Below are 144,179 nucleotides of genomic sequence, written 5' to 3'. Positions count from 1 at the left end.
TAGCCACTGAGAAAACAGTGTGGGCGCCATGTTCCTGGAGATCTTCACAATGCCAGAGACTACTCATAGAATGTACTGGTGAGAGAGGAAGGGGCCCACACAGAGATTCACATAGGACCCCTGATTCATGGAGACATAAAACATGACCCTATAGCTCTAGTAACAGCAGAAACGGTGTGTTACTCATGGCGGTGGTGTTGTCACTGCACAGCATCATAAAATAATGTGGTATTTCTTTGTTCGATAAAGTGTGAGGTACTAAAAAGGGGCTTATAGGAAATGTGTAATTACTAAACTGAGGGTGCTGTAACGATCGGAGCAGTGGTGATCCCAGAGTAACGTACACGACGTGCCAAATGAAGTCGTGGCTTATTCCACAAGAAAAAGCGTCAGTTGTGCTGGTTCGGTACAACCACTGGAACATCTCTACTACATCCGCCATTTAGTAATTTTCCAGGAAAAATTATAATTTACCCCAAAACTATAGAAAAAGAAGCTGAGACGGATTCTGTAGAGTGACTTCTCCAAGAGTTACTTGCAGGAGAGAAACATGAGACTACTTCTGAGACACTAAACCTGATTTAGAAAGCGCCCAAGATAATTTTGGTAAGACACAATTGAGGGATCCTACTCTGGCAGATTCGGGAGACTGTAAGTGGACCTGGGTGGCTAGGAGCCAGGTATCATTAAGCTTCCACATTTCCCATGAATTATGATTTGTTGCAGCATGTTACCCGGGAAGCAGTTGATTTACCGACGGACACAATACCGACGGTCATAATCCCAGCAGCCATTGACCGACAGTCAAAATACTGACACGGTTAAAATACCGGCATTCATCATGCCGACATGTTTAAAATACCAACATAGTCACAATACCGACATTTGAAATGCCGACATGCATTTTTAAATAATTTTTGCCCCAAAACATACTTTACTATCCCACTGGACCTGGAAGGGGAGCGCAACGAGCCATGCGAGGGGACGCGGTACACTTAGATGGTGTCCATGTTGACCTATGTCAACATTGACACAACCCCCCCTGAAAAACTCATGTCGGCTTTTCAAATGTCAGTATTCTGTCTATGTCTGAATTTTGAACATGTCGGCATTTTGACCATCTCTGTATTTTGACTGTAGGTCAATGGCTGTCGGGATTATGACCGTCAGTATTGTGTCCGTCGGTAAATCATACTGAACCCTGTTACTCATCTGCAGAATAAAACTGCTGGTGCTTCATTCTAATAAAGGTAGAGCTCATAATGTCAGGCAAAAAACTACATGACCATTTAACACTGTCCCAATGGAATATGTACCTATATTGCTGCCATCCATGCGATACAGGAGCGCCCATCACAGCCCACACTGCTGCATGCTCAAGTCTTTCTACTACCCTCTCCTCCATTACTTATACTAGAAAAAATAGGATTTTGGTTACCTACCGGTAAATCCTTTTCTTGTAGTCCATAGAGGATGCTGGGGTCCACATTAGTACCATGGGGTATAGACGGGTCCACCAGGAGCCATTGGCACTTTAAGAGTTTGAGAATGTGGGTTGGCTCCTCCCTCTATGCCACTCCTACCAGACTCAGTCTAGAAACTGTGCCCGCGGAGACGGACATCTTCGAGAGAAGGATTATACAGATAGTGGCGAGATTCATACCAGTTCACACATACAAGGCACATCAAGCTAACTAGCTTGAAACCTCAGCAACAGCTGAAAGAGTACTTACCAAGTAACAATGCAGTACACAACTAAAACAAAGTTTTACTGAACCAGATAACTATTGCAGGAAAACGAAGCGCTGGGCGGGCGCCCAGCATCCTCTACGGACTACGAGAAAAGGATTTACCAGTTTGTAACCAAAATCCTATTTTCTCTTACATCCTAGAGGATGCTGGGGTCCACATTAGTACCATGGGGATGTACCAAAGCTCCCAGAACGGGCGGGAGACCGCGGAGGCTCCTGCAGAACTGATTGACTGAACTTCAGATCATCAGAGGCCAAAGTATCGAATTTGTAGAACTTTGCAAACATGTTCGACCCAGTCCAAGTAGCAGCTCGGCAAAGTTGTAACGCCGAGATACCTTGGGCAGCCGGGATCCGGTCTGAAGGTCGACAATGTTTAGATCGACCACTATAGGTCGACAGTCACTTGATCGACAGGGTCAGAAGGTCGACATGTTCTAGGTTGACAGGTCAAAAGGTCGACATGAGTCTTTCACACGGTGCACTAATTGGGGTTCACGGTCACTCTACTAAGAAAATGACACCAATTTTTTTTACAAAATTAACGTTGACCTTTTGACCTGTCGACCTAGAACATGTCGACCTTCTGACACTGTCGACCTATAGTGGTCGACCTAAATATTGTCTACCTAGACACTGTTGATCTAATGATCCACACCCGGGAAGCCGTCCAGAAAGACCCCACCTTACGAGTAGAGTGGGCCTTAACAGACGTAAGACACAACAATCTTGCTGTAGAATACGCGTGCTGGATAGTGAACCTGATCCAGCGAGAGATCGTCTGCTTAGAAGCAGGACACCCAACTTTTTCTTGGGATCATACAGGACAAACAGAGAGTCCAATTATCTGTGACGAGCAGTCCTCTTCACATAGATTTTCAAAGCCTTAATAACACCCAAGGACAACAATAGGTTGGTGGATATGAAATGACGACACAACCCCTAGCAGAAAAACTGTTGACGTGTCCGGAGCTCAGCACTATCTTCATGGAAGATTAAGTAAGGGCTCTTAAAGGACGAAACCTCCAACTCCGACACACGTCTAGCAGAATCTAAGGCCAACAACGTGACAGCCTTCCTTGTAAGAAATATGACCTCAACCTTCTGCAGAGGTTTAAACAGTCCGATTGGAAGAACTGCAACACCATGTTAAGGTTCCAAGGCGCCGCAGACGGTCCAAAGGGAGGTTGGATGTGCAGAACTCCCTTCAAAAAGGTCTGAACCTCAGGGAGGGCAGCCAATCGTTTTGAAGGAAATGGATAGGGCCGAAATCTGGACCTGTACAGATCAACAAACTCAGGCACCTGCTTGCAGGAAGAGGAGAAACCGTCCCAGTTGATTTCCAAATACGATGGTAATGTTTAGACGTTACTCCTTTCCTAGCCTGTATAAGGGTAGGAATAACCGTGTTCGGAAGGCCTTCCGAGTTAGTATACGGCGTTCGACCTCCACGCCGTCAAACGTAGCCGCGGTAAGTCTTGATAGGCGAATGGCCCCTGCTGCAGCAGGTCCTCCTGAAGAGGCCTTATCTCTTCTTGCAATAGAGTCAGAAGGTCCGAGTACCAAGCCCATCTTGGTCAGTTTGGAGCAATGAGGAACATTTGAACTTTCGTTCTCCTTATGAGCTTTTAGAACCCTTGGAAGGAGTGGAAGTGTAGGATACACCGACTGGAACAACCACGGAGACACCAGGGCGTCCTTGTGGGTCCCTCGACCTGGAACAATAGCTTTGAAACTTCTTGTTGAGACGAGAGGCCATCATGTCCGTTTTGGGAAAACCCAAAGGTCTGTTATTTCCCTGAACATCTCCAGATGGAAACCCCACTCCCCTGGATGGAGAACTTGTCTGCTGAGGAAGTCTGCTACCTATTGGAGCCACCAGAGCAGCGAAATCCTGGCCCTTGGCGACAGACGTGTTCTCTGTTGCACGTGTAGATGACATCAGGACCACGTGTCCAGGAAATCCAGGTGGAAGGCCCGAGTATGAAGCCTACCATACTGGAGTGCCTCATAAGAGGCCACCATCTTTCCCAGGAGGTGAAAGCATTGATGAACCGACACCCCGGCTGGCTACAGGACATCCCGGACCATTGTCTGTATCACCAACGTAAAAGGTATACCTCTGCACGTCCGTGTCGAGGGTCAGTCCCTGAAAGAACAACCTCCTGGTTGGTTCCAATGTGATTTTTGAAAGAATCAGAATCTCACCGCGGACTCCGAGTAGGCGGATCGCGAGAACAAAGGTCTGCAACATTTCCACCTTGGACGATACCCTTGACAGTAGATCGTCCAGATGCGGAATCATGTTCACCCCCTGCTTTCTTTGGAGAACCAGCACCTATGCCATCACCTTGGTGAACACCCTTGATGTTGTGGAGAGGACAAATGGCATAGCCTGGAATAGGCAATGACTGTCCCATAGTGCGAATCGGAGATAAGCCTGATGTGGCGGCCACATTGGAATGAGGAGGTACGCATCCTTGATATCCAGGAATACCAGGAATTCTTTCTCATCCAGAGCTCATATCACCATCTGTAGAGACACCCGTTTGAACAGGAACTCCCTCGGGAAGGGGTTCAGTGATTCCAGGTTCAAATGGGTCAGACCGAACCATCCGGTTGCGGTACCACGAAAAGGTTCGTATAGTAACCTTCGTTATACAAAGAAGGTGGAAAAGGCACAAGTACCTGTGACTCCACCAACTTCTGGACTGTCTCTTGCACGACAGTCCTGCCTGCCAGCAGGGCTGGCCAGCCTGATTTTGAAAAATCGGTGAGGAGGGAGATGAAATTCCAGCCTATACCCCTGGGAAATTGCACTCAGGGATCCAGGCTGGATGACACCCAGACATGACTGAAACGTCTGAGCTGCGCTCCCACCGAAGGACCTCGGTGCACCTGAAACAGGCGCCTGGTCCTGGGAACCTGCAGTAGCCGGTTTCTTGGACTTGGGCCTAGCTCCCCGAAAGGAGGCGTTGGATGGCCAGGCTTCTCTGGCTTGGCAGCCTCACAGGGCTGTGATGCAGTTGAAGAAAAAGGATTTCTTCGGAGCAGGCGTAGCTGAGGGAAGAAAGGGTGACTTACCCGCTGCAGACGTGGAGAATCACATATCTAGTGCTTCCCCAAACAGAGCCTGACCTGTGTAGGGTAGGGTCTCCACACTTCTCCTGGATTCCGCGTCGGCAGACCACTGACGTAGCCACAGTCCACGATGAGCTGAGACCGACATGGAAAAGATTCCTGCAGCCATGGAACCCAGGTCTTTCATGGATTCAGTCAGAAACCCAGCCGAACCCTGAATGTGACGCAAAAACAATTCAACATAATTTTTGTCTATTTTATCCAAATCCTCAAGTAACGTGCCTGACCACTTTACTATAGACTTGGCAATACATGCACTGGCAATAGTGGGACTTTACATTGCCCCTGAAGCCGTGCACACTGATCTGAGCGTATTATCAAGTTTACGGTCAGCCGGCTTCAACACCGGACGGGTTTCCCACTCTGTCCTATCCTCCACCGGGAAAGGAAAAGCCACCTGGATCCTCCTAGGGATCTGGAATATTTTGCAGGATTAACTCATGCTTTTTCAAATAAAGCATGTAATTCCTTTGACGCAGGGAAGGTTAGCGAGGCTCCCTTATCAGTGAAGTAAGCCTCCTCAACTTGCTAGGTGTTGTAGCAGAAATATTCAACACATCTCTAATAGCCTCTACCATTAACAGCACTTGTGCAAGAGATGCCGCCCACCCAAACATATCCCCATCACCGTCTGCAGTGTCAGAATCGGTATCAGTGTCGTCTTGCATAACCGGCACAAGAACACGTGTTTGGGAACATATAGTGGGGGGCCCTGAGGCGACAGAACTGGGCCAGACTGCCATAGAGTCCTGTAAAGCCTGAGGTGCAAATCCAGCCTGTGCAGCTCTTATAATTCTGAGAAATCACAGATTTGATAGAGGAAAACTACTCAGGTTCCCTTGCTGTTAACTGTGCTAAACCAGTGCTATCCGGATTAAATGGAATGGGATCATCCTGAGAGGATAAATCCTCAGCAGCATATGACAGTGTCCCTGGACATAGCTAAAGGTGACCACAAACACTCCACACACACACAGGGGATTACAGACAGAGTTTCACCCCCAAGAATGGCAAGAGAAACACAGAGATTGGAGCCAACCCACACACAGCGCTTTTATCTAAAGGGAGACCCCTCATCAGCGCTGACTGTGCACCTTTATAGGACACAGTCGTTTTGCAGCCTCTCCCCCTTCTACAACCCCCTGGTACCGTGAGAGATAGCTGGAGTTGCTGTAGAGGGACCTTCTTCTCCTGATCAGCGCTGTGCAGGCAGGAAAATGGCGCCGAATGCTGCTGGGTGCGCTCTGAGAAGCTCCGCCCCCGAAATGGCGCTGTCTTCCCGCTCACCATGGATTATACTGGCCTGAGGATTTACTGCTGGCTGAGATCCGTGGACCCCGACAGGCTTTTGGACCAGTGTAGGGGGTAAGCGCTGGCACCCCTCACAGTGCCGCACCATGTACCGCTGAGCCTTCCCATCCCTGCTGCCGCCATCTTCACACTGGCCCCCCGCTTGCTAGGGGGGTCGTGACTTACTCGCCACAATCTTCAGCTCTGTAAGAAGGTGGCGACATGCTGCCGGGACGAGCGATCCCCTGTGGCGGGGAGCGATCTATCCCCTCAGGAGCTCAGTGTCCTGTCAGCGGAGACAGTGGCTCAAACCCGCAGGGCGGACACTACTCCCCCCCTTAGTCCCACACTGAGTCTGGTAGGAGGGGAATAGAGGGAGGAGCCAGCCCACATTCTCAAACTCTTAAAGTGCCAATGGCTCCTGGTGGACCCGTCTATACCCCATGGTACTAATGTTGACCCCAGCATCCTCTAGGACGTAAAAGAAATGGCTGATTGTTAGAGACCAAGGGGGAATGTAATATAATAGCCTGCCACTTGCAGTCATCAACAAGACTTTTTTTGGCATGCATTCGGCATCCTGGCGGTCAGGTGCTGACGCCTGAATCCCGACACCACTCAGGAGACAGGCGCCGGTACTTCGACAGCTGACATCCTGAAGGTATCGGGGTACGGGTTAGGGGGTTAGCCATAGCCACCATGTCCGGAGGGTTAGAATACTTACCCTGTCCAGTGTGGGGATGGCGCTCTTAGTCATGTGACTGCAGGGATACCATACCGAACCGATTTTGTAGAGTCTGTTCGAGGTTTCAAAGTGGCATTCATATAAAACGCAAAACAGACTGGAGGGTATAACATTTTCCCCATGCACAGAATAAGAGTAGCGAAAGCAGAGGTGTATCTACCCATTACCCAGGATGGCACTCGCCAGGGGCGCCAGCCGAGAAGAGGCGCCACCCGACAGTGCCACCCACGACCAGGAGGTAGATACACTTTGTAGAGGCACCTTCTTTGTCCCCCTTTCCCTGGCAGTTCCTCACCCTCCCGGGAACGACGGCAGCCAGCAGCGGCAGCCATGGTAACTGGCGCTGGGGTCCATCACCGCACCTCATTACAATAAAGAAAACTGCATAAACTACAGCTCCCAGCAGCCCTTGCTGGCGGAGCTCACAGAAGCAATGGCTGCTGGGAGCTGTAGTTTATGCTGAGTTGTCTTTAATGTAATTGTAAGGCGGTGCCAACTACAGTGGCTTCCGCTGCTGCCTGCCATGGTTGTTCCTGGTGAGGGGGGTTTGAGGAACCTGCCGGGGGGGGGGGGTTATGTGTGTTTACACCAGGGGCAAACGCAGGATTTAGCGAGGGGGGGTTTCCGTGGCTGGGTATGTATGTATATGTGTATGTATGTGTAATGTATTATATAGCTTGTTAGGCTGTATATAGCTTGTTAGGCTGGTCGCTATGACAACTGTTCCGCCTATTAGGCAGGGCCAGTGCGACTTGCACGAGCTGGACGTTATGCGTCTGAAGCTCCTGTTGTCGTTATGACAACTGTCCCGCCTACTATCTACGTTGCAGTAGGGGACGGCGCCGATGTCATAGGCGCCGGGAACCGGAAGCGGGAGGTACGAGGCGTGTCTCACACGTTTGGTGTTATAAAAGGTATGTTTGTCTTGTAACTTTGTATCCTGACGAAAGGTGTAAATAAAGGCACCTGAAACGTTGATCTAAACTGGCATGGTGAGCTGTATGATTTTGTTGAAATCCATTGGAGTGCCGCCCATTACATCGTTTTGTTTGCTGGGCCTTGTAGTGCCACGGGAGGGCACCCAGGTATTTATTCTTTGCTGTAGGAGTGCCGGTCATAGATGTTTCTATATATATATTGTAACACTGTAGGGGTGCAAGGCGCCTTTTCCTGGGGAATATGGCCGCACGCAGCAGCTGAGGAACAACACAAGTCCAGTTTCTGGTACAACTGACCCCGGCCAGTTTTATTGAAACAGAAAATAAAACAAACCCCAAAATAAAAATACCTTGCCTGTCCGGCACTAACTAAACATAAGATATTCCTAACTGTCACTAAACAAAACACAGAGTTCGTCAGTACATACTGTATAGCTTACTTGCATCAGAAAGCGTGTCTCTCACACACAGATCCTGCAGCCTTCCCAGGCAGTCTGCCCATACTAATCAGGTTAGAAGCACTATAACACTCTTACACAGCTGAAACCCTGATTAGCCCTCTGTGAGGCCAAAGACCCGAACTGGGCCCAATGTCTAGAACTCGCCTTATCTCTCTCTCAGAGCCTTTACCCAGCTTTTACAGCAAACTGAAAAGGTTCAGACAAAACAAAAAGCATTTTTCCTAGAAGTTAACATTTTCTAAAACATGTAAGACAAGAACCTGGGACAAATATACCTGCCCTCAAACACTATCCCAGTGTTCTTGTCACATATCCCCCTCCCCTGTTTCGACCTAGGGGCCGGAACACTTGTAGCCCCCAAACAGAAGATGCGAGACAATGCATCTGCGTTGGTCAGTTGTGTTCCCGGTCTATGTTCGACAGTAAACTTAAAGTCCTGCAACGCTAGAAACCATCTAGTTACACGAGCATTCTTGCCTCTATTTACATACATCCATTTTAAAGGGGCATGGTCTGTCACTAGTCTGAATTGTCTACCCAAGAGGTAATATCTCAAGGTATCTAGTGCCCACTTAATGGCCAAAGCCTCCTTTTCCACAATGGCATACCTTTTTTCATGCTCATTGAGTTTCCTACTCAAATAAATGATAGGGTGTTCGTCCCCATCTCTGGTTTGGGACAGCACAGCACCTATCCCTACCTCTGAGGCATCTGTCTGTACCACAAATTCTTTTGAAAAATCTGGTGTTATCAACACCGGTTGTGAACACAAAGCCACTTTTAACGCTTGGAACGCCTTTTCTGCATCAGGGTTCCATTTCACCACATTTGACTGCTTCCCTTTGGTAAGGTCTGACAACGGCACCGCTGTGGTCGCAAAATTAGGAATAAACCGTCTATAGTACCCAGTAATTCCCAAAAAAGCCCTCACCTGTTTTTTATTCACTGGACGAGGCCAGTTTTGAATAGCATCAACTTTATTCAATTGGGGCCTAATCAGACCTCTGCCTATGGTGAAGCCCAAGTATTTGACCTCCTCCATTGCGAGGCAGCACTTCTTTGGGTTAGCAGTTAACCCTGCCTCTCTGATTGAGTCCAGTACTGCTTGTACTTTAACCAAATGGGACCCCCAGTCTGTACTGTGAATTACCACATCATCCAAATAGGCAGCTGCATATTTTCTATGGGGCCTCAAAATTTTATCCATCGCCCGTTGAAAGGTTGCTGGAGCCCCATGCAACCCAAAGGGTAACATCTTATACTGGTACAGCCCCTCCGGAACCGAAAAGGCTGTTTTTTCTTTGGCGCTATCAGATAAAGGTATTTGCCAGTAACCTTTGGTCAGGTCCAATGTGGTGAGAAACCTGGCTGTTCCCAGCCTTTCTACAAGCTCATCCACACGGGGCATGGGGTATGCGTCAAACTTGGACACCTCATTTAACTTACGAAAGTCATTACAGAAGCGTATGCTACCGTCGGGCTTCGGGATGAGCACTATGGGACTGGACCACTCACTGTTAGACTCCTCTATGACTCCCAGTTCTAACATGGTTTTAACTTCCTTAGAAATAGCTTCTCGCTGAGCTTCAGGAATCCTATATGGCTTTAAATGAACCCTGACCCCTGGTTCTGTGACAATGTCATGTTTTATTATGGTCGTTCGGCCAGGCAGCTCTGAAAATACCTCCCTATTTTGGATGAGAAATTCTTTAACCTGATTGTTCTGATCAGCTGATAATGTCTCTGACACCTTCACTGCGGGAAGCAACCGGGGTGAAGACACCGAAGGGCAAGGCTCCGCTGACAGAGACAACCTATCTTTCCAGGGTTTGATTAAGTTAACATGGTAGATCTGTTCGGGTTTTCTCTTTCCCGGCTGGTATACTTTGTAATTAACCTCATTCACTTTTTCCCTAATCTCAAATGGACCCTGCCATTTAGCTAGGAATTTGCTTTCCACAGTGGGTACCAAAACAAGAACTCTATCGCCAGGAGCAAATTCCCGTATCTTGGCACTCCGGTTATAGACCCTCTGTTGAGCACTTTGGGCCTGTTCCATGTGCTCTCTGACAACAGGTACCACGGCTGCAATCCTATCCTGCATTTGTGTTACATGCTCAATAACGCTTCTATAAGGAGTGGGCTGTCCTTCCCACGTCTCTTTGGCAATATCCAACAGCCCTCTGGGGTGTCTACCATACAACAAATCAAATGGAGAAAACCCCGTAGAGGACTGAGGAACTTCTCTGATGGCCATTAACAAGTAGGGCAACAAACAATCCCAGTTTTTCCCATCTCTCTCAACAACCTTTTTTAACATACTTTTTAATGTTTTATTAAACCTTTCCACCAACCCGTCAGTTTGGGGATGGTAGATGGACGTCCTGAGGTGAGTGACCTTAAATAACTTGCACAACTCTTTCATGATCCTTGACATAAATGGAGTACCTTGGTCAGTCAAAATTTCTTTTGGTATTCCCACTCTACTAAATACCTGCACCAGCTCCCTAGCTATCGCCTTGGTTGTGATAGTGCGTAAAGGGACAGCCTCAGGATATCGAGTGGCATAGTCCATAATTACCAGGATATACTGATGGCCCCGAGCAGACTTTAACAAGGGCCCCACGAGATCCATGGCTATTCTGTCAAACGGGACCTCTATAATAGGCATGGGAACTAGTGGGCTCCTGAAATGGGGTCTAGGGGCATGATACTGGCATTCAGGACAGGAAGAACAATATTCAGACACTTCTTTATAAACCCCTGGCCAAAAGAACCTTTGTAAAACTCTTTCAGTGGTTTTTTCTGCCCCTAAATGTCCTGCGGTAACGTGACTATGAGCTAAATCTAGTACCGTTCTCCGATAAGGCTGGGGAACTACCAGCTGTTCCACCACATCCTCACCCCTTTTGACAATGTGGTACAAGAGCTCATTACAGATGGCCATGTGGGGATACGTAACCCTGTCACCTGGTACCACAGGTTCCCCATTAACAATCTTAACATTCTCTCTAGCCTTTATTAAGGTAGGATCCTTTAACTGTTCAGACGCAAACAGATCCTTCTTTACCTCCAGGTCAGGCACGCTTTCAGTTCTAACTACTATGTCTCTGTTCCCGGCAAGAGGGTCCTCACTGGACTCCCCATCTGTCACTTCCCCAGCCAAACTAGCAAAAGGCAAAGGGCCAGAAAGTTCCGAAGACCCACGTACATCCATAAAATCACCGGTATTATCAACTGGCTTTTTACTTCTCACATCTGTTGATAACCGTGATTCCCACAGTTTCCAAAAATGAGGAAAATCCCTCCCTATTATGGCCTCATGCACCAAGGTAGGGACCAGTCCCACTTTAACCATTGCTGACCCACAACAAGTTTCTATATTCACCTCAGCAGTGGCATAATGTTGGGTATCCCCATGTACGCAAGTTACCCCAATAGGTATTTGCTGGACCTTTATGGGGTTCACTAACCCAGCTTTCACGAGGGTAACTAAACTTCCTGAATCTAGCAAGGCCTCTACCCGGTTACCCTCTAAGAACACATCACACATTTGTTTTTCCAGCTCAGGTGAAGGTACCACAGTACAGGCTAACCTAGCAAAGAAAGACATTCTGCGACATTCAAAGGCAGCATCACATTGCACGGGTTCTTGCGTGACTGGGCAATTGGCAATAACATGACCTGGCATACCACACCTAAAACATTTAACCACACGATTATCAACCCGTTTGGGCAGCATAGACCGTTCTAGCCCCATTGGCCTGTCTCCAGGGCCAGTGTTTACAGTCTCTCCAGCCTTGCGTTCTCTTAACCGCCCAGCAACGTTTTCCCACGGAACAGTCTTACCAGTCTTTACTGAAGGGCGCTGTCGAGGATCTATGGGTTGCTGGGTGGTCATCAGTAGTTCCTCTGCTGCCAAATACCTCTCTACCATGTCCACTAATTGGTCAGCAGTACCCGGGTTTCCATGGCTCACCCACTTGCGCAGGACCATGGGCAAAGATCTCAAGTAGCGGTCCATGACGACTCTTTCCACCATCTGGGGACCAGTTAATGTCTCTGGCTGTAGCCATTTTTTTGTTAGCTGAATAAGGTCGTGCATCTGGGAGCGCGGAGGCTTCTCCATGGCGTACAGCCAACGGTGCACCCGTTGTGCTCGTACTGACAGCGTGACTCCCAGGCGGGTCAGGATCTCAGTCTTTAGTTTATCATAGTCCCGAGCCTCAGCAGGGCTTAAATCAAAGTAAGCTTTTTGGGGCTCACCTGACAGGAAAGGTGCCAGCAGACTGGCCCACTGTGCTTTCGGCCAGTTCTCACGCTCGGCAGTCCTTTCAAACGTGGTCAGATAGGCCTCCACATCATCAGCCTCTGTCATTTTCTGCAGGAAGTGACTGGCCCGTATAGAACTAGAGCTGGTTGGAGCACTGACGGCCACATCTCCAACCCGAGCTGCAAGTCTCTGCACCACTTCTGCTAAGGCCTCTCTATCCTGACGCTGTTGCCTGTAAAGTTCATCAACAACTGCCTGCTGTTGTCTCTTATTTTCCTCCATTGCCACCTGCTGCTGTCTTATATTTTCCTCCATTGCCACCTGCTGCTGTCTGTTGGCCTCCTGCTGTAGTCTCCAATTTTCCTCCATTGCCACCTGCTGTTGTCTCCTATTTTCCTCCATTGCCACCTGCTGTTGTCTCCTATTTTCCTCCATTGCCACCTGCTGCTGTCGGTTGGCCTCCTGCTGAGCCGCTGTAGCTTGCAGCAAGGCTTTAAGCAGATCCTCCATGTCGACAGATTTTTCAGGCGGCTTTGTAGCTGCTTTCACCCAAGACATATATCAAACCCTCAGGGGTGAGTCTCAGTAACTTCACACTGGGCTGTATCTGCATAAACCACCGTTTTCTGCAGGCCTCACAAAGCTGCTGCTTTCACTTATGCGCAGAACGGTGTGCTCGCATTCTCCACCAAGTTGTAACACTGTAGGGGTGCAAGGCGCCTTTTCCTGGGGAATATGGCCGCACGCAGCAGCTGAGGAACAACACAAGTCCAGTTTCTGGTACAACTGACCCCGGCCAGTTTTATTGAAACAGAAAATAAAACAAACCCCAAAATAAAAATACCTTGCCTGTCCGGCACTAACTAAACATAAGATATTCCTAACTGTCACTAAACAAAACACAGAGTTCGTCAGTACATACTGTATAGCTTACTTGCATCAGAAAGCGTGTCTCTCACACACAGATCCTGCAGCCTTCCCAGGCAGTCTGCCCATACTAATCAGGTTAGAAGCACTATAACACTCTTACACAGCTGAAACCCTGATTAGCCCTCTGTGAGGCCAAAGACCCGAACTGGGCCCAATGTCTAGAACTCGCCTTATCTCTCTCTCAGAGCCTTTACCCAGCTTTTACAGCAAACTGAAAAGGTTCAGACAAAACAAAAAGCATTTTTCCTAGAAGTTAACATTTTCTAAAACATGTAAGACAAGAACCTGGGACAAATATACCTGCCCTCAAACACTATCCCAGTGTTCTTGTCACAATATATATATATATATATATATATATATATATATACACTGCTCATAAAAATAAAGGGAACACTTAAACAACACAATGTAATTCCAAGTCAATCACACTTCTGTGAAATCAAACTGTCCACTTAGGAAGCAACACTGATTGACAATCAATTTCACATGCTGTTGTGCAAATTGAATAGACAACAGGTGGAAATTATAGGCAATAAGCAAGACACCCCCAATAAAGGAGTTGTTCTGCAGGTGGTGACCACAGACCACTTCTCAGCTCCTATGCTTTCTGGCTGATGTTTTGGTCACTTTTGAAAGCTGGCGGTGCTTTCACTCTAGTGGTAGCATGAGACGGAGTCTACAACCCACATGTCACAACTGAGGGCCTGAGCTGACGGGAGGCAGCCTCAGTTGTAGGGGCTGAGATGTACCGGAACCTGGGAGGTTGTATCAGACCCCTGGACATGTAAGTAACATGAATAATAACTGCCCGAAGGCGTGACCACGACAACTTAGATAAAAGTCAATGATGTTTATTATGACAACTCCGCATCACAGCAGCAATAAAGGAAAACGTAAAAGTCAGCAAAGAATAAATACAGTTCCTGAGTACTACAGCATGGCAGGAGCCACAGGGCACTGGTAGTGTGAGATAGTTCTTATGATCTTCTAGATGGAAAGTCCTTACCAGGCCCGGCTGTAGCAATGGAGATAACCCAGGATTGTACCAGCTGGTGTTCCAGGAAGAGCTGGGTTGCTGAAGGTAAAACAGCTGCTGTGGATACTGGCTGGAACCAGACTGTTGTTAGCACGGAGTGGATACTGGCTGGAACCAGTTAAATAATAAATGAACTTTGGGAGCGATGAAATGTGAACTGAAATGTAGAACTTGAGAGCGGAGAAATAATAATTCCGGTGGAGAGTGGTAAAGTGTAGAAAGGACACCGGCCCTTTAAGGGAAGCTGTATTCTGCTGGAAGCTGAGGCTGGAAGCAGGTAGTGTTGTAGCTGGAAACAGATGAATCCACAATGGATTGGAGAGTCAGGCTACACCGCAGGTGGAATGCTGGTGTGGGTCTCTGTGGTGGAAGTCTTGAGACAGGAGCTGGAACCTGGAAGACAATCATAGAAGAGAGACAAACAGGAACTAGGTTTGACAACCAAAGCACTGACGTCTTCCTTGCTCAGGCACAGCTTACTTATACCTGCAGCAAGGAAGGGGTTGGCTAGGCAATTATGCAAATCAACAATACAAACAGCAGATTGGTGGAAATGATCAGATGACAGAATCCAAGATGGCTGCGCCCATGCAGACACTTGGAGGGAAGTTTGGTTTGTAATCCATGTGGTCTGGGAAACAGTAATGGCGGCGCCGGCCACCGGAGACAGGAGACGCCAGGCTGATAGATGCACATTTAACCACGCGGGCACAGCGGAGGCCGCGGCTGATGAAAACACCACTCTGACACTCTGCATGTGGAAACTCAGGAACAGCGGAATCTGGTCCTGGAACGCTGAGCCCGCCTTAGGAGGCATCTGAAGGGTAAGTAATGGCGTCCAGATACCCGGATCGTGACAGCACCCCCCCCTTTAGGAGTGGCCCCAGGACACTTCTTAGGCTTTAAAGGAAACTTTGCGTGGAAATTTCGGACCAAGGCAGGAGCATGGACGTCTGAGGCATTGGTCCAAGAGCGTTCTTCAGGACCATAGCCCTTCCAGTCAATGAGATACTGAAGTTGACCGTAACGGTGACGTGAGTCCAGGATCTTGGCCACTTCATACTCAACGCCTCGTTGAGTTTGGACTTTCGGAGTTGGTGGAAGTGAGGAATGAAACCGATTCAAGATTAGCGGTTTCAACAGGGAAACATGGAATGTCCTGGGTATTTTTAAGAAGGGAGGTAACTGGAGTCTGTAAGCAACAGGATTGATGACTTGATCAATTTTAAAAGGACCGATGTAGCGAGGTGCAAACTTCATACTGGGAACTCTTAACCTCAAATTCTTCGTGGATAACCATACCCGATCACCCACCTTGAGAGCAGGAACTGCTCGACGCTTCTTATCCGCAAACTTCTTGTACCTGAACGATGCCTTGAGCAGAGCTGATCGTACGCTCTTCCAGATATTGGCAAACTGATGCAAGGTGATATCCACTGCGGGAACAGAAGTTGCTGGAAGCGGTTGGAACTCAGGGACTTTAGGGTGGAATCCAAAGTTGGTGAAGAATGGTGTTGAAGAAGATGAAGAATGATACTGGTTGTTATGACAGAACTCGGCCCAGGGAAGTAATTGAACCCAGTCATCTTGAGAGGAGGACACATAGATGCGGAGGAAGGCCTCCAAGTCCTGATTCACCCTCTCAGTTTGACCATTGGTCTGAGGATGGTAAGCCGTGGAAAACTTTAACTTGACTTGGAGGACTTGACATAAACTTCGCCAGAATTTGGCTGTGAATTGAACTCCTCGATCTGAGATAATTTCTTCTGGAAGACCGTGGAGTCGGAAGATCTCTTGTATGAATACTTGAGCCAACTTGGAAGCTGACGGAAGACCGGTGAGAGGAATGAAGTGTGCCATCTTGGTGAACCGGTCAACTACCACCCAGATGGTATTGAACTTGTTGCACATGGGCAAATCTGTAATAAAATCCATCGACAAATGGGTCCATGGTCGACGGGGAACAGATAGTGGAACCAGTTGCCCCGCAGGCGACTGGCGGGATACTTTATGTTGAGCACACTTTGGGCAAGATGCAATAAACTCCAAAACGTCCTTTTTCAGAGTTGGCCACCAATAGGACCTAGAGATAAACTCCAGGGTTTTTTGGATACCTGTATGTCCGGCAAAACGGGAAGCATGGGCCCAATGCATGAGCTTCTTCCTTAGTGTCGGCTTCACAAAACTTTTCCCTGATGGGGGCGTAGAGTCCATCCCTACCGTGGAGAATGCCAACGGATTTATAATAGGATGCTTGTCTGAAGACTCTGACTCATTTTCTTGCTCCCATGAGCGGGAAAGGGCATCGGCCTTGCGATTCTGAGAGCCCGGACAGAACTGGAGTTTAAAGTCGAACCTGGAAAAGAAAAGTGCCCATCTGGCCTGACGAGGGTTGAGACATTGTGCGCCTTTTAGATATAGAAGGTTCTTGTGGTCTGTAAGGATGGTGATTGAATGAGAAGCTCCCTCCAACAGATATCTCCACTCCTCTAGAGCGAGCTTGATGGCTAGCAACTCCTGGTCGCCAATGGCATAGTTGCGCTCCGCTGGGGAGAACTTCCGTGAGAAGAAACTGCAAGGATGTAAATGACCATCTTTAGCCCTCTGAGATAACACCGCTCCTACTCCAACGGAGGAGGCATCCACCTCTAAGATGAAAGGAGAGTCGACGTCAGGCTGTTTCAGGACAGGTGCAGAGATGAACCTCTGTTTTAAAAGATGAAAAGCTTGCATGGCTTCTTCAGACCACTTGGACGGGTTAGCACCCTTCTTGGTGAAAGCAGTAATAGGCGCCACAATGGTGGAAAAGTCTCGTATAAACTTTCGGTAATAATTGGCGAACCCTAAGAACCTCTGGACCCCTTTGAGGGTTAAGGGTACTGGCCAATTCTGGATTGCTTGTAGTTTCTCAGGATCCATCTCTAGTCCGGAACCGGACACAATGTACCCTAGAAACGGAATGGACTTGACTTCAAAGACGCATTTCTCTAATTTGCAGTAGAGATGATTGACACGGAGACGGGACAGAACCTCCTTTACCCAGAAACGATGTTCCTCTAAATTGTTGGCAAAAATGAGGATATCATCTAGATAGACCACGACATGACGGTATAGAATGTCTCTGAAGATCTCATTGACGAAATGCTGGAAGACAGCTGGAGCATTGCTCAATCCGAAGGGCATGACGAGGTACTCATAATGTCCGTCACGGGTGTTAAAAGCGGTCTTCCACTCGTCACCCTCACGGATCCGGATGAGATTGTATGCACCTCTCAGGTCCAGCTTTGTAAAGATGGTAGCTCCGCTAACTCTGTCAAAGAGCTCAGTAATCAGGGGTAAAGGATAGCGGTTCTTGATGGTAATGTCGTTCAAACCTCTGTAGTCGATGCACGGCCGCAGACCACCATCTTTCTTCTTTACAAAAAAGAAGCCTGCGCCGGCTGGAGAAGAAGAAGGTCGAATGAACCCCTTTGCTAGGTTCTCTTTTATGTATTCCTCCATAGAATGCGTCTCGGGGAGAGACAACGGATAAGTTCGGCCTCGAGGTGGAACCTTCCCTGGAACGAGATCAATCGGGCAGTCCCATTCTCTATGAGGGGGAAGGATATCAGCAGAAGCTTTACTGAACACATCCGTGAAATCTTGATATGGAGGAGGTGGAACATCAGACGACCTGGGGGAGGAGGAACAGACAGGCAACACTTTAAACAAACATGTCTTAGTACAGGAGGAACCCCATGCCAGGATTTGCGTAGTCGTCCAATCAATTGTAGGATTGTGAAGACGGAGCCATGGAAGGCCCAGGACCACAGGATGTGTGGCTCTTGGAATCACTAAAAGTGAAATAAGTTCGGAATGAAGAACTCCCACTCTCAGACGAACTGGTAGAGTCCTTAGAGAAATAACTGTATCAAAAATTTTACTGCCATCCACAGCAGTTAAGGAAAAGGACGAAGGAAGTCTCTCGGTGGGTAGGGACCACCGTTTAACATAGGCTTCGGTAATAAAGTTCCCAGCTGCTCCGGAATCCAGGAGGGCAATGACGTTCTGATAACGTTGAGCAACTTGAAGCGAGACTGGGAGGTTACAATCTTGAGGAGATGGAGAGGAGATCATTACTCCTAGCCGGCCCTCTCCTTGGCGAGCTAGGATTTGGAGTTTCCCGGACGTTTGGGACAGGCATTAATGGTGTGAGACGGAGCTGCACAGTACAAACAGAGAAACTCGGAGAGACGTCTTCGGCGCTCAGCAGGAGTTAAACGGGAACGGCCAATTTGCATGGGTTCATCTTTAGTTGGTGACAGTTGGCGAGGAGGAGGAGCAGAAGATTTTGGAGCAGATGATCCTCCACGCTCAGTTGCTCTCTCTCTGAAACGTAAGTCAACTTTCGTACAAAGTGAGATTAACTCATCTAACTTGGAGGGTAAGTCTCTGGTAGCTAACTCATCTTTAATACGCTCGGATAAACCATGCCAGAATGCAGCATACAGGGCCTCGTCGTTCCATGCCAGTTCGGATGCCAGGATCTGGAACTGTATAAGATATTGTCCTACAGTACGTGATCCCTGGCGTAAACGGAGAATCTCAGACGAAGCTGAAGTTACCCGGCCTGGCTCGTCGAAGATGCGCCTGAATGTTGACACGAATGCAGTGTAAGAAGATAGCAGGGTGTCGGACCTCTCCCATAACGGTGATGCCCAATCGAGGGCTGAGCCACTGAGAAGAGAAATAATGTAGGCAATTTTTGTACGGTCACTGGGGAAATTGCCAGGTTGTAGCTCAAACTGAATCTCACACTGGTTGAGAAATCCCCTGCAGAATCTTGGAGATCCGTCAAATTTTGCTGGCGTTGGAAGATGAAGACGTGGAGCAGGAATGGGTAAGGTGGGTGGGGTTATAGCTGGAGTCACTGTGGTTGACGCACCAGACGCGCCTGATCCACGGAGAGTGGTCTGAATCCCATCCAGCCGAGTAGAGAGATCCTGGAGACAGCGGATGATGTGGCCCTGTGCAGCCTCCTGATGTTCTAGTCGGGCTGCCAGTTCTTGCATCGGCCTGGCCGCTTGATCCTGGTCTCCGGCTGGATTCATTAGGTCAGTGCTTACTGTCACAACTGAGGGCCTGAGCTGACGGGAGGCAGCCTCAGTTGTAGGGGCTGAGATGTACCGGAACCTGGGAGGTTGTATCAGACCCCTGGACATGTAAGTAACATGAATAATAACTGCCCGAAGGCGTGACCACGACAACTTAGATAAAAGTCAATGATGTTTATTATGACAACTCCGCATCACAGCAGCAATAAAGGAAAACGTAAAAGTCAGCAAAGAATAAATACAGTTCCTGAGTACTACAGCATGGCAGGAGCCACAGGGCACTGGTAGTGTGAGATAGTTCTTATGATCTTCTAGATGGAAAGTCCTTACCAGGCCCGGCTGTAGCAATGGAGATAACCCAGGATTGTACCAGCTGGTGTTCCAGGAAGAGCTGGGTTGCTGAAGGTAAAACAGCTGCTGTGGATACTGGCTGGAACCAGACTGTTGTTAGCACGGAGTGGATACTGGCTGGAACCAGTTAAATAATAAATGAACTTTGGGAGCGATGAAATGTGAACTGAAATGTAGAACTTGAGAGCGGAGAAATAATAATTCCGGTGGAGAGTGGTAAAGTGTAGAAAGGACACCGGCCCTTTAAGGGAAGCTGTATTCTGCTGGAAGCTGAGGCTGGAAGCAGGTAGTGTTGTAGCTGGAAACAGATGAATCCACAATGGATTGGAGAGTCAGGCTACACCGCAGGTGGAATGCTGGTGTGGGTCTCTGTGGTGGAAGTCTTGAGACAGGAGCTGGAACCTGGAAGACAATCATAGAAGAGAGACAAACAGGAACTAGGTTTGACAACCAAAGCACTGACGTCTTCCTTGCTCAGGCACAGCTTACTTATACCTGCAGCAAGGAAGGGGTTGGCTAGGCAATTATGCAAATCAACAATACAAACAGCAGATTGGTGGAAATGATCAGATGACAGAATCCAAGATGGCTGCGCCCATGCAGACACTTGGAGGGAAGTTTGGTTTGTAATCCATGTGGTCTGGGAAACAGTAATGGCGGCGCCGGCCACCGGAGACGCCAGGCTGATAGATGCACATTTAACCACGCGGGCACAGCGGAGGCCGCGGCTGATGAAAACACCACTCTGACACTCTGCATGTGGAAACTCAGGAACAGCGGAATCTGGTCCTGGAACGCTGAGCCCGCCTTAGGAGGCATCTGAAGGGTAAGTAATGGCGTCCAGATACCCGGATCGTGACACCACACAAGCTGCTCAGGTAGTGCAGCTCATCCAGGATGGCACATCAATGCGAGCGGTGGCAAGAAGGTTTGCTGTGTCTGTCAGCGTAGTGTCCAGAACTTGGAGGTGCTACCAGGAGACAGGCCAGTACATCAGGAGACGTGTAGGAGGCCGTAGGAGGGCAACAACCCAACAGCAGGACCGCTACCTCCGCCTTTGTGCAAGGAGGAACAGGAGGAGCACTGCCAGAGCCCTGCAAAATGACCTCCAGCAAGCCACAAATGTGCATGTGTCTACTCAAACGATCAGAAACAGACTCCATGAGGTGGTATGAGGGCCCGACGTCCACAGGTGGGGGTTGTGCTTACAGCCCAACACCGTGCAGGACGTTTGGCATTTGCCAGAGAACACCAAGATTGGCAAATTCGCCACTGGCGCCCTGTGCTCTTCACAGATGAAAGCAGGGTCTCACTGAGCACATGTGACAGACGTGACAGAGTCTGGAGATGCCAAGGAGAACGTTCTGCTGCTTGCAACATCCTCCAGCATGACCGGTTTGTCAGTGGGTCAGTAATGGTGTGGGGTGGCATTTCTTTGGGGGGCCGCACAGCCCTCCATGTGCTCGCCAGAGGTAGCCTGACTGCCATTAGGTACCGAGATGAGATCCTCAGACCCCTTGTGAGACCATATGTTGGTGCGGTTGGCCCTGGGTTCCTCCTAATGCAAGACAATGCTAGACCTCATGAGGCTGGAGTGTGTTAGCAGTTCTTGCAAGACGAAGGCATTGATGCTATGGACTGGCCCGCCCGTTCCCCAGACCTGAATCCAATTGAGCACATCTGGGACATCATGTCTCGCTCCATCCACCAACGCCAGGTTGCACCACAGACTGTCCAGGAGTTGGCGGATGCTTTAGTCCAGGTCTGGGAGGAGATCCCTCAGGAGACCATCCGCCACCTCATCAGGAGCATGCCCAGGCATTGTAGGGAGGTCATACAGGCACGTGGAGGCCACACACACTACTGAGCCTCATTTTGACTTGTTTGAAGGACATTACATCAAAGTTGGATCAGTCTGTAGTGTGTTTTTCCACTTTAATTTTGAGTGTGACTCCAAATCCAGACCTCCATGGGTTAATAAATTTGATTTCCATTGATCATTTTTGTGTGATTTTGTTGTCAGCACATTCAACTATGTAAAGAACAAAGTATTTAATAAGAATATTTCATTCATTCAGATCTAGGATGTGTTATTTTAGTGTTCCCTTTATTTTTTTGAGCAGTGTATATACATATAAACAGTCAGCAGACGTGGCACTCCTGATGACTTGTTGAATAAAACTCGCAGGTAGGCAATATATTATATATATATATATATATATATATATATATTGGCCACCTGCGAGTTTTATTCAACAAGTCAACATATATATATTATCACAAACAGGGGTATGCCGCAGCCACTTAGAGGATACTTAACCCTGGGTGCCTTCACAGATGAATGGATACAGTATTCAAGAAGGGCGGCACTCCAATGATTCACTTCAAACCGCATAATACGGTTTGGAGTGAATCATTGGAGTGCCACATCTTTCGTATACTATATATTATATCTATATATATTTTTTTTTTCACGAGTGCACCCGCAGATCTTTTCTTTTTTATTATTATCTCCTTTCATTTTTAATAACAATAACTATATATATATATATATATATATATATATACAATTTGTACAGTGTCCGGCTCTCACTTAATGCTGCTCATCTGCGCCGGGTGCCCGCATGCAGGGAAAAGTAGATACACAAATAGTAATATGCAGCACTCCTGGCGTCTTGAGAAATCAATCATATAATGCACTTTCGTTTGGCCAAACGAAAGTGCATTATATGATTGATTTCTCAAGACGCCAGGAGTGCTGCATATTACTATTTGTGTATATATATATATATATATAATGTGTGTGTGTTAGTGTGCATATATGTGTATATCCATGCAGTAAGGTGGCACTCGGAGACTTGCAAAGAGTTTAAGTGCACTTAAGCTCTTTGCAAGTCTCCGAGCGCCGCCTTACAACATTGCTATACGATGGAGGGAGTTACTGTACCTCTCTTTGGAAGGCATCGCTAGCGAGTAATCCAGCAGTGAGGGACTGCACGAGTGCCGGGTCTATTGGACTACTATATATATATATATATATATATATATACCAATCTAAAATCTAGGAATGTCACCGAAGCGCCTTCGAGTTGTAGAATATATATATATATATATATATATATACTGTATGTATTATATATAATGATGATATTGGTATGGTAGCACCACCTCTTTTTAGTATTAGCATATAGAAATATAGGTGAAACTCATACTGTGTGGAATAATGTGAATTTCAGCTCATACCATGTGGTGTAATGTGAATTTTGGCTCATACTGTGTGGCATAATGTTAACTTTGGCTCATACCTGTGACGTAATGTGAATTTTGGATCATACTGTGTGGTATAATGTGAATTTCAGCTCATACCATGTGGTGTAATGTGAATTTCAGTTCATACCGTGTGACGTAATGTGAATTTTGGCTCATACCGTGTGACGTAATGTGAATTTTGGCTCATACCGTGTGACGTAATGTAAATTTTGGCTCATACGGTGTGACGTAATGTGAATTTTGGCTTATACCGTGTGACGTAATTTGAATTTTGGCTCATACTGTGTGACGTAATGTGAATTTTGGCTCATACAGTGTGACATAATGTGAATTTTGGCTCATAAAGTGTGACGTAATGTGAATTTTGGCTTATACCGTGTTGCATATTGTAAACTTCAGCTCATACTGTGTGACGTATTGTGAATTTTGGCTCATACTGTGTGGTGTAATGTGAATTTTGGCTCATACCGTGTGGCATAATGTGAATTTCGGCTCATACTGTATGGGATAATGTGAATAAGGGGCACTACTGTCAGTAGCTGGAGAGCATGGGGATATGTGTGACAAGTGCTGGTGTCCTGCGGAGGGGTGGCCTGATGCCGTAGAAAGAGGCAGATGTGGCTATGATGGCATATGTGTACATTTTAATTTACTTGTGTTATATTAAAACTCAAATGTTTGGCCCCCTAAATCTCCTATACTATTCAGAGTGTCCAACTCAAAATCAGGTTGTAGGTGCTGGGGGTACAAGGGAGGGGTGGGGTGTGTGTGTGTGTGTGTGTGGGGGGGGGGATGCATATGCACCTAGGCTCACCACTCTCTATTTCTGCCATTGGGTCAGGGATAGGTTGGGGACTTTGAAAAAGTCACGTGCTTCCGTGACGAAACGCGTCAGACTCCACCGATTTTGTTCGCAGCTGCAGCAGTGCTCTTGGCAAGCACGGAGGTATACGGAGGTGTGCGGCTCAACAGAGCGGGAGTACCATCAGGACTTTGCAATCTGTCCATCCCGCTACGAGCCGTGACATCCTGTGACGGATTCAGCACCAGCATAAAAGGTCCGTCTCCATTTTTCCTCCTGCGGAATAACTTGCTCCTACAGACGGTGAAAATCCAAGGCAACCCCCGTGGACAAACTTTCTATCTGCCGAGGACGCTCGGCACCGGGGGCAGGACCACACCGTGTATTTTGAAAGGAGGTAATTGGACATTTCAATATTTCCAGCCATCACATCTCTTTACTCCTCACGTGCAACAGTTACTTCACTGACTGATACTAAGGGGGTAATTCCAAGTTGATCGCAGCAGGAATTTTTTTAGCAGTTGGGCAAAACCATGTGCACTGCAGGGGAGGCAGATATAACATGTGCAGAGAGAGTTAGATTTGGGTGTGGTGAGTTCAATCTGCAATCTAAATTGCAGTGTAAAAATAAAGCAGCCAGTATTTACCCTGCACAGAAACAAAATAACACACCCAAATCTAACTCTCTCTGCACATGTTATATCTGCCCCCCTGCAGTGCACATGGTTTTGCCCAACTGCTAAAAAATTTCCTGCTGCGATCAACTTGAAATTACCCCCTAAGTCTCAAACGCTTACATTGTAACAGTGCAGCTTCTGAAGTTCAAGATTCCTCATAGAGGACAGCTGAAATTTTACTATTGCCTTAATGAAACTGCTGGCCAGCAACTAAATATTTATTATATAAAGTGCAATTTATTATTTTAAGATACAATCATTTTGATGTTATTTTTAGTATCAATACATTTTGAATACAATTACCGGCTCTGTACATGTTTATTGACATAATATGAACCCATGAGCGCTTGTCTCTTTCTTCTTTTGTTGTATAGGTTGGGGGAAGTGTAAGCAGTGATAGGGTGCAGCGGCAGCTAGCGCTCGGAGTTATGCCGTAGCAGACAGTTAGTATCCATTATGTTTAATTTTATTTCTCTGGGATATATATCTACTTTAATTTTAGGAACTAGGGAGAAATTAGAAAATGTAAAATAGTGCTAGACACACCCAAAAGGCGGCGCTAGATATGCCCCTCCTGCTGTGCACCCCCTAATAAAATTAGCTGCGCACGCCTGACAGGCACACAGTTACACGCACCTTCCTTATTTCAGATATGGGGGGAAGGGGGGGTGCGCGCCGGTCCCTTACTTTGCCGGGGGTGCTTGGACGGTTGATGCTAGATGAGCGAAGCGAGCCCGCGAGGGTACTTTTCGGGTACCCTGTTCGGCCCGGAGCTCCTCCCCTAGATACGTCAGAAGGTCCCTTCTCCCACTCCGATACAGAACCAACCGTCCAAGCATGGTTGATGCTAGATTCCATGCTTGGACCCCTAGATACACCCCTGAGCGAAAGTATAAACATATTAATTAGAATAAAAATCTGTGTATAGCGCTGCCCCTGGGAAGACCTGTCACCTGCATAGTGACTCGCCTTACTCATTCACAGATCTATTAAAAACGAGACCTAATAATAATATCATTAGTAGTAGTAATAATGATAAAAATAATACTACTAAATAATGCCGCGGTGGCCGGGTGCACTACATCTGTGCCTGGAGATGCCGGGCTCGGCGCTGTGGAGGACGCTGCCTGCTGCTGGGTATACACACAATAAGACGAGTACAGCACCGGGCACAAAAGCAGCTACAGTGCACCGACCCCGTGCCGCCGCAGCAGCAGCAAGATGGCGGCCCCCTCCGTAGGGTGACGCGTCCCCCCTCCCAGCAGGCAGCCAGTGCTGACGTTGCCGGTGAGTCCGGTCCAGGCCTCGCTCTGACACAGCCACGTCCCCCGGGCAGGTGGAGCCAATCCGGCAAGGCCGCAGTTCCCCAGACCGAGGCCTGACCCGCAGGAGTCGGTAGCTGAGCGCACACCCACCGGCCTCTATCCGCCCGCAGCCAGCCATGTCTCCCCACGGCCCCAAGCTCCCGCTGCCGGCGCTCCTGCCGCTGCTGCTGCTGCAGCTGGGCCTGTGCCGGGGCCTCTACTTCCACATCGGGGAGACGGAGAAGCGCTGCTTCATAGAGGAGATCCCGGATGAGACCATGGTTATAGGTGAGAGGCCTGCCGGGGGCTGCCCGTACACACACCCGCCGGGTCACTATAGCAACTGCCGGGCACCGGGGGCTGTCCGCACTTATACTATGTACACATTATGCAATCCAATACGATACAATATGGTATGATATTGTATAATGGTGCCCATACACTTGTGAGATAATCGGTTCTAACCTTCGATTTCAACCTCATCTGTGAGAGAAATGGAAGGATTGTATACACATTTTAGGTACCTTGTTATGCGGGTCGAATCTCACATCTCAAGATAGTATGTGCTGGACTTAATATTTATCGAATCGCAGTGCGATCTCATGTGTTTTTAAAAACACGTTATATATCGCACTGCGATGAACGATGGGCACCCACCGGGAGCGGATGGAGGCTGCTCCCACTCGGCGGTGATGTGCCCATCACGTGATTACCATGCAATCTATCGCATGATCGCATGGTAATCACTTTGGCAGTTCAGGTGCGATGAACTGAACGATGCGATGCCTCGCGATGTTGCTGGGCATCGCACAAGTGTATGGGCACCATAAGATATCTTATGAGATCGGATCGTGTGTACACACTACAAATGATGTCAAACGATGTCTAGAAACAAAGTCATCACTGGCGTTCTAAAGCACACAATATCGCCTCATCAAGACTGCATGCAGTCCGATGTACGAGGTCGCATGTGACCAGCGGGAGCGCGCATTGTACATCGGATCATGCATACACATTGTGCAATATCATTTAGGACTGAACAATATCGTTCAGATTGTGAATGATATTGCATAGTGTGTATGGACCATCACACCCGGCGGGGCACCATGGCTGCTGTTCAGTGGTCAATATAGGACAGGTGCATGTAGATACATGATTTTAGTAAATCGCTGTAGACGTCGCACACAATGTTTGCACTGGTGTTAGACATTGGGAGGAACTGAGCCCCTGTAATACACATACATGGACACAGATGGCGGGTGGGGGCTGAGCTCCGTTTGCAGAGTGCACTCACCCAGGAACCACGCGTACGCAAAATCGCAAATACAGAGCCAGGCAATGCTGTGCTCTAGCGTAGGCAGTGGTCAGTGAGGACACGTTGGCTGCAATCATAAATGCACCTGTTCCAGTGTTCTGTGATGGATCTCTTGCACCAAGGAAAGGTCTGCTGCAAGTGCACGCTGCTGATGATGGCTACACACTAGGAGGTCTATTCATGAAGCAGTGAAAAGTGAGCCAGTGGAGAAGTTGCCCATGGCAACCAATCAGCATTGAAGTAACATTTACAGCAGGCATGGCCAAACTGCGGCCCTCCAGCTGTTGAGAAACTACACATCCCAGCATGCCCTGACACAGCTTTAGCATTCTCTGACAGCAAAACTGTGTCAGGGCATGCTGGGATATGTCACAACAGCTGGAGGGCCGCAGTTTGGACATGCCTGATTTACAGTTCGCATACTATACAATTGTACGGAGCAGCTGATTGGTTGCCATGGGCAACTTCTCCACAGGCTCACTTCTCCACTCTTTTCACTGTTTCATGAATAGACTCCTAGGTGATGTTCTCCGTGAGCGACATCGCCTAGTGTGTCCCCCTCCCGACCTGGGCCGCCAGACTTGGGCACACACACTGCGATATATCACACGGTGACGTAATGCTGCGGCCGGGATGTGTCCAAATTGAGCTGCCAGGCAACAGCGAGCCTCGTTAACGAAGCACAGAAACGCGTATTGTTTACTGCATACACAGTGGGCAATATAGTAAACAATAGTGCTCAAGAAGCGCAAATGAGCGACGTCGACTAGTCTGTACGGGCCTTAAGGGGATGAGGCGGGATCAGTATGATATACCGACAGTCGGGGTGGCGGCTGTCAGTATACCGACAACGACATTTCAGCTGTCAGTATGCAGCAGGGCGAGCACAAAGAGACCCCCTGCGGGCTCGCTACGCTCACCTCTCTGCGGACTCGGTGGCTCGCTGCGCTTGCCACAGCTTCTATTCCCTCTCTATAGGTGTCATGGACACCCACGTGTGGGAATAGCCCCTGTTAACCGGGATTCTGGCATCAGTATCCTGACCGCTGGTAAATGAACTGCATCCCAGTGAGGCAGTTTGGCCGCAGAGATGGGTACAATTGTGCATATGGATGAATATACATAGTGTGTAGATGTATGTAATATATGTAATCGGCAGCAGCGCTGTATATCACGGCTGCTGTGCAGAACCCTGCATAAGACTTCCCTCTCCTAAGCCCGCCCCCAGACCCCTGTGAACTAGTTTGCAGTTCTGGAATTTGATAAGCTTGTTTTAAGAGGTGAGTTTTCAGGGAATACTTGAAAGTTTGGAGACTAGAGGAGAGTCTTAAGGGCCATATACATGTGAGAGATGTGTGCTGAGCGAACCGCTCAGCACAGATCTCTCCCGCCGCTCAGCACAGCGCGATGTGTGCTGAGCGATGTGGGGGAGGAAGGGGGAGCGCTCATTTCACCCAGTCAGATTGCTTAGATTTTAAGCATGGATCTCTCCGTGAGTACCCCCCTTTATTGTGCCTGAGAGGGCATTCTTCGGGCTGCACCCACTCTGTGGAAAGTCCTGCAATCATGCATGGGAGTGAGTAATGCGTGTTATGAGACGTAGATCTTGTGAAGAGGTCGGGTTGAGAGATATTTTGAAAATAGTCAAGAGATGTATGTTGGTGTAGTTTGGTTAATAACCTTATATAAAAGTGAAAGTATTTTATATTGAATATGGTAGAATACAGACAACCCTAACCCTCGGGAGGTGGTGGCTAGGGTTTCCTCCCCCCCTCCCAGTGCCCAGCCCTAATCCCCATCCCGATGCTCACCTTTGGGATGTTGGCTGTCAGTGTTCTGGCCCCGGTCTCCTGAGTGGTGTCGGGATTCCAGCGTCTGTCACTATACTGCCAGCATCCAAACAGCCTGTACAGTATGCTAAACGCATCCCGAATGTAGTGGTGAGAGTCTGTATTTGGTTAGACCCATAGGCGTGCGCAGGGGGGGTGCCTGGTGCGCACAGGCACCCCCTTATGTCTGGCACCTTGATCTCACATGCCTGTGCAGAGATCGCTGAGCAGGCTGATTACTGTCCGCTCTGCGTTGCACCCTGTCATGACTGCATTACTGGCCGGACGCATGGATTAATCAAGGGTGCCACTGCCACCGGCTTTCAAACTCCCGACTCCACTTCCATGTACAAAAACCGTGATGTGACGTGATGATGTCATGCTGCCTGCACGCCCACCCGTCACACGCCCACCCCTCTCCTATGCCAATGCCAGTCACTGATGAGGAGCAGCATGCATCCAGCGTTCCTCTTAGGAAGACAAATTCAATACTGGCAGGCGGTCGGCAGCAGCATTGACACGTCACTCGTTTTTCCAGCAGCAGCAGTACTAGTCTGCGACTGTCAGTGTCAGTGAGTGGCTGACTTGTAAGTAAGCGGCTGCAGCTTGCAGGGGAAAGAGAGGGGGAGCCAGACCAGGCTGAGGATGAGCAGTGTAATTGCAGTGAGTGCCATCAGGGGTGTTTGTTTTGTGCACACCACAACATCTGACAATGCATCTGCTTTATTAGGATTGCTACAAGGGTGGATATTTATATTGTGTTGACCGTCAATAGATGGTGCTAGACATACTCAAAAGGCGGGGCTAGACACACCATTTCGATGGTGCACCCCCTAATAAAATGGGCTGCGCACGCCTGTGGTTAGACCAGGAAGGAGACTATTGCAATAATCAATGTTGGAGATAATAAGAGCATGGATCAGAGTTTTTGCAGTGTCTTGTGTAAGATACGGTCGTGTTTTGTTTATGTTTGTTAGAGGCATGTGATAGAGATATCAGGTTGGTAACTACTATTGACCGGTGGAAATATATTTAATTCTGTTTTGGAAATGTTGAGTTTGAGGTGGCGAGATAACATCCAAGATGAAACGGCAGAAGGGCATTTGGTCACATGGACCAATACAGAGGGTGATAGATCTGAGGAGGATAGGTAGATATGGGTATCATCCGCGTACAGATGATGCTGAAATCCAAAAGAGCTGATTAGTTTGCCAAGAGATGATGTATAGGTAGAGAAAAGTAGAGGACCTAAGACTGAGCCTTGCGGTACTCCAGCTGATAGAGGTAGTGAAGAGGAGGTGGAATCGGAGAAATAGACAGTGAAAGAGCCATTAGATAGGTAGGATGAGAAGAAAGGACTGTGCCCTGGAGACCTAGGGATTGAAGTGTTTGTATGAGAAGAGAATGTGGGGGACATTTACTAAGCAGTGATAAGAGCGGAAAAGTGAGCCAGTGGAGAAGTGCCCATGGCAACCAATCAGCACTGAAGTAACATCTATAATTTGCATACTATAAAATTATACAGAGCTGCTGATTGGTTGATGGGGCAACTTCTCCACTGGCTCACTTCTCCGCTCTTATCACTGCTTAGTAAATGTCCACCTGTGTATCTTCATTTACAATGTGAAGGATCAGCCTGTCCCATCTCTCAATATTATTTGTACTTCTGAAACATATTGGTGCGGGGCAGACCAAAAAGACAGTACATACACTCAGTCTTATTCCTTTATATCACCTCCTTGTTTTCCACCTAGGAAACTACAAGACTCAGCTCTGGGATAAACAGGCTGAGACCTTCTTGCCATCTACCCCAGGTCTCGGCATGCACGTGGAGGTGAAAGACCCAGAAGAAAAGGTGAATTGAGACCGCTGTTTCTGTGCTTCTTTTTTTTTTTTTACTACTAGACAACCATTTCTTGTCACTGTGGGGGAGGTGTATCAAATCTTTGAGAGAGATAAACTTGAGAAGTTGACCCATTGCAACCCATCAGCTTCTGCCATTTCATAGACTGTGCTGTATAAAGGACAGTTAGAAGTTAATTATTTGCTTTGGCAATCATCTCCTTTTGAATCCTCTTCGAGGCTTGATGCATCTCCCCTAGAATGTTGTATACTTACATTTGGGTTTAGTAGCTAAGGGACGCTCAGAGATTAGCTGCCCGTCCTGGGTTGTATCCCAGAATTAGCTCCTTGTGTTCTGCACCGCACACTGTGTGAGCTTTGTGAAGAATGACCGGTCACATGAAAATGAACACTATTGAAAGATTGTTAAATAAAATGGTTTATGTAATCTAGTGTGTATTCCTTCCATTTGTTTCCAGCTACAAGTTGGTCTAGCTTGCGGAACGTTGTCATTCTCTGGCTATGGATGAGTCCTAGGGCAGACCACATAGGGCTGGATGTAATGGCTTGCAAGACTGCCGGAGCTCAGGGACTCCGGCTGAACTGGTACTTTTTTTTTTTTTTTAAAGCGGCAAACATTTCCAAGGCTGGTTGGTTTTGCCTTGTAAACATTTTCTGCTTTTAAAAAAAAAAGTACGAGTTCGGCCGGAGTCTTGGCGCTCCTCTGCCTCGCAAGCCATTACATCCGGCCCCTAGTCATTAAAGCCGGCTGTACACAAGTAGATTTGGTCTTTTGCATTCTTCTGGAGAAAAGTGCCCTGTTCTGCAATTACAGTGACTGAGACAATGGGGAAATTTTGATTGGCTGATGGCCTCCTTCTACTGACACAGATGTAGAGGAGAGTACCGCACAGTTCCTTATGGTGGTGCCTGATCATCTGTATCTGTACAGTTTCCTTGTTGGTTAGATTGGAAAGACCTGCAGTAGCTGTATGCACTAGTTTAGCTGAGAAAAAAGATGAAAAGGGACAAATATCATCAACTAAACACTATAATTGGGATAAAATATACGATCTTCTTTGTTCATATTTTTTTTGTTTTTGATAAAACACTACTATCCCTTTATTTTTGCTGCACAACGTATTTATATGTAATGGAAGTTTAGAACTATTGAATATTTAAAATGCTTAAAATGTTTTCCCTTCCTCAGATCATCCTCTCCAGGCAGTATGGGTCCGAGGGGCGATTTACCTTTACATCTCACACCCCAGGAGAACACCAGATCTGCCTCCACTCCAATTCTACCAGAATGTCTCTCTTTGCCGGAGGCAAGCTGGTAAGACCACTCACCCTAACAATTATAGCTCTCTCTGGGGGGAATTCAATTGATGTTTGAGTGGTGCTCATTTAATGGGCACCTGACAGAGCAATTCATTTGTTTGCGGCTACCCACTAATTATCACGGTTGTCGCGCCCAAATAGACTGGGTTTTGCCGTGTATTGCTGCTAAACCAGTCTAAAGTCCAGCTTAGGGCGCCTAAACCACATAATATTTATTAGCACAGGAGTCGGCGAGCAGAAATGTGTCCCTCTGCAGCATTCATGCACAATGGAGCAACAATTGAATTACTCTATGGGGCGTCTGCTAGTGACAGCCGCCAAGGGAAACAATTGAATTCCACCCTCTTACCACAGTTCTTAACTGTCAGATTTGACATCCTGGGACAACTAATGTAGGTGTCGGCAAGGCAGTTCCAATGGGTACGGAATGATTATACAGGTTGAGTATCCCTTATCCAAAATGCTTGGGAGCAGAAGTATTTTGGATATTGAATTTTTCCGTATTTTAGAATAATTGTATACCATAATGAGATATAATGGCGATGGGACCTAAGTCTAAGCACAGAATGCATTTATGTTTCATATACACCTTATACACTCAGCCTGAAGGCCATTTAATAAAATATTTAATACCTTTGTGTAGTAAACAAGTTTGTGTACATTGAGCCATCAGAAAACAAAGGTTTCACCATCTCACTCGCACTCAAAAAATTCCGTATTTCGGAATATTCCATATTACGGAATATTTGGATATGGGATACTCAACCTATATTCATGAAGATTCATGATGAAGTGATGCATCTTTTCTTTGTCCTTTTCCGTTCCTTATAACGAGGCAGAAAAAACATGAAGAATTAATCATACAGTACATTGCGAAAAATGTCTACAAAGTCTGTTAATTAAAAGCAGAGTGCGCAGATACGTTATTGATAAATGTCCCACGGTGAAAGAAATCTGGAAACTGATGGTGGTGGCGGCTTTGTGTTACAGATTGCAGCCCCGACCGTACAAGTTACCTTTTATTTATTTATTAACATTTTATTATATAGCGCAGCATATTCTGTTGCACTTTACAATTAGAAGTAATAGAACAAAACTTGTCAAAAACAGACAGACACAGAGCTAGGAAGGCCCTGCTCGCAAGCTTAAGCCCCCTACACACTTAGCGACCTGCGGTCGAGGTGCTATACGGCTGACGGGCAACCTGTCGCAGGTGCGGGTGACGAGGGGAATTAACTTTTTTTTCACTCCCCATGTCACCCGGCCCCATTCCCGAACACGTAGGTTGTCCATATCGACATGCATGTTCAAACGACGGGAGACCAACGATGAATGAGCGCGGGGACGCACCTCGTTTATCGTTGGTGGCTCCACACTGATAAAAAATTAACAATATCCTCCATATCGCTCACTATATCGTCCAGTGTGTAGGGGCCTTACAATCTATAGGGAGTCTATAGGTTTACTATGTGTAATGTATCTGTTTTCCTACCAAGCTAAATGTCTTTCTGCAGGTGTGGCAACTTCTGCTCATAAAGATGTTAGCCCATAAGTGGGGCACAGACTGTTCTGGCCAGCTTTCCCTTGTGACCCAATCATTCGACATGGTGCTTGGAGAATGGGTACTATACAGTTGGTTAGCTAGCCGCCTTCTCCTATGGGATCCAACCCTCTCCTTGGGATTAATGGCCACTTATTTAATGTGCCATTTTCATTGTGCTTCCAGAAGACCCATTTTGTCACAGTAGACGAGGATTATTAAACAGTAGGAAAATTAATCTGGCAGAACAGTGTAGCAGGAAGATTACAGTAGATGGGCAGACGTTGTTTCTTAATGCTGTGACCTGAGTCTCCGTCTTCTCGCAGAGAGTTCACTTGGACATCCAGATCGGAGAACACACCAACAATTATCCGGAGATTGCAGCAAAGGACAAACTGACAGAACTACAGCTCCGAGTGAGACAGCTTCTGGATCAAGTAGAGCAAATTCAAAAAGAGCAAAACTATCAGAGGGTAAGATGGGATGAGGCGACTTTGTGTGTGGTGGATGGTTCTGTGAGGAGTAATCGTGTACAGTGACTGTATTGACACAATGTTATTACTGTCCTGTCTTTATGGCTGTCCAGGACACCTGTAAGGACAAGAACCAGGGACCATCCCAATGTGCTGTCTTTTAAATTTAAACATTATAGAAAGAAACCAGGGAGGAATCACAGTTATTCCCATGATAGTTTAGCAGATATTGGGCCTAATTCAGACCTGATCGCAGCAGCCAAATTTTTCTCTTATGGGCAAAACCATGTGCAATGCCGGTGGGGCTGATATAACATGTGCAGAGAGAGTTAGATTTGGGTGGGGTGTGTTCACACTGAAATGTAAATTGCAGTGTAAAAATAAAGCTGCGATTATTTACCCTGCACAGAAACAAAATAATTCACTCAAATAGAACTCTCTCTGCACATGTTATATCTGCCCCCCCTGCAGTGCACATTGTTTTGCCCATTAGAGAACAATTTTGCTGCTGCGATCAGGCCTGAATTAGGCCCATTGTTGGATAAATAGTAGATCTGGCTTGGGCCTGCCATGGAAGAGTCCTAATATAACCTTCTGTACCAGGTCTCTAAATAAATAGTTACCCAAGTAAGAGATCACAGCCATATCACTGGGCAGCTTCCCTCCCACCACCCCAGACAATCCAACCCCACGGCCACACAACTAAGAGGACCCCCCCAGGCAAAGCAATCCCCTGTGCAAACAATTCCTCCCCCCCCCCCCCCCCCCCGACCTGGGGACATATCACTACCCCCTCTGAAGCCATAATCCCTGGCCACGCACAGACTCTCTTATCGGAGAACTCTATGCAGACGGAGTTTGAAAACGGTGCAGGATGGGATGAACAGGCACAGCAGTCAGCGCAGGCCAGCATGGAGTCCTGTGCATGAAATGGGCACTGCAATACAGTACAGGCACGCCTACGAATCACTGGGGCTGAAGAGGATCTGCTTCCTCCTTCCCTGCATAATCTGGTAGCCAGGCAGCACAATCTAGGGGCCATTTATGGGATTTATGGAGCACTGATGTATAGGGACTCCCCTGTATGCATCTTAAATTCAGCGCTTGTACCGCATATTCCTTATCTATGAGAAAATAATGGTGCACTAAACATGTAAAAGTAACCATGAGATTTATTAAGGAATACATCTATTTTTCCTAATGTTTGGTTATCTAGTATACATAGGATAAAGGTACTTATTGCACTATGGTACCAAAAGAAAAATTTTCTATCCAGATATACGAGGCTGGTTCAATAAATAAGGTAACAAGACTTCTCATTGCATAAATTTATTCTACTCGTGAGTATGTGTATGTATATATGTATGTATGTATGTGTGTGTGTGTATATATATATATATATATATATATATATGTGTGTGTGTGTGTGTGTGTGTGTATGTATGTATATATATATGTGTGTGTGTGTATATGTATGTATGTATGTATGTATATGTATATATATATATATATATATATATATATATATATAGAGAGAGTATGGCCCTGGTACAGGTGGCATGACGTTATCATGCAGCAATACACCAGTTCACAGAGATGAATTCCAGTTGCTGATGTGCCCTTTAAGGGGGGGTAGCCACGGGGAGATACGTGCTTAAATTCTAAGCAATCTGACTAGATATTAAGCATGGATCTCTGTTTGTAGGGTGCCGGCGACAGCGAATGCGTGGCCCCGCGCATCGCTATCGCTGGCTCTAGATTTGGCATGCATGCCAAATCTAGTGAGATCGCTCATTTCACTGCTGTATCTGCCAGTGTGTATAGGGCTTTAGATGCAGAAATCTGATCACACTACACACTTCAGTGTTCTGGCCTGAGGGAAATTAGAATGAATAGAGAATATTACAACTGTGAGAGGTCTTGTTACATTACTTATACCCCTTTCACACCAAAAATGCAGGGGTCTTACCCGGGAATACGGTCCCGGGATCATGCAGGGACATTCCCGGGTAAGACCCCTTGCATACCGCAGTCAGCAGCCCGACATATTGCCGGGTTGCTGACGTCAGCGGTGACGCGGCGCAAAAGATCACATGATCTCCAAGTGCCGCCTGCTACACAGAGAGTGAACGGGAGCCGGGGCACATTGACCCGGCTCCCGTTCACACTGACCAGGTTCCCGGGAAGATCCCGGGAACAACCCTGGTCGATTGCAGGGTTGAGATACCGGGACAGGAATCCCGGGATTTTGTCCCTGTACCCTTTCACACTGAGAAATTTCCCGGGTTGATGCGCGTTCATGTGCAATAACCCGGGAAATTTTGTTCTGTGTGAAAGGGGTTTTATTGTACCACCTTGTGACTTTATAGCTAGAATTTGCTTTAGTAGAATGAAAGGGACATGGCAAAACCAATGCTAAAAGGCCATTAAGGTGCAAACAGCGGAGGTCATGATGAGATGGAGTGCGCTAACGCTGATTACAGGCTGTACCCACTTCACCTCCATCACTTCTATTATTGCTCATGTACTGGTGACTGGAGAAGCAAGGAGTAATGTGTTCTCTCATTTATTCTTACATTAACAAAAAATGCTGCAAAACCTAAATTAAAAATGAAAGTGTTTATTTTCTTCAAGCTATAGGAGATTTGAGTGAATTGATTTTATATTTCATGTCGTTGTGTTTTCCCTCCCCAGTACCGGGAAGAAAGGTTCCGACTAACGAGCGAGAGCACTAATCAGCGCGTCCTGTGGTGGTCTATTACTCAGACTCTCATCCTTATCCTCACTGGCATCTGGCAAATGAGACACCTTAAGAGCTTCTTCGAGGCCAAGAAATTAGTGTGAAATGCCTACCTCTGTGCCCATCTGAATACTGTACTCCACACACAAAGAGAAACAAAATCGTCTTTCAGTTCTAATCCCCCCCCTGCCTCCCCTCCCCCACACCTCTACACCCCTGGCATGTACACCACTGTATACAGAACTTTATTCATATGCCTACGTAAGGTGTAAGCAGAACATAGAGCTGTGGGCTGAAACTCTTAATTACTCAGGGCCCACCTCCTGTTATCTGCGTTTCTCATGATTAGGACAATCCTTTCCTGCTGGCAGACAAACAGATGGGAACATTAGGTGTAATTGGGGTTTAAATAATACAAGATCAGCCCTCAATGTAAAAGAGCAAGTGAAGCAGTAAGAAAAGTTGGCTCCAACTATCTGGAATTAATGTGCTAGATTTCATGGGCCACCTAACCCATTGTTTCCAACCAATGGTATCTCTGGAGTAATGCAGCGAAACTCTGAAGACTTTCCATACGACTTTTTTTTTACACTGTTTCATAATCTCTGAAACTGCACCGCGATTTATTGATACGTGGCAAGAGCTCACATAATGCTTACGAAGGTTTTTAAATTATTATTCACTTTATAAATATGTATACAGTTTAGTAATGGTCAAAACAGATAGTTTAGGAGTAGGCTAATTACATGTACCTACTCTATGTGGCAGAGCATACAGTGCTTTGGGGTTTATCTGCTTTTAGCGGTTACTTGTCTAATACTGATCTGATACTTGCTGGCAGCCTATAATAGTTCAACTTCATTATATGTAATAACTACATATAATAATGGATTATTTTCAAGGAAGACCTGTAAAACAGGGCTTTGTTCCCATTTACTGCTTCCCCTGTATAGGGCTTATTAAATAAAATTAACATATGCTGTAATACAAAACAACCAATCCGGTGATTACTTTCATTAGATAATGCTGGACTGCTAAAAGTTGGCACTTGATTGGTTGCTGCAGTTTTTATTAAATAAGCCCATGTCTGCAATCCTCAAGTTGTCTTCTATGTCCTTAGTCCATTGGTTCTCAAACTGTCGCGGGACACTTGCAGGGGTGCCTTGGATTGGTGGTCCAGGACCAATTCAAATTATTTATGGTCAATGTAATAGGCAAAACCAGTGCTGGTGGCTGTCAGTCATAAACTATGTGGACAAACAGAAGTGAATCTTGTCCCTCACCACATAATTGAACCTAAGGATGACCTATATAGACAATTTACTTACTTTAATATTTCTTTCAAAATTTCTGAATAAAAATCTTTAGGCCTAGGGGGGCCGTGAAAAAAATTCTGATACTCTAGGGCGCCGTGATTCAAACATTTTTGGGAACCACTGCCACAGTCTATAGTCCTGATTGTTGACGGTGTGTTAGGTTGATAGTGGGTGTACCTCAGACACCACACAGAACTGCCTACAGTTGAACATTTTCTATATTGGGCAGTGCAGTTGGTACGGAATTCTGTCTATAAATTCAGTCTGTCTGAAATCCTGTATATATGAGTGGTACGTGTGAAGAACCATAGGGGTGGTAAAAATATTAATAAGCCTTTCCTCCTAACTGCTGTTCTGAGGACGACTGGCCACAGTCAGCCGGCCCAAGGTCCAGCAGGAGTAGTGATTTGCCTGAGAGATTATTAGTGACTGTTTATCCGGTGTAGAATGGTTTTGCCAGGTTAAAAAAGCTTAATGCTTCTGTCGGGGGGGGGGATGATAAACAACTGGAAGGGCTGTGGGGGTATTACCACTAATTCCCGTTACCCACAGTCGTGTATTGCAGAACTCTAATGGTTTCCAATAGTTGGGTTTTTTTTTTTTACAGATAATTTCAAAATGAATAGTAATGCTTTTTCCCTGTGCTTTTCTCCACTTCAGTCTCCAAAATGATGATTCTAATATATTTTATTTTGTATGTTTGGGATTTAAAAAAGTTTTGATTCTGTGAGTATTTTGAATTGTAATAAAGGGGAATTTTTTTTCCATGTCTATAGTGCTATAATGATTAAGACTAATGTCAGATGCAAAGTCACTGTCCAGATGCCTGTGAGTTGTGTGGGTCTGTTTGACCAGATAACTGTGTAATATGTGAGCAAGCATCTAATATGAGGGTGACTTACACCCCTTTCATACCGCACAAATAACCCGGTTTCGACCTGGTATATTGCCAGGTCGCTGTGTGGTGTGAAAGGGGCCATGGACAAATTCCCTTGTTGCCTGACTCGGTAATTCAACCCGGGATATAAAAAGTGTTATTCCCGGACAATTACCTGGTCAGGCGCAGTGTGAACGAGTTACCTGGGTTGATGCGACCCGGTACCCGTTCACCACATAGGGAGAGGCGGTGCGGAGATGCTCTCCTCTACCACCGCCCCCGATGCCGGCTCAGTCATCATTCCCGGATGGAAACCCGACCTGGCATATTATCGGGTCAAGATTGCGGTGTGTGGGGTCCAAGGCCGGGTCCCAGCCGGGAAAGACCAGTATCCATTTCCCGGGTGGGACCCAGCATTGCGATCTGAAAGCGGTATCAATGGCTGAGACAGCCCAGTGTCATTAATGATGGGGCATGTCAGTAACCAGATACGGCAAGGTTTTCTTACTGATGATACTAATAATATTAACCAATATGTGTGCATTTGTAAAGTCCCCCACCAGAATAGAACAGCAAACAGGTTATGTAATGAAGTGCTTCCAACCCTAATAACGTACACTGTCCAATTACATTATTATGACCACCTCCTACATTTTATGATGTCGGCAGCGCGTAGCCCATGAAGTACGGCGTGTCGTGCGCTGACTTGGTGAGTATATAAGGTGTGTGATAGGCCGTCTGCACACATCACTTGTTGCTGTCATTGGTAAAAGGGGAGATTTATCTGAGTTGCAAAAAGGGATGATTATCGGCCAAGGGTGGCAGTATTCCTGAACAGATCTGAATTTGTTCGGGTGCTGCTATGGTGAAGGTGTACCGTGACTGGACAAATGGCACCATTGTGAATAACCAACGTGGAAACTGCGGAGCACCACTTGCCACTGATGTGAGAGGTGAATGTCTGCTATGAAGGTGCGTCAGGGACGATCAACACTCTACAGTGGAAATGAACCTGGAGGCTACCAGATGTGTGTGTAAATTAACAGTTCAGCCCATCTAACTGCTGTTCGTGGCGGTTACTCTGGCTATTAGCTGGTGGTCATAATAATGTGACTCGACCGTGTATATAAACCCAAGAGATGGAGACTGTAATTAAATGGCACACTTTCAAAACAATACTGTCATTCAATAATTAAACGTATTAAGGGTCTTTTGGCGTTATTTTCCCCTGGAAAGGTAAAGAAGCTCATCTACGTGGACTGTAATCAACAAAATCATTGTGGAAATAAGCTGATAAAAATGCATGAAGGATATGTGATACCACATCCTGGCGCAGTGGTGCAAAAATGGCAGCACGCCACGGACTGGGTTGGAAACCGCAAGGTGAGGGCAGAAAAGTGTATCAACAAGCCCAAGAAGGTCAGGGATGAGGTGATGGCTGCACAGCGCAATCACTGACTTTTTTGTGTAACGCCAATTATAGAGGATTAGGGAACAGGGAACGTTCTTGTTTTAGATTCTATTAACCTGCCTCCCAAATCAAGCACCTGCACAACTGAAAAGCCGGCTTAGATTAATTATAAAAAAACAGTTATGGTTGGCAGCAGCTATTAAAATCCGTGCAGTAGCAAGTTTTTCACTACTTTACATGCTTTTTGTACTATGATAGGTATTGACAATTTTATCTTTTACTAGTTATTTCTAGGCCAGACTATAGTCTGTTCTCACTGTGTATTAGTGGGGGTATAGTGATTTGTTCACACCTTGTGGCAACCTTTTGCTGTGGGTGGAGTTTTCAGAGGGTGGGGGCTGCTATCAATTAACCCTGCATCCATGTCTGCATGGTTATTTAACTAGTATTGGTCAAGGCTGCAAGCATTTTAGGCTGCCAGCATTTTAGTTGCCAAGTATATTAGTGCAAAGTAGGATGATATAATCTATGGAGATATACGGAGAGAAACAGAGGGACAGCAGACTACCTCCCCCCACCTCCACAAAAGAACTACAACCAACAGACTATAGTGAGTTACCCATACCACTACCAGTAATGCCTACAGCCTGGATACTGAACAACCTGTCTGATTAAGTAGCAGCCCTACTGCTTTCACACATTGCTCACACTCTCATTTACACAATCTACAACCACTGTGTATCCATCTCAGCCTTTCCATTCCTAACATTATTTCTTAAAATACTGTTTGCACTGTCTTTTGCTTACATTACACCCCACATACTCCTTGTTCATTCTATATTACACCTACACCATTCTATTCCCCTTAACACTAACTGTACCAAATTATGGCTCCTCGATCCTGTCACATACCAATCCTCACTGCAAGGTCTCACCCCCCAAATTCAAATTCTCCCACAAACACTCAGAACCCAGCCAACCTTATCCCTATCTCCCCTGTCCCCTCCCTTCCTTTCTCCTGTGCACTCTGGAATGCTAGATCAATCTGCAACAAGCTGCCAACTATCCATGACCTCTTCATCTCCCACTCTTTTCACCTTCTCGCCATCACTGAAACCTGGCTCTCCTCCTCTGACACCACCTCCCCTGCTGCCCTCTCCTACGGAGGCCTCTCCTTCACCCACACAGTCAGAACTGATGGTCGCCAGGGTGGAGGCGTGGGCGTCCTTCTCTCCCCTAACTGCACCTTTCGTGTCATCCCACCTGAGCCCTCTCTCACCTTCTCCACCTTTGAGGTCCACACTATCCGCCTCTTCTACCCCATTCACCTCCTTGTGGCAGTGATCTACCGCCCCCCTGGCCACTGTTCACCTTTCCTTGACAACTTTGCTGCCTGGCTTCCCCACTTTCTCTCCTCTGACCTCCCCTCTGTCATCCTCGGAGACTTTAACATCCCTATTGACATCACTAATGCCGCTTCCACTAATCTTCTCGCCCTTTCCACCTCCTTTGGACTTTCTCAATGGACCTCCACCGCTACTCACAATCTCGGCCACTCCCTCGACTTTGTCTTCACCCACCGATGTAATCTCTCTGATTTCTCAAACTCTCCCTTCCCTCTCTCTGACCACCATCTGCTTTCTTTCACCCTCTCATCCTCCCTCCTCCTCTCCACACCCAGACCCACCACCACCAGACGCAATCTTGGGTCTCTCAACCCCACTTTCATGTCCTCCCTCGAGACTTTCCTCTCTCCTCTTTCCACTATGACTTGTCCCAACCAGGCAGCCACCTTCTATAACTCTTCCCTAACCGCTGCTCTCGACTCTGTGGCCCCCCTCTCCTCTGTCCCCCTCCGCCGCTCCAAACCCCAACCCTGGCACACCAAACTAACACGTTTCTTACAAAAATGCTCACGCTCCGCTGAACGCTCCTGGAGGAAATCTCACTCTCTGCCGGACTTCCTCCATTTCAAGTTTATTCTCTCCTCCTACAGCTCTGCTCTTTCCCTCGCCAAGCAATCCTTTTTCCAAGCACTCATCTCTTCTCAGTCCTCCTGTCCACGCCGTCTCTTTGAAACTTTCAACACTCTCCTTCGCCCCCCTCCTCCTCCCCTCCCATCCTCCCTCACTGCCACTGACTTTGCCTCCTTCTTCATCTCCAAAATTGAGGATATCCGACACGACATCTCCTGCCGTCACCCCTCTGCTACCCCCCTGCCCCCTCTATCCCTCCCCTCCATCTATCCCACCCTGTCCTCCTTCCATCCGACTTCAGAAAAGGAAGTCCACTCCCTCATCTTATCCTCCCCCCCCACCACCTGCCCCCTGGACCCCCTCCCCTCCCGTCTTCTCCGCTCCCTCTCCCCCACTGCCTGCTCCCACCTTGCTCACCTCTTTAACCTGTCCCTCTCCACCGGCATCTTCCCCTCACCATTCAAACATGCTCTGGTCTCACCTATTCTCAAAAAACCCAACCTCGACCCCTCATCACCCACTAACTACCGCCCCATCTCTCTTCTCCCTTTCGCCTCCAAATTACTTGAACGACTAGTCTACAGCCGTCTCACAAGCTACCTCTCTGACAACTCCATCCTCGATCCACTACAATCTGGCTTTCGCCCACTCCACTCAACTGAGACTGCCCTGGTGAAAGTCACCAATGACCTGCTTTCGGCCAAATCCAGGGGCCACTTCTCTCTGCTCATCCTTCTGGACCTCTCTGCTGCCTTTGACACCGTAGATCATCCTCTCCTCCTCGGCACACTCCAAAACGCTGGCCTCTCTAGCACTGTCCTTGACTGGTTTTCTTCTTACCTCACTAACCGCTCCTTCTCTGTGTCTGCCTCAAGCACCACCTCACACCCTTCAATCCTTCCTGTTGGTGTCCCTCAGGGTTCTGTCCTTGGACCCCTTCTGTTCTCCCTGTATACCTCTTCCCTGGGTGCGCTCATTAACTCATTTGGCCTTCAATACCACCTCTATGCTGATGACACACAACTCTACCTCTCATCTCCTGATCTGTCCCCCTCTGTCCTCTCTCAGGTTTCCAGCTGCCTCTCTGCAATCTCCTCCTGGATGTCTGAACGCTCTCTAAAGCTCAACATGGACAAAACGGAACTCATCATCTTCCCCCCATCCAGAGCAACACCCCCGACCAATATCTCCATCATTGTTGACAACTCCACCATCTCCCCCGTTCCCCAACTCCGCTGCCTGGGTGTCACTCTTGACTCCTCCCTCTCCTTTGCACCCCACATCCAAGCTCTGGCACAATCCTGTCGTTTCCAGCTATGCAACATTGCTCGTATCAGGCCATATCTCTCCCAGAGTGCAACTAAACTCATCATCCACTCACTGGTCATCTCACGACTTGATTACTGCAATGTCCTCCTCACTGGCCTCGCATGCTCCCATCTTGCTCCCCTCCAATCTGTCCTGAACTCCGCAGCTAGGCTTATCTTCCTCTCCCGCTGCACCACATCTGCCACTCCCCTTCAACAAAATCTACACTGGCTCCCATTCCCCTACAGAATCCTCTTCAAACTCCTCACCCTCACATACAAGGCCATCTCTAATTCCACTGCTCCCTACATCTCCAACCTCCTTTCCCTTCATACTCCCTCCCGCCCCCTACGGTCGACTAATGACCGTCGCCTCTCCACCGCCCTGGTCACTGCTTCCCATGCACGAGTTCAGGATTTTGCACGTGCTGCACCCCTTCAGTGGAACGCACTCCCCCGCTCCATTAGACTCTCCCCAACCTTGCAAAGCTTCAAACGGGCTCTAAAAACCCACCTATTCATCAAAGCGTACCCTTCTAATGCATAACCCAGAGCTGAAGCCGCGCCTCCACCCCCTGCCTCAGGCCGTGAACATCTCAGCTTTGCTTGCATACTGCCATCAGGCTACCTCCCGCTTGCCTGCACCTCTTGTCATCTGTCTGTCGCCCCTCCCCAATAGATTGTTAGCTCTTCAGAGCAGGGCCCTCTTTCCTTTGTTATCTAAGCCCTCGTCTCAACACATTTCACTCACAGCTCTCCACTACTCAACGACCATTTTTATCCTGCTAGTAAAGGTTCATCTCCATCTATGAACACCAGCCTCTAGTAGTACGATGATCACTCCCTCAATACTTACATCTTAGCTGTACTATGTCTTGAGAATGTGTGGTGCTCTGTTACCTGTACTCTATTTCTGTTATTTATTTACTGTAATGCAATGTTTTGTCCCCTGTACTGTCCTTTGTACGGCGCTGCGAAACACGTGGCGCCTTATAAATAAAATGTAATAATAATAATACTTTCCACTGTGCCTCTTTCCAGCTGCATACCCTCCAGCTGTACCTTTTTGGCAGGTACAGTACCGTTTTTTTATGGTCTGTACCGGCCAAAAAGGGCTTTGTACCAATTTTGTACTCACTAAATCTACATAGAAAGTATAGGAAAGGGCCTTTTCCTAATTTATACCTGTTTTTGAGTATACAATGGGGGTCATTCCAAGTTGATCGCACGTAGCAACTTTTTGCTGCCCGTGTGATCAACTAGACATTGCCTATGGGGGAGGATATTTTTGCATAGCAAGGCTGCGAACGCTTGTGCAGCCAAGCTATGCAAAAACATTTTGTGCAGTTTCTGAGTAGCTCTGAAGTTATTTACCCGCTGCGATGTCTTCAGCCTGTCAGGTCCCGGAATTGACGTCAGACACCCGCCCTGCAAACGTCTGGACACGCCTGTTTTCGCCGCACCACTCCCAGAAAACGGTTAGCTGACGCCCCGGAATGCCTTCCTCCTGTCAATCTTCTTGCAATCGCCGCAGCGGACGCTTTCTTCGTTCTTCTTGTCATTGCCCAGCAATGGCCGTCGCTGGGCAACCACGCACCTGCGCATCGCGGGCTCGTCAGTTCTATTCCCACTATATGGGTGTCGGCCCCCTGGCGGTATTCTGGCGGTCGGGATCCCGGCTTCAGTATACTGAGCCCCGGAATCATGACTACATTATGTTCTTAAATAGGAGGAAGCTGCGCTCACCCCTTTGTTAGGCTACCTTTCTCCAGATTTTTTGCCAATCAGTGCTTCATAAATAGCATACCCTCCAACATTTTACACACTAAGGGGGACATGTACTAAGCAGTGATGAAAGTGGAGAAGTGAGCCAGTGGAGAAGCTGCCCATGGCAACCAATCAGCTGATCTGTATATGTTTATAGTATACAAATTATAAAAGTTACGTCAGTGCTGATTAGTTGCCATAGGCAACTTCTCCGCTGGCTCACTTATCCACTTTTATCACTGCTTAGTACATGTCCCCCTAAAATCTGTTCAAATTCTAAAAAGGGGCGTGGTCACGGGTACAGGGGGGGGGCATGGCCACACCCCTTTTCCTATACTTTCAATGGAAGTTTGGAGGGCCAAAAATCGGTACAGACCATAAAAAAAAGGTACTGTACCTGCCAAAAAGGTACAGTTGGAGGGTATGAAATAGGCCCCTGTCTGAACTGCTCTTCCTCTGCAAATGTGACTGTCTTGCTCCGGAAACCTGTGTGAAATCTATATGCACTTGTGGAAATCAAGCCACACCGTGAGCCCAAAGATGCATTTGTGTTGCCAAGCGACTATTTTCCATGTGTGGGTGATTGGTTCCTATAAATCAGTGATTTGTCTCTATAGTAATAAAATATATATTTACATTTATTAGTAATTAAAATACTTTTCACAGAATTGAGTATCTAAATTAACCCATATAGAGAAATGTGTGATTTATCAGATGAAGTAGGTAAATATTACACGTATGACTATGAGTATGCACAATCCTGATTCTACCACTAGATGGCTCTATCGCTGCTGTTAAGTAAATTAGTTTTACCTAGCCTCTTTGAAACTCTATAGTTTGCATTATCTGGCTTTCCGCTCTATGGTTTGATTTGTGGTGTAGGTTCGTCTAGCCTGTTGTCTAGTCTCTGTGGTAGTAGCAGTCCTCCCGGTCCGGTAACACACGTGCATATGGCTGCTCTGCGCTTCCATGAGCTGGGGATAGATGACCGGCTGCTGAAGGTAAGCAACGCCTGGCTGCCTCTCAGGCCGATGGCCTCTGTGTGTCTCTTCAGCTGGGAAAGGCATTTCATCTGCTGTGGAACTATGGATCCCAGCATGGTCTGCCAGTCTACCATTAGACCTATACTGTACAATGTTGATAACCGATGGCCAGTCTGTTCCTCCCCAATTGCTGTGGAACTACAAGTCTCAGCGTTGTGCATTGATAGGCTTTGCATATATACAGTAGTGAAGCTTGGGCAACTTGAGGCAGTCTTTGTAGAACTACAGGTTACAGCATGCCCTGCTAGAGGTTTGTTGGACACATTGCTACTTGTGGATCCTTGACATCTGGTGACCCTATGTCATTGTCCCCAAGATGGGATGAAAGCAAACACAGTATGATGTTATGCTCCTGCTCAATGGTGATATGTCACGTTGTGTTGGTGTAGTCATCTAAGTGGGGGCAAAAAAAGGGATGACACTCTGGTCTGCATAAATGGAATGCCAACTGACTATAATGGGAGCAGATTGAACATTTGTGTATTTTAAAAAATCTTAAACTTATGAACTATATCAGCACACTTCTTCCTAAGGTGATGTCACATATTTTACACCCAGAGTGACACGGAATGACAGCTGTTTTATCCACCGCCCCTAAGCAAAATTAGCAAAAAACCAATGCATATGTCCCATATAAAACCCCTGATTGTTCTATGTTCCCCTAAGCGCGCACACTAATCCTTTTCCATATGCGTCTGCCTACATCAATACCCTACTATACATGTCACATAATGAGGAATTACGGTGGTTTGCTATGGAGTGACAGCTGTTTTATCCACCGCCCCTAAGCAAAATTAGCATGAAAGCAGTGCATTATGTCCTATATAAACCCCCGATTTTTCTATGATCCCCTTAGCGCGCACACTAATCCTTTTCCATATTCATTGTCTGTAGACCCACTTTGTCAGTCCCTCCATTGGCTACCTGTATTCTGCCGTATTCAATATAAAATACTGTTACTTACACACAAGGCTATTAACCATACTACACCAACATACATCTCTTTGCTTATCTCAAAATATCTCCCATCCCAGCCCCTTCCCTCATCACAAGATCTACGTCTCTCATCCACACTCATTACTTGCTCCCATGCACGATTACAGGATTTTCTTCGGGCTGCACCCACTCTGTGGAATGCCCTACCACGTACAATAAGACTCTCCTTTAGTCTTCAAGCGTTCCCTGAAAACTCACCTCTTCAGACAAGCTTATCAAATTCCGGAACCGCTCACATTACCTTCATAGCTTTCCTATCCAATTATATCCCCACAGTACAGTCCACACTTATCCTCCACATATTTATTTCTTCACTCTCCTTTCCTCCTGACCCTGGTTCATCACTGCTGTGATGTGATATCATTCAGCCCACCAATAACCTTTGCAATCTGGTGGACAACTATGCAATAGATAGCACCTATCCTTGTGTATCAGTGCCTATTTCCCAATAGATTGTAAGCTTGCGAGCAGGGCCCTCCTACCTCTATGACTGTTTGTTTTTTGCCCAGTTTTGTCTTCTAATTGTGTCCAGTTGTAAAGTGCAACAGAATTTGCTGCGCTATATAAGAAACTGTTAATAAATAAATAAATAAATAATATGCGTCCGCCTACATCAACACCCTACTGTACATGTCACATAATGAGGAATGACGGCTGTTTTATCCACCGCCCCTAAACAAAATTAGCATGAAAGCAGTGCATATGTCCCAATTAAAACACCCATTTTTTCTATGATCCCCTATGCGCATTCACTAATCCTTTTCCATATGCGTTCGCCTACATCATTAGCATACTATACATGTCACATAATGTGGAATTATAGCGGTTTGCTATGGAATGACAGCTGTTTTATCCACTGCCCCTAAACAAAATTAGCATGAAAGCAGTGCATATGTCCAAATTAAAACACCCGATTTTTTTTTTTATGTACCCTTAAGCACACTCGCTAGTTTTCCATATGCGTCTGCCTACATCTGTGTCCTACCATACATGTCACATAATGTGGAATGATGGCTGTTTTGTCCACTGCCCCTAAGCAAAATTAGCTATAAACCAATGCATATGTCCCAAATAAAACCCCTGATTTCTGCAGCGGGGTACACTGGGGTTCAACAGGGATAACATTGGGGTGTAGAGTATGATCTTGATCCAAGGCACCAACAGGCTAAAAGCTTTGACTGTTCCCTAGATGCACAGTGCTGCCTCCTCTCTAACCCCGCCTCCGTGCACAAGAGCTCAGTCTGTAAGTTGGTGCCTGTAGTGCAGGCTAACAACGGGGAGGGTTCCGCTGGGCATCCCTGAAAAGAGCTTTCAAGTGAAGAAAGAAGACTTCAGAGCGCAGCATAGGCACTTAAAAGTGCTATGTGTCATTCTGACACATCATGCTGCAGCTCCCTCGCCTCCCTGTAGCGCTGTACACTCCCGCACCCTGGTTGCCGGGTAACTACAGCGGAGGCTCTGGTTCTCTCATAAGGGCACACACACATCCACCGCTGCTGTCTAGGATCGCGGGGCCGCTGAAAGGAGGAGGTAAGAGGCTCCCCCCCCCAGGCGGGACCCGCTGCAAAGCGAGGCGGACCGCACGTGCTGGTGTGGACACTGTGACCGTGCAGGGACGCCACTGTACCACCAGAGCATGGGCACAGGTCGGATTTTTGCAAAAGTCCTTTTCTTTAAGGCCCGCAGTACCAGTGGTGAAGTCTAGCAAAGGGATCTGGCTCTGACCTTTAGCCCCTCCCCCAGCCCCAGGGCGCCATTTACTGCTAATGTTCCCGCCCTGGAGCTGCATCTCTCTCTCTCCCTCACTCCCTACCAGCGTTTAGGTGCCATTACACACACACAGCTGCGCTGATCTGGGACTGCTGGGCTATGCCTCCTCTGTAAAGCCGCCTGCATCATCAGTGCTGTGCTTTTACAGGACACTTAAATATTCTACATGTATTCAGACAGTGTTAGTTAAGAACAAGTGCACTTTGTCAGGTTTTTTTAGTACATCCAGTGTTTACTGTGCATTGCTATATCTATATACCTAATTAGCTTTACTTGTGTGGTGCAGTTACTACAGTATGGCTAGTCCAGGCAGTATTATAGTTATCTGTCATCATTTCTGCGTTGTACATGTGACTGTGTGTGTGCCAATAGCTGCTGTGTGATTTCTATTCCGTGTATCTCACATCTACTGCTATCCCTAGATTCTGTACCCCGAAGGGGGCTATGTGCGTCAGGGTTTTCATATAATATAGTGGTTTTCACAGGATATACTTTTTTTTGGTATTTTCTCTGTGTTTTACATCACTCTTTACCTCTTAAATCCTCTGTGTGTGCTCTACCTGTAGTCACTCTATCCGGGGGAATTTTTGTTAGTTATTCTGTCTGTTTTGATTGTAGTATTCCACCCTACGGTAACGCTTTCATATAGTGTCAGCTCGTCAGGGTAAGGGTTCGGTGGCAGACCCTGCGTCTGGCAGTGTTATTGCCCCGGATGTCTCTGAGGAAAATATTGCAGCTGACGGTTCAGGTGCTGGGGGCTGTGTACCCCTTAGTCAGTTTCCTACATCGGGGGTATCTACTGACCCACTGTGAGCTACATTCTCTAATTTACTGACTACGCTGGTAACTAGACTTGCACCCCCTATGGGACCTCCTGTGCCATTACAGCCACATATTGTCCCTGCTGTTAATCCACCATGGGCATTTGCTCTGTCCTCTCAGTTACAGCAATTAAATCAGTCTTCGGCCAAGCAAAATCCTAACCCTCGCCCGCCTAAGTCCAAAGTGTCCTTTACGTGGGCCCTTACATCCTCACAGTCCACTCATGTTACAGATACTTCATCGGATGAAGATGGCGCATACACTGATCCCTTAGACACTGACGCAGATGCTTCTGATGGGGAATCCAAGTTCCTGATCTCTTGGAGGCTATACGGCTGATTCTTCAAATTGATGATGATGAAGAACCCCCAGCTACCTCTAGGAAACCAGATAAGTTTAAGCGTCAGAAGATTACTAAATTAGTTTCTCTAACGTCCTAAGTGGATGCTGGGAACTCCATAAGGACCATGGGGAATAGCGGCTCCGCAGGAGACTGGGCACAACTAAAGAAAGCTTTAGGACTACCTGGTGTGCACTGGCTCCTCCCTCTATGACCCTCCTCCAGACCTCAGTTAGAATTTTGTGCCCGGCCGAGCTGGATGCACACTAGGGGCTCTCCTGAGCTCTTAGAAAGAAAGTAATATTTAGGTTTTTTATTTTCAGTGAGATCTGCTGGCAACAGACTCACTGCTACGAGGGACCTAGGGCAGAGAAGCGAACCTACCTGCTTGCAGCTAGCTTGGGCTTCTAGGCTACTGGACACCATTAGCTCCAGAGGGATCGAACACAGGCCCAGCCTCGGTCGTCCGGTCCCGGAGCCGCGCCGCCGTCCCCCTAGCAGAGCCAGAAGCAAGAAGACGTTCCTGGAAATCGGCGTCAGAAGACTTCGGTCTTCATTAAGGTAGCGCACAGCACTGCAGCTGTGCGCCATTGCTCCCCAGGCACACCACATACTCCGGTCACTGATGGGTGCAGGGCGCTGGGAGGGGGGGGGGGGTGCCCTGGGCTGCAATATAAGTACCTTACTTGGCAAATGAACACATAATATAGCCTTTAATACTATATATGTGTAAAATCCCCTGCCATAGCTGTATAAAAAAAGCGTGAGAAGCCCGCCGGAAAAGGGCGGGGCTATCTCCCTCAGCACACTGGCGCCATTTTCCCTCACAGCTCCGCTGGAAGGATCGCTCCCCAGGCTCTCCCCTGCAGTTCCAGACTACATAGGGTAAAAAAGAGAGGGGGGGGGGCACTAAATTTAGGCGCAATCTGTGATATATAAGCAGCTATAAGGGGTAAAATCACTGTGTAGTGTGTATCCCTGTTTTATATAGCGCCCTTGTGTGTGCTGGCATACTCTCTCTCTGTCTCCCCAAAGGGCTTTGTGGGGTCCTGTCCTCAGTCAGAGCATTCCCTGTGTGTGTGCGGTGTGTCGGTACGGCTGTGTCGACATGTTTGATGAGGAGGCTTATGTGGAGGCGGAGCAGGTGCCGATAAATGTGATGTCACCCCCTGCGGGGTCGACACCTGAGTGGATGGATATGTGGAAGGAATTACGCGACAGTGTCAACTCCTTACATAAAAGGTTTGACGACATATCAGATGTGGGACAGCCGGCTTCTCAGCCCGTGCCTGCCCAGACGTCTCAAAAGCCATCAGGGGCTCTAAAACGCCCGCTACCTCAGATGGCAGACACAGATGTCGACACAGATACTGACTCCAGTGTCGACGATGATGAGACTAGTGTACATTCCAATAGAGCCACACGTTACATGATTACGGCAATGAAAAATGTGTTGCACATTTCTGATATTACCCCAGGTACAGTACCACAAAAAAGGGTATTATGTTTGGGGAGAAAAAACTACCAGTGGTTTTTCCCCCTTCTGATGAATTAAATGAAGTGTGTGAAGAAGCGTGGGCTTCCCCCGATAACAAACTAGTAATTTCTAAAAAGTTACTAATGGCGTACCCTTTCCCGCCAGAGGATAGGTCACGTTGGGAGACATCCCCTAGGGTAGATAAAGCGCTCACACGCCTGTCAAAGAAGGTGGCACTACCGTCTCCGGACACGGCCGCCCTAAAGGAGCCTGCTGATAGGAAGCAGGAGGCTATCCTGAAGTCTGTTTATACACACTCAGGTATTATACTGAGACCAGCTATTGCGTCAGCATGGATGTGCAGTGCTGCAGCTGCGTGGTCAGATTCCCTGTCAGAAAATATTGATACCTTAGACAGGGACACTATATTGCTAACCATAGAGCACATTAAAGACGCAGTCTTATACATGAGAGATGCACAGAGGGATATTTGCCGGCTGGCATCTAAAATAAGTGCAATGTCCATTTCTGCCAGGAGGGGTTTATGGACTCTGCAGTGGACAGGGGATGCAGATTCTAAAAGGCACATGGAAGTTTTGCCTTAAAAGGGTGAGGAGTTGTTTGGGGATGGTCTCTCGGACCTCGTTTCCACAGTGACAGCTGGGAAGTCAGCATTTTTACCCCATGTTCCCTCACAGCCAAAGAAAGCACCGTATTATCAGGTACAGTCCTTTCGGCCCCAGAAAGGCAAGCGGGTTAAAGGCGCGTCCTTTCTGCCCAGAGGTAGAGGGAAAAAGCTGCACCATACAGCCACTTCCCAAGAACAAAAGTCCTCTCCCGCTTCCTCTAAGTCCACCGCATGACGCTGGGGCTCCACAGGCGGAGCCAGGTGCGGTGGGGGCCCGTCTCCGGAACTTCAGCGACCAGTGGGCTCGCTCACGGGTGGATCCCTGGATTCTACAAGTAGTATCTCAGGGGTACAAGCTGGAATTCGAGACGTCTCCCCCTCGCCGTTTCCTCAAATCTGCCTTGCCAACAGCTCCCCCGGACAGGGAGGCAGTGCTGGAGGCAATTCACAAGCTGTATTCGCAGCAGGTGATAGTCAAGGTACCCCTCCTTCAACAAGGAAGGGGTTACTATTCCACAATGTTTGTGGTACCGAAACCGGACGGTTCGGTGAGACCCATTTTAAATTTGAAATCCTTGAACACCTATATAAAAAGGTTCAAGTTCAAGATGGAATCGCTCAGGGCGGTTATTTCAAGCCTGGAGGAAGGGGATTACATGGTATCACTGGACATCAAGGATGCTTACCTACATGTCCCCATTTACCTTCCTCACCAGGAGTACCTCAGATTTGTGGTACAGGACTGTCATTACCAATTCCAGACGTTGCCGTTTGGTCTGTCCACGGCACCGAGGGTATTTACCAAGGTAATGGCCGAAATGATGATACTCCTTCGAAAAAAGGGAGTTTTAATTATCCCATACTTGGACAATCTCCTTATAAAGGCTAGGTCCAGGGAGCAGTTGTTGGTCGGGGTAGCACTGTCTCGGGAGGTGCTACAACAGCACGGTTGGATTCTGAATATTCCAAAGTCACAGCTGGTTCCTACAACACGTCTACTGTTTCTGGGGATGGTTCTGGACACAGACCAGAAAAGGGTGTTTCTCCCGGAGGAGAAAGCCAAGGAGTTGTCGTCTCTAGTCAGAGATCTCCTGAAACCAAAACAGGTCTCGGTGCATCACTGCACGCGAGTCCTGAGAAAAATGGTAGCTTCCTACGAAGCAATTCCATTCGGCAGGTTCCATGCAAGAATCTTTCAGTGGGATCTGTTGGACAAGTGGTCCGGATCCCATCTTCAGATGCATCGGCTGATAACCCTGTCTCCAAGGACCAGGGTGTCTCTGCTGTGGTGGCTGCAGAGTGCTCATCTTCTGGAGGGCCGCAGATTCGGCATACAGGACTGGGTCCTGGTGACCACGGATGCCAGCCTTCGAGGCTGGGGGGCAGTCACACAGGGAAGAAACTTCCAAGGGCTATGGTCAAGCCAGGAGATTTCCCTACACATAAATATTCTGGAACTAAGGGCCATCTACAATGCCCTAAGTCAGGCAAGACCCCTGCTTCAAAACCAGCCGGTACTGATCCAGTCAGACAACATCACGGCGGTCGCCCATGTAAACCGACAGGGCGGCACGAGAAGCAGGACGGCGATGGCAGAAGCCACAAGGATTCTCCGATGGGCGGAAAATCACGTGTTAGCACTGTCCGCAGTATTCATTCCGGGAGTGGACAACTGGGAAGCAGACTTCCTCAGCAGGCACGACCTCCACCCGGGAGAGTGGGGACTTTATCCAGAAGTCTTTCAGCTGATTGTAAATCGCTGGGAACGGCCACAGGTGGACATGATGGCGTCCCGCCTCAACAAAAAGCTAGAAAGATATTGCGCCAGTTCGAGAGACCCTCAGGCAATAGCTGTGGACGCTCTAGTGACACCGTGGGTGTACCAGTCGGTTTATGTGTTCCCTCCTCTTCCTCTCATACCCAAGGTACTGAGGATAATAAGACGAAGAGGAGTAAGAACTTCAAGAAATGATCTCAGAGGACCCATGGCCTCTGCCGCTCAGACAGGACCTGCTGCAGCAGGGGCCCTGTCTGTTCCAAGACTTACCGCGGCTGCGTTTGACGGCATGGCGGTTGAACGCCGGATCCTAAAGGAAAAGGGCATTCCGGAGGAAGTCATCCCTACGCTGATTCAAGCTAGGAAAGAAGTGACCGGAAACCATTATCACCGCATATGGCGAAAATATGTTGCGTGGTGTGAGGCCAGGAAGGCCCCAACGGAGGAATTTCAGCTGGGCCGTTTTCTGCACTTCCTACAGTCAGGGGTGACTATGGGCCTAAAATTGGGTTCCATTAAGGTCCAGATTTCGGCTCTATCGATTTTCTTCCAGAAAGAACTGGCTTCACTACCTGAAGTTCAGACATTTGTTAAGGGAGTGCTGCATATTCAGCCCCCTTTTGTGCCCCCAGTGGCACCTTGGGATCTCAACGTGGTGTTGAATTTCCTAAAGTCACATTGGTTTGAACCACTTAAAACCGTGGATTTAAAATATCTCGCGTGGAAAGTGGTCATGCTGTTGGCCTTGGCTTCGGCCAGGCGTGTGTCAGAATTGGCGGCTTTATCATGTAAAAGCCCTTATCTGATTTTCCATATGGATAGGGCGGAATTGAGGACTCGTCCCCAGTTTCTCCCAAAGGTGGTTTCAGCTTTTCATTTGAACCAGCCTATTGTGGTGCCTGCGGCTACTCGTGACTTGGAGGATTCCAAGTTGCTGGACGTAGTCCGGGCCCTAAAAATCTGTTTCCAGGACAGCTGGAGTCAGAAAGACTGACTCGCTATTTATCCTGCATGCACCCAACAAGTTTGGTGCGCCTGCTTCAAAGCAGACTATTGCTCGCTGGATCTGTAGCACGATTCAACTTGCACATTCTGCGGCTGGACTGCCGCATCCTAAATCGGTAAAAGCCCATTCCACGAGGAAGGTGGGCTCTTCTTGGGCGGCTGCCCGAGGGGTCTCGGCTTTACAACTTTGCCGAGCAGCTACTTGGTCGGGGTCAAACACATTTGCTAAATTCTACAAGTTTGATACCCTGGCTGAGGAGGACCTAGAGTTCGCTCATTCGGTGCTGCAGAATCATCCGCACTCTCCCGCCCGTTTGGGAGCTTTAGCATAATCCCCATGGTCCTTACGGAGTTCCCAGTATCCACTTAGGACGTTAGAGAAAATAAGATTTTACTCACCGGTAAATCTATTTCTCGTAGTCCGTAGTGGATGCTGGGCGCCCGTCCCAAGTGCGGATTGTCTGCAATACTTGTATATAGTTATTGATTAACTAAAGGGTTATTGTTGAGCCATCTGTTGAGAGGCTCAGTTATATTTCATACTGTTAACTGGGTATAGTATCACGAGTTATATGGTGTGATTGGTGTGGCTGGTATGAGTCTTACCCGGGATTCCAAATCCTTTCCTTATTGTGTCAGCTCTTCCGGGCACAGTATCCTAACTGAGGTCTGGAGGAGGGTCATAGAGGGAGGAGCCAGTGGTAGTCCTAAAGCTTTCTTTAGTTGTGCCCAGTCTCCTGCGGAGCCGCTATTCCCCATGGTCCTTACGGAGTTCCCAGCATCCACTACGGACTACGAGAAATAGATTTACCGGTGAGTAAAATCTTATTTTTACCACATTCTGACAATTTTAGTTGACATACGTCAGGAATCCTGGGAATATTCTGGAAAGAAATTCTCTGTCTAAGAAAATGCTGGCTCGTTATCCCCTCGCTGCAGAGTTAAGCAAAAATTGTGAAACGCCGCCGGTGGACTCACAAGTCGCACGTCTGGTGGTGTCATCTGCTCTGCCTGTCACTACCGTCACCTCTCTGAAGGAACCGACGGATAAACGTGTGGAGGGTTGCTTGAAATCCATTTACACTCTGGCTGTAGCTGTGCATAGGCCTACTATTGCGGCCTCTTGGGCTGCTAAAGCTATAGAGGCCTGGGTTCAGGACGTAGAAGCGGAACTACCGTCTAATTTTCCTGATAATACAAAACAATGTCTTTCATACATTGTTACAGCCTCTCATTATATTCAGGAGGTGGCATCAGATGCAGGTATCCCAGCAGCCAAAGCGTCTACCACGTCTATTCTGGCTCGCCGGATCCTCTGGTTGCGGTCCTGGTCGGTAGATCTGGACTGGAAAAAGAACTTGGAGGTTATCCCTTTTAAGGGAAACATTCTTTTTGGGGAAGATCTCAACAAGATTGTTGCTGACTTAGCGTCTGCTAAGACTGCATATCTACCTAGTACTACTCCTTCGGCCCCGAAGGCTAAGAGTACTTCATTTCGTTCCTTTCAACCTCCAGGTAAAGCAAAGGGTCAGGCATACCCAAAACAGGCTCGCGCTTCCAAATCCACTAAGCTCAAACCTAAACGTGCCTGGGCTGCCCGTCAGCCTGCTGCCAAAACAGACAAGCCTCTGGGGGATCCCAGGGTGGGAGGCTGACTTCTACGGATTGCTCAGGTATGGTTACAGACCACTTCGGACGCCTGGGTAAGGGAAGTCGTCACTCACGGATACGCCATCTCTTTAAAGAAACGTCCCCCTCACAAGTTTTGCTCATAAATGTCCCTTCGGATCCGGTAAAAGCAAGGACTCTCCATCTGGTGGTGCAATCCCTCCTGGACATAGGAGTGGTAGTGCTGGTGCCTCTGGCTCAGAGAGGCAGGGGGTACTATTCAACGCTGTTCCTAGTCCCGAAACCGAATGGATCTCTGCCCATTCTGAGCCTCAAGTCTTTGAACAAGTTTGTGAAAGTCTCCAAATTCCGTATGGAAACTCTTCGCTCTATTGCTCTGACCTTGGAGCCCAAGGACTACATGGTATCCCTGGACATACAGGATGCTTACCTGCATATACCTATTGCAGTGTTGCATCAGCAATACCTGCAGTTTGCTATTGACAACCTACATTTTCAATTCCAGGCCTTGCCGTTTGGTCTGACCTCGGCTCCTTGAGTTTTCATCAAGGTCATGGCGGTCATGACAGCCCTACTCCGCCTCAGGGTATCAGGATCCTGTCATATCTCGACGACTTGTTGATCCTGGCAAATTCTCCAGAGGTACTCCTTCGTCATCTGGAACTGACGGTCCAATTCCTGCAAGCCCACGGGTGGCTCCTCAACTGGAAGAAATCTTCCCTGGTCCCTGCTCAGAGCATGGTGCATCTGGAAGCACTGTTGGACACCCACAACCAACGGTTGTTTTTGTCTCTGGAAAAGATCCTGAAACTTCAGGACAAGATAAGATGCTTCCTCTCTCGCCCACGTGTGTCGATAAACTCGGCGATGCAAGTACAAGGCCTCATGGTGTCTGCTTTTGACATGGTGGAGTACGCTTAATTTCATTCCCGCCCTCTACAGAGGTTAATTCTCTCCGAGTGTGACGGTCTGCCTCACCGGTTCAGGTCTCGCATGATATCCTTGACTCCGGAGGTCCGTCTGTCACGTCCGTCTGTCACTGACTTGGTGGCTGCGGGACCAACAACTGAGCAGGGGTCGTCCATCTGTATCTCCAACTGGGTCCTTCTGATGACGGACGCCAGTCTGCGTGGTTGGGGCGCGATGTTAGAGCAACACTCTCTCCAGGGTCGGTGGACCGGGGAGGACTCTCTCCTCCCGATAAACATTCTGGAATTGCGGACAGTGTTCAATGCCTTGACACTGGCCCTGCCTCTGGTACAGAACAGGCCTGTTCAAGTACAGTCGGACAACGCCACCACGGTGGCGTACATAAATCATCAAGGCAGCACCCGAAGCCGCAAAGCCATGACGGAAGTGTTAAAGATTCTTCGTTGGGCGGAACGCCATCTGCCAGCCCTATCGGCAGTGTTCATTCCAGGGGTCCTGTACTGGGAAGTGGACTTCCTCAGTCATCAGGACGTACTCGCTGGAATGGGGAGCCTTCATCCGGAGGTCTTTCAACTCCTCGTGCAACAGTGGGGTCTACCAGATGTAGACCTGATGGCATCTCGACACAATCACTAGGTTCCAGTCTTCGGAGCAAGGACAAGGGATCCTCAAGCAACGTTCGTGGACGCATTGGCAATTCCATGGAACTTTCGACTGCCGTACGTGTTCCCTCCGGTGTCACTCCTGCCCAGGGTAATTCAGAAGTTCAAGCAAGAAGGAGGAATACTAATTCTAATTGCTCCGGCGTGGCCCTGACTGCATTGGTTCTCAGACCTGCAGGGTCTATCGATAGAGCGTCCTCTATTGCATCCTCAGCGCCCAGACCTCCTCGTTCAGGGCCCTTGTGTCTACCAGGATTTTGCCTGGCTGGCTGTGATGGCGTGGCTCTTGAAGCTTCCGTACTGAGGGCCAAAGGATTTTCTGAGGCGATCATTCAAACTATGTTAAAGGCCCGTAAACCGGCTTCTGCTCCGATTTATCATAGGTTCTGGAATTCTTAAATACAAAGATAGAATTGGCGCTAGAGAGCTGAATATGTAAAAAAAAAATTTTTTAATTCAGATATTACATATATTCCAACATTCATTAAACCATAACTTAATCATGTAAATAAGGTCTTGTCATAGCACTGCATTTCAAAATATATATATATATATATATATATATATATATATATATATATATATATATATATATATATATATATATATATATAAAATATAATATGTTTATTTTTTTTATAATGTTAAAAATTATGCTGGAACTTTAATTTCATCCGTATATAATAGCCACAGTCCAGGAACAAGTTTAGGCGAAATGGAAATAATTACCAACAGAAGTTGGAGATGGAGACCTTTTGGATGACTTGATTCAGGGATCCGTTTGGTCCAATTGAAGGCTCGGGTCCGTTTTTGTAAGTATCCAAGTCGCAAATGGTGGTTCCTATATCTGACTTCCAGGCTTTTTCTTTGGATGAATAGGTACTAGTGTCCAGCTCCTCCACCAACGCGTTTCACTGTTTCTCACAGCTTTTTCAAGGTGATATACTGCAGTGTCTTAATGCCCTTTTTATAGCAGTGCTAATGGCACATACATTACAGGTGTGTCATACTCAATCAGCAAAATAAACCTTAAAAAGCAATCAATATTCAGCTCTATATTATAGTCAGACATCATATTAATAAATACCTGAAGGTACATTTTGTGCCTTACCAAAATAAGCTTTTCATTCAACTTTCTCAAAAGCCGGCTTCCGGTCACATGATCGCGGCACCCACTTCCTGTCTTTGGAATGCACGTCTGCTGTTATTGGTTGCCTCCCACGGTCATGTTATTGGGACCCGACCTGCTCATGAATCATTTCCGGGTGATACATAGCCAGGAAATCTACTCCATAAGGCTTCCTATTTTGGTAATGCACAATGTATCTTCAGGTATTTTTAATACCGTTACCGTGTGGTTCTTAGAACTCGCCCTGGTTATCTGCCTAAGGTGGTGTCATCTTTCCACCTTAATCAAGAGATTGTGGTTCCAGCCTTTACCTCTCCAGGTTTATCCTCCAAAGAGCGGATTTTGGATGTGGTACGGGCTCTCCGTATTTATGTGAAGAGGACAGCTTCTCTTAGGAGATCTGATTCCCTCTTTGTCCTTTTTGGTTTTCACAAACGTGGCTGGCCTGCTAATAAGCAGACCTTGGCCAGATGGATTAGAATGGTGGTTGCACGTGCTTATGTACAGGCTGGACTCCCAGCTCCTGCTGCTATCAAGGCCCATTCTACTCGGTCTGTTGGACCTTCTTGGGCGGCCCACCGTGGCGCATCCGCTGAACGTTCATCAGGTTCTATGCCTGTGATACTTCCACCTCCCAGGATGCTTCCTTTGGACGCCGGGTTCTTGTGCCCGCTACAGTGCGTCCCCTTCCATGAGGAACTGCTTTAGTACATCATCGATGTTATTCTCTGTGGAATACCAGTGTACCCCGCTGCAGAAAAGGAGATTTATGGTAAGACTTACCATTGTTAAATCTCTTTCTGCGAGGTACACTGGTTTCCACAGGGCGCCCAACCTGACGCACTTAGTTTCTTTTGGGTTTGTATGGCATTAGCCGCTAGTCCCTTCTCCTGTCGTGAGAATGTGGTTCTATGTGACTAACATCTACCATCTCTCGCTGCTACTGCATTGGACTGGTTAATAAAACTGAGCTCCAGTGCCTAGTGGAGTCGGTGCAGTGCATTCTGGGAACAGTCAAAGCTTTAGCCTGTTGGTGCCTCGGATCAAGATCCAACTCGGCACCCCAATGTTATTCCCTGTGGAAACCAGTGAACCTCGCAGAAAGAGATTTAATAATGGTAAGTCTTTCCATAAATCTCCTTCTTTTTTTATTTCTCTAACGTCCTAGTGGATGCTGGGGACTCCGTAAGGACCATGGGGAATAGACGGCTCCGCAGGAGACTGGGCACATCTAAAGAAAGCTTTAGGACTATCTGGTGTGCACTGGCTCCTCCCCCTATGACCCTCCTCCAAGCCTCAGTTAGATTTCTGTGCCCGGCTGAGCTGGATGCACACTAGGGGCTCTCCTGAGCTCCTAGGAAGAAAGTATATGTTAGGTTTTTTATTTTCAGTGAGACCTGCTGGCAACAGGCTCACTGCACCGAGGGACTAAGGGGAGAAGAAGCGAACCTACCTAAGTGGTGGTAGCTTGGGCTTCTTAGGCTACTGGACACCATTAGCTCCAGAGGGATCGAACACAGGACTCGACCTCGTCGTCCGTTCCCGGAGCCGCGCCGCCGTCCCCCTTACAGAGCCAGAAGCAAGAAGGTGGTCCAGAAAATCGGCGGCTGAAGACTACTGTCTTCTCCAAGGTAGCGCACAGCACTGCAGCTGTGCGCCATTGCTCCTCATGCACACCACACACTGCGGTCACTGATGGGTGCAGGGCGCTGGGGGGGGGCGCCCTGAGCAGCAATATTAACACCTTGGCTGGCGAACTGACACCATATATAGCCCCAGGGGCTATATAGGTGTTTATTAACCCCTGCCAGAACTTTTACAATAGCGGGAGAAAGCCAGCCGAAAAAGGGGCGGAGCCATCTCCCTCAGCACACTGGCGCCATTTTCCCTCACAGCTCTGCTGGAGGGATCGCTCCCTGGCTCTCCCCTGCAGTCCTGCACTACAGAAAAGGGTTAAAAAGAGAGGGGGGGGCACAAATTAGGCGCAGTATATATATATTATGCAGCTATAAGGGAAAACACTCTCTATAGGTGATATCCCTGTGATATATAGCGCTCTGGTGTGTGCTGGCATACTCTCCCTCTGTCTCCCCAAAGGGCTTTGTGGGGTCCTGTCCTCTGTCAGTGCATTCCCTGTGTGTGTGCTGTGTGTCGGTACTGCTGTGTCGACATGTATGATGAGGATAATGATGTGGAGGCGGAGCAAATGCCTGTGAATGGGATGTCACCCCCTGCGGGGTCGACACCGGTGTGGATGGACTTATGGAAGGAATTACGTGACAGTGTCAACTCCTTACATAAAAGGTTTGACGACATAGGACAGCCGGCTGCTCAGCTTGTGCCTGTCCAAACGTCTCACATGTCATCAGGGGCTCTAAAACGCCCGCTACCTCAGATGGCAGACACAGATGTTGACACGGATACCGACTCCAGTGTCGACGACGATGAGACTAGTGTACCTTCCAATAGGGCCACCCGTTACATGATTGAGGCAATTAAAAATGTATTACACATTTCTGATAATACCCCAGATACCACAAAAAAGGGTATTATGTTTGGTGACAGAAAACTACCAGTAGTTTTCCTGCATCTGAGGAATTGATATGAGGTGTGTGAGGAAGCGTGGACTTCCCCCGATAAGAAATTGATAATTTCTAAGCAGCGTACCCTTTTCCACCAGAGGATAGGTCACGTTGGGAAATAACCCCTAGGGTAGATAAAGCGGTTACACGCTTATTAAAAAAGGTGGCACTACCGTCACGGATACGGCCGCCCTGAAGGACCTGCTGATAGAAAGCAGAAAACTACCCTTAAAGCTATATACACACACACGGGCATTATATTGAGACCTGCTATTGCCTCGGCATGGATGTGCAGTGCGGCAGCTACGTGGTCAGATTCCCTGTCGGATAATATTTATACTATAGATAGGGACAATATTTTGCTGAAAATAGAGCATATAAAAGACGCTGTCTTATACATGCGTGATGCCGACTGGCATCACTAATAAGCGCTATGTAAAACCATTGCCGCCAGACGGGGGTTATGGACTCGGCAATGGTCGGGCGAAGCCAATTCAAAACGGCACATGGAAGTTTGCCCTAGAAGGGGGTGGAACTGTTTGGGGATGGTCTTTCAGACCTCGTTTCCACAGCTACGGCTGGGAAATCAAAACTTTTGTCACAAGCTACCCCACAGCAAAAGTAAGCACTGTATTATCAGGTACAGTCCCTTCGGCCCCAGAAAAGTAGAGGGCTAGAGGCTCATCTTTTCTGCCAAGAGGAAAAGGTAGAGGGAAAAAGCTGCAGCACACAGCTAGTTCCCGGGAGCAGAAGTCCTCCCCTGCGTCCGGTAAGTCCACAGCATGACGCTGGGGCTGCTCAGGCGGACCCGGGTACGGTGGGGGCCCGTCTCAGAAATTTCAGCGCACAGTGGGCTCTCTCACAGGTGGATCCCTGGGTTCTTCAAACAGTATCTCAGAGGTACAGGCTGGAATTCGAGACGTCTCCCCCCCCCCCTGCCGTTTCCTAAAATCTGCCTTACTGGCAACTCCCTCTGCCAGGGAGGCAGTGTTGGTGGCTAGCCAAAAAAAAAAAAAAACTGTATTCACAGCAAGTGATTATCAAGGTACCCCTCCTTCAACAGGAAAAGGGTTACTTTTCCACAATGTTTGTGGTACCGAAACCGGACGGTTCGGTGAGACCCATCTTAAATTTAAAATCCTTGAACACATATAACAAAAGATTCAAGTTCAAGATGGAATCGCTCAGGGCGATTATTGCGATCCTGGACGAGGGGGATTACAGGGTCTCTCTGGACATCAAGGATACTTACCTGCATGTCCCCATTTACCCTCCTCACCAGGAGTACCTCAAGATTGTGGTACCGGACTGTCACTATCAGTTCCAGACGCTGCCGTTTGGATTATCCACGGCACCGAGGGTCTTTACCATGGGTAATGACCGAAATTATGATACTCCTTCGCAAGAAGGGAGTTTTAATTATCCCGTACTTGGACGATCTCCTGATAAAGGCGAGGTCCAAGGAACAGTTGGTAAGGGGGTAGCACTTTCTCGGGAAGTGCTGCAACAGCAGGACTGGGTTCTCAATTCCAAAGTCACAGCTGGTCCCGACGACACGTCTTCTGTTCCTGGGAATGATTCTGGAAACAGACCAGAAAAAAGTGTTTCTTCCAATGGAAAAAGCCGAGGAGTTGTCATCTCTAGTCAGAAACCTCCTAAGACCGGGACAGGTGTCGGTACATCAATGCACACGAGTCCTGGGAAAAATGGTAGCTTCGTACGAAGCAATTCCATTCGGAAAGTTCCACGCAAGGATTTTCCAGTGGGACCTGTTGGACAAATGGTCCGGGTCCCATCTCCAGATACAGCAGCGGATAACCCGGTCGGCAAGAACCAGGGTGTCGCTGCGGTGGTGGCTGCAGAGGGTTCATCTACTAGAGGGCCGCAGATTCGGAATACAGGCGGATGCCAGCCTTCGGGGCTGGGGTGCAGTCACACAGGGAATAAAATCCCAAGGACTATGGTCCAAAACAGGAGTTTTCACTTAACATAAATTTTCTGGAGATAAGAGCCATTTACAAGGCCCTAAGCAAAACAAGGCCCCTGCTTCACCAGCCGTACTGATCCAATCAGACAACATCACGGCGCTCGCCCATGTAAACAGGCAGGGCGGCACAAGAAGCAGGAGGGCGATGGCAGAAGCCACAAGGATTCCCCGTTGGGCGGAAAATCATGTGGTAGCACTGGCAGCAGTGTTCATTCCGGGAGTGGACAACTGGGAAGCAGACTTCCGCAGCAGACTCCACCCGGGAGAATAGGGACTTCATCCAGAAGTCTTCCAAATGCTGGTAAACCGTTGGGAAAGACCACAGGTGGACATGATGGCGTCCCGCCTCAATAAAAAAGATATTGCGCCAGGTCAATGGAACCTCAGGCGATCGCTGTGGACGCTCTAGTGACACCGCGGGTGTACCAGTCGGTTTTATGTGTTCCCTCCTCTCCCTCTCATACCCAAGGTACTGAGGATAATAAGGAAAAGAGGAGTAAGAACTATACTCATGGTTCCGGATTGGCCAAGAAGGGCTTGGTACCTGGAACTTCAGGAGTTGATCTCAGAGGACCCATGGCCTCTGCCACTCAGACAGGATCTGCTGCAGCAGGGGCCCTGTCTGTTCAAAGACTTACCGCGGCTGCATTGACGGCATGGCGGTTGAACACCGGATCCTGAGTGAAAAAGGCATTCCAGAGGAAGTCATTCTTATCCTGATCAAAGCCAGGAAGGATGTCAGCCTGAAGTGCAGACGTTGTAAGGGAGTGCTGCATATTCACCCCCTTTTTTGTGCCCCAGTGGCACCTTGGGATCTCAATGTGGTTTTGAAGTTCCTGGAATCACATTGGTTTGAGCCACTTAAAATATTTCACATGAAAAGTGGTCATGTGTTAGCTCTGGCTTCGGCCAGGCATGTGTCAGAATTGGCGGCTTTGTCATAAAAAAAGCCCTTACCTGACTTTCCATATGGATAGGGCAGAGTTGAGGACTCGTCCTCACTTTCTCCCGAAGGTGGTATCAGGTTTTCACTTATACCAACCTATTGGGGTGCCTGCGGCTACTAGGGACCTGGAGGATTCCAAGTTACTGGACGTAGTCAGGGCCCTGAAAAATTATATTTCCAGGACGGCTGGAGTCCGGAAAACTGACTCGCTGTTTATCCTAGATGCACCCAACATGCTGGGTGCTCCTGCTTCTAAGCAGACTATAGCGCGCTGGATTTGTAGCAGTATTCAGCTTGCGCATTCTGCGGTGGGACTACCGCAGCCTAAATCTGTAAAAGCCCATTCCACATGGAAGGGGGCTCATCTTGGGCGGCTGCCCGAGGGGTCTCGGCTTTACAACTTGGCCGAGCTGCTACTTGGTCAGGGGCAAACACGTTGCAAAATTCTACAAATTTGATACCCTGGCTGAGAAGGACCTTGAGTTCTCTCATTCGGTGCTGCAGAGTCATCCGCACTCTCCCGCCCGTTTGGGAGCTTTGGTATAATCCCCATGGTCCTTACGGAGTCCCCAGCATCCACTAGGACGTCAGAGAAAATAAGATTTTACTCACCGGTAAATCTATTTCTCGTAGTCCGTAGTGGATGCTGGGCGCCCATCCCTAGTGCGGATTGTCTGCAATACTTGTAAATAGTTATTGTTACACAAATCGGGTTGTTATTGCGAACCATCTATTCAGAGGTTCCATTGTTATCATACTGTTAACCGTGGTTCCTATCACGAGTTATATGGTGTGATTGGTGTGGCTGGTATGAGTCTTACCCGGGATTCAAAATCCTTCCTTATTGTGTCAGCTCTTCCGGGCACAGTGTCCTAACTGAGGCTTGGAGGAGGGTCATAGGGGGAGGAGCCAGTGCACACCAGATAGTCCTAAAGCTTTCTTTAGATGTGCCCAGTCTCCTGCGGAGCCGTCTATTCCCCATGGTCCTTACGGAGTCCCCAGCATCCACTACGGACTACGAGAAATAGATTTACCGGTGAGTAAAATCTTATTTCTTCTCTTACGTCCTAGAGGATGCTGGGGACTCCGTAAGGACCATGGGGTATAGACGGGCTCCGCAGGAGACATGGGCACTCTAAAGATTTTAGAATGGGTGTGCACTGGCTCCTCCCTCTATGCCCCTCCTCCAGACCTCAGTTAGATCCTGTGCCCAGAGGAGACTGGGTGCACTGCAGGGGAGCTCTCCTGAGTTTCTCTGAAAAATACTTTTTGTTAGGTTTTTTATTTTCAGGGAGCACTGCTGGCAACAGGCTCCCTGCATCGTGGGACTGAGGGGAGAGAAGCAGACCTACTTGAATGATAGGCTCTGCTTCTTAGGCTACTGGACACCATTAGCTCCAGAGGGTCGGAACGCAGGTCTCGCCCTCGCCGCTCGTCCCGGAGCCGCGCTGCCGTCCTCCTCACAGAGCCGGAAGATAGAAGCCGGGTGAGTATTAAGAAGAAAAGAAGAATTCACAGGCGGCAGAAGACTTCACGGTAACGCTGCCCGCCATTGCTCCCACACAGATACACACAGCGGGCACTGTAAGGGTGCAGGGCGCAGGGGGGGGCGTCCTGGGCAGCAATACAAACCTCTAGGGACACTGGCATATAAAGTAGATACTGCGGAGGCAGTATATTAATAAACCCCTGCCAGTATAAATAATTTGAGCGGGACCAAAGCCCGCCGGTGAGGGGGCGGGGCTTGGTCCTCCAGCACTAACCAGCGCCATTTTCTCCACAGCACACTGCAGAGAAGCTGGCTCCCCGGACTCTCTCCTGCTGAACAAGGTTACAGAGGGCAAAAAAGAGGAGGGGGGGGGGCACATTTCATTGGCGCAGTGAGTGTATTTATATAAAAGCGCTGTACTAACTGGGATTTTATTCCAGTGTCCGGTGGCACCGGGTGTGTGCTGGCATACTCTCTTTTTGTCTCTCCAAAGGGCCTTATTGGGGGACTGTCTTCATATAGATATATCCCTGAGTGTGTGGGAGTGTCGGTACGTGTGTGTCGGCATGTCTGAAGCGGAAGGCTCATCTAAGGAGGAGGTGGAGCAGATGATTGTGGTGTCTCCGTCTGCAACGCCGACACCTGATTGGTTAGATATGTGGAATGTTTTAAATGCAAATGTGGCTTTATTACATAAGAGATTGGACAAAGCAGAGTCCAGGGATAAAACAGGGAGTCAATCAATGGCTTTGACTGTGTCACAGGGCCCTTCAGGGTCTCAAAAACGTTGCCTGTCCCAAGTAGCAGACACTGATACCGACACGGATTCTGACTCCAGTGTCGACTACGATGATGCGAAGTTACACCCAAGGGTGGCCAAAAGTATTCATTATATGATTATTGCAATAAAAGATGTTTCACATATCACAGATGATATGACATGAGGGTATGCATGTTTAAGGAAAAGAAACCTGAGGTAACCTTTCCCCCATCTCATGAGCTAAATGCATTATTTGAAAAAGCTTGGGAAACTCAAGAAAAAAACTGCAGATTCCCAAGAGGATTCTTATGGCGTATCCTTTCCCTGGACAGGGTACGGTGGGAATCCTCGCCCAGGGTGGACAAGGCTTTAACGCGCTTGTCCAAGAAGGTGGCGCTACCGTCTACAGACACGGTGGCCCTCAAGGATCCTGCTAATCGCAGACAGGAAACTACCTTAAAATCAATTTATTCACATACGGATGCTTAGCTCAGACCGGCAATAGCATCGGCTTGGGTTTGTAGTGCGATAGCAGCTTGGACAGATACCTTGTCAGCTGACATTGATACCCTAGATAGGGAACAATTTTATTGACCTTAGGGTCACATTAAAGACGCAGTCTTATATATGAGAGACGTTCAGAGAGACGTTGGGCTACTAGGTTCAAGAGCCAACACATCAACATTCTAGAATTAAGGGCCATATAAAACGGCCTACGACAAGCGGAGAATCTTCTTCGCGTCCTACCGGTTCTGATTCAGTCAGACAACGTCACAGCCGTGGCTCATGTAAACCGCCAAGGCGGGACAAGGAGCAGAGTGGCAATGGCGGAAGCCACCAGGTTTCTTCGCTGGGCGGAAAATCACGTAAGCGCTCTGTCAGCAGTCTTCATTCCGGGAGTGGACAACTGGGAAGCAGATTTCCTCAGAAGACACGATCTCCATCCAGGAGAGTAGGGACTTAATCAAGAAGTTTTTGCAGAGATAACAAGTCTTTGGGGACTTCCTCAAATAGACATGATGGCGTCACGCCTCAACAAGAAGCTTCGGACGTATTGTGCCAGGTCAAGGGACCCTCAGGCAGTAGCGTTAGACGCCCTGGTGACACCGTGGGTGTTTCAGTCTGTCTATGTGTTCCCTCCTCTTCCTCTCACCTCAAAAATATTGAGAATCATAAGACGAAAAAGAGTTCGGACAATACTCATTGTTCCAGATTGGCCTCGAAGGGCCTGGTATTCAGATCTTCAGGAGATGCTCACAGAAGATCCATGGCCTCTTCCTCTCGGGGAGGACCTGTTGCAGCAGGGCCCTGCGTGTATTCCAAGACTTACCGCGGTTACGTTTGACGGCATGGCGGTTGAACACCGAATCCTAGCGGGGAAAGGTATTCCGGAGGAAGTCATCCCTACTCTGATAAAGGCTAGGAAGGAGGTGACGGCGAAACATTATCACCGTATCTGGAGGAAGTATGTATCTTGGTGTGAAGCCAAGAATGCTCCTACGGAAGATTTCCACTTGGGCCATTTTCTCCACTTTCTACAGACATGAGTGGATATGGGCCTGAAGTTAGGCTCCATTAAGGTACAGATTTCGGCCCTACCTATATTCTTTCAGAAGGAATTGGCTTCTCTCCCAGAAGTCCAGACTTTTGTAAAGGGAGTGCTGCACATCCAGCTACCTTTTGTGCCCCCAGTGGCACCTTGGGACCTTAACGTGGTGTTACAGTTCCTAAAATCTCACTGGTTTGAACCTCTTCAAACAGGTGAATTAAAATTTCTCACTTGGAAGGTGGTCATGTTGTTGGCCTTGGCATCTGCAAGGCGGGTGTCCGAATTGGCGGCTTTGTCTCACAAAAGCCCCTATCTGATTTTCCATGTGGATAGAGCAGAGTTGAGGACGCGTCCGTTTCATCGTTTCATATGAACCTATTGTGGTGCCGGTGGCTACGGGAGACGTGGAGGATTCCGTGTCCCTGGATGTTGTCAGGGCTTTAAAAATTTACGTAGCCAGGACGGCTCGGATTAGGAAAACAGAGGCACTGTTTGTCCTGTATGCGGCCAACAGGTTGGCGCTCCTGCTTCTAAGCAGACTATTGCTCACTGGATCTGTAACACGATTCAGCAGGCTCATTCTACGGCTGGATTTCCGTTACCAAATTCGGTAAAAGCCCATTCCACTAGGAAGGTGGGCTCTTCTTGGGCGGCTGCCCGAGGCGTCTCGGCGTTACAGCTTTGCCGAGCAGCTACTTGGTCGGGTTCAAACAAAATTCTACAAGTTTGATACCCTGGCTGATGAGGACCTCATGTTTGCTCAATCGGTGCTGCAGAGTCATCTGCACTCTCCCGCCCGGTTTGGAGCTTTGGTATAATTCCCATGGTCCTTACGGAGTCCCCAGCATCCTCTAGGACGTAAGAGAAAATAAGATTTTAAACCTACCGGTAAATCTTTTTCTCCTAGTCCGTAGAGGATGCTGGGCGCCCGTCCCAGTGCGGACATATTTCTGCAAGGCTTGTACAGGTTGAGTATCCCATATCCAAATATTCCGAAATACGGACTTTTTTTTAGTGAGAGTGAGATAGTGAACCTTTTTGTTTTCTGATGGCTCAATGTACACAAATTTTGTTTAATACACAGTTATTCAAAATATTGTATTAAATGACCTTCAGGCTGTGTGTATAAGGTGTATATGAAACATAAATGAATTGTGGGAATGTACACACACTTTGTTTAATGCACAAAGTTATAAAAAATATTGTCTAAAATTACCTTCAGGCTGTGTGTATAAGGTGTATATGTAACATAAATGCATTCTGTGCTTAGACATAGGTCCCATCACCTTGATATCTCATTATGGTATGCAATTATTCCAAAATACGGAAAAATCCCATATCCAAAATACCTCTGGTCCCAAGCATTTTGGATAAGGGATACTCAACCTGTATATAGTTGTTGCTTACATAAGGGTTATGTTACAGTTAAGATCAGTCTTTGGCTGATGCTGTTTTGTTCATACAGTTAACTGGTTGCGTATATTCCAGGTTATACGGTGTGGATGATGTGGGCTGGTATGAATCTTGCCCTTAGATTAACAAAAATCCTTTCCTCGTACTGTTCGTCTCCTCTGGGCACAGTTTCTCTAACTGAGGTCTGGAGGAGGGGCATAGAGGGAGGAGCCAGTGCACACCCATTCTAAAGTCTTTATAGTGCCCATGTCTCCTGCGGAGCCCGTCTATACCCCATGGTCCTTACGGAGTCCCCAGCATCCTCTGCGGACTAGGAGAAAAAGATTTACCGGTTTAAAATCTTTTTATTTCTCTGACGTCCTAGTGGATGCTGGGAACTCCGTAAGGACCATGGGGAATAGCGGCTCCACAGGAGACTGGGCACAAAAGTAAAAGCTTTAGGACTACCTGGTGTGCACTGGCTCCTCCCCCTATGACCCTCCTCCAAGCCTCAGTTAGATTTTTGTGCCCGAACGAGAAGGGTGCACACTAGGTGGCTCTCCTGAGCTGCTTAGTGAAAAAGTTTAAGTATAGGTTTTTTATTTTCAGTGAGTCCTGCTGGCAACAGGTTCACTGCACCGAGGGACTAAGGGGAGAAGAAGCGAACTCACCTGCGTGCAGAGTGGATTGGGCTTCTTAGGCTACTGGACATTAGCTCCAGAGGGACGATCACAGGCCCAGCCATGGATGGGTCCCAGAGCCGCGCCGCCGGCCCCCTTACAGAGCCAGAAGACAGAAGAGGTCCGGGAAATCGGCGGCAGAAGACGTCCTGTCTTCAATAAGGTAGCGCACAGCACCTCAGCTGTGCGCCATTGCTCTCAGCACACTTCACACTCCGGTCACTGAGGGTGCAGGGCGCTGGGGGGGGGGCGCCCTGAGACGCAATAAAAACACCTTAGATGGCGAAAAATACATCACATATAGCTCCTGGGCTATATGGATGCATTTAACCCCTGCCAGTTTTTCCTTAAAAAAGCGGGAGAAAGGCCGCCGAGAAGGGGGCGAAGCCTATCTCCTCAGCACACAAGCGCCATTTTCCCTCACAGCTCCGCTGGAAGGACGTCTCCCTGACTCTCCCCTGCAGTCCTGCACTACAGAAACAGGGTAAAACAAGAGAGGGGGGGCACTAATTTGGCAGATTAATCAATACAGCAGCTATATAAGGGAAAAACACTTATATAAGGTTATCCCTGTATATATATAGCGCTCTGGTGTGTGCTGGCAAACTCTCCCTCTGTCTCCCCAAAGGGCTAGTGGGGTCCTGTCCTCTATCAGAGCATTCCCTGTGTGTGTGCTGTGTGTCGGTACGTTTGTGTCGACATGTATGAGGAGGAAAATGGTATGGAGGCGGAGCAATTGCCTGTAATAGTGATGTCACCCCCTAGGGAGTCGACACCTGACTGGATGGTCTTATGGAAGGAATTACGTGATCGCGTCAGCACTTTACAAAAGACTGTTGACGACATGAGACAGCCGGCAAATCAGTTATTACCTGTCCAGGCGTCTCAAACACCGTCAGGGGCTCTAAAGCGCCCGTTACCTCAGATGGTCGACACAGACCCAGACACGGACACTGACTCCAGTGTCGACGGTGAGGAAACAAACGTGTTTTCCAGTAGGGCCACACGTTACATGATCACGGCAATGAAGGAGGTTTTGAACATTTCTGATACTACAAGTACCACAAAAAAGGGTATTATGTGGGGTGTGAAAAAACTACCCGTAGTTTTTCCTGAATCAGATGAATTAAATGAGGTGTGTGGTGAAGCATGGGTTTCCCCCGATAAAAAACTGCTAATTTCTAAAAAATTATTGGCATTATACCCTTTCCCGCCAGAGGTTAGGGCGCGTTGGGAAACACCCCCTAGGGTAGATAAGGCGCTCACACGCTTATCAAAACAAGTGGCGTTACCGTCTCCTGATACGGCCGCCCTCAAGGAGCCAGCTGATAGGAAGCTGGAAAATATCCTAAAAAGTATATACACACATACTGGTGTTATACTGCGACCAGCAATCGCCTCAGCCTGGATGTGCAGTGCTGGGGTGGCTTGGTCGGATTCCCTGACTGAAAATATTGATACCCTGGACAGGGACAGTATATTATTGACTATAGAGCATTTAAAGGATGCATTTCTATATATGCGAGATGCACATAGGGATATTTGCACTCTGGCATCAAGAGTAAGTGCGCTGTCCATTTCTGCCAGAAGAGGGTTATGGACGCGGCAGTGGTCAGGTGATGCGGATTCCAAACGGCATATGGAAGTATTGCCGTATAAAGGGGAGGAGTTATTTGGGGTCGGTCTATCGGACCTGGTGGCCACGGCAACGGCTGGGAAATCCACCTTTTTACCCCAGGTCACCTCTCAGCAGAAAAAGACACCGTCTTTTCAGGCTCAGTCCTTTCGTCCCCATAAGGGCAAGCGGGCAAAAGGCCACTCATATCTGCCCCGGGGCAGAGGAAGGGGAAAAAGACTGCAGCAGGCAGCCTCTTCCCAGGAACAGAAGCCCTCCCCCGCTTCTGCCAAGTCCTCAGCATGACGCTGGGGCCTTACAAGCGGACTCGGGTACGGTGGGGGGTCGTCTCAAGAATTTCAGCGCGCAGTGGGCTCACTCGCAAGTGGACCCCTGGATCCTGCAGGTAGTATCTCAGGGGTACAAATTGGAATTCGAGACGTCTCCCCCTCGCCGGTTCCTGAAGTCTGCTTTACCAACGTCTCCCTCCAACAGGGAGGCGGTATTGGAAGCCATTCACAAGCTGTATTCCCAGCAGGTGATAATCAAGGTACCCCTCCTACAACAGGGAAAGGGGTATTATTCCACGCTGTTTGTGGTACCGAAGCCGGACGGCTCGGTGAGACCTATTTTAAATCTGAAATCCTTGAACACTTGCATACAAAGGTTCAAATTCAAGATGGAGTCACTCAGAGCAGTGATAGCGAACCTGGAAGAAGGGGACTATATGGTGTCTCTGGACATCAAGGATGCTTACCTCCATGTCCCAATTTGCCCTTCTCACCAAGGGTACCTCAGGTTTGTGGTACAGAACTGTCACTATCAGTTTCAGACGCTGCCGTTTGGATTGTCCACGGCACCCCGGGTCTTTACCAAGGTAATGGCCGAAATGATGATTCTTCTTCGAAGAAAAGGCGTCTTAATTATCCCTTACTTGGACGATCTCCTGATAAGGGCAAGGTCCAGGGAACAGTTAGAGGTCGGAGTAGCACTATCTCAAGTAGTACTACGACAGCACGGGTGGATTCTAAATATTCCAAAATCGCAGCTGATTCCGACGACACGTCTGCTGTTCCTAGGGATGATTCTGGACACAGTACAGAAAAAGGTGTTTCTCCCGGAGGAGAAAGCCAGGGAGTTAGCCGAGCTAGTCAGGAACCTCCTAAAACCAGGCCAAGTGTCAGTGCATCAATGCACAAGGGTCCTAAGAAAAATGGTGGCTTCTTACGAAGCGATTCCATTCGGCAGATTCCACGCAAGAACTTTTCAGTGGGATCTGCTGGACAAATGGTCCGGATCGCATCTTCAGATGCATCAGCGGAAAACCCTGTCTCCAAGGACAAGGGTGTCTCTCCTGTGGTGGTTGCAGAGTGCTCATCTTCTAGAGGGCCGCAGATTCGGCATTCAGGACTGGGTCCTGATGACCACGGATGCCAGCCTGAGAGGCTGGGGAGCAGTCACACAGGGAAGAAATTTCCAGGGCTTGTGGTCAAGCATGGAAACGTCATTTCACATAAATATCCTGGAACTAAGGGCCATTTACAATGCCCTAAGTCAAGCAAGGCCTCTGCTTCAGGGTCAGCCGGTGTTGATCCAGTTGGACAACATCACGGCAGTCGCCCACGTAAACAGACAGGGCGGCACAAGAAGCAGGAGGGCAATGGCAGAAGTTGCAAGGATTCTTCGCTGGGCGGAAAATCATGTGATAGCACTGTCAGCAGTGTTCATTCCGGGAGTGGACAACTGGGATGCAGACTTCCTCAGCAGACACGACCTCCACCCGGGGGAGTGGGGACTTCACCCAAAAGTCTTCCACATGATTGTGAACCGTTGGGAAAAACCAAAGGTGGACATGATGGCGTCCCGCCTCAACAAAAAACTAGACAGATATTGCGCCAGGTCAAGGGACCCTCGGGCAATAGCTGTGGACGCTCTGGTAACACCGTGGGTGTACCAGTCAGTGTATGTGTTCCCTCCTCTGCCTCTCATACCCAAGGTACTGAGAATCATAAGAAGGAGAGGAGTAAGGACTATACTCGTGGCTCCGGATTGGCCAAGAAGGACTTGGTACCCGGAACTTCAAGAGATGCTCACGGAGGACCCGTGGCCTCTACCTCTAAGAAAGGACCTGCTCCAGCAGGGACCCTGTCTGTTCCAAGACTTACCGCGGCTGCGTTTGACGGCATGGCGGTTGAACGCCGGATCCTGAAGGAAAAAGGCATTCCGGATGAAGTCATCCCTACCCTGATCAAAGCCAGGAAGGATGTAACCGTGCAACATTATCACCGTATTTGGCGTAAATATGTTGCGTGGTGTGAGGCCAGGAAGGCCCCTACAGAGGAATTTCAACTGGGTCGTTTCCTGCATTTCCTGCAAACAGGACTGTCTATGGGCCTAAAATTAGGGTCCATTAAGGTTCAAATTTCGGCCCTGTCGATTTTCTTCCAGAAAGAAATGGCTTCAGTTCCTGAAGTTCAGACGTTTGTCAAGGGGGTACTGCATATACAGCCTCCTTTTGTGCCTCCAGTGGCACCTTGGGATCTCAATGTAGTTTTGGGGTTCCTAAAATCACATTGGTTTGAACCACTCACCACTGTGGACTTAAAATATCTCACATGGAAAGTGGTAATGCTGTTAGCCCTGGCTTCAGCCAGGCGTGTCTCAGAATTGGCGGCTTTATCCTATAAAAGCCCTTACCTAATTTTTCATACGGACAGGGCAGAATTGAGGACTCGTCCTCAATTTCTCCCTAAGGTGGTTTCAGCGTTTCACTTGAACCAGCCTATTGTGATACCTGCGGCTACTAGGGACTTGGAGGACTCCAAGTTGCTGGACGTAGTCAGGGCCCTGAAAATATATGTTTCCAGGACGGCTGGAGTCAGAAAATCTGACTCGCTGTTTATCCTGTATGCACCCAACAAGCTGGGTGCTCCTGCTTCTAAGCAGACGATTGCTCGTTGGATTTGTAGTACAATTCAGCTTGCACATTCTGTGGCAGGCCTGCCACAGCCAAAATCTGTAAAAGCCCATTCCACAAGGAAAGTGGGCTCATCTTGGGCGGCTGCCCGAGGGATCTCGGCTTTACAACTTTGCCGAGCAGCTACTTGGTCAGGGGCAAACACGTTTGCTAAATTCTACAAATTTGATACCCTGGCTGAGGAGGACCTGGAGTTCTCTCATTCGGTGCTGCAGAGTCATCCGCACTCTCCCGCCCGTTTGGGAGCTTTGGTATAATACCCATGGTCCTTACGGAGTTCCCAGCATCCACTAGGACGTCATAGAAAATAAGAATTTACTTACCGATAATTCTATTTCTCGTAGTCCGTAGTGGATGCTGGGCGCCCATCCCAAGTGCGGATTGTCTGCAATACTTGTACATAGTTATTGTTACATAAATCGGGTTATTATTGTTGTGAGCCATCTTTTCAGAGGCTCCTCTGTTTATCATGCTGTTAACTGGGTTCAGATCACAGGTTGTACGGTGTGATTGGTGTGGCTGGTATGAGTCTTACCCGGGATTCAAAATCCTTCCTTATTGTGTACGCTTGTCCGGGCACAGCATCCTAACTGAGGCTTGGAGGAGGGTCATAGGGGGAGGAGCCAGTGCACACCAGGTAGTCCTAAAGCTTTTACTTTTGTGCCCAGTCTCCTGCGGAGCCGCTATTCCCCATGGTCCTTACGGAGTTCCCAGCATCCACTACGGACTACGAGAAATAGAATTATCGGTAAGTAAATTCTTATTTTTTTATTTTTTTTAAAGACACGTGCCAGCTGGAAACGGATAGAACTGTCCCCCACTTGTATCCAACAATGCACGCTGAGACACAGTACCTGTCTGCACACTCTGTCAAGCTTTTCTGCAATGGTCCCACCATCCAAACCACTCCCTGCCTCTCAAAGACAGGGAGAGAGATTTACGTTACATTACTGTTGTTACAAGCAGGGTAAGTGCAGTGCTACTCTGATTTTGAGGACAGCACCAGGTGACATGTAAAAAAACAGGCGAGTGGAGCACCCGGGAAATTGATCCTGGGGAAAACACTGATGTAATAGAAATGTATCCTGATAATGTCCAGTGTTCAGGTTGTTTTGAGAGGTGCAGGGCCCTATGTTTGTGTAGAGTGTAATAGAACTGTGTTATGATCATATAAAGTGGTCATGTTGGGAATTGTAGAGTCTTGTATCTGTATAGAGCCGTGGTTCCCAAACTGGGTGCTGCAAGGCTCTTGCAGGGGTGCCTCGGGTTAGTGGTCCAGGACCAAATCAAATTATTTATAGCCAAAGTGATGGTATCACTTGGATTTATGGAAAAACCAGTGGTAGTGGCTGCCAATCATAAAACATGTGGACAATCAGAAGCAGAACTGTACACCACCACATGTTCACCAGAGAAGAACGGACGGTGGGAGTAGTGCATAGCGATAGTGACAGTAATGATTTGTGGTTATTTATTTATTTATTAACAGTTTTTCTTATATAGCGCAGCAAATTCCGTTGTGCTTTACAAGTGGAAATAACAATGATATAACAAACTGGGTAATAACAAACATAGAGGTAGGAAGGCCCTGCTCGCAAGCTTACAATCTATAGGGAAATATGCATGTGTACACAAGCAAAGGTGCTATCTATTGCATAGTTGTCCGCCAGATTGCAAAGGTTCTTGGTAGGCTGTATGATATGGTCACACAGCAATGATGAACCGGGTTCGTGAGGAAGGGAAAGTGAAGAATGAGAAGATATGTGTGGACTGTGCAGAGTGGATGCAATTTGATAGGAAGGTTTATGAAAGTTATGTGGGCGGTTCTGGAATTTGATACGCTTGCCTGAAGAGGTGAGTTTTCAGGGAACGCTTGAAGGTTTGGAGACTAGAGGAGAGTCTTATTGTGTGTGGTAGTGCTTCCACAGAGTGGGTGCAGCCCGATGAAAGTCTTGCAATTGTGAGTGGGAGCGAGTAATGAGTGTGGATTAGAGACGGAGATCTTGTGAAGAGCGAAGAGGTCGGGTTGGGAGATATTTTGAGATAAGCAAAGTGATGTACGTTGGTGTATTTTGGTTAATGGCCTTGTGTGTGAGTAAAAGTATTTTATATTGAATGCAGTAGAATACAGGTAACCAATGGAGGAACTGACAGAGTGGATCTGCAGACGAACGTATAGCGAGGAAGATTAGCCTTGTCGCTGCATTCAGAATGGATTGTAGTGGTGAGAGTCTCGTTTTGGGAAGACCAGTTAGGAGACTATTGCAATAATCGGGAGATAATGAAAGCGTGGATTAGAGTTTTAGCAGTGTCTTGTGTAAGGTATGGTCGTATTTTGGATATGTTTTTTAGATGCATGTAACATGATCTTGAGACATTGAATGTGGGGAACAAAGGACAGATCAGAGTCAAGGATGACACCTAGGCAGCGAGCTTGTGGGGTAGGGTAGATAGTCGAGTTTTCAGCAGTGATAGAGAGATCATGTTAGTACCTACTATTGGCCAGTGGAAATATAACTCTGTCTTTGAAATATTAAGTTTGAGGTGGCGAGATGTCATCCAGGATGAAATGGCAGAAAGCCATTCAGTGACACGGTCCAGTACAGATAGGGACAAGTCAGGGGAGGATAGGTAGATTTGAGTATCATCTGTGTACAGATGATACTGAAATCCAAAAGAGTTGATTAGTTTACCAAGAGATGAGGTATAGATAGAGAAAAGCAGAGGACCCAAGATTGAGCCTTGCGGTACTCCAACTGAGAGTTAGTGAAGAGGAGGTAGATTCAGAGAAGCGAACACTGAAGGAGCGATTAGATAGGCAGGATAGGAACCAAGAAAGGGCTGTGTCTTTAAGACCTAGGGATTGTAGTGTCTGTATGAGAAGAGAGTGGTTTACAGTGTCAATTACAGCAGATAGATCTAGAAGAATAAGTAGTGAGTAATGGCCTTTAGACTTCGTAGTGACCAAATCATTAACCACTTTAGTCAGTGCTGTCTCTGTGGAGTATTGGGAATGGAAGCCTGACTGAAGTGGGTCCAATAAAGTGTATGAGTTAAGAAAGTGTGTGAGTCGAGTGTAGGCAAGTCTTTCAAGTAGCTTAGAGAGACAAGGGAACTGAGAGATAGGGCGGTAGTTTGAGAGAGCATTAGGGTCAGAATTTAGTTTTTTTTAAAATGGGAGTAATCACTGCATGCTTGAAGAGTGAAGAAAAAATACCAGTAGAGAGAGAGAGAGAGATTACAGATAGATACTTGTTTATGGGAAGAAGTAGTCAGGGAGAGATTACGCAAAATAAAGATTAATAAATCATGTGGCCTGGATGGACTTCATCCGAAGGTTCTTATGGAGCTTAGGTCACAACTAGCAAGACACCTATACTTTATTTTCAATAGTTCAATTAGATCTGGCATGGTACCGAAGGATTGGTGTATAGCAGAGGTAGTGCCATTATTTAAAAAGGGATCCAGAAATCATCCGGGTAACTACAGGCCGAGTAGTTTGACATCTATAGTGGGGAAAATATTGGAAGGGATTCTAAGGGATAGCATACAGGAGTATCTGCTGACCACTAAAATTATTAGCAAGAACCAGCATTGGTTTGTGAGGGACAGATCATGTCAAACTAACTTAGTTAACTTCTATGAGGAAGTAAGCGACAATCTTGACCAAGGAAAAACAGTGGATGTGGTCTACTTAGATTTTGCAAAAGCCTTCGATACAGTGCCTCACAGGAGATTAATCATCAAATTTAAAAGAGCTTGGCCTAAGAAAAACTATTTGTACATGGATAAGTAACTGGCTGGAAAACAGGGTTCAGCGAGTAGTGGTCAACGGGAAGTCCTCAAGCTGGACTTCAGTAGTCAGCGGAATACCACAGGGGTCCGTTCTCGGGCCACTACTGTTCAACATATTTATCAATGACCTAGAACAGAGGTTCCCAAACTGTGTGCCGTGGCTCCCTGGGGTGCCTCGGGACACTTGCAGGGGTGCCCTGGGTTGGAGGTCCAGGACCAATTCAAATTATTCATGGTCAATATAATAGGCAAGACCAGTGCTGGTGGCTGCCAGTCATAAAATATGTGGCCAAACAGAAGCAAATCTTGTCCCTCACCACACAGCTGACATATATAAACGCGATCTACTTAATGTAATATTTCTTTCTAAATTTCTCAATAAGAAATTTTTGGCCTAGGGGTGCCGTGAAAAAAATTCTGATATTCTAGGGCGCCGTGATTCAAAAAAGTTTGGAAACCACTGACCTAGAAATAGGCCTGGAAAGCACAGTGTCAATCTTTGCAGATTTGATACTAAACTGTGTAGGGTAATTAATTCAGAAATAGATGTAGAGTCTCTGCAGAATGACTTATCTAAACTTGAAATCTGGGCGTCTAAATGGAGAATGAGGTTCAGTATAGAAAAATGCAAGGTTATGCATTTCGGGACTAAAAACAAACTTGCATCCTACATATTTAACGGGGAAAGTCTAGGGGTAACCGTTTTGGTAAAGGATTTGAGGGTACTCATTGATAATAGACTTAATAACCGTATACAATGTCAAAGTGCAGTAGAGAAGGCAAGTAGAGTGTTGGCATGCATAAAACGGGGAAATGAGACAGGGACAAGGATGTAATTCTGCCGCTGTACAACTCATTGGTACGTCCGCACCTGGAATATTGTGTTCAGTTTGGAGCACCACGGTATAAGAAAGATATCGGTGAACTCGAAAAGGTTCAAAGGCAAGCTACTAAATTGATTAAAGGGCTAGAGGGACTGGATTACGAAGAAAGGCTTACTACTGTAGGTTGAACATGTATACACTGGAAAAGAGGCGTCTAAGAGGAGACATTTTTAATGTCTTCAGATATGTAAAGGAGCACTACAAAGAGTTATCAGTGGAATTATTTATTAAGAGAACTCTGTTTAGGACACGTGGGCACTCGCGGCTGGAGGAGAGAAAATTCTGCATGCAACGGAGGAAAGGGTTCTTCAGTATTAGGGCAATAAGGATTTGGAGTTCCTTGCTGGGGAAGGTGGTAATGGTGGACACTGTAAATGCATTTAAAAGGCGATTGGATGAATTTCTAATTGAAAAGGATATCCAAGGTTACAAAATTTAAAATATTGAAGTTGTTAATCCTGGTGTAACATGATATGCAGTTGTTAACTAGTCATAAAACATTCTTCAGCAGGTACAGTAAAATCAACTTAATACAGGTTGAGCATGATGGGCATTTTGCCTCTTTTCAACCTCGAATACTATGTAAATTACCCTAAAGGTGTGTACACACGGTGAGATTTGTGCTTGCGATTGGAAAGTTAGTGCAGATCGCAAAGTGAAAGTCACTTTGCAATCCCAATGCTATACACATACGCGGTCCCGCGAGGTCGTTATCGCAAGCCTAGATAGACAGTGCAGGCAAGTCAATTTTGACTACTTTTAAACTAGATATAGTCAGAATTGACCCTTAAGGCCCGTACACACTGGCCGATATATCGCGGGTCAGTCGGCCAGTGTGTACGGGCGATATGTCTGTGAACTCCGTCGTTCACAGACATATCGCGTTTGGCCCTGCAGCACAGCCGACGGCCAATATATCTACCAATATATTGGTGCATCGCTGTGTGTGTACGGCCGACCAGCTGCCCGCCAGTGCACAAGCTGCGGCGGCCGTCGGTGATTGACAAGTGAACTGGGCGGGCGAGTGTAACGCCCGCCCAGTTCATGACGTCAGTCCCCGACGGATCGGGCAGTGTGTATGCACAGCACACTGCCCGATCCGTCCATAGATATATCTGCAGATCAGTTCATCTGCAGATATATCTATCAGTGTGTACCCACCATTAGCCAAAATTGTACATAGCCAGTATTGCAAGCACAGTCATCTTGGCTTGCGATACCAACCACAGTCCAATCGCATAGTAAGAATCGGGCATAACCAAAATCTCACTGTGTGTACACACCTTAAGGATGACCGGTTGGCACAATTTACTTCATTTAATGTTTTTCTAAATTTCTAAATACAAAACTTTTATCCTAGTGGTGCCGTAATAGAAATACTGACCAGATCATTTTGTTTTGTCTTGTATTCTATGCGGACGATTCAACTGTTTTCCCCGGAGCTGCCACTAGATGGCGCCTGAAGGTGCAATTCAATTGTTGCTCCATTCAAGTGCAAATGCTGTGGGGACACATCTTCTCGCAGCCTCCTGAGGGGGTGAGAAGAGTATGCACCCTAACTAGTAGGGCACCCTAACCAGGGCTTTAGACAGGTTTAGCCACTATACGATACTATATACCAGGCATTCCCAACCACGGTCCTCAAGGCACACCAACAGTGCAGGTTTTAGTGATATCCAGGCTGCAGCACAGATGGTTAAATCAAAATAACTGAGCTACTAATTAAGTCACCTGTGCTGAAGCCTGGATATCACTAAAACCTGCACTGTTGGTGTGCCTTGAGGACCGTGGTTGGGAATGCCTGCTATATACTGTCTATTTGGGAGTGACAAGCAGGATATTTAATGGGCGCCCAGATGCCCAAAACAGTTGCTGTCCCCCCTATATGCCTAAATATTGCATTCAAATGTTAGTTGAATCATGTGAAAGGTCGATAAACTGGAGTAAGCAGTGGTATTATTTCAGAATGTTGGTCACATTTATAGGGGTAAATCTTAATAGCCAGAAATTATCCTGCAGTGTAAGTAATTAGTTATATGCCACACTTGCAGTACCTCTAGACTCCGGGGGTTTTACGTACAGAAATCCACGAGATTGTGTCCCAAGGGGGGGGGGGGGGGGGGTGCTGAGTTGTGGTACAGTAGCCTGCATTTCTAAACTGTTGAGAAATTTACCTTATAGCATTCTAAAACATAGTAACTCTACTTCTAATTTGAGATTGAACCCATTATTAACTGAAGGTTCAAAATATAGTGTAAAGTTCAGCATGGATCTGGTGCGCAGTGTACATTTGCATACTCAGCAACACTTTACAATTGTGTTCTGATGTCTCTGCAGGCCATTGCAGATTTAGGATGGGCCAAGCCAACCTTAATCCAGGAGAAGGCCATTCCCCTGGCCATGGACGGCAAGGACCTTCTGGCACGAGCAAGGACAGGCTCTGGGAAAACTGCAGCTTACTTAATTCCCATAATACAGAATCTTCTTCAGTCTAAGATGGTATGTGTACCTTAGTGATCTGTGCTTTAATCATTCTTGTGATGCTGCTGTAATAATATCCATCAGCTTTCTGCCTGATTTTTTATTTTTTATTTAAAGATTTGGGTCAAAAGGAGTCCACTTAATAAAAGTGTGACTTTTATGAAATGCGCCCATTGTGTGTCTGCTACAGAGTTACATTATGGTAGTGTTTCCCAAACTGGGTCCTCAAGGCACCCTAACTTTCTGGGTCTTAAGACTATCCTTGCTTCAGCTTGAGGACAGGTGACCTAATTCATACCTTGCCTATTTTGATTCAAACAGGTGTTGCCCATACGTGGACAGCCGAGGACACTGTCTGGGAAACACTGGTGTATGGTGTAGCTTACAATAGGCATCTCCCATGTTTACCACTAACAGTCCTTGTTGTAATCACCCACAGCTATAGAGCAACTTGCTGATGCATCACGGCTCTCCATAACTTTTTGTGCTGTGCATGTATATTATATACAGTAACTAAGGTGGTCTCTCCAACTTCTGTACACTGTAAAGAGTTGTCTACAAACAAGTGATGCTGATCCACACTTTTAGCATATTGCCTGGAGATGAGTGCTAGAATAAGCAATGGTGGGTCCTCCTGATATTCTTATTTCTCCTTCTTCCTAGAGGATGCTGGGGACTCCAAAAGGACCATGGGGTATAGACGGGATGCGCAGGAGACATGGGCACACTATAAGACTTTGAATGGGTGTGAACTGGCTCCTCCCTCTATGCCCCTCCTCCAGACCTCAGTTAGATTCTGTTCCCAGAGGTGGCTGGTCACACTCGAGGGGAGCTCTACTGAGTTTCTCTAAAAAGACTTTTGTTAGCTTTATTATTTTCAGGGAGCACTGCTGGCAACAGGCTCCCTGCTTCGTGGGACTGAGGGGAGAGAAGCAGACCTACTTCTGTGAGACTGATAGGCTCTGCTTCTTAGGCTACTGGACACCATTAGCTCCAGAGGGTCCGATCACTTGGGTCGCCTAGCTGCTCGCTCCCGGAGCCACGCCGCCAGCCCCCTCACAGACCAAGAAGATCGAAGACAGGTGAGTAACCGAAGCAAAGAAGACATCGGAAGGCGGCAGAAGACTTCAGTCTTCCTGAGGTACCGCGCAGCGGTCGCGCTGCGCACCATTGCTCCCGCTCACACAGGCACTGCATGGGTGCAGGGCGCAGGGGGCGCGCCCTGTGCTGCAATAAAAACCTCTTTTATACACTATCTGGCTATTTTAAGGTGCATAGGCATTATTTGTGTCCCCCGCCAGTATAATCTCAACGGGACCGAAGCGCGCCTTTTAGGGGCGGGGCTTCCTCCGCCGCTCTGACCAGCGCCATTTTCTCTCCACAGCTTGTTGCAGAGACGCTGCTCCTGGCCCTTCCGCTGCTGTCACAAGTAACTGGGTGTTGAAAACAAAGGGGGGGCACTTCATTTTGGTGTTGGTTGTATTATATTACAAGCGCTGCTAGGTCTGGGGCATTGTGCTTTTCAGACAGGTGTGGCGCTGGGTGTGAGCTGGCAAACTCCTTCTCTGTCTCTCTGAAAGGCCTTGCTGTGGGTCTGTCCCCTTTAGCCCAGTGTGTTTGGGGGTGGCGGTACGTGTGTGTCGACATGGCAGAAACTGAATGCTCTTCCCAGGAGGAGGTTAGTGTGAGAGCTGAGTAGAATGAAGGTGCGACTCTGTCGGCACCGCCGACTGCTGATTGGGTTGACATGTGGAATGTGTTGAATAACAGTGTGGCTTTGTTACATAAGAGGTTGGACAAATCTGAGTCTCAGAACCAAGCATGGAGGCAGTCCATGGGAGACGTGGTACCACACACTCAGGCCCCCTCGGGGTCCAAAAAACATTAATTTACCCAGGTAGCAGACACTGATACCGACACGGATTCTGACTCCAGTGTCGACTATAATGATGCAAAGTTGCATCCTAAGGTGGCTAAGAGTATTCAGTACATGATTGTGGCTATAAAAGACGTGTCGCATATTACCGAAGACCCTGCTGTCCCTGAGACAAGGGTCTGTATGTATAAGGGCAAGAAACCGGAGGTAATGTTCCTCCCTCTCATGAACTGAATGCCCTTTTTGAAAAAGCCTGGGAAACGCCAGACAAAAGGTGGCACATTCCCAGGAGAATTGCTATGGCATACCCGTTTCCTTCTCAGGATAGGGTTGGGTGGGAGGCGACACCCACGGTAGACAAAGCTGTAGCGCAATTGTCCAAGAAAGTGGCGCTACCGTCTACTGAAATGGCGACCCTTCGGGATAGCGTGCTTTTGACACTGGGTCATATCAGGGACGCTGCAGTCTATCTAAAAGAGACGGCGAGAGATATTGGCCTTTTGGGATCAAGGGCCAATGCCATGGTGGTCTCTGCTATAAGGGCGTTGTGGACTTATCAGTGGAATGGTGATGCTGATTCTAAGAAGGCTATGGAGGCTCTCAACTACAAGGGTGGAGTTTTGTTTGGTGAAGGTCTCGCGGACCTGGTTTCTACAGCTACCGCGGGCAAGTCCTGTTTTCTGCCTTTTGTTCCTCCACAGCAAAAGAAAACGCCCCCATATCAGATGCAGTCCTTACGGTCGCAGAAATTCCGGAAAGGACGTGGGTCATCTTTCCTTGCGGCAAGAGGTAAGGGTAGAGGAAAAAGATCGCCGGCTGTGGCAGGCTCCCAGGAGCAGAAGTCCTCCCAGGCTTATACCAAATCCACCGCATGACTCTGGGGCTCCCCTGCGGGAGTCCGCACCGGTGGGAGCGCCTCTTCAACTCTTCAGTCAGGTCTGGGTTTTCTCGGGCCTGGATCCTTGGGTGCTGGAAATTGTGACCCAAGGATACAAGCTGGAGTTTCAAGATGTGCCTCCACGCCAATTTTTCAAATCTGCCTTGCCAGCTTCTCTTCCGGAAAGAGAGGTAGTGTGTACGGCGATACAAAAACTGTGTCAGCAGCGAGTCATTGTCGAAGTTCCCCCATCGCAGCGGGGAGATGGGTTTTATTCAAGCCTGTTCGTGGTCCCGAAGCCAGATGACTCGGTCAGACCGATTCTGAATTTAAAATCCCTCAATGTGTATTTGAAAAGTTTCAAATTCAAGATGGAATATCTCCGAGCGGTGATCTCCAGTCTGGAGGGGGGAGATTTTATGGTGTAAGTCGACATAAAGGATGCTTACCTACATGTCCCCATTTATCCTCCTCATCAGGCGTACCTGAGGTTCGTTGTGCAGGATTGTCACTACCAGTTTCAGACATTGCCGTTTGGTCTTTCCACGGCCCCGAGGATTTTCACAAAGGTAATGGCGGAAATGATGGTGCTCCTGCGCAAGCAAGAGGTCACAATTATTCCGTACTTGGACGATCTCCTTATAAAGGCGAGATCACAGGAGCTATTACTAAAAAACGTTGCGCTCTCACTGCAGGTGCAGTAACAGCATGGCTGGCTCCTGAATTTGCCAAAGTTGCAGTTGATTCCGACAACTCGGTTGTCGTTTTTGTGCATGATTCTGGACACGGAACTGCAGAGGATTTTTCTCCCGTTGGAAAAAGCTCAGGAAATCCAGAACATGGTCAAGGAACTTCTGAAACCGCCAAGAGTGTCGATGCATCAATGCACTCGAGTGTTGGGGAAAATGGTGGCGGCCTACGAGGCCATTCCGTTTGGCAGGTTCCATGCAAGAACATTTCAGTGGGACTTACTGGACAGGTGGTCAGGGTCCCATCTGCAGATGCACGGGAAAATAACTCTCTCTCCCCCAGGGCCAGGGTTTCTCTCCTGTGGTGGCTCCAAAGTTCTCACCTTCTAGAGCTGGGCTGGCTAAACTAGTCCTCGAGATCTACCAACAGTACACATTTTCCAGACCACCTAGCTGGTGCACAGGTGTAGTCATTACTAATGTGTTGCATTCATTCCTAACTGACAATTCTACAGATCTCCAGGAGGCCTGGAAAACATGAACTGTTGGTAGATCTCGAGGACCGGTTTGGCCAGCCCTGTTCTAGAGGGTCGCAGGTTCGGCATCCAAGATTGGATTCTGGTGACCACGGACGCGAGTCTCCGAGGTTGGGGAGCAGTCACACAGGGAAAATGGTCAAGCCAGGAAGCTTGTCTGCACATAAACATTCTGGAATTAAGGGCCATCTACAACGACCTGCTACAAGCGGAACATCTTCTTCGCGACCTGCCCGTCCTGATTCAGTCGGACAACATAACAGCCGTGGCGCACATAAACCGCCAGGGTGGAACAAAGAGCAGAGTGGCGATGGGGGAGGCCACCAAGATCCTTCGCTGGGCGGAAAAACATGCAAGCGCCCTGTCAGCGGTCTTAATTCCAGGCGTAGACAACTGGGAAGCAGACTTCCTCAGCAGACACGATCTCCACCCAGGAGAGTGGGGTCTTCATCAAGAGGTCTTTGCAGAAGTGACAAGTCATTGGGGAATTCCTCAAATAGACATGATGGCGTCACGCCTCAACAAGAAGCTTCAGACATATTGTTCCAGGTCGAGGGACCCTCAAGCAGTAGCAGTGGACGCTCTGGTGATGCCATGGGTGTTTCAGTCGGTCTGTGTGTTCCCTCCACTTCCGCTCATCCCAAAGGTGTTAAGGATCGTGAGAAGAACAAGGGTTCAGGCGATACTCTTTGTTCCAGATTGGCCTAGGAGGGCCTGGTATCCAGATATACAGGAATTACTCACAGGAGATCCTTGGCCTCTTCCTCTAAGAGAGGATCTGTTACAGCAAAGACCGTCCGTGTTCCAGGACTTACCGCGGTTGCGTTTGACGGCATGGCGGTTGAACGCCAAATCCTAGCTAGGAAGGCTATTCCCGGGGAAGTCATCCCCACCCTACTTAAGACTAGAAAGGAGGTAACGGCGAAGCATTATCACCGTATCTGGAGAAAATGTGTCTTGGTGTGAATCCAAGAAAGCTCCTACGGAAGAGTTTCAACTGGGGCGGTTTCTCCATTTTTTGCAAGCAGGTGTGGATGCGGGCCTGAAGTTAGGCTCCATTAAAGTGCAGATTTCAGCCTCATCAATTTTCTTTCAAAGGGAATTGGCCTCTCTTCCTGAAGTTCTGATGTTCATGAAAGGCGTACTACACATACAACCTCCATTTGTGCCCCCAGTGGCTCCATGGGACCTTAACGTGGTGTTACAGTTCCTTACGTCACATTGGTTTGAACCTTTACAAACGGTTGAGTTGAAATTTCTTACTTGGAAAGTGGTCATGCTATTGGCCTTGGCGTCCGCAAGGCGGGTGTCCGAATTGGCGGCTTTGTCTTACAAAAGCCCCTATCTAATTTTCCATGAGGATAGAGCGGAGTTGAGAACTCGTCAACATTTTCTACCGAAGGTGGTTTCTTAGTTTCATATGAACCAACCTATTGTGGTGCCTGTGGCTACTGAAGCCTTGGCTGATTCAAAGTCTCTTGATGTGGTCAGAGCTTTGAAAATTTATGTAGCCAGAATGGCTCGGGTGAGAAAAACAGAGGCGCTGTTTGTCCTATATGCGGCCAACAAGGTTGGTGCTCCTGCTTCTAAGCAGACTATTGCGCGCTGGATCTGTAATACGATTCCGCAGGCTCATTCTACAGCTGGATTGCCGTTACCGAAATCGGTGAAAGCCCATTCCACTAGGAAGGTGGGCTCATCTTCGGCGGCTGCCCGAGGCGTCTCGGCATTACAGATTTGCCGAGCAGCTACTTCGTCGGGTTCAAACACTTTTGCAAAGTTCTACAAGTTTGATACCCTGGCTGATGAGGACCTCATGTTTGCTCAATCGGTGCTGCAGAGTCATCCGCACTCTCCCGCCCGGTTTGGAGCTTTGGTATAAATACACTATAGTGCTTGATAATTATGACTCTAATTATCAAATCAGGCGCTCTGATATAAGGCACAAAATAAAGCTGTTGGTCACCCAAGTTATATAATAGAATTGATATACTGATATCTATATACTTATAGCTGCTCCCACATGAGTATTCTGCGATACTCAAATAGATACAAAGTAATTGTGAAACATGCAATATCACAAGAGAGCGCTAGATACTGATCATTACTATATAAACATTTTATTCAATCACATAAAATAAAAGCATAAAAAATGCAATGCATATTTTTATCAAATAATTATTCTCACTGCTGATATTTACTTACACGCTGCCATATATTGTATACCAATTGTATACTGCACAGATGTCCACATCCAAAAGATCAGTGTGGCTGGTTCGCTCCAAGGCAAATTATAAAGTCCCAATTTGTTTTAGGGAATGTGAATGGTGTTCACTAGATGGTGAATGTTCAGCTGTATAAACGATGGGCGCTATGCTACTACCTCCCCCGACCGCCAAACAATTTTGTGCTCACCACTTATTCCTTAGAGTCTCATGTGAGGCTGGCTGTCAGCATGCGGAATCCGTTGTGGTTGGTGGGAGCAGCGGTGTTCTATTCAGTTCACCGGGGAGGGAGGGCGCCGTTCGTAGCTGCAGAATTCAGGCAGTTTGCCGTGTGCTGGAGTCCGGACTGTGGTGCTGTGCTTGTGTAGATCTCAGGGAAAAAGAGCAGCGGGAGATGTCCTTAACATGTTTCTCCGTGAAAATCAAACCACGGTTTCATCAGAAGGTTTCCCTGAGATCTACACAAGCACAGCACCACAGTCCGGACTCCAGCACACGGCAAAATGCCTGAATTCTGCAGCTACGAATGGCGCCCTCCCTCCCCAGTGAACTGAATAGAACACCGCCGCTCCCACCAACCACAACGGATTCCGCATGCTGACAGCCAGCCTCACATGAGACTCTAAGGCAGGCTTTCCCAACCACGGTCCTCAAGGCACACCAACAGTGCAGGTTTTAGTGATATCCAGGCTGCAGCACAGATGGTTAAATCAAAATAAATTAGCTACTAATTAAGTCACCTGTGCTGAAGCCTGGATATCACTAAAACATGCACTGTTAGTGTGCCTTGAGGACCGTGGTTGGGAAAGGCTGCTCTAAGGAATAAGTGGTGAGCACAAAATTGTTTGGCGGTCGGGGGAGGTATTAGCATAGCGCCCATCGTATATACAGTTGAACACTTACCATCTAGTGAACACCATTCAGATTCCCTAAAACAAATTGGGACTTTATAATTTGCTTTGGAGCGAACCAGCCACACTGGTCTTTTGGATGTGGACATCTGTGCAATATACAATTGGGATACAATATATGGCAGCGTGTAAATAAATATCAGCAGTGAGAATAATTCTTTTATGAAAATATGCATTGCATTTTTTATGCTTTTATTTTATGTGATTGAATAAAATGTTTATATAGTAATGATCAGTATCTAGCGCTCTCTTATGATATTGCATGTTTCACAATTGCTTTGGTATAAACCCCATGGTCCTTTTGGAGTCCCCAGCATCCTCTAGGACGAAGGAGAAAATAGGATTTTAATACCTACCGGTAAATCCTTTTCTCTTAGTCCGTAGAGGATGCTGGGCGCCCGTCCCAGTGCGGACTCTATCTGCAGTACTTGTATATAGTTATTGCTTAACTAACACAAGGTTGTGTTTGGTAGGGGTCAGGCTGTTGCTGATCTGTTTTAGTTCACACTGTTAACTGGGTTTAATTAAATGTCATGTTGTACAATGTGTTGTGGTGTGAGCTGGTATGTATCTCACCCTTAATTTACCAAAATCCTTTTCCTTGAAATGTTCGTCTCCTCTGGGCACAGTTCCTATAACTGAGGTCTGGAGAAGGGGCATAGAGGGAGGAGCCAGTTCACACCCATTCAAAGTCTTATAGTGTGCCCATGTCTCCTGCGGATCCCGTCTATACCCCATGGTCCTTTTGGAGTCCCCAGCATCCTCTATGGACTAAGAGAAAAGGATTTACCGGTAGGTATTAAAATCCTATTTTTGCAAGCGACAGTGACAATTTTCCCTTCATATATCCTTTGCTTTTATTTATGTAGACCTCTCTCCCCTCTTTCTCAGTCCGTTTCTGAACAGGCCGTCCAGGTTCTAATTCTGGTACCTACCAAGGAACTTGGCCACCAGGTTCACCAAATGGTTCGGCAGCTGACCACCTACTGTGCCCGTGACGTCAGAGTGGCAGACATATCTGGCCAGGCAGACATTTCTGCTCAGAGGTAAGTGTTATAGATGGACTAATAATCTGAATCCTCCACAGAATTTGAGGCTTACATATTAAAAGGGTATCTTCCTTCTTCAGACCAATACTAATGGAAAAACCAGACATTGTGGTCGGTACGCCATCTCGAGCACTGGTTCACATGAAGCAACAGACACTGTGTGTTCGCGATACCCTCCAAGCTTTGGTCATCGACGAGGCCGACCTTGTCTTCTCCTTTGGGTTTGAAGAAGATTTGAAGAGTTTGCTGTGGTGAGTACAATGGCTCTGGGCAAACAGGTAAAGGAACTTGGAGCAGTATGACTGCGTCCTGTAGTGTGTTAAACATGAATAGGATAAAAGCAGCCTTGCTAACTGTGTTTGTGGGCTTGAAACTATTTTAAAAATAAAAACAGCCCATATATGACACATGGCTCTCCCTGGTTGATGCCTCTCTTGAGCATGAATAATGTGTGCATCTGGCCAGAGGTGCTGAATCTAAATTTGACTGTATTTGCTCTATATGGCTCAACTCCGCCTATGCTAGGTGTCCTCCTTTGGTTGGCGCTATACCCCTCAGATACAGCAGCCTGTATATAGTAGCTCATCTTCCCTCATTGTTATATTGGGATGTAGTCAGGTGACCGGCGGTCAGCATCATGGCGGTCAGCATACCGTCGCTGGGATTCCGGCCAGCAGGAGGCCCAGAGCTATTCCCACTTGTGGGTGTCCACGACACCCATAGATTGGGAATAGAATCTGTGGCGAGTGCAGCTAGCCTGCAAGGAGTTTTGTTGCACTCGCCCTCCTGCTGGCATCCTCGCGGCCAGGATATCGTCGTCTGTATGCTGACTGCAAGGGATTCTTACCGCCGGTCATCTGATCCCAACCCATTATATTTGCTGGTATGTATTATATGTTTACCATTATGTACTATACTGTTCTATTATTCTTTCCTAACCGGTGTTACTGGATTTTATGCCTACTCTGACTTTAATTGATACTTTGCATGCAACCTGTTTGTATTACTTCTCTTTTTATTTTTGATGTCTCTGAAAACTCGATTAATTCTGCTTAATTTTAAAATAAATAAAGAATCTGCAGAAGGAATGACCGGTTTGGGGGGGCAGCCTTGGTCTATTAGAACAGACGAGAGTGCAGATGTGCTGAGTTATACTGTTTCTCTTACACTTTTAGCCAACTCCCCAAGATTTTCCAGTCTTTCCTCATGTCGGCCACATTCAACGAGGACGTCCAGGCGCTAAAGGAGCTTGTTCTGCACAATCCAGTGAGTTGTATTTTGTGCGTTATTCAGTTACGTGTAAACTGAGTCTTCTATATTAGCAATCAGTATAATCCGCTGAGTCCTTATGTCATTGCACATGGGGTTATTCACATTAGACAGGACATGAGGAGCGGGCTGAATTATGACCATCACCTGCAATGGGAATGCGTCAGACATAGGAATTCCAATACCTCTGACATTCCTGATCTTTTGCTGTAAGTCCTACGGTATCTTCATTAGATGAGAGGTGTTAAACATATGAATATTTATTTAATATTTATAGTTGGCATTGAGCTACATATCCCTGCATCCCCTACCAGCTTAAGGGGGTCTGGTACTTGTAGTTCAACAGCAACTGTTCCATGTTGCTAAAGTCGACGATTGACTTTCTGTCTGCATAAGTCTTTATTTTACATTCATCTTACTGTCTCCATCTTGTTATTTCAGAGGACTCTCTTACCTCTCTACTATTTTACTGTGCATGTCAGGGACATGGCAGACTCAGCCGATGATTAGGATAGCTGAGTCAGTGCTGCTGCTTTCACTCGTTTTGCAGTCTGGGTTTCCCGTGTGCAGACGCTAGTAAATGAGATTTGTGGAAGCGAGTAACCTCAGTGTTTGTGTGCGCTACTGACCATTGCTAGTTTATCAGTCACCGTGTTCTCTTTCCTCCCCAGGTCACCCTGAAGTTGGAGGAGTCACAGTTGCCCGACAGCTCCCAACTCACGCAGTACCAGATTCAGTGTGAGGAGGAAGACAAGTTCCTTTTGCTCTATACTTTGCTTAAACTTTCCCTCATCCGTGGCAAAACCATCATATTTGTGAATAATGTGGAGAGGAGTTATCGGTTGAAACTGTTCCTGGAGCAGTTTAGTATCCCAGCCTGTGTGCTAAACTCGGAGCTGCCGGTGCAGTCTAGGTGAGACCCATATTCCACCACACGCTCCTTTCAGAAGATTATAAAACAAACTTTGTATGGTCATTCTGTGTCAGGCTAGCGTATTGGCACTAGTGCCATCAGCACCAGATTAAGGGCCACATGGGCCGGGGACTGAAAATGATCCAAGGGCCTATTGTGAGAAGCTGAAGAGCTGTGACCAGAGGGGTGGGGTGTGTGTGTGCGTGTGTGTGTGTGGCCAGTGCCAGATGTTGTGTACACACATACACTATCAGCCCAGTGTCTCGCTAAATACATGAAAGTTGAAAAATTGCGTCATTGTGAGAGTGAAATAGAAATACAATTGTAATACTTATGATTTATAGCCAACTTTTAGGTATCAAGCTGTCATGCACTTTTGTGCATGTACCTCACCCTGGTGTGTGACCTGTTGTGACTGACTTACTTAATTTCACGAATGTCATTTTTGGATGAACTTATTTATTTCAAGACTATTTCATGAGTGTCTAAGAAGTCTTTTTCTTCATTATGATGGTGTAGTTACCAAAGTAATGTCATTTGGTGTTTTTGTCCTGCAGGTGTCACATCATTGCACAGTTTAACCAGGGCTTCTATGATTACATTATTGCAACGGATGAACAATCGTTATCTGACCCAGCTGAAAAGAAGGGAAAGAAGTCGGCTGGCAAGAAAAAGGGAGGAAGAGGAGAAAAGTGAGAAATAAATCCTATTCTTCATGCATCATCCTCATCTCTATCCTTTCCTGGCTGCTCTGCTGCTCCTGTTCTCACACTGCTCCCTTTACATCCTGTCTCTATCCTATCCTCCTACCTACTGTTCCTTTTATCACACTACATATGTTCTACATCCCGTCTCTATCCTGTCCTGCACTCCGCTCTGCTGTTCTTATTATCACACTGCACGTGGCTACATCCTGGTTCTATCCTGTACTGCCCTCCTCTCTACTGTTCCTAGTCTCACACCTAAAGGGCCCCATACACTAGGGCGATAATGCCCGATTTCAGGCATTCGGCCCGATATATCGGATGAAATCGGGCATTTTGGAGGTGTTTCCGATCCGATGCGCGTTCCCATGAGCATCGGATCGGATCCTCCAGATTGAATGCGCTGCACATTCAATCAGGTCCGACCTGGGGGCATGGCTGGGATTGCCAAAGATACATTGTATGCAAAAGGACAGCATACGATGTATCTTGGGCGATCCTGCCCACCCGGAGGCTGCCGGGGTGATCACCTGCGACGTGGTCGCATAAGTGCATGGGGCCCTTTAGTTAAAGTACATCCCGTCTCTGTCCTGTCCTGCCCTCCTCTCTGCTGTTTCTATTCCCACACCACAAATGTTCTATGTCCTTCTGCTCCACGGGAGGTTTCTGTCTCTATCCTGTCCTGCCCTCCTCTCTGCTGTTCCTAGTCTCAAGCTGCTCATGGCTATATCCTGGTTCTATACTGTCCTGCCCTCCTCTCTGCTGTTCCTAGTCTCATGCTGCACATGGCTACATCCTGGTTCTATCCTGTCCTGCCCTCTTCTCTGTTCCTAGTCTCACGCTGCACATGGCTACATCCTGGTTCTATCCTGTCCTGCCCTCCTCTCTGCCGTTCCTAGTCTCACGCTGCACATGGCTACATCCTGGTTCTATCCTGTCCTGCCCTCCTCTCTGCTGTTCCTAGTCTCATGCTGCACATGGCTACATCCTGGTTCTATCCTGTCCTGCCCTCCTCTCTGCTGTTCCTAGTCTCACGCTGCACATGGCTACATCCTGGTTCTATCCTGTCCTACCCTCCTCTCTGCTGTTCCTAGTCTCACGCTGCACATGGCTACATCCTGGTTTTATCCTGTCCTACCCTCCTCTCTGCTGTTCCTAGTCTCAAGCTGCTCATGGCTATATCCTGGTTCTATCCTGTCCTGCCCTCCTCTCTGCTGTTCCTAGTCTCAAGCTGCTCATGGCTATATCCTGGTTCTATCCTGTCCTCATCTCTGCTGTTCCTAGTCTCACACTGCACATGGCTTCATCCTGGTTCTATCCTGTCCTGCCCTCCTCTCTGCTGTTCCTAGTCTCACGCTGCACATGGCTACATCCTGGTTCTATCCTGTCCTGCCCTCCTCTCTGCCGTTCCTAGTCTCACGCTGCACATGGCTACATCCTGGTTCTATCCTGTCCTGCCCTCCTCTCTGCTGTTCCTAGTCTCATGCTGCACATGGCTACATCCTGGTTCTATCCTGTCCTGCCCTCCTCTCTGCTGTTCCTAGTCTCACGCTGCACATGGCTACATCCTGGTTCTATCCTGTCCTGCCCTCCTCTCTGCTGTTCCTAGTCTCACGCTGCACATGGCTACATCCTGGTTTTATCCTGTCCTGCCCTCCTCTCTGCTGTTCCTAGTCTCAAGCTGCTCATGGCTATATCCTGGTTCTATCCTGTCCTGCCCTCCTCTCTGCTGTTCCTAGTCTCAAGCTGCTCATGGCTATATCCTGGTTCTATCCTGTCCTGCCCTCCTCTCTGCTGTTCCTAGTCTCACACTGCACATGGCTTCATCCTGGTTCTATCCTGTCCTGCCCTCCTCTCTGCTGTTCCTATTTTTACACTGTACATGTTCTACATCCCGTCTCTAACCCGCCCGCCCTCTTGACTGCTGTTCCTATTCTCGCACTGCATCTAACCTTACCTCTGCCATGCGCATCTAATACCATAACCGGACTATGATATTGTTAGTGTAAATATATCTGCTGGAAGCTATTCTTTTATCATCACTCATTTTCTCCCCACTGTGGCTAGAGCTGGCTGATTGCTTGTACCCGTAAATGCGATTACTGACATGAAGTCTGAGGAAATGCCTCCCATTAAGTATAATAGTAAATGTTGTCAGTAGCTCATTCATATTAGCTGACTTGTACGTTGCGTTTAGTGTTCCTGTACGCATTGTCTCCTTCTCAGCAACTTAATCTGTCTTCTCAGAGGTCAGGACAGTGAGTACGGCGTGTCCCGGGGAATAGACTTCCAAAACGTTTCTACAGTGTTAAACTTTGACTTCCCCCAGTCTGTTGACTCCTATATTCACCGTGCTGGAAGGTATGTATAATGCAGCTTACACAGGCTACTGGCCTTCATCTCCTGTTCCCTCTACCTTTCTTTCCCTCGTCTTATTAATCCTTCTTATTTCAGGACAGCCCGTGCTAATAACCCAGGTGTGGTTCTTACGTTTGTAGCACACACAGAGCTCCCCCTGCTGACAGACATAGAGGAGGCGCTAGGTGGAGGTTAGTATGAAGCAGAACTTGCATTATCCTAGTGTACTGTTCTTATTCTCCTTTCTTCACACTTAATCCTATAATGAAAAGCCCAATTTCTGCTGTGGGGTACACTGGGCTCCACTGGGAATGACATTGGGGTGTTAGAGTAGGCTCTTGATCCCAGGCACCAACAGGCTCAAAGCTTTGACTGTTCCCAGAATGCCTAGCGTTGCCTCCTCTATAACCCCGCCTCTGTGCACAGGAGCTCAGTTTTGTAGTTGGTGCCATGCAAGGGATCCGGTCTGAAGATAGTGTCTAGGTCGACAATATTTAGGTCGACCACTATAGGTCGACAGTCACTAGGTCGATAGGATTAGAAGGTCGACATGTGCTAGGTCGACAGGTCAAAAGGTTGACATGAGTTTTTTTTTTTTTTTAAACAATCTTTTTTTTTTTTTACTTTTTCATATTCAACAATCCACGTGGACTACGATTGGAACGGTAATCTGTGCCGAGCGAAGCGAGGCACCTTGCCCGAAGCATGGCGAGCCATGCGAGGGGATACGGTGCACTAATTGGGGTTCCCGGTCGCTCTACGAAGAAAACAACACCAAAAAAACATAAAAAATTAATGTCGACCTTCTGACCCTGTCGACCTATAGTGGTCGACCTAAACATTGATGACCTAGACACTGTCGATCTAATGATCCACACCCCCATGCAGTAAGCAGGCACTTAACAGGGGGGCTGCTCCAGCAGCCGTGAAAGAACTTTTAAAGAATATTTAAGACTTCCAAGGGCTGCAGCAGAGACACTGACTGTGTAAGATGTCAGTCAGACATCTCCTGCTGCAGCTCCATCACCTCCCCCAACGGCGCTGTACACTCCCGCGTCCTGGTTGCCGGGTACCTACAGTGGAGGCTCCGGTTTTCTTCCAAGTTAGTCACACACACGACCGCTGTTCTCCCGGATCGCGTGGCCGCACTCAGTGAGGAGGTAAGGGGTCCCCTCGACGGGACCCGCTGTAAATTGCGATCCCGCGCGGCCGAGGACACTGTGGTAGTACAGGGACCCCACTAGACCACCAGGGCAATGGGCACAGGTCTGTTTTCTCTCATAAAACAGTTTTATTAAGCCCCCAGTACCCGGTGATGAAGTCCATCAGGGGGATAAGCTTTGACCTGTAGCCCCAGGGTGCCATTTAGAGTAAAATGTTTCCACCCCAGAGTTGCATATCTCTCTTTCCCTCACTCCCTGTCAGCGTTTGGATGCCATTATAGCAAGCGGAGCTGATCCTGGGACTGTTTGGGCAAATCCTCCTCTGTAAAGCCACCTGCCTGTCAGCGCTGTGCATTTTACAGGACCCCACAGATTCTGATCCTGATGCTTCTGATGGGGAAGTTGTTTCGCAGGTGGATGTTCCTGACTTGTTAGAGGCTATCAGGCTCATTCTTCATGTTGATGATGAACCGGAGCCTGACACTGCCCCTAAGAAACCGGACAGGTTTAAACGTCAGGAGTCCTGGGAAAATCCAGGAAAGAAGTTCACGCCTCACAAGAAGATGCTGGCTTGCTACCCCCTCGCTGCGGAGCTTAGTAAAAATTGGGAAACACCCCCACCAGTGGATTCGTAATTGGAGCGGCTGGTAGTATCCTCAGCTCTGCCTGTAACTACAGTCACGTCCTTGAGAGAGCCAATGGACAAGCGTGTGGAGGGTTGTTTGAAGGCAATCTACACCCTAAACGGTGCAGCAACATAGGCTGCAGAAGCTGTGGAAGAGTGGGCTCAGGAGCTGGAGGCGGAGTTGCCTTCCAATGCTTATGATCATGCTAGACAATGCCTGTCGTATATTGTTACAGCGTCTCATTACATTAAAGAGGCGGCTTCTGATGCCGGTATTCTAGCGGCCATAGCTTCTACTACGTCCATTTTGGCTCGCCGAATTCTCTGGTTACGGTCCTGGTCTGTGGACATGGACTCTAAGAAAACCCTGGAGGTACTCCCCTTCAAAGGAGACATTCTTTTCGGAGAATACCTCCACAAGATAGTGGCTGACTTAGCGTCTGCTAAAACAGCATGTCTTCCTAGTACTGCTCCTTCGGTGCCGAAGGCTAAGAGTACTTCCTTTTGCTCCTTTCGTCCTTCAGGGAAAGCAAAAGATCAAGCATACCCAAAACAGGTTCGCACTTCCAAACCCAATAAGCCCAAACCCAAACGGGCCTGGGCTGCCCGTCAGCCTGCTTCCAAAACTGACAAGCCTGCTGCATGACAGGGCGGGCCTCCCTCTGGGGGATCCCAGAGTGGGGGGCCGACTTCTAGGGTTTACCCAGGAATGGTTGAAGACCACTGAAGGCAAAGACACTCTTCATTCGGTGGTACAGTCCCTCCTGGACACAGGAGTGGTAGTACAGGTGCCTCTGGCTCAGATAGGCAAGGAATACTATTCACTGCTGTTCCTAGTCCCGAAACCAAATGGGTCTTCCCTGCCCATTTTCAATCACGTCCTTGAACAAATTTGTGAAGGTCTCCAAGTTTCGTATGGAAACTCTTCGCTCTATTTTTCTGGCCTTGGAGCCTGGGGACTATATGGTCTCACTGGACATACATGATGCTTACCTGCATATTCCCATTGCAGTGTCGCATCAGCAGTACCTGAGGTTTGCGGTTGGCAACCTCCATTACCAGCTTCGGGCGTTACCTTTTGGTTTGACCACGGCTCCGCGAGTCCTCACCAAGGTCATGGCGGTAATGACGGCTGTACTCCGCCGTCAAGGGGTCAGGATCCTACCGTACTTGGACGACTTGTTGATCCTGGCAAATTCCCCAGAGATTCTCCTACATCATCTTGATCTGACTATCCAGTTTCTGCAAGCCCAGGGGTGGCTCATCAACTGGAAGAAATGCTCCCTGGTCTCTGCTCAGAGCATGGTGCACCTGGGAGCGTTGTTGGACACTCACAACCAGCGGTTGTTCTTGTCTCAGGAGAAAGTCCTGAAGCTTCAGGACAGGATTCGATTCTTCCTATCTCGTCCGCAAGTGCCGATACATTCAGCAATGCAAGTGCTAGGTCTCATGGTGTCGGCTTTCGACATAGTGGAGTACGCTCAATTCCATTCCCGCCCTCTCCAGCGGCTGATTCTTGCCAAATGGGACGGCTTGCCTCACCGGATCAGGTCTCAAATTATCTCATTGTCTCCGTAGGTCCGTCTGTCACTGAGCTAGTGGCTTCAGGACCAACGATTGAGCAGGGGTCGTCCCTTCTGGATCTCCAACTGGGTCCTTCTGACGACGGAAGCCAGTCTGAGGGGTTGGGGCGCGGTGTTGGAGCCAAGGGGTTGGTGGACCAAGTTGGAGTCTCTCCTCCCGATAAACATTCTGGAATTGCGGGCGGTGTTCAACTCATTGAACTTGGCCCAGCATTTAATACGGAACAGACCTGTTCAAGTACAGTCGGACAACGCCACCACGGTGGCATACATCAATCATCAAGACTGCACTCAAAGCCGCATGGCAATGAGGGAAGTATCACTGATTCTTCAGTGGGCAGAACGCCACCTGCCATCCATATCGGCAGTGTTCATTCTGGGGGTCCTAAACTGGGAAGCGGACTTTCTCATTCGTCAGGACGTACACGCTGGAGAGTGGAGCCTCCATCCAGAAGTGTTTCAACTCCTCGTGGACAAGTGGGGCCTTCCAGATGTGGACCTGATGGCGTCTCGACACAATCACAAGGTTCCGGTCTTCGGAGCAAGGACAAGGGATCCTCAAGCAGCATTCGTGGATGCCCTGGCAATACCATGGAACTTTCGACTGCCATACGTTTTCCCTCCGGTGTCACTCGTGCCCAGAATAATAAGGAAGTTCAAGCAAGAAGGAGGAATCCTACTTCTGATCGCTCCAGAGTGGCCCAGACGGCATTGTTTCTGAGACCTTCAGGGTCTCTCGATAGAGCGTCCCCTTCTACTTCTGCAGCGCCCAGATCTCCTCGTTCAGGGCCTCTGTGTATATCGGGATTTAGCCCGGTTGGCTTTGACGGCGTGGCTCTTGAAGTTTCCGTCTTAAGGGCCAGAGGATTTTCTGAGGCGGTCATTCAAACCATGTTGAAGGCCTGGAAACCGGCTTCTGCTCAGATTTATCATAGGGTCTGGAATTCTTACTTTGCTTGGTGCGCATCTAACAATCATGACGCTTACAAGTTTAGTATGGCCAAACTTTTGGCCATTCTACAACAAGGCCTGGACTTGGGCCTTCGTCTTGCCTCCCATCAAGGTTCATATTTCTGCCTTGTCTGTTTGGTTTCAGACAAAAATTGCCACCTTACCTGATGTGCATACGTTCACTCAGGGTGTGTTGTGGATTCAACCTCCTTATGTCCCGCCGGTGGCTCCTTGGGACTTGTCGTGGTTCTGGAGTCGTTGCAAGGGTCTCCGTTTGAGCCTCTTGATTCTGCAGACCTTAAGTGGCTTTCTCTTAAGGTATTGTTTCTGCTGGCTATTGCCTCTGCTAGACTGGTGTCGGATTTGGGTGCCTTGTCTTCTAGGTCACCATATCTGATTTTTCACCGTGATCGGGCGGTTCTTAGAACACGTCCCGGATATTTACTGAAGGTGGTGTCGTCTTACCACCTTAGTCAGGAGATTGTGGTTCCGGTCTTTGCCTCTCCTGATTTGTCTTCCAAAGAACGGTCTTTGGATGTGGTACGGGCTCTCCGTATCTATGTGAAGAGAACTGCCTCCATCAGGAAGTCGGATTCTCTGTGTTCTGTTTGGTTTTCACAAACGTGGCTGGCCTGCTCACAAGCAGACCCTGGCCAGATGGATTAGAATGGTGATTGCACATGCTTATGTACAGGCTGGCCTTCCAGCTCCTGCTACCATCAAAGCCCATTCTACTCGGTCGGTTAGACCTTCTTTGGCGGCCCGCCGTGGTGCGACCCTTGAACAATTGTGCAAGGCGGCTACGTGGTCCTCAGTGAACACGTTCCTAAGGTTCTATGCCTTTGATACTTCCACCTCCCACAATGCTTCCTTTGGACGCCAGGTTCTTGTGCCCGCTACAGTGCGTCCCCTCCCATAAGGAACTGCTTTAGGACTTCAGTGTCATTCCCTGTGGAGCTCAGTGTGCCCCGCAGCAGAAAACGAGATTTACGGTAAGAACTTACCGTTGTTAAATCTCTCTTTTGCGAGGTACACTGGGCTCCACAGGGCGCCCACCCTGACGCACTTAGCTTCTTTGGGTTGGTATGACATTAGCTGCTGACACCCTCTCCTGACGTGAGTGTGTGGTGTATGTGGCTACTAACAGTTGTCATCTCTTTTGCCTGCTACTGCATTGGACTAGTTAACAAAATCTGAGCTCCTGTGCAGGGAGGCGGGGTTATAGAGGAGGCGGCGCTAGGCATTCTGAGAACAGTCAAAGCTTTGAGCCTGTTGGTGCCTCCGATCAAGATACTACTCTACACCCTAATGTCATTCCCTGTGGAGCCCAGTGTACCTCGCAGAAAGAGATTTAACAATGGTAAGTTCTTACCATAAATCTCGTTTTTACATCTTTAGGTTTGCATTATATTGGGTAACGTGCCACCTTTACTGATAACTATTATATTTCATATACCCCAGATATGTGCGTGCATAAGCCTTTATAATTGTATAGTTGTAGGGCCAAGAGGAAGCATACAGTGTGTAGGAAAATCTTAGTAATAATCTCCATTATGGTTCAGTACTTTAACACAATGGTAATTGCAAGTGTTCTGCTGTGCTCTCCTCACCACCATCTTATTCAACAGCTTCTTCTACAATTATTATTTTGTTTTGTTTTGTAACCTGGTCCCTTGACAAATTATTGAGGCTGTGTATGTGTTATTTGTGAGCAAACAGGTTGACTGGTAATTAAGATTATGAAGGAGATTTATAAAATCTTGGAGAGAGAGAAAGTAGAGGCGTCAGGTCTGCTAGAAAAAAGTTGTACCCCTTCCACACTGAGCTGAGAACCCGGGTTATTGCTGGCATGACCCGGGTCCTGGCACAGTGTGAAAGGGTCGAGTCAGGTGGTGCATCCCGGGTCCTTCCTGAGTCTACGACCCGGGTCACAACCAGGGCTATTCCCGCCTCCGACCCAAGTCGGCTGCAGTGTGAAAGTGACCAGTGTCATTTGACCCAGATCATGCCTAAAAGGCTGCTGATTGGCGGGCTCAGGAGCGTTTGAAGATGATGTCATCTCCAAGTGTCCTGTGGGAATAACCCAGGTCTCGGCGCCGGTCTGAAACGATAAGTACATCTGGAGCCCTGGCTCCAACCCCTGATCAGTATCCCAGGTTGGAGTAGGGACTTCGGCCTGAAAGAGTTATTATAAGATTATTGGTTGCATTAGGCAACTTCTCCACTTTATCTCTACAAGATTTGATAAATCTCCCCCTATATTTTGAATGCTCATATGCATATAGCATGCATATTTATGGCAGTTATGTCACAGGTTCAGAGATTAGGGAACCGGCGGGATATTGGCGAGGTCGCCGCTAACTTTAAAGCGGCAATCAGTGATAAGTAAAAACTAGCCTTAAAACTGATTTACATTTAGCGGCAATCCCAGAACCTATTATATAATCCCCACTCCTGATGTTCCTCCAACAGGTGCCGCCCAGGAGTGTGTACTGAGTCCCTACAGGTTCCGCATGGAGGAGGTGGAAGGGTTCCGTTACCGCTGTAGGGTGAGTATAAGGTTAAAAAATTGTATGATCTATAGAACATAACATTCTCTGGTTCTGTGGGGCTTGTTTAGCTGGAAATACAGAAATATTTATAATATGGGTACTTTATGGAAAACCGTTGTGTAACGGAGAATCTCCCTTAATATTGCCGTCATTTGTTGCAGATTCAGTTGCGCACGAGGTCATAGAAACATAGAAACATAGAATTTGTCGGCAGATAAGAACCACTTGGCCCATCTTGTCTGCCCCTTTTTTTTTTTTTTTATATTATTTTTATCTCTAACCTTATTTGATCCATTTCTGAATATCACTGTCCTGTACGCATTGCAAGCAGAAATAAGGGGCTTATTACCAATAATGTCTTGCAGTTGCCTCTCTCCCTGTATACGTGGGGCAGGAGATGGAAGTTACATCATTATAGTGTACAGCTGTAGTCACATGTACCATGTTGGACCTTACTGACTACATCAGGAAATTTTGTTTGATCATGTGATGTCTCTTCCTTAGGATGCAATGAGGTCAGTAACCAAGCAAGCTATAAAGGAGGCACGTCTAAAGGAGATAAAGGAAGAACTGCTAAACTCTGAGAAACTAAAGGTAAGGACCACTTTGTAGCGTCTCTTGTGTCGCAATCCCATTCCCAGCTACTGTGTACACGTTCTGTGTGCCCAGTTTGTCACCTTAGACACCAGTTCTGTTTTTCTCTAGCATCCATAAGGGATTTTGGGGACAACTTAGTACGATGGGGTATAGACGGGGTCCAAAGGAGCTGGTGCACTTAAAATTTCTTCAACTGGGTGTGCTGGTTCCTCCCCTCTATGCCCGCTCCCACAGGCAGTTTAGACAAAAGTGTCCTCAGGAGAGGATGCACATCTCTGAGCTACAGAGAGTTTTCTTCAATTTCTTTTTAACTTTTATTATTTTTGGTATGCTGATTGGGCAACAGCATACCTGCACCGTGGGAGTTAGGGGGGGGGGGGGGGGGACACAGTCACTGGCCTTGCAAGGTGTTCGAGCCGTTTCCCCGCTGCAGGACCACCGTCCTGAGAGGAGGTTGTACAGCGGGGCACTGCACCTTTGCGGTCACAATTGCAGCTTGCTGCACACCCCTAACAATAGCCTGAAGGTGACATCAGTGGTGAGTACAAACCGGGGGCCCCGCTAGGGGGTCCCCCAGTTTATGGTGCGGCAGAACGTGGCCGCTGTATATGGGACCCCGCTATAGCCTCCTGTGTACACTGGCAGCAGTGGGTAAAATTAGCACTTGTGTGATGTTTTATACTCGTGGGGAGACTTTTGCCAGTATAAATATAGCTCAAACTCCGGCGCCATTACAGGGGGCGGAGCTTCCTCAGAGCGGGACCAGCTGCGTTTTAACACCTTCCTCTTCTTACAGGCAGCAGCAGGCACACAGCTCCTCCAGCACTCCAGATACATATAGGGGTGTTAGAAAGAGGTAGAACAGCTATTATACTTGTAAATAGAGTCCTCATAAGGACAAAACACCGCTGTTCCACTGAGTCACAGTATAAAGTTACAGCCTGCAGTCTCTCTGAGTCTGCTAGGCTTGGCGTGCTGGTCATTTTCTCTGGGTCTCCTACTCGCATACCAATCAAGGGCAGGCTTGCTTGTACAGTGTCTGTGTGTTGTGTGTGAACTCCCTGGATGGCAGACATGTTCTCTCAGCCCTCTGCAAATAGTCATAAGACACAGCGACTACAGCAGACCTGGCTGCAAGAGGCAGAGGACAGACCCTTCTCCCCAGCTCAGGGCTACATACACGTGGTCTGCCTGCTTACTCTCAGTAACTGATGAGGAGGAGGGACAGAAGGAGGGGGAGGAGATGGACCCTATTATTGAGGATTCATCTCCTGCACAAGGGCTTGAGCCCCTCATAATTGCTATCAGGGATGTGTTAAAACTCCCAGTAGAAGACGATGCAGTAAAGCAGTAATTTTTCTCCTCGCATAAAAAGGTTAGCATCACTTTCTCTGATTCTAAGGAATTAGATGATATGTTTAAAGTTGTCCTGGAAAAATCCTGATAAAAAATTACAGGTGGCCAGATGCTTTTTAACACTTTCCCATTTTCTCCTGAAGGCAGGAAAAACTGTGAACTGTTGACGTTTCTGTCTCACGCCTGTCTAAAGAGGTGATGTTACCGGTCCCTGGCTCCTCGGCTTTGATGGACCCTGGGGATAGAAAACTAGAAGACTACACTGAAGTCTGTTCCACAGCAGCTGGTATATCACAAGGACCTGTGATAGCGGGTTGCTGGTTGACACCTGTCATTCACACCTGGGCGGGCCAGTTCAAGAGGGACTGTCGGGGGATATGTGTTTGGTGAGTATGGTTACTCTGATGAAACACATTCAGGATACTGCACACGTCCTGTGCGACTCTATTAAAGAGAGAGGCACTATTAATGTGAGTACTACTGCCATGGCAGTGTCGGCGCGCAGAGCTTTATGGTTGCGCCAGTGGATAGCGGATGCAGATTCCAAGCGTAGTGTGGGGGGGTGTCTCTCCCTTTCTCAGGGGAGTGGCTATTCGGAGTTGAGTTGGTTTCATGGATTTCCAAAGCTACTTCTGGGAATTCCACGTTTCTTCCCCCTAAGGCCCCACCGGCTAGGCGCTCCTATCCAGGGCCATCTACTCAGTCCTTTCAAACCGCTATGTTTCGATCTGGAACCAGAGGCACCTCAAACGCTGCAGGAAGCACCAGAGTTAAGGCAAAAAAGCCAGCAGCTGCAGGTTCCCAAGAACAAAGCACCAGTTCAGCTTCCACTTAAACCTCAGCATGACTGTGCCCGCCCACCCCGAGGGGATCTCGTGATGGGTGCTCGGCTGCGTCACTTCAGCCGCATCTGGGAAAGTTTCTGCCAGGATACCTGGGTACAGGACCTCATTTCTCAGGGCTACAAGCTGTAGTTCGACGGTTCTCTTCCCCACCGATTTTTCAAATCAAGCTTAACAGCTTTGGAGGATACGCGTGTTACGCTGCAACAGGCCATCCTAAAATTGGTCCAGTCCCGAGTCATTGTTCCAGTGGCACTGCAACAACAGGGAAAGGGTTACTACTCCAACCTGTTAGTGGTACCGAAACCGGGTGGTTCGGTATGACCCATTTCTCTTTCATCCACTAGGGGACACTGGAGCATCCATTTACATTAGGGGTGTGAAGTTTGCAACCGGAGGTGTGGCACAATCTTAAATTAGCATTGTCTGCACAGCCGGCTCCTCCCCCTTCACATCCCTCCTCCCTCAGTTTGGAAAATTGTGCCTAGGAGGTACAAGCACAGAAGGGAGCTCCTGCTCCTTGAAGATTTATTTATTTATTTTTATTTATTTTTTCTCTTTTAGACCGGCTCAATCCCTCCTAACTAAAGGGAGGGTGCAGGTTTTGAAAGAAAAGATGGTACTTGCCCGATCCCACCTAAATGAAAGGGGGTGCAGGCTTTACCAGAAGAAAAGGCTGCATCCCCCTAATAAAAGTGGGACAAAGTTCAGGATTCAGAATAGTGCTTCGTCAACTAATGAAATGGGGGACAAAGCCAAGATGAGTTTGAGAGACAAGATCCCTTTTGAAGGGATCTGCATCTCTCTACAGGAGATCCTCAAACTGTAAGTATTGGAATGAGGTCCCGTAGCCTGAAGATCCCTCCTTTAGTAATAGAAAGAGTGCCCTGACAGATAATTTTCTGTTGTTTCTGTGCACACTGGTCTCCCCGGTTAAACTGTGGGGAGATTAGAAGTGCCGCACATAGATCCCCATTTAAAACAGATGGGCTGCCCGGAGCCATTTCAGCGAGCAGAGGGCGGGCCAGCCGGAGCGCACAGCTCATTAACAGATAGAGCTGAGCTCCGGAGGACGGCGGGGAAGGCACCGCCACGCGTAGACGGGGACTGCGAGTGTCGGGCGCTTCTCTGTTACACGCGCTGCGAGGGAGGGGGCGGCTCCACCTCACGCAGCGTCCCACAAATCCGAGTTGTTAAGAAGGTTTTCAACATTAAGAGGAAACCGTGTTCAGGGATAAGGGGTTATTTAACAGTGGTCCCCTGATACATGTTACCTCATAATTTTAATGGCAGACATTTTACAAACACATTTTTGGCGCAAAGTTAGTCTCAGGGGGGGTTACTTCCTCCCTAGGGATGTCAGCCAATTAGCTCAGGGGGTAGGGCCCCTACATTATTTCAGGCTCCCTCTGCTGTTGAACATTATATTGGGAGCTGCCAAAAGGGATCGCCTGTATTTTCATCATTCAATTTTATATTTATATTTTCAAAGGACTTATATGAGAAGGATCCTGCAGAAAATAAGAGGAAGCGATGGAACGTCAACCCCAACATAACAGCTGAAATACAGTTGGGTGTGCGAGTGGGGCAAGACGGCTGGTGTTTTAATTTATTTATTTTCTATTTATTTATTTTTTAATTATAAATTTATTTTTTGTCCTGCTCCTTTATATATATATATATATATATATATATATATATATATATATATATATATATATAATATGTGTGTGTGTATATATACATACATACATACATACATACATATACACACACACACACACACACACACACACACACACACACACACACACACACACACACACAAGAAGGGAAAGGTAATCCCAGCCGAATCAGATACCTAAAGGAACCGTCGCTTCCGTCATCTCTCAGTCTTTCTCTTCCTAGTTTAAAGGGTGAAAGTGCTGTGTAATTCCCTAGTAAGGGGTTTAACAACATGTCTAAAGCACCAAACAAGACCTGTTTTGTTTGTACGAAAGGTAACAGGAAGGGCACGCGGGTTGGCAGCTCCGGGGTGGACGACTCCTGCTTAGACAAGGACGCTCCACCTGGTAACATATGGCTAGGTCATGGAAAGACAGCCTTACAAATAGAATCTCCAAGGAGATGGCGGAATCGCGCAAGCAGCAATCGGAATGGGCTGCGGGATTCTCAAAAACGAGGCGCAATTTCTTAGCGGGTTAACGCCGCCCGCACATGCAGAAACAAAGGTGCGCAAGGCAGTTAAAAGATCTCTTCCTATTAGATGAGTAAATGGAATCTAACCTAGACGCCGATTTCCCAGAGGACACGGCAATCTCAAGTCTTTATTTTTTTATTGAAGCGGTGAAGGAGATCCTATACTTTGAAGTAGAAAAAGTAAAGGAGCCAGAAGAATTTGAATTGTTCGAATCCCAAAAGCCGTGTTTTGCGGTGTTTCCCATTCCTACATCGCTCAAATCTCAGATGGAGGACGCTGGGAAACAACCTGACAAACGCTTTCAATTTCCGAAAAGTTTTCGAGTAACTTATCTCCTACCTAAGGGTGTAAGGATAAGTAGGAGAATCCACCAGTAGTGGATGCTTTCCTAGGAAGGTTGTCTGAGAAGACAATCTTACCCATTTCTAATGTAACGACTTTAAAGGACGCTTCAGGTCGTAAGGTTGACACAGCTTTAAAGTCAATTTTCGTAGCAACTGGTGCAGCACAGAGACCTGCGATCGTCTGGGCTTGGGTCAACAAGGCCATGGGAGCATGGTCTGGACGTATTGTACAAGCTATTGAAGAGGAAAATAGCTTGGAAGAGATTACCCAACTGGCGGAACACATTCAAGAATCTGCTTTATGCTTGTGTCAAGCCTCAGAGGATCCTAGCAGGATAGCTTCGCGCATCTCAGCATAGGCCATATTGGCTAGATGGATTTTATGGCTCAGAGAATGGCAAGGAGAGTCTGACACCAAGAAGGCGGTAGAATCCATCCTCTTTGGGGGTGAGATGCTTTTTGGTTCACAGTTGGACAAGTGGATTTCGTAGGGAAGTTCACCCTTCTACCTACTCCTTATACGAGAGCCGATCCACAGGTTAGGAGAGGTTATTCGGGACCAGCGTGTAAATCATTTAGATCACTGTCCTTTCAAACCCAAGGGAGAGGTTTCGGTACACTAGTACGTGGGGGCAGAGGTAGAGGCCGCTCACAGGCAGCAAACAGCAGGATAATCCTGCTGACAAAACTGTGGCATGACTGCCTCCCAGTTCACCTGGGGTCCCCCTTTGTGGGCGCACGTTTGGAAGGTTTTCGGGACATCTGGGCCAATACCTCATCAGAACTTTGGATAAACGACCTATTCTTCCAGGGGTACAGTGCCCTCAGAAAGCAAAAGCACTGATGACAGCAATTAGAACTTTGCTACGGTCAGAGGTAATTATTCCGGTTCCCACCTCTCAGAGGAACGGTTTTCTATTCCAATCTTTTTGTCATGACAAAGCTAGATGGGACACTCGGGCCGATACTCAATTTAAAGGGTTTTAAACCAGTTTCTAAGGGTCTATAAATTCAACATGGAATCAATCCAGTCGGTCATTGCAGGCTTAGAACAGGGCGTATTCATGGTATCCATGGACATAATGCATATCTGCATATCCCAATCTGAGCCCCTCACCAGGCTTACTTAAAGTTCGCCCAGGTGAAGGATCACAACCACTTCAGGGCCTTTGCGTTTGTCGATCATCGGCCCCAATAAGCTTTACGAAGATCATGGCAATCATGGTTGCAGAATTGAGACTGTTGAGGGTCACTATTATACCTTATTTAGTCGATCTACTAATCAGAGCATCCTTTCTGGAACAGTTGTTCAAGGATCTTAAGACGTCTCATCAATTTATCATTTAACAGGGTGGATTGTGAATTTCCAGAAATCCAACCTCAGGTCAACTCAACGGATTAAATTCCTTGGTCTCATTGTGGACACGGTACAATTGAGAGTATTCCTACAAGAGTATAAGGTCAAGGACCTACAGAGATTAATGGCTCAGGTGCTGAGGTCACAAACTGTTTCTCTACACCTCTGTGGGCACCTTCTCGGGAGGATGGTGGCGTCTTTCGAAGCTTCATTCCCGACCATTCCAGATGAACCTCAGGGAGCAGGGTCACACTGGCTTCTACATCGCAGTATTTCGACTTCCACCGCGCATACGACCCTTCTTAAATTGGTGGTCGTTGCGCAGGAATCTCGCATCAGGCAACAGATTCGGCACTTGGGATTGGAGAATCCTAACAACGTATGCAAGTCTCAGAGGCTGTGGTGCTGTCCTGGAGGGACATCTGTTTCCGGCAGGTGACCGCCATGAACATTCTCGAGCTGAGAGCGGTTTACAACGCGCTGCTCTTAACCGAAGACCTAGGCATGGGTCAACACTTGAAGATAAAGTTGGACAAGTCACGATGTCGGCTTACATAAACCGTCAAGGAGAATCAAATAGCAGGATGGCGTTACAGGAAGCCACAAAGATTTTGTTGTGGGCAGAAGGACAAAAGATCATCCTCTCGGCAGTGTTCATTCCAGGTGTGGAGAACTGCGAAGCAGATTGTCTCAATCGTCAGGATATGCATCCGGGAGAGGGGTGCCTACATCCACGGATTTTCGACATGGTGGTGAGGAGATGGGGGTCTACCTCAAGTCGACCTAATGGTGTCTCGGCAAAACCATCAGTTACCCAGATGTATGTCCAGGACAAGAGATCCAGCAGCAGAAGGAGTGGACGCATTAACACTTCCTTGGTGTTACTTGACGGTTCACATTTTTCCACTTTTCCCACTCATTCCCAGGTTTCTGAAAGGGTTGAAACGAGAACGAATGTGGGCGATTCTAATCGCACCAGATTGGTCCCGCAGGAGTTATTACTCAGACCTGCAAGGGTTACTAGCGGATGATCCTTGGCGGTTACCTCAGAGAGAGGACCTGTTATCTCAGGGACCGTTCCAACGCCCAGTCATGCACAGGTTGCGTTTAACGGCGTGGCTATTGAAACCCGGATCTTAAGAAACAGAGGGACACCAAGACTGGCCATTCCTACGATGATTGTCGCTAGGTAGCCGGTCACAGCCAAGCACTACTACATAATGTGGAAGAGATACATGGACTGGTGTCAAGAATGTGGGCGGAATTCGACGAACTTCCACTTATCCAGACTTTGACTTTTCCTTCAGGCCGGTCTAGAGGTAGGGCTCAGACTGGGCGTTCTGAAGGTTCAAATTTCGTCTCTCTCCATCCTATTTCTACGGCGGTTGGCATCCTTGCCAGAGGTCAAACCTTTTTACTGGGGGTTCTGAGGATACAACCCCTTTTTCGTCCTCGCACTACGCCATGGGACTTACATTTGGTGTTGGAATTTTTGAGACCTCACCTGAAATATCTCTCTTGGGAGGTCACATTATTGCTTGCCTTGGCTTCGGCCAGGTGGGTTTCTGAGTTGGGAGCCTTATCGGGTATAAGTCCCTTTTTAATTTTTCATGAAATAGGGCGGAATTCTGTACGAGAGGAGATTTCCTTCCTAGGGTTGTTTCGGGGGTTCACGTAAACCAGCCAATCGTGGTCCCATCTTCCTAGGGTCTCGCAGATGGGGACGTGTCCTTAGACGTTGTGCAAGCTTTTACGGGTATACGTGCAAGTTACATCGTCCTTTCAGAAAGTCGGACCATTTGTTTTGTTCTTTATGATGGGCCAAAGAAGGGTTGGCCAGCATCTATGCTGTCTTTATCTAGACGGAATAGACTTGCCATTCGGCAAGCTTATATTTCCTGTAGCACACAGTTTTCAGTTCAGGCGGGTGCTCATACCACCCGATCAGTGGGTGCCTCATGGGCGGCTGCCAGAGGTGCTTTCACTACTCAACTTTGCAGAGCGGCGACGTGGTCTTCAGCCCACACGTTCGCGAAATTTTACAAGTTTGATGCCTTTGTGTCTGGAGATTATAAATTCGGACGTTTAGTTTTGCAGGCCACTGACAGCACTCCCTCCCTAGGGGATAACTTTGGGACGTCCCCTAATGTAAATGGATGCTCCAGTGTCCCCTAGTGGATGAAAGAAAAGAGGATTTTGGTACTTACCGATAAATCCATTTCTCTGAATCCTCTAGGGGACACTGGACGCCCGCCTCAGTGCTGTCAACCTGCTGTGTTCGTTGTTCTTGTTCAAACAATTCGTACAAACAGCGGGTTTTTTTTTCGGTTAACCGTTTCTTGGATGCTGTGTGATATGATGTACGGTTCGGTTCCTTGCCAGGTGCTACAGTATCATGTCCTATTCTCAAAGTCACATTTTCCAAACTGAGGGAGGAGGGATGTGAAGGGGAAGGAAGCCGCCTGTGCAGACCATGCTAATTTAAGATTGTGCCACACCTCCGGTTGCAAGCTTCCAGTGTCCCCTAGAGGATTCAGAGAAATGGATTTATTGGTAAGTATCAAAATCCTCTTTTTGAATCTGAAATCCTAGAACCCTTACTTAAGGTTTTCGGGTTCAAGATGAAATCCTTGCGAGCAGTGATTGCAGTTCTGAAAGAACAGGAGTTCATGGTCTCCCTGGATATCAGGGACGCCTATCTCCATATCCCGATTTGGCCATCACATCAGGCTTACCTGAGGTTTGCCCTGCTGAACGATCCCTACCAGTTCCAGGCGCTACCCTTCGGACTGTCCACAGCTCTGAAGGAGTTCACGAAGGTGATGGCAGAGATGATGTTCCAACTCCGGGTCCATGGCGTCAATATTGTCCCTTACCTGGACGATCTCCTGATAAAAGCAAGATCCAGGAAGCTTTAATTGCTCCATATAGACCGCACTATCCAACTTCTGTCTCACCATGGGTGGATCCTCAATTTTCAGAAGTCCCACCTGGAGCCAACTCCACGGCTCCTGTTCCTGGGAATGTTGCTGGATACTGTGGCCCAGAAAGTGTTTCTCCCAGAAGACAAAGCAAGAACACTTCAGGAGATGGTTCGCATGATTCTCCAGCATACACAAATATCCATCCATCTTTGCATAAGATTGTTGGGGAAGATAGTTGCCTCGTACGAGGCGAGCCAGTATGGAAGGTTCCATGCCAGAACTTTTCAATTGGATCTCCTGAGCAAGTGGTCCGGATCACATCTTCAGATGCACTGGATGATACGGCTGTCACCTCAGGCCAGGATTTCCCTCCTGCGGTGGCTGCAGTCCTCCAACCTACTGGAAGGCCGAAGTTTCGGGATTAAGGATTGGATCCTCCTCACGACAGATGCGAGTCTGAGAGGATGGGGAGCTGTCACCGAAGGGGCTCAGTTCTAGGGCACGTGGTCAGCCCAAGAAGCCCTCCTTCCGATCAACATTCTGGAACTTCGGGCAATCTACAATGCTCTGATTCAGGCCTCACCTCTGCTCAGGGATCACGCGATCCAAGTACAGTCGGACAGTGCCACGGCAGTAGCGTATATCAGTCGACAAGGAGGAACGAAAAGGAGGGCCTGCATGCGAGAAGTGTCAAAGATACTCCTCTGGGCAGAAGGAAATGCAAGAGCACTGTCCGCAATCTTCATTCCGGGAGTAGACAAGTGGGAAGCGGACTTCCTGAGTCGTCATGATCTCCACCCGGGAGAGTGCGGGCTTCACCATCAGGTGTTTCAGCAGATTATCGACTGTTGGGGCTTCCCACAAATAGACGTGATAGCTTCTCGTCTCAACAAGAAGCTTCGTTGGTATTGGTCACGAACCAGGGACCCTCAGGCGAGGGCAGTAGATGCTCTGACGTCGCCTTGGCCTTACCGGCTGGTCTACCTGTTTTCTCCAATTCCATTGCTCCCAAGGGTGCTCAAGCGAATCGGCAATCAAGGAGTTCAGGCAATTCTGATTGCCCCGGATTGGCCTCGAAGGGCGTGGTACGCGAATCTTCTGGACATGTCCGTCAAAAGACCTTTGGCCTCTGCCACTGACAAGAGATCTTCTTCAACAAGGCCCGTTCGTCTACCCGGACTTATGGCAATTTCTTTTGACGGTGTGGCGGTTGAGCGGAACATCCTAGCTCACAAGGGCCTTTCCAAAAAGGTTATTGCTACCGTGGTTCAGGCCAAGAAACCTGTTACGTCAAAACACTATCATCATATCTGAAGGATATATGTCTCTTGGTGCAAGGAACGCACGTATCCGCCTGCGGAGTTCCACTTGGGATGTTTCCTCCGTTTCCTGCAGGCTGGTGTGGATAAGGGCTTACATCGGGGTTCCATTAAGGTCCAGATTTCAGTGCTCTCCATTTTCTTCCAGAAGAAATTGGCAGTATTGCCAGAAGTTCAGACCTTGCAAGGGGTGCTTCACATTCAACCTCCTTTTGTGCCGCCCACGGCACCCTGGGATTTGAATGTAGTGTTGGAATTTCTACAGTCCTCCTGGTTTCAACTTCTGATGACGGTAGAAGACAAGTACCTCACGTGGAAGGCAATGATGTTATTGGCCCTGCCTTCTGCTAGGCTTGTCTCAGAATTGGGGGCCTTATCGTGTAAAAACCCTTACTTGGTCTTTTATGAGGACAGAGCGGAGCTCAGGACTAGGCAGCAGTTCCTGCCGAAGGTTTTCTCTGCGTTCCTCTTTAATCAACCCATTGTGGTTCTGTCAAGTTCTGGCACTTCTGCTCCTCCGGAGGCATTGGATGTTGTGCAAGCCTTGAAGATCTATGTTAAGAGAACGGCTCGGATCAGAAAGACAGATTCCTTGTTCGTACTATATGATGCGCAGAAAAAGGGTTGCCCTGCTTTAAAGCAGTCCATTGCTCGTTGGCTTAGGCTTACTATCCTAGCACTATTTTACCTATTACTGCCTGTGGGAGGGGGCATAGAGGGGAGGAGCCAGCACACCCAGTTGAAGAAATTTAAAGTGTACCAGCTCCTTTGGACCCTGTCTATACTCCATCGTATTAGATTCCCCCAATATCCCTTATGGATTACAAGAAAGAAAAGGATTTACCTGTAGGTAGTTAAAATACTATTTTATCAATAGTGGTGTACAATGAAACCAGCATAAACACAACCTATTCCGTGTAGAACACAGGGGTGTAAGAACCTCTGTCCAGACACCTCTGTATGACCTATGTACACGGGATCAGTATGGATGACAAAAATAAGACGCCAGAATCCCGAAAGGAGAAATCCAGACAGGGGTGATTATGCTATGCTAGCCCGCCTCCACTACCTCCTAACCCTTCCTTCCTGCAGCTTAACCCTAACCTCCCCCTGGTGGTACCTAAACCTAACCCCCCTGCCCCGCAGCCTAACCCTAACCTCCCCCCTTAGTGCTTAAACCTATGCACAGGGAGCACAGAGTTTACCTGGTGATTCAGCTGCAAGTCCTGCGTGACCTTACACAGCAGCAGATTGTAGCCTCATTTCACCTGCTTCCCCCTGCAGTGCTGGCACCGCTCTCCTCTTATCAGCGGACCAAAGTGAGTGATTTGAGCGTGAACATCTTCATGTTTGTGTAAGTCACACTGACCTCTGTATTCTTGTTGTGAGCGGTCACAGTGTATTCTCACACTTCCCTATGATATTGTGCTTTACAGTCTGGTTGGTAACGTCCTATAAATTGAAAAAATGTGGTGAAGGGGAAAGGGGATATGGCTCTGCACAGGGGTCCCTCCCTTACCTCCAGCCCAGGTATGGTGAGCCAGGAAGGAGGTGCAGAAAGAAAACAAAAATTGTGTTTATTTGCTTTACCAACTACCTATGTCATTTTGTTGGGGCCACCTCCGTGGATAATACACCAGATGTATGTGGGCTGGTGGTGCTCCCCTGAGTCACAGCCAATGTGTACTCAAAAGAAATGTCTAAGTCATTTATTTTCACAGTAATTGCATATGCACATTTATGCATTCTTATATGCATAATTGTATGTTTTAAACTCATTAAGCAGCATATTGGGAACATCTCTTTCGAACCTATTTTTAATATATATCGGGGGGAAAAAGTAAAATTTTATTGAAATTAGAAGTCCCCAACAAGAGTCGTCTTTATTTCTTCCAGTAGTAATAGCTTCCTGGACGCGATCGCGCCCGCCAGCGGTATTCTAATGTTACTGCCGATGGGCATGACAACTTCATTTCAGCTCTCTACCCCCGGAGGTAGCGAGCTGAAATGTGTTTAAAGAGACCCGTTTGGGCGGGCCAAATGGGTCTCTTCACGATCACGCCCATTACTTTAGTCGGGTTTAGGCGCTTGATAATAAGGTACATTTGAATATTGCTGCTCTATCTCCCGTCACTTTAGACGTGAGATAGCGGGTGCGATATGATTTTAATCTTGTTCTGTATGTCCGCAGGATCATGTGACCTAACTTGTGGGGTGTCCAGGTGTAATATATACAATGCAGGCAGGAAGTCCTGTGGTAAATGGGAGAGAGGTAGTACCTCTTCCCTCCCTTGCATTTATTTTATAAAAGGCAAGCTACGTGGCTTCCCTCGGATTCCAGTTTCCAGGTATTGCATGGGTTTGGTTTATTTTCTTCTAATTGCTATCTTCTCTTTCCTACAGACCTATTTTGAGGACAACCCTCGGGACTTCAATCTACTTCGGCATGATAAAGCGTTGCACCCTGCAGTAGTCAAGCCTCACTTGAAGAATGTTCCTGATTATCTGAGTATGTGCGGGTTTCTATTGCTACCTGTATATGCACCATGTCCCCATATATGCTCTCTACTTTTTCCTTTAACAAGAGGTAGATTTCCTTACCCAGTTCCTCCTGTAGCCACTGCCAGCTTTCACTCCTTAAAACACCACTGTCTGGATCCATAAACACATGGGCTTTGGTAGGAATTTAGGCACATGTTCGAAATTTGAGACAGGGGCACCTTGTTAATGAGGCCATTTAAGGGGGGGAAACTACACATCCCAGCATGCCCAGCCGCAGTTTTGATATTAGGGAATGCAAAAACTGTGGCAGGGCATGCTGGGATGTATAGTTTCACAAAAGCTGGAGAGCCACAGGTTGGCCAGGCCTGCGATAGTACATTCAGAACATGAGGTAACATCTGTGTGCCATAGGTTACAGATAATACACCGGTTTTCCTTTATACCTACAGCGTGGTTTTATACGTAGGTGACAGACTGACTTACAGTATTCTGTTCTGTAGGACATGGGAGCATAACTGAGGTATAATCACCATACACTGGCATATACGGAATTGGGAGCCTCCGTGATATCACTGGTGAATTTATAAGCTAGTCTCCTGAATATCTGTTCAATCCACAGTGATTCAGCTATTGTTTCATTGGTTGTCATTTTTATTTGTATTAAATGATTTGCTTGCCTATGACTATGACGCTGCCAGTGGGACATTATTCTGTTCCTATCTCCTTTATCACTCTCCATCCTATTGTCTCCGGCCTGTATGGTACATCCTCCCCCTCATGTGACTGTTTCTGCCTCTCACAGTCCCTCCTTCCCTGCGCTCTATCGTGGACCCTCTAATGAGAAAGAGAAAAAGGAGGAGAATGCAGTCGGCACCCTCAAAGGCCCCAGCTAAAAAGGTGAGTGTTTAATCATTCTCATCGACCCTCCTGCTAGTCATGTGACCATTATATCTATCTTGTAAAGGGAGACTGGGGACAGGGATGGACAAAAAGGTGAATGAAAGATAATTTCTCGAACGTCCTAGTGGATGCTGGGGACTCCGTAAGGACCATGGGGAATAGACGGGCTCCGCAGGAGACAGGGCACTTTAAGAAAGAATTTGGATACTGGTGTGCTCTGGCTCCTCCCTCTATGTCCCTCCTCCAGACCTCCGTTTTGAATCTGTGCCCGGACGAGCTGGGTGCTACTTAGTGAGCTCTCCTGAGCTTGCTAAAAAGAAAGTATTTTGTTAGGTTTTTTTATTTTCAGAGAGATCTGCTGGCAACAGACTCTCTGCTACGTGGGACTGAGGGGAGAGAAGCAGCCCTACTCTCTGCAGATAGGTCCTGCCACTTAGGCTACTGGACACCATTAGCTCCAGAGGGATCGTACACAGGATCTCACCCTTTGTCGTCCGATCCCGGAGCCGCGCCGCCGTCCCCCTCGCAGAGCCGGAAGACAGAAGCCGGTGACAGAAGCAAGAAGACTTCGAAATCGGCGGCAGAAGACTCCAGTCTTCATATGAGGTAGCGCACAGCACTGCAGCTGTGCGCCATTGCTCCCACACTAAACCCACATACTCCGGTCACTGTAGGGTGCAGGGTGCAGGGGGGGGCGTCCTGGGCAGCAATTAGAGACCTCCTGGCAAAAGTGGGCATATATACAGTTGGGCACTGTATATATGCATGGGCCCCCGCCAAAATTGTACATGAAAACGGGACAGAAGCCCGCCGTCGAGGGGGCGGGGCTTCTTCCTCAGCACTCACCAGCGCCATGTTTTTTCTCCACGGCACCGCTGAGAGGAAGCTCCCCAGTCTCTCCCCTGCAGTTACACGGTAGAAGAGGGTAAAAAGAGAGGGGGGGGCACATAATTAGGCGCAAAAATCAATATAAACAGCAGCTACTGGGTTAACATTAAGTTACTGTGTTATTCCTGGGTTAATAGCGCTGAGGTGTGTGCTGGCATACTCTCTCTCTGTCTCTCCAAAGGGCCTTATGGGGGAATTGTCTACAGGTGAGCATTCCCTGAGTGTGTGGTGTGTCGGTACGTGTGTGTCGACATGTCTGAGGTAAAAGGCTCCCCTAAGGAGGAGATGGAGCAAATGTGTGTGAGAGGGTGTCTCCGTCGACAACGCCGACACCTGTTTAGATATGTGTAATTAAGTGCTAAGGTGAATTTATTGCACAAAAGATTAGAGAACAGACAGGAAATCTACCCATGTCTGTCCCTATGTCGCAGAGACCTTTAGAGTCTCTCAATGCTCACTATCCAAAATAATAGACACTGATATCGACACGGAGTTTGACTCCAGTGTCGACTACGATAATGCAAAGTTACAGCCAAAATGGCAGAAAAGTATTCAATATATGATTATTGTAATAAAAGATGATTTGCATATCACTGATGACTCATCTGTCCCTGACACAAGGGTACACATGTTTAAGGGGAAGAAAGCTGAGGTAAATTTCCCTCCTCTCATGATGAAAAAGAGCGGGAATCTCCAGATAAGAGACTGCAGTTTCCCACAAAGAATTCTCAGGCAGTATCCTTTCCCCACTAGGGCCAGGATATGATGGGAATCTTCCCCTAGGGTGTCACGTTTGCCCAAAAGGTAGCCCTGACGTAACAGCTATTCTCAGGGATCCTGCAGATAGCGTGCACATTCTGGTACACTACTCAGACCGGCGATTGTGTCGGCATGGGTTTATAGCGCTGTGGCAGCGTGGACAGGTACCTTTATCAGCTGAGATTGAGACCCTAGTATGCATATAGATATATATATGTATATATAGAGATATATATATATATATATATATATATATATATATATATATATTAAAGATGCTGTCTTAAGAGATATGTATATATAAAACATGCCCAAAGAGACATGAGTATACTGGGTCCTAGAGTCAAAGCTATGTCGATTTCTGCTTGACATGTCCTGTAGAATATGCAATGGACAGATGATGCCGACTTAAGAGGCATATGGAAGGCTGAGGATTGTGTGGAGAAGGGTTCTCGGACCTGGTCTCCACAGTTATAGCTGGTAATTCTGATATTTTGCCTTATATTCCTGCACAGCCTAGGAAAGCACGACATTATCAAATGCAGCCTTTCGAATAAAGAGGCAAGAAAGTCCGAGGTGCGTCCTTTCTTGCCAGAGGCGGGGGTAGAGAAAAGAAGCTGCACAACACAGCTAGTTCCCAGGAACAGAAGGGCTCCCCGGCCTCTACAAAAATCCACCGCATGTCGCTGGGGCTCCACAGGCGGAGCTAGGCCCGGTGGGGGCACGCCTTCGTAAGTTCAGCCACAAGTGGGTTCACTCCCTGTTAGATCCCTGGGCAATAGATATTGTGTCTCAGGGATACAAGCTGGACTTTGAGAAGATGCCCCCTCACCGACGGCCCTGCGGGCTTCCCCCCACGAGAGGGAAACAGTGTTAACTGCAATTCACAAATTGTATCTTCAACAGGTGGTGGTCAAGGTTCCCCTCCTTCAACAAGGAGGGGGGTGTTATTCGACCATGTTGTAGTCCCGAAACCAGACGGTTCGGTCAGACCCATATTGAATTTAAAATCCCTGAACATATACCTGAAAAGGTTCAAGTTCAAGATGGAATCGCTAAGAGCGGTCATTGCAAGCCTGAAAGGGGGAGATTTTATGGTGACTCGGTACATAAAGGATGCATTCCTTCATGTCCCCATTTATCCACCTCATTAGGCGTACCTCAGAATTGCGGTACGGGATTGTCATTACCAATTTCAGACGTTGCCGTTTGGTCTCTCCACGGCCTTGAGAATATTCACCAAGGTAATGGCGGAAATTATGGTGCTCCTGCGGAAGCAAGGTGTCACTATTATCACGTACTTGGACGATCTCCTCATAAAAGCGAGATCAAGAGAGCAGTTGCTGAACAGCGTATCACTTTCTCTGGAAGTGTAACGGCAATACGGCTGGATTCTATATATTCCAAAGTCGCAGTTGGTTCCTACAGCTCATCTGCCTCTACTAGGCATGATCCTAGACACAGACCAGAAAAGGGTTTATCTCCCGATAGAGAGAGCTCAGGAGCTCGTGACATTGGTCAGGAATCTATTAAAACCAAAACAGGTGTCAGTGCATCACTGCACTCGAGTCCTGGGAAGGAGGGTGGCATCATACGAAGCCATTCCCTTCGGCAGGTTCCATACGAGGACCTTCCAATGGGACTTACTGGACAAGTGGTCCGGATCACATCTTCAGATGCATCGGTTAATCACCCTATCCCCCAGGGCCAGGGTGTCTCTCCTGTGGTGGCTGCAGAGTGCTCACCTTCTCGAAGGTCGCAGATTCGGCATTCAGGACTGGGTCCTGGTGACCACGGATGCAACCCTCCAAGGGTGGGGGGGCAGTCACACAGGGAAGAAATTTCCAAGGGCTGTGGTCAAGGCAGGAGACTTGCCTTCACATCAATATCCTGGAACTAAGGGCCATATACAACGCCCTAAGTCAAGCGGAGACCCTGCTTCGCGACCAACCGGTTCTGATTCAGTCAGACAATATCACTGCAGTGGCTCATGTAACCGCCAAGGCGGCACAAGGAGCAGGGTGGCGATGGTAGAAGCCACCAGAATTCTTAGCTGGGCGGAGAATCACGTAAGCGCACTGTCAGTAGTGTTCATTCCGGGAGGGGACAACTGGGAAGCAGACTTCCTCAGCAGGCACGACCTCCACCCGGGAGAGTGGGGAATTCATCAAGAAGTCTTCATGCAGATTGCAAGTCGGTGGGAACTGCCACAGGTGGACATGATGGCATCCCGCCTCAACAAAAAGCTGCAGAGATATTGCGCCAGGTCAAGAGACCCTCAGGCGATAGCTGTGGACGCACTGGTGACACCGTGGGTGTTCCCGTCGGTCTATGTATTTCCTCCTCTTCCTCTCATACCCAAGGTGCTGAGAATCCATAAGAAAAGAGGAGTGAGAACAATACTCTTTGTTCCGGATTGGCCAAGAAGGACTTGGTATCCAGATCTGCAAGAAATGCTCACAGAGGACCCGTGGCCTCTGCCTCTAAGACAGGACTTGTGCAACAGGGGCCCTGTCTGTTCCAAGACTTGCTGCGTTTGACGGCATGGCGGTTGAACGCCGGATCCTAGCAGAAAAAGGCATTCCGGATGAGGTCATTCCTACGCTGATAGAGGCTAGGAAGGATGTGACGGATCAACATTATCAGCGTACATGGCGAAAATATGTTGCTTGGTGTGAGGCCAGGAATGCCCCTACGGAGGAATTCCAGCTGGGCCGTTTTATTCACTTCCTACAGTCGGGAGTGGCTTTGGGCCTGAAATTGGGTTCCATTAAGGTCCAGATTTTGGTCCTATCCATTTTCTTTCAAAAAGAACTGGCTTCTCTTCTTGAAGTTCAGACGTTGTAAAGGGAGTGCTGCATATTCAGCCCCCTTTTGTGCCTCCAGTGGCACCTTGGGATCTTAACGTGGTGTTGAGTTTCCTGAAGTCACACTGGTTTGAGCCACTCAAAACCGTGGAGTTAAAAATTTCTCACGTGGAAGGTGGTCATGCCATTAGCCTTGGCTTCAGCTAGGCGTGTGTCAGAATTAGCGGCTTTGTCACATAAAAGCCCCTATCTGGTTTTCCATATGGACAGGGCAGAATTGCGGACCCGTCCACAATTTCTGCCAAAAGTGGTGCCATCTTTTCATATGAACCAACCGATTGTGGTGTCTGTGGCTACTCGTGACTTGGAGAATTCCGAGTTGCTGGATGTGGTCAGGGCTTTGAAGGTTTATGTAGCCAGAACGGCTAGAGTCAGGAAAACTGAGTCGCTGTTTATCCTGTATGCATCCAACAAGCGGGGTGCTCCTGCTTCAAAGCAAACTATTGCTCGCTGGATCTGTAACACGATTCAGCAGGCTCATTCTGCGGCTGGATTGCCGCTTCCAAAATCAGTAAAAGCCCACTCCACAAGGAAGGTGGGCTCTTCTTGGGCGGCTGCCCGAGGGGTCTCGGCATTACGGCTTTGCCGAGCAGCTACTTGGTCAAGTTCAAACACTTTTGCAAAGTTTTACAAGTTTGATACCCTGGCTGAGGAGGACCTTGTGTTTGCTCATTCGGTGCTGCAGAGTCATCCGCACTCTCCCGCCCGTTTGGGAGCTTTGGTATAATCCCCATGGTCCTTACGGAGTCCCCAGCATCCACTAGGACGTTAGAGAAAATAAGATTTTTTTTTTTTAATTCAATACTTTTTTATTGATTTTGTGTTTTTCAGTGAAACAAAAATACAAAAACAAACAAAGCAAACCAAAACAAATCCCCAACCCAGGGAAATACGCAGATTCCCAATTCTAGTAGTAACCAATTAGTACAGTAAAGCATGTGCAGGCTTAATTCCGTTACAGATAATATGAATTAGAACTAGTATCACATATTAGCATGAACCATATAGAACAATGTATATTGTATAGAGTCGTCTATGGCAACACACCATAAATATTGAGCAAATCATACAACAGCAATATTGGCAAAGTATGGCCGACCGACCGCGGGCGCCAGGAGACCCCACAAATAAAGAGAGGCAGCTCACCCCATGCAGGTCTAGAAACACACTCCCACACTAACCCCCCGGTACGTGTCTCATCTCCCGTCCGCCCAGGCACGGAGCCCTCAGTAGTGGGTACTCAGACACTCTGGGTCATAAAGCGCGGAGACTGAAGCCATCTACCCCACAGGTCCTGATATTTTTTCCCCGCTTTTCTAGCGAAGTATACATATTTCTCATGAGAGGCCGTATCATTTACAAGTGAGACCCAGGATCGCATTGTGGGCGCATCTTTGGCTAGCCAAAGCCGGGCGATACACACCTTGGCTAGGCCACCTAGATTAATTACATATCTTCTGGCAGGGAGGTTCAGGGCATCCTCCTCCACAGCAGATAACACGCATGTCGTCGGGGAGCATACAGACTAGGGAATACCCGTTGACACCAGGGCGTCAGTAACACCCGACCAGAACACGGCTACCTTGGGGCATAGCCAGATAATGTGCCAAAAGTCCGCATCCAGACTATCGCACTTAGGACATCTGGAGGAGTGGGTACCCCCTATACGTCGCAAGCACACTGGGGTCATATAAACTCTGTGTATTAGAAACAGTTGGATTTGTTGATATCTGGTGGTGGTAGTGGATAATCGTGGAGAACACAAAGCACCCTCCCAAATCTCATCAGAGATGGCACCCAAGATAGATTCCCACTTATTCCTGAGAAGGGATAACGGGTCAGAGTAGTGAGATCGAAGCATGGTTGTATAGATGTTGGACACCAGATGTCCATTTCCCAGGGACTGCAGGAGAGGCTTCACCGGGGAGTCCGCTACCGTTGGGGGAGTATCGGGAAATTGTGCATTAAGCGCATGTCTCAGTTGCAGGTATCGGTAGAAATGAGACGAGGGTACACTGTAATCCTGTTGAATTTGCAGGAAGGTTTTCAGTATACCAACGTTACACAAGTGTCCCAGGGATGTCACCCCCCACCTCCCCCACACCGCCCCAGTCTGCAGCGAAGCCAATTCTGGGAAGCCAAAGGCATTGTCCAGAGGAGTATCTGGGTCAATACCTTGGCCCAATAGGATAACATGTACCTGTTTCCATATGAGGACGGCCTGTTTTATTATAGGAATCTTGGACAAGTTAGGGTTCCCACAGATAAGCATCTGTAATGGAGAGCCGTCAGGGCAGGCCTGTAAAAGCATTTGGGAGTGTATGGTGTGAGCATCTGGGGCATTTACCCACTCCCATATTTGTGCCAACTGCGCAGAATAGTAATAAAATCGAAACATAGGGAGAGCTAAGCCTCCCAGCACTCTCTGTCTGGACAGAACGTCAAGTCTCAACCGCGCTCTCCGACTGGCCCAAATTAAAGAAGAGAGCAAACTGTCAATCTGTTTAAATGTCTTCAAGTTAATATATATAGGGGATTGCTGGAGGACATAAAGGAGTTTAGGCAAGTATACTATTTTTACCAAATTGACCCTACCAGTAACAGTCAGGGGCAGAGTCCCCCAAACTCTGACCTTCGAGCGGAGATACACCATCTGCGGCATGATATTAAGGGAAACATAGGTACAAGGGTCATTAGATACCCATATACCCAGGTACTTGAAAGAGTCTACCCATTTAAGGGGGGTATGAATCACTGGGGCCACCGGAACCAGGCCTCTAAGTGGAGTAATGGTGGATTTGTCCCAGTTAATTTTGAGTCTGGAGAAGTGTCCGTAGTTGGTTATCAAGTCAAGGAGTTTAGGTAAGGAGGAGAAGTAGTCGTCCACAAAGAGCAAGAGGTCATCAGCGTATAACGCTATCCTGTCCTCTCTTGCGCCAACCCTAATACCCACAATATCTGGATTTGCTCTAATCAAACATGCCAATGGCTCAATAGCAATGGCAAACAGAGTCGGAGACAAAGGGCAGCCTTGTCTCGTTCCCCTGGACAGGGGAAAGGAGTCCGAAACAAACCCGTTCACCGAGACTTTGGCCATGGGCAGAGAATACAATAATTTAACATAGCCAATAAAGTTGGGGCCCACGCCAAACCTACCCATAGCCTCCCAGAGGAAGGCCCACTCCACCGAATCAAAAGCCTTTGCGGCATCTAAAGAGGCTATAACGGCAGAGCAGTCCTCCCCCCGAGAAACCTGAAAATTAGTGAACAGGCGCCTCAGATTTACAGCAGTGGACTTGCCAGGCATGAAGCCCGTTTGGTCAGGGTGAATAATTTGGGAGATAACCTGGTTAAGTCTGGAAGCCAGAACCTTGGCTAGGATTTTAATGTCCGTGGGCAGCAGGGAAATAGGACGGTATGATTCAACCCTCCTGGGGTCCTTATCTGGCTTGGGAATGACTATAATCAACGCCTCTGCCATAGACGGGGGAAGCGCGCCTTGGGCAAAGATTTCATTGAATAACTTAAGCATCTGAGGGGCAAATTTTTTTATATGCTTCCTATACAGTTCTGACGGAATGCCATCAAGGCCAGAGGCCTTACCATCGGGGGAGGCAGAGATCGCAATCTCAATCTCCTCCAACGACAAAGGAGCATCGAGAAGAGCCCTGGCTTCACTGGAGACACGGGGCAAGTGGATTCCATCCAAGTAGTCATGCAGTTCTAGTGGGGAACAGGACAATTTAGAGCGCCTGATAGTATGAGACAAATTCCGCCACGATTTGGGGGGTGCGGTCCAGTACAGACCCAGCCGAGTCCAAAACCTCCATTACAGTATGAGAGGAGCGGTCACCCCTTGCAAGATTGGCCAAATAAGAACCTGGTCTATCCCCAGTAGCATATTGGACATGCGAGGAGAAGAGAAGTCTGTGCTGGGTTTTCCCCCACAGGTATTCCTTCCATTCACCCAGCGCATGGAGCCACACCAACTTAGAGGCGTCTAGGCCATCGCGCACATACATCAGCTCTGAAGCAACTACCCGGGCCTCCAATTCAGATTCACGTTTTCTAAAGGAGGATTTAAGACTCCCCACCCGTTTAATCAATGTTCCTCTTACAAAGGCCTTGAAAGTGTCCCACAGCAAAGACACATCCGAGGTGTCTTCATGCATAACAAATAATTCTAACCAGCTAGCTTCCAAGTCGGATCCCTCACCCATATGCGTCAGCCAAAAGGGATTGAATTTCCACACTGCTTGGCCTCGCTGACCGTTTAAGTCAATATGTAACGATATGGGGGAGTGATCCGAGATACCCCTAGTCTCATATCTGACAGTTCGAACTTTGGGCAAAAGCTCCCGGGACAAAAGAGCCAAATCTATCCTAGAGAAGGAAGAGTGAGAGTGTGAAAAACATGAGTACTGCCTCAAGTCGGGATACTTCAATCTCCAGGGGTTAACCAAAGTCAGCTCCGAAACAGTGTCTGCAAATGGGGAACGCTTGGGCTGTGGGTTGGAGGATGCCGCAGACAGCCTTTCCAACTCGTGGTTTAAAACGTTGTTGAAGTCACCCATACAGATAACAGCTACCCCAGGGGACGCAGCCATAAAGGCAGACGCCTTTTTAAGGACGTCATGCGAGTATGGAGGGGGCACATACACAGCCAGCAATAATAGGGGGACGGAGTTAATTCTGCACTTGAGAAACACATATCTACCCCATTGATCCGTTTGCACAGAATCAAGCGCAAAGGGAACAGACTTCCTAATTAGGATCGACACTCCCCGGGACGCTGCGGTATGCATGGAATGGTAAGCCCAGCCCACCCAAGGTTTTTTAAGGGACATAATCTTAGTACCCAGTAAGTGGGTTTCCATCAGGCAAATTATATCTGAGGCGTAAAGCTTAATCTGTCGAAGCACCAGGGAGAAAATAAGATTTTACTTACCGGTAAATCTATTTCTCGTAGTCCGTAGTGGATGCTGGGCGCCCGTCCCTAGTGCGGACTTCTTCTGCAATACTTGTATATAGTTATTGCTTAAATAAGGGTTATGTTGTGGTTGCATCAGGGTTGATCTGATGCTCCGTTGTTGTTAATACTGTTAACTGGGTAAGTTTATCACAAGTTGTACGGTGTGACTGGTATGAGTCTTGCCCTGGATTCCAAAATCCTTTCCTTGTACTGTCAGCTCTTCTGGGCACAGTTTCTCTAACTGAGGTCTGGAGGAGGGACATAGAGGGAGGAGCCAGAGCACACCAGTATCCAAATTCTTTCTTAAAGTGCCCTGTCTCCTGCGGAGCCCGTCTATTCCCCATGGTCCTTACGGAGTCCCCAGCATCCACTACGGACTACGAGAAATAGATTTACCGGTAAGTAAAATCTTATTTTTTTTTATGACATTAGGCTCCAGGAACATTAACCTTCAAACATAAATACAGTATTTTATCAAATTATGTAGGTAGTAAACCTTAGGTGAGACGTGCTAACTTTGGAAGCCATGGAGAGAACCCAGAACTTAGCCCAATCATTAAATTAATATAGCAGGGGGACAGGTCTGTTTACGCAGTTGTTACGCAGTCTCCAATTAGATGTATTGTCGCAAAAAGTATTTTATTCTTACATTCAAATTCTGTTCATTGGAAATAATCAGCAAGACTTTGATTACGTATCACCTTTTCTCTGACGTCCTAGTGGATGCTGGGTACTCCGTAAGGACCATGGGGAATAGACGGGCTCCGCAGGAGACTGGGCACTCTTAAAAGAAAGATTAGGTACTATATCTGGTGTGCACTGGCTCCTCCCTCTATGCCCCTCCTCCAGACCTCAGTTAGAATCTGTGCCCGGCCAGAGAGCTGGATGCACCTAGTGGGCTCTCCTGAGCTCACTAGAAAAGAAAGTATTTGTTAGGTTTTTTATTTTCAGTGAGATCTGCTGGCAACAGACTCACTGCTACCGAGGGACTGAGGGGAGAGAAGCAAACCTACCTGCTTGCAGCTAGCTTGTGCTTCTAAGGCTACTGGACACCATTAGCTCCAGAGGGATCGAACACAGGGCCCGACCTCGATCGTCCGTTCCCGGAGCTGCGCCGCCGTCCCCCTTGCAGAGCCAGAAGACGGAAGATAAAGATGAAAAACGGCAGCTGAAGACTCCTGTCTTCATTAAGGTAGCGCACAGCACTGCAGCGATGCGCCATTGCTCCCATAGCACACCACACACTCCGGTCACTGTTGGGTGCAGGGCGCTGGGGGGGGGGGGGGGCGCCCTGGGCAGCAATTAGTTTACCTTTTTGGCACAAATAGCACATAATACAGTGTATAACACTGTATATGTGCAAAACCCCCCGCCATTAACATTTTAAATAGCGGGAGAAGCACACCAGCACCATTTTCTCTTCACAGCTCCGCTGGAAGGACGCTCCCCAGGCTCTCCTCTGCAGTATCCAGTACAACAAGGGTAAAAAAGAGAGGGGGGGCACATAAATTTAGGCGCAATTTGTGTTAATAACAGCAGCTATTGGGGAAAATCACTCAGTATAGTGAAAATCCCTGTGTTATATAGCGTGGTGGTGTGTGCTGGCATACTCTCTCTCTGTCTCCCCAAAGGACTTTGTGGGGTCCTGTCCTCAGTCAGAGCATTCCCTGTGTGTGTGCGGTGTGTCGGTACGGCTGTGTCGACATGTTTGATGAGGAGGGCTACGTGGAGGCGGAGCAGGAGCCGATAAGTGTGATGTCGCCCCCTACGGGGCCGACACCGGAGTGGATGGATATGTGGAAGGTATTAACCGACAGTGTCAACTCTTTACATAAAAGGTTCGATGACGTAACAACCTTGGGACAGCCGGCATCTCAGCCCGCACCTGTCCAGGCGTCTCAGAGGCCATCAGGGGCTCAAAAACGCCCGCTAGCTCAGATGGCAGACACAGATGTCGACACGGAGTCTGACTCCAGTGTAGACGAGGATGAGACAAATGTACAGTCCACAAGGGCCATCCGATGCATGATTACGGCAATGAAAAATGTGTTGCACATTTCTGACATTAACCCGGTTACCACTAAAAAGGGTATTATGTTTGGGGAGAAAAAGCAGCCAGTGACTTTTCCCCCATCTGATGAATTAAATGAATTGTGTGAAGAAGCGTGGTGTTCCCCTGATAAGAAACTAGTGATTTCTAAGAGGTTACTGATGGCGTACCCTTTCCCGCCAACGGATAGGTTGCGCTGGGAGACATCCCCTAGGGTGGACAAGGCGCTCACACGATTATCTAAAAGGGTGGCACTGCCGTCTCAGGATACGGCCGCCCTAAAGGAGCCTGCAGATAGAAAGCAGGAGGCTATCCTGAAGTCTGTATATACACACTCAGGTACTATACTGAGACCTGCTATTGCTTCAGCATGGATGTGTAGTGCTGCAGCAGCATGGTCTGATACCCTGTCAGACAACATTGATACCCTCGACAGGGATGCTATTTTGCTAACCATAGAGCATATAAAGGACGTCGTCTTGTATATGAGGGATGCACAGAGGGACATTTGCCGGCTGGCATCTAGAATTAATGCAATGTCCATTTCTGCCAGGAGAGTATTATGGACTCGGCAGTGGACAGGTGATGCTGATTCTAAAAGGCACATGGAGGTTTTGCCTTATAAGGGTGAGGAATTGTTTGGGGACGGTCTCTCGGACCTCGTATCCACAGCAACAGCTGGGAAGTCGACTTTTTTACCTCAGGTTCCCTCACAGCCTAAGAAAGCACCGTATTATCAAGTACAGTCCTTTCGGCCTCAGAAAGGCAAGCGGGTCAGAGGCGCATCGTTTCTGCCCAGAGGCAGGGGTAGAGGAAAAAAGCTGCACCAGACAGCCAGTTCCCAGGAACAAAAATCCTCCCCTGCTTCCACTAAGTCCACCGCATGACGCTGGGGCTCCACAGGTGGAGCCAGGTGCGGTGGGGGCGCGTCTCCGGAACTTCAGCGACCAGTGGGTTCGCTCACAGGTGGATCTCTGGGTTCTACAAGTGGTATCTCAGGGATACAAGCTGGAGTTCGAGGCGACTCCCCCTCGCCGTTACCTCAAATCAGCCTTGCCAGCGGCTCCCAGGGAAAGGGAGGTAGTACTGGCGGCTATTCACAAGCTGTACCTTCAGCAGGTGATAATCAAGGTTCCCCTCCTTCAACAGGGACGGGGTTACTATTCCACAATGTTTGTGGTACCGAAACCAGACAGTTCGGTGAGACCCATTCTAAATTTAAAATCCTTGAACACTTATGTAAGGAAGTTCAAGTTCAAAATGGAATCGCTCAGGGCGGTTATTGCAAGCCTGGAAGAGGGGGATTTTATGGTGTCGCTGGACATCAAGGACGCTTATCTGCATGTCCCCATTTACCCACCTCACCAGGAGTACCTCAGGTTTGTGGTACAGGACTGTCATTACCAATTCCAGACGTTGCCGTTTGGTCTGTCCACGGCACCGAGGGTATTTACCAAGGTAATGGCCGAAATGATGATACTCCTTCGGAAGAAGGGAGTTATAATTAACCCATACTTGGACGATCTCCTTATAAAGGCGAGGTCCAAGGAGCAGTTGTTAGTCAACGTAGCACTATCTCGGGAAGTGCTGCAACAGCACGGCTGGATTCTGAATATCCCAAAGTCGCAGCTGATTCCTGCGACGCGTCTGCTGTTCTTGGGCATGATTCTGGACCCAGAACAGAAGAAGGTGTTTCTCCCAGTGGAGAAGGCCCAGGAATTGTCATCTCTGGTCAGGGACCTCCTGAAACCAAACCAGGTGTCGGTGCATCACTGCACGCGAGTCCTGGGAAAGATGGTAGCTTCTTACGAAGCAATTCCCTTCGGCAGGTTCCATGCAAGGATCTTTCAGTGAGATCTGTTAGACAAGTGGTCCGGATCGCATCTTCAGATGCATCGGCTGATCACCCTGTCCCCGAGGGCCAGGGTGTCTCTGCTGTGGTAGATGCAGAGTGCTCATCTTCTCGAGGGCCGCAGATTCGGCATACAGGACTGGGTCCCGGTGACCACGGATGCAAGCCTCCGAGGTTGGGGGGCAGTCACTCAGGGAAGGAACTTCCAAGGACAGTGGTCAAGTCAGGAGACTTCCCTTCACATAAATATTCTGGAACTAAGGGCCATTTACAACGCCCTGAGTCAAGCAGAACCCCTGCTTAAAAACCAACCGGTGATTCAGTCAGACAACATCACGGCGGTCGTCCATGTAAACCGCCAGGGCGGCACAAGAAGCAGGATGGCAATGGCAGAAGCCACAAGGATTCTTCGATGGGCGGAGAATCACGTGCTAGCACGGTCAGCAGTGTTCATTCCGGGAGTGGACAACTGGGAAGCAGACTTCCTCAGCAGGCACGACCTCCACCCGGGAGAGTGGGGACTTCATCCAGAAGTCTTCACGCTGATTGTAAATCGTTGGGAACGGCCACAGGTAGACATGATGGCGTCCCGCCTCTACAAAAAGCTAAAAAGATATTGCGCCAGGTCAAGGGACCCTCAGGCGATAGCTGTGGACGCCCTGGTGACACCGTGGGTGTACCAGTCGGTTTATGTGTTCCCTCCTCTTCCTCTCATACCCAAGGTACTGAGGATAATAAGAAAGAGAGGAGTAAGAACTATACTCATCGTTCCGGATTGGCCAAGAAGAACTTAATACCCAGAACTACAAGAAATGATCTCAGAAGACCCATGGCCTCTGCGCTACGACAGGACCTGCTGCAGCAGGGGCCCTGTCTGTTCCAAGACTTACCGCGGCTGCGTTTGACGGCATGGCGGTTGAACGCCGGATCCTAACGGAAAAGGGCATTCCAGATGAAGTGATTCCTACGCTGATAAAAGCTAGGAAGGATGTGACCGCAAAACATTATCACCGCATATGGCGAAAATATGTTGCTTGGTGTGAGGCCAGGAAGGCCCCAACAGAGGAATTCCAGCTGGGTCGATTTCTGCACTTCCTACAGTCAGGAGTGACTATGGGCCTAAAATTGGGATCCATTAAAGTCCAGATTTCGGCCCTGTCTATTTTCTTTCAAAAAGAACTGGCTTCACTGCCTGAAGTTCAGACGTTTGTTAAGGGAGTGCTGCATATTCAGCCCCCTTTTGTGCCTCCAGTGGCACCTTGGGATCTCAACGTTGTGTTGGATTTCCTGAAATCACATTGGTTTGAGCCACTTAAGACCGTGGAGTTGAAGTATCTCACGTGGAAGGTAGTCATGCTGTTGGCCTTGGCCTCAGCTAGGCGTGTGTCAGAATTGTGTAGAAAATTTGGTTACCCAAGGGTACTCGGGCGCTTTAGGTAGGAGATATTTCACCGAGCTGCAGTCTCAGGAAAGGGGAAGTCACTCCCGTATACAATGCACAGAAAAGAGGTAGTGAGGCTGCGCTGAATTTGATGAATATAACAATAATAATGTAATAAGTAAAACACAATTTTATTCCTAAAATAGGTACAATAGGTATATATTGAAAACTAAATACATAAAATGCATATCAGAAACAAATGGTATAGTTTCTATGTTTCGAAAAACATTTCTAAAGGGTTACCCAATTCGCCAGGTAGAAAGTGTGGAATTGTGGAGTTTTTTGCAGTGACCGTTCCAAGATGTTTTCCCCTGTAGTGTTACAGTCCAGCATAGACAACAGTCTCAGAAATAAGCAATATCCAATGGGTGGACTAATTACCGTTAGAGGGTAGTGTGCTCCAGATTCTTTGGTGGAGAGCTCCTCATGCGTTACGGTTGGTACAGTCCTCTATGCAATTATTGCTGTATGCAGTCTGAGAATTTGGTAAGGCCGTCTGGACAAAGTTCGGAGAATGGTTCGGTCCTCCTTCAGAACAATTCCTGGCGGGGGTCCCTGGTACACCTGACGCGTTTCGCTGCAGTCAACTAGCAGCTTTATCAAAGGTATCCATGGTTAGGACATGTGGGGTTTATATACCCCTTCTAATATAGTGGCTAATTAGCCCCTGGAAACACCTGATTGCATAATTACGTAATCACTTTAAAAATGGGTGCATAAAATTAGAGCAAACTTATGAGCTTAGACAGACCTACTTCAGATGGGATATAGTATACAGTAAATATACAAATTATTCATAAAAAACAAATTAATTGAAGGTTTTTTAATAAATAAATAAAAGCGGACAGGAAATGTGTTGGAAAACAGTGGCCAATGAGTGAGTTTGTTACTCGTATTGTCATGGAAACAGCATTATAGACTTTTATTATTGGTGGGGGAACATAATGGAGAGCGGTATTAGGATTTCGTATTTCCTAGTAGGTGTTCCGATCACGTGACCTACGTGTCACGTGATCGGGACTTTAGATTACATACTTCCGCTGTGCGAGAGGATAGGGGAATGGTTGCTTCCGCCCTCCAGTATGTGGGGGATGTGGCGCTTCCGCCAACCAGTCATTCAGATAGTAGAGAGTTATATTTAGGCGGAGCAGTGGCCATTTCGATAGTAAGAAATCTAGCCCTACGGGAACAGTATTCAAACATAGATAGAGGGGTTATTTGATTTACATGACAAACCCAAAATATCTTAATCACAATAATATCACATCCACCATATAAATAATAAATGATTATTTTCCCAAGAAGACAGATGGGATAAAGTTCTTCATAACCACTTAGTGTTCAGTTCATTAGCTTTATCTAGATATTATAATAGATGTGGTGGTAAAGGGACCAAGCATATGTCCCCACATGTAATCTATATATACTTTAGGGTTCGGCGGGGCCAGCAGAGCACTGTAAAGGTGATCCGCTCGTGCCACCGAAATCCACCATTTTTGCAAAGAGAATTATAGCTTTATAGGAGTACTATGTAACCTATATAGGGGTGGGGTCCAAAAAGAGTAAAAGGGTTAGTTGCTACTAATATATCATATTATGGTGTTTAGTTCTACAGCCTCATTATTTATTTATTTATTTATTTATTAAAAAAACCTTCAATTAATTTGGTTTTTATGAATAATTTGTATATTTACTGTATACTATATCCCATCTGAAGTAGGTCTGTCTAAGCTCATAAGTTTGCTCTAATTTTATGCACCCATTTTTAAAGTGATTACGTAATTATGCAATCAGGTGTTTCCAGGGGCTAATTAGCCACCATATTAGAAGGGGTATATAAACCCCACATGTCCTAACCATGGATACCTTTGATAAAGCTGCTAGTTGACTGCAGCGAAATGCGTCAGGTGTACCAGGGACCCCCGCCAGGAATTGCTCTGAAGGAGGACCGAACCATTCCCCGAACTTTGTCCAGACGGCCTTACCAAATTCTCAGACTGCATACAGCAATAATTGCATAAAGGACTGTACCAACCGTAACGCATGAGGAGCTCTCCACCAAAGAATCTGGAGCACACTACCCTCTAACGGTAATTAGTCCACCCATTGGATATTGCTTATTTCTGAGACTGTTGTCTATGCTGGACTGTAACACTACAGGGGAAAACATCTTGGAACGGTCACTGCAAAAAACTCCACAATTCCACACTTTCTACCTGGCGAATTGGGTAACCCTTTAGAAATGTTTTTCGAAACATAGAAACTATACCATTTGTTTCTGATATGCATTTTATGTATTTAGTTTTTAATATATACCTATTGTACCTATTTTAGGAATAAAATTGTGTTTTACTTATTACATTATTATTGTTATATTCATCAAATTCAGCGCAGCCTCACTACCTCTTTTCTGTGTGTCAGAATTGGCGGCTTTGTCATGTAAAAGCCCATATCTGATTTTCCATAAGGACAGGGCAGAATTGAGTACTCGTCCACAATTTCTCCCAAAGGTGGTGTCAGCGTTTCATTTGAACCAACCTTTTGTGGTGCCTGCGGCTACTCGGGACTTGGAGGATTCCAAGTTGCTGGACGTAGTCCGGGCCCTGAAAATCTACGTTTCCAGGACGGCTAGAGTCAGAAAAACTGACTCGCTATTTATCCTGCATGCACCCAACAAGCTGGGTGCTCCTGCTTCAAAGCAGACTATTGCTCGCTGGATCTGTAGCACGATTCAGCTTGCGCATTCTGCGGCTGGACTGCCGCATCCTAAATCAGTAAAAGCCCATTCCACGAGGAAGGTGGGCTCTTATTGGGCGGCTGCCCGAGGGGTCTCGGCTTTACAACTTTGCCGAGCTGCTACTTGGTCGGGTTCAAACACTTTTGCAAAATTCTACAAGTTTGATACCCTGGCTGAGGAGGACCTTGAGTTTGCTCATTCGGTGCTGCAGAGTCATCCGCACTCTCCCGCCCGTTTGGGAGCTTTGGTATAATCCCCATGGTCCTTACGGAGTACCCAGCATCCACTAGGACGTCAGAGAAAATAAGAATTTACTCACCGGTAATTCTATTTCTCGTAGTCCGTAGTGGATGCTGGGAGCCCGTCCCAAAGTGCGGACTCTCTGCAATACATGTATATAGTTATTGCTTAACTAAAGGGTTATTGTTATGAGCCATCTGTTACTGAGGCTCCGTTATTGTTCATACTGTTAACTGGGTATAGTTATCACAAGTTGTACAGTGTGATTGGTGTGGCTGGTATGAGTCTTACCCTGGATTCCAAATCCTTTCCTAGTAATGTCAGCTCTTCCGGGCACAGTTTCCCTAACTGAGGTCTGGAGGAGGGGCATAGAGGGAGGAGCCAGTGCACACCAGATATAGTACCTAATCTTTCTTTTAAGAGTGCCCAGTCTCCTGCGGAGCCCGTCTATTCCCCATGGTCCTTACGGAGTACCCAGCATCCACTACGGACTACGAGAAATAGAATTACCGGTGAGTAAATTCTTATTTTGTCATCCAACAACTAGGTGGTGCGGTATACATACTATCTACACAGTACATTGTGCCGGCGAGTCTAACTTCAATTGGGCTAAAGGACCTCGTCTTTCTGGCCTCGTGGATGTAGCCTATGCAATAAATTATTCTATATCCTAGTATTCAGAAGGACAGGTCATTGTCACCACTTGGATTTAGCCTATTCTATACAGTTAGGCTATATGCATGTAGGCTAAATTACCAGGTTCTTCTGCCTCCACATGCCATGATCGACCCTTTTTTTTTTTTTTTGTTTATATTCCTTTTTAGCCCAAATATTACCCTATCCCAGTCCCTAACCATCACCTCCCATAGCCTAACCCTAACCTCCCCCTAGTGCGTAAACCTAACAGAGCCCTCCCGGTGCCTAACCCTAAGAATTCCATGTTCCACATGCTGCAGTGAAACTGAAACTCTGAATCCTTCCCCTGATAAGTAGGCAGGTCACATGGTTGTGCCCTCATCAAAGTTCCATTAGGCCACTTGGATCTAGCATTTATCATGATGGTGTTCCTTAATGCAGTCACAGCCAGTTGCTTAGTGTGTCTGACAATTACATGCTGTGGATGCGCCCATTGCTGTGAGAAGATTGTGACAACTACAGTTGTTTTAAAATAAGGATTTATTGTGTGGTCTATAAAATCTGTTGTCTTTGCCCCTCATAGTTCAAGAAGACACAGAACCCGCTACGAACCTTCAAAAACACAAAGGGGAACAGGAAGGCGGCCACCAAGAAAGGGCAATCCTGATCAAACGCCACCATCATCGGCAATCAGAATGATGGATGAGATATAGGACTTTAATACCTGTACATGAAACCCCCTGAGCGCACATTATTGTATGGGGTACAATGACTCTTGTTCTGGCAGAGGAACACCCTGCAGTGTCGAACGGAGCAGATTTTAGTATCTCTGTGTAAAGTGCCTTGTAAATAAACAAGTTGTCCTCTATTGAAGAGCTGTAAGAACATTCAGAAATATTTATGTACAGACGTAAACAGAAATGGTTGGTACCCTTGGATGAATGAAGAACCCATATTTTTCTCTGAAATAACATGACAGTGACAAAAGGAATTGGCATACAGCATTGTTCCATGTTTAATAGAAATCAGACTTTGCATTTTATTTTTTGAGTCAACACAATATTTTAAGTAATAAAACAAATGAAAGTGTCATGGACAAAAGTTATGGGGACCCTTAACCTAATATTGTTGTACAACCTTTAGAGACAATCACTACAATCAAATGATTTTTGTAGCTCTCTGAGACTTCTGCTCCTATCAGCAGGTTTGTTGTCTCCAGCTGTCTCTAGTTTGATGGGTGCCTTCTCCAGATGGCATGATTCAGCTCTTTCCATAGATATATATATAGATATATATATATATATATATATATATATATATATATAATCTAACACTGAGCAACATCCCCAAACAGGTAATTTCTACTTTAAACTTGTCATTTATTTTGTACAGTCTGGACATGGCTGCTAATAACAAATGCACAGACAAAAATCCTAAAGCTATGTGTGCAAATGCTAGGAGCTTAGGAGACAAAATTCCAGAGCTAATTGCGATAATGACAAGGGATAACCTGGATTTTGTGGCAATTACAGAGTCATGGTGCAATGAAAATCATGACTGGGACATAGCTATACCAGGATACAATTTATTTAGGAAGGATAGAATAGGAAGAATAGGAGGAGGGGTAGCAATGTATGTGAAAAAAAGCATAAATGCTACTTTAATACAAAATATTGAAGACAAAACTGAGGCCCTTTGGGTCACCATAGAAACTGGGGAGAAGCATGTTATTCGCATTGGGGTGCTCTATAGACCACCAGGCCAGGGGCAGGATTTGGACAGGAACCTATTGTTGGACATCACTAAAATGGCTTTAAAGGGAGAAGTCATAATCATGGGAGACTTTAATTTACCTGATGTAAATTGGGAGGGGTCTTTTGCAAGTTCAGCTACAAGTGGCAAATTCCTACATTCCTTACAGGGAGCATCTCTCAAGCAATTGGTGACGGAGCCCACTCGCAAAGATTCAATATTAGATTTAATTCTTACAAATGGTGATAGGATATCCGACATATATGTGGGTGAGCATCTGGGATCCAGTGATCATCAAGCAGTATGGTTTAGTATAAAGACAGGATCCAACTCCTGTCACACAAAAACAAAGGTGTTGGAATATAGAAATGCTGATTTTGCAAAAATGGGGAGATGTTTAAGTGATTCATTGGCAGACTGGTGGAACTTGGGAGTGCAGGAGAGGTGGGAAAAACTGAAAAGTGCAATACTAAGTGCAACTGATCTTTGTATCAAAAGGGTTAGGAAAAGCACCAGGAAAAGGAAGCCAGTGTGGTTCACAAAAGAAGTATCAACTAGTGTGAAAGCAAAAAAGATGGCTTTTAGGAAATACAAACAGACTCAAAATAATAACGACAAAGAGGTGTATCTTGACAGACGGAAGGATGCTAAGAAAGTGATCAGACGTGCAAAGGCAGAAGCTGAGGAAAAAATGGCCCAGTCAGTAGATAAAGGGGGCAAAACTTTTTTTTAATTATACAAGTGAAAGGAGAAAATCAAATGGAGGAATAATAAGACTTAAGACAGAGAGTGAGCATTTGGTGGAGGGTGACAAGGCAATAGCAGATCACCTAAATAATTATTTTTGCTCAGTATTTACTACAGAAGAAGGGATGGGGCCACAGTTAAGTTGCAAGGACATTCATAAAAATAAGGTAGATGAAAGTACATTTACAGAGGAGAAGGTCCTAACAGAACTTTCACAACTAAAAGTGGATAAATCAATGGGACCAGATGGGATACACCCAAGGATACTCAAAGAGCTAAAAGATGTGCTGGTTACACCATTAACGGAATTATTTAACCAGTCACTAAATACAGGTGCTATTCCAGAGGACTGGAAAAGAGCAAATGTAGTTCCACTGCACAAAAGTGGAAGCAAGGAAGAAGCAAGTAACTACAGACCAGTAAGCCTTACATCAGTAGTGGGGAAAGTAATGGAAAAACTATTAAAAGAAAGAGTTGTGGAATATCTTAAATCAAACCACTTACAGGATCCAAAACAGCATGGATTTACTGGTGGTAGATCATGCCAAACAAATCTTATTGACTTTTTTGACTCTGTGACGAAATAATAGATCAAGGGGGAGCTGTAGATGTAGCATATCTAGACTTTAGTAAGGCATTTGACACTGTCCCACATCGCAGACTGCTAAATAAACTTGAACGCGTGGGGGTGGATTATAAAACAGTTAAATGGATAAGAGCCTGGTTGCAGGATAGGAAACAGACAGTTGTAGTTAATGGAGTGCAATCTATGGAGGGAAATGTTACCAGTGGAGTACCCCAGGGATCTGTACTTGGTCCAGTTCTCTTTAATATCTTTGTTGGTGACATTGCAGATGGTATTGAAGGGAAGGTATGCCTTTTTGCAACTGATACAAAGATATGCAACAGGGTAGACACACTGGGAGGGGTACAACAAATGATTGATGACCTAGGTAGGCTTGAGAAATGGTCAAGAACGTGGCAACTACAGTTTAATGATAAAAAATGCAAAATCATAACCCAAAGGCTAAATATAGTATCAAGGGTACTATAATGGAAACTACTGAGGAGGAAAGGGATTTAGGAGTCACTATTTCAAGTGACTTGAAGGCAGGAAAGCAATGCAACAAAGCAATGAGAAAGGCAAATCAGATGCTTGGTTGCATAGGGAGAGGAATCAGTAGTAGGAAAAAAGAAGTGATAATGCCACTGTATAGGTCATTGGTGCGGCCCCATCTGGAATACTGTGTCCAGTTCTGGAGACCATATCTCCAGAAGGATATAAATACATTAGAGAGTGTACAAAGAAGGGCAACTAAAATGGTGCATGGCCTACATCACAAAACGTACCCGGAAAGGCTAAAAGATCTTAACATGTATAGTTTGGAGGAGAGAAGAGAAAGGGGGGACATGATAGAAACTTTCAAATATATCAAGGGTCTTAAAGTTCAGGAGGGAAGCATTCTTCAAAGGAAGAGAAATATTAGAACTCGAGGACATACACTGAGACTGGAGGGGGGGAGGTTCAGGGGAAATTTAAGGAAAAATTACTTCACAGAAAGGGTAGAGGATAAGTGGAATAGTCTCCCATCAGAGGTGGTAGAGGCTAAGACTGTAGAGCAATTTAAACATGCTTGGGATAGGCATATGAATATCCTTACAAAGAATTAGGGTTCAAAAAGGGTTGAGTTTACATACAGGATTAAAAAAAAAGGGGGGCAGACTAGATGGGCCAAGTGGTTCTTATCTGCCGTCAATTTCTATGTTTCTATGATTAATAGTATTCAGATCAGGTGTGGTTCAACCGCTCTACAGTAAAAAGATAAGCAGTCACTAGGCCAGTCCCAAATGGTTGAAATTAAAATAGTCTCCACATGTATAAAAAAAACAATTGTCATTTTGCATGTTTCACCATATCTGAGCCAAATTAGTGGAAACGCCATGCTTCGGGCAAGGTTACTATTACTAGTTGTAGTCCACGTCGGTGGTAAATGAAGAAGATAAAAAATGTGTTGACCTTTTGAACCTGTTGAAACCTTAAGCACTGTCTACCTTCTGACCCTGTCAATGTTTTTGCATGTTGGTTATTTGGGGTCGACCTGTTGACTATCTTTTTACTGTAGATCTATAAAGAGGATACCTTCAGATCAGGGCTCATAAATGGTCCCTTCAGAATAGTACAATATTTTGTTCTTATCTAGTCGTTAATGGTTTTTGCTGTGTTCGTGGGTCTTTTTGGAAGACCCATGATCTAGGACTGAGACAGAGCTTTCTGACACTGGGCCAGTATGTTTCATTCCAGAATGCCTTTGTAGTCTTGAGATTTCATTGTGCCCTCCACAGCTTCATGGCACCCTGAGCCAGAAGCAGAAATGCAGCCCCAAAACCTAACTGAGCCTCCTTCATGTTTAACGCTAGATATAGTGTTCTTTTACTTGAAAGCTTTTTTTTTTTTTGCCTGTGAACATAGAGTTAATGTGACTTGCCAAAAAAAGTTTTTTGGTTCCTCTGTCTAAAGGACATTCTCCTAGAAGCGTGTTTTATATATGTTGATTTTCAAAAATTAAGTCCTCCTGGGTTGTCTTCAATGGAGCCCACTGTCACTCAAAAAGTGTTGGATGGTGCGATTAGTCACAGACGTGTCTTGACCTAGGAGTTCAGCTTCTACCTACTGTATTTGTAAGTTTTCCTTGGCTATTTTTCTACCATTCTCACTTCTGTTTTGTCTGGGGTCGATTTTTTTCTTCTTGTGGCCACGTCCATGAAGGTTTGCTACAGTCCCACAAACGTTAAACTTCTTAATATTTGCAACTGTATTAGCAGGAACATCAAGCTGCTTGGAGATGGTCCTATAGCCTTTACCTGTAACGTGCTTTTCTGTCGTTTTCTTTCTTATCTCCTCAGATAATTATTTGCTTTTTCTGGTCCATGCTCCGTATGTTGCACACTATGATGACAAACAATAGTGACTACTTTCCTCCATTTAAATAGACTTAATGACTGATTAGAAGTCTGAAGCCGTGTCGTGCTAATTCAAGAAAGTGATTAGTTTAAAATATTATCATAATCCAATTTATTATATTTTCTAAGGGGTACCAACAAATCTGTCCAGGCTATCTTAGAAAATATACACATATATGTATGTATGTATGTATGTATGTGTATGTATATATATTAAATAGACTTAATGACTGATTAGAAGTCTGAAGCCATGTCGTGCTAATTCAAGAAAGTAATTAGTTTAAAATGTTGTCATAATCCAATTTATATTTTCTAAGCCTGGACAGATTTGTTGGTACCCCTATCTTAGAAAATATACACATACTGTATATATACATACTGTAGATCTAGGTATATATGCAATAATTTATCTGTCGTCTCTTTGCTGTATTCTATGACATAGAAAAGACATACATGTATGCATGAGATAATAGCTTATAGTTTCAGGAGGAATGAAGCATTGTTTCAATAAGCTGTAATGGACCCGCATTTCTCCACGTCATGTGCAACAGATTTCCATTTTGTTAAACCACCCAAGGTAACCACAGTCGTCCTCCTCACCGTCTGATGCAGATAATGTATAGCAGTAGCTTATGCTTTACTGTACATCAAATGTAATTACAATGCCAAACTACTTAAGCAATGGAAATGTTTCATATTGATTAACTTGTATTTTAGATTTGTATCTACCCGTGAAGGGGTAGATACAAATGTCAGCCACTAAAACTACTTGCATCTAAACATCACATCTGTATGTATTTGTCGAACAGGTATGCGCTTAAAATACCAGCTGTCGGGATCCCGGCAGTTGCAATACCGACACCGTAATTCTGACGGGTACAATCCTGCTGCCTGAATGCCGACTATGTAGGTGATTCTCCCTCTGTGGGTGTCCACAACACCCATAGAGGGAGAATAGAACCTGTGGCAGGCAAGACACAGTGCCCACAAGGGGCCCTCAATGCGCTTTCCCCGCTGCCAGCATTATGGCGGCCGAGATGCCGCTTTCGGTATAGTGACAGATGGCATCCCATACTGATCCCGTTGAACATGTCTTTCCAAGAGCATCTGCATTAATGTGAATGTACTCCAATTATGGATCCCGCGCCTAATTACAGCTTCCGATAAGAGGAGCAGGAAACTTGGGGTATAGCGTACAAGAGAGACTCCCCGCATAGCAACTGTCTGAATGTGAAAAAGTTCTGAAATGTGAGTTGTCCACAAATGAATGACCCTTTAATTTTACATGTGTTAAGCCTTTTTCTCCGGCTGGGTCCACAGGTTATCCACAGGATAACATTGGGATATGCCGGAGCGACAGCAGAAATGGCACCAAATAGTCACGAGCTTTCTGGCCTCCCAGGATGCATCGGGCTCGTCCATATAATCCAGCCCACCGACTCAGTCAAATCAGTTTTTTGTTTGGAACGGCAGGAGCCAGACCATGGTCACAGGGCTGCTGTTAAGGCTGCCCTAAGCTTTATTATTTTTCTTTTTATAGTCTTACTATGTTTCTCTAACGTCCTAGTGGATGCTGGGGACTCCGTAAGGACCATGGGGAATAGACGGGCTCCGCAGGAGACATGGGCACTTTAAGAAAGAATTTAGATTCTGGTGTGCTCTGGCTCCTCCCTCTATGTCCCTCCTCCAGACCTCAGTTTGAATCTGTGCCCGGACGAGCTGGGTGCTGTTCAGTGAGCTCTCCTGAGCTTGCTGTAAGAAAGTATTTTGTATGTTTTTTATTTTCAGGGAGCTCTGCTGGCAACAGACTCCCTGCATCGTGGGACTGAGGGGAGAGAAGCAGCCCTACTCTCTGAAGCTAGGTCCTGCTTCTTAGGCTACTGGACACCATTAGCTCCAGAGGGATCGTACACAGGATCTCACCCTCGTCGTCCGATCCCAGAGCCGCCCCGCCGCCCCCCTCGCAGAGCTGGAAGACAGAAGCCGGGTGAGTATGAGAAGCAAGAAGACTTCGAAATAGGCGGCAGAAGACTCCGTTCTTCACATGAGGTAACGCACAGCACTGCAGCTGTGCGCCATTGCTCCAAACACACCTCACATACTCCGGTCACTGTAAGGGCGCAGGGGGGGACGCCCTGGGCAGCATATGGACCTCTTTTGGCAAAAGTACACATATATACAGTTGGGCACTGTATATATGTATGAGCCCCCACCAAGAAAATGTATATTTAAGCGGGACAGGAGCCCGCCGTCGAGGGGGCGGGGCTTCTTCCTCAGCACTCACCAGCGCCATGTTTTTTCTCCACAGCACCGCTGAGAGGAAGCTCCCCAGCCTCTCCCCTGCAGATACACAGTAGAAGAGGGTAAAAAGAGAGGGGGGGCACGTAATTAGGCGCAAAAATCAATATAAATAGCAGCTACTGGGTTAACATTAAGTTACTGTGTTATTCCTGGGTTAATAGCGCTGGGGTGTGTGCTGGCATACTCTCTCTCTGTCTCTCCAAAGGGCCT

The 144,179-nt window shown here is 47.4% G+C and overlaps 2 protein-coding genes and 1 long non-coding RNA gene across 3 annotated transcripts; 2 read left to right on the top strand and 1 right to left on the bottom strand.

Annotated features, from left to right (window-relative positions):
* Positions 1-25,945: 25,945 nt before the first annotated feature.
* Positions 25,946-39,232, top strand: TMED4 (transmembrane p24 trafficking protein 4). The gene is made up of 5 exons (XM_063931912.1): positions 25,946-26,353; positions 30,964-31,064; positions 32,262-32,387; positions 34,259-34,405; positions 37,100-39,232. The coding sequence occupies exons 1-5, from the start codon at positions 26,203-26,205 to the stop codon at positions 37,247-37,249; spliced, it is 675 nt and encodes a 224-aa protein (XP_063787982.1). The 5' UTR covers positions 25,946-26,202; the 3' UTR covers positions 37,250-39,232.
* Positions 31,753-46,753, bottom strand: LOC134936722 (uncharacterized). Its single transcript, XR_010180542.1, has 3 exons — positions 46,613-46,753; positions 33,159-33,216; positions 31,753-32,057 (listed from the first exon to the last, which is right to left on the bottom strand). It is a non-coding gene; the product is annotated as an uncharacterized LOC134936722 (long non-coding RNA).
* DDX56 (DEAD-box helicase 56) lies at positions 46,634-137,081 on the top strand. Its single transcript, XM_063931911.1, has 14 exons — positions 46,634-46,800; positions 83,001-83,162; positions 91,150-91,304; positions 91,388-91,558; positions 92,483-92,573; positions 93,248-93,489; positions 94,047-94,181; positions 96,441-96,554; positions 96,648-96,742; positions 103,346-103,422; positions 103,930-104,019; positions 116,768-116,873; positions 117,669-117,763; positions 136,792-137,081. The coding sequence occupies exons 1-14, from the start codon at positions 46,750-46,752 to the stop codon at positions 136,873-136,875; spliced, it is 1,668 nt and encodes a 555-aa protein (XP_063787981.1). The 5' UTR covers positions 46,634-46,749; the 3' UTR covers positions 136,876-137,081.
* The last annotated feature ends 7,098 nt before the right edge of the window (positions 137,082-144,179 follow it).

The sequence above is a fragment of the Pseudophryne corroboree genome, chromosome 6 (genome assembly GCF_028390025.1).
Source record: "Pseudophryne corroboree isolate aPseCor3 chromosome 6, aPseCor3.hap2, whole genome shotgun sequence".
Classification (NCBI taxonomy): domain Eukaryota; kingdom Metazoa; phylum Chordata; class Amphibia; order Anura; family Myobatrachidae; genus Pseudophryne; species Pseudophryne corroboree.
This window is presented reverse-complemented; position numbering and strand designations above follow the sequence as displayed.

Coding starts and splice junctions, on each gene's coding strand:
- TMED4 (XM_063931912.1), top strand. CDS start 26,203: ATGTCTCCCCACGGCCCCAAGCTCCCGCTGCCGGCGCTCCTGCCGCTG. Junction 26,354..30,963: donor GGATGAGACCATGGTTATAG/GTGAGAGGCCTG, acceptor TTTTCCACCTAG/GAAACTACAAGACTCAGCTC. Junction 31,065..32,261: donor TGAAAGACCCAGAAGAAAAG/GTGAATTGAGAC, acceptor TCCCTTCCTCAG/ATCATCCTCTCCAGGCAGTA.
- DDX56 (XM_063931911.1), top strand. CDS start 46,750: ATGGCTGCTCTGCGCTTCCATGAGCTGGGGATAGATGACCGGCTGCTG. Junction 91,559..92,482: donor GATTTGAAGAGTTTGCTGTG/GTGAGTACAATG, acceptor TTACACTTTTAG/CCAACTCCCCAAGATTTTCC. Junction 116,874..117,668: donor GAATGTTCCTGATTATCTGA/GTATGTGCGGGT, acceptor TGCCTCTCACAG/TCCCTCCTTCCCTGCGCTCT.